Source organism: Cupressus sempervirens, chromosome 3 (genome assembly GCF_028749045.1).
Source record: "Cupressus sempervirens isolate cs-2001-9-10 chromosome 3, ASM2874904v1, whole genome shotgun sequence".
NCBI classification, from domain to species: domain Eukaryota; kingdom Viridiplantae; phylum Streptophyta; class Pinopsida; order Cupressales; family Cupressaceae; genus Cupressus; species Cupressus sempervirens.
In genome coordinates, this window is record NC_143120.1 from 9,220,282 (window position 1) to 9,364,460 (window position 144,179).

The 144,179-nt window shown below is 37.8% G+C and overlaps 2 protein-coding genes across 3 annotated transcripts; both read left to right on the forward strand.

The window, feature by feature from the left end:
- Positions 1-26,137: 26,137 nt before the first annotated feature.
- Positions 26,138-105,336, forward strand: LOC149564461 (protein BCCIP homolog). Of its 2 annotated transcripts, XM_089818011.1 has the most exons (10): positions 26,138-26,546; positions 29,462-29,529; positions 29,608-29,653; positions 29,812-29,945; positions 32,867-33,082; positions 102,677-102,886; positions 103,075-103,194; positions 103,406-103,498; positions 103,608-103,664; positions 104,740-105,336. In XM_089818011.1, exons 2-10 carry the CDS (start codon positions 29,497-29,499, stop codon positions 104,842-104,844), a joined length of 1,014 nt encoding a protein of 337 aa, XP_089674137.1. In that variant the 5' UTR covers positions 26,138-26,546; positions 29,462-29,496; the 3' UTR covers positions 104,845-105,336. The 2 variants fall into 2 exon arrangements, with proteins under 2 accessions (XP_089674137.1, XP_089674138.1); XM_089818012.1 differs by lacking the exon at positions 103,075-103,194.
- LOC149564462 (uncharacterized) lies at positions 42,327-47,053 on the forward strand. Its single transcript, XM_089823321.1, has 7 exons — positions 42,327-42,569; positions 43,998-44,062; positions 45,377-45,675; positions 45,818-46,215; positions 46,313-46,536; positions 46,647-46,834; positions 46,931-47,053. Exons 1-6 carry the CDS (start codon positions 42,327-42,329, stop codon positions 46,825-46,827), a joined length of 1,410 nt encoding a protein of 469 aa, XP_089679447.1. The 3' UTR covers positions 46,828-46,834; positions 46,931-47,053.
- Positions 105,337-144,179: the final 38,843 nt, after the last annotated feature.

Consider the following 144,179-nt stretch of genomic DNA (forward strand, 5'->3'; position numbering starts at 1 on the left):
AAGAGATAAAGATACCTTCTTTGTTCTGAACAATCTGCAATCCTAAGAAGAATTTTATTTCTCCTATCGTGCTCATCTCAAACTCATTCTTCATGTCTTCTAAGAATTTGTTATTGGCTTCATCATTTCCATCAAAAATGATGTCATCAACAAATACAATGATTATTAGCAAATCATTTCCTATTTTCTTCAAGTACAAGTTACTATCGGCCACCCTTAAACATCACACACTAAGGAAAGAATTAAGCTTTGGAAAAAAAGTCAACTTTGACTATTTAGCACTTTTGGTCTAGGAATTAAGCTTAGTGTGTGATGTTTAAGCCGCTCTGTTACTATCTGTTGTTCCTTTAACAAATCCAAGCTTTGCTAAGTATTTTTCCAACCTTGCATACCAGGTTCTTGGTGCTTTCTTTAATCCATACAATGCTTTCTTTAGTCTACAAACCATATCCTTCTCTTCTATTAAAGGAAAACCCTCTGGTTTTTCAATGTAAACTTCCTCTTCAAGTTCTCCATTCAAGAATGTTGACTTAACATCTATCTGATATGCCTTAAAATTCTTATCTGCCACATATGCCAGGAACATTTTGAATACTTCCATTCTTGCTACAGGTCTATATGTTTCTTCATAATCAATTCCTTCTTGTTGAGAGTAACCTTTGCATACAAGTCTTGCTTTGTTCCTTATTACTTCTCCCTGTTCATTCATTTTATTTTTGAATACACATTTTGTGCCAATCACATTTTTGTCCTTAGGTTTAGGAACCAATTCCAATGTGTCATTTTTAATTATTTGCTAGAATTCTTCCTTCATTTCCCTTATCCAATGATCATCTTTGATTGCTTCATTTGTGCTTCTTGGTTCTACTTGTGATACCAAACATAGTTGTTCATTAATTTTGCTCCTTGTCATTACTCCCTTTTCCTTGCTTCCTATTATCTAATCAATAGGATGATTTCTTATCAAGTTCCTATTTGAGGTAGGAATTGTTGCTTCAACTCTTATTTTTGGTACTACACTATGTTCTTCTCTCACATCTTCAACTGGCACACTGTTTTGCAAGTCATTGTTAGTCTTGAGAAATAACTCATTACTTCTATTAGTCATTCTAGAGTAATCATCTCCACCATAGTTATAATCCATTATCATTTTCTTGGTGCCAAACTTTTCATCAATTTTAACATTTACGCACTCTGCTATAGTTTTTGTTCTATAATTGTAACATCTATAGGCTTTACTTTTAAATGAATAACCAAGAAATATACCTTCATCGCTCCTTGGATCAAACTTACCAATATCATCATCTCTTTTGATGTAACATTTTCTTACCCTGAAGTACTTGACTGATGGTGAGTGACCAAACCATAATTCATAGGATGTTTTGTCCATACCTTTCCTAATTTGCACTTTGTTCAGTGTGTATACTATTGTATTGACTGCTTCTCTCCAAAAGGTCTTTGGTACATCATTGTCAAATAACATAGCTCTTGTTGCTTTAGCAATTGATTTGTTTCTTCTTTTAGCAATCCCATTATGCTCAGGTGTATGGGGTAAGGATATTTGTCTTCTGATACCATGTTCTTCACAATAGATATTGAATTCTCTAGAGGTGAATTCTCCTCCTCTATCTGATCTTAAACTTTTGATTTTAACTCTAGATTCATTCTCAACTTTGTTCTTAAATATCTTGAATTTCTCAAATGCCTCTAATTTTTTTAAAATAAAAGCTACCCACATCATTCTAGTGAAATCATCAACAAAAATCATAAAGTACCTTTCTCCATAAAATCCTCTTGTTCTTGCAGGACCAATCAGATCTGTATGAACCAATTCCAGCTTTTGTGTAGTACAAAACTGCTTGCTAGGAAATGAGACTCTCTTCTGCTTAGCCAAGATACATTCCTTACAAATAGTGTCAGTGGGCTTAATTTTCTTGGGTAAATCTCTTACAACAAGTGTATTATTGGCCTTCACAATGTTATTAAAGTTAATGTGACAAAATATTCTATGCCATAACAAACTCTGTCAATCTTTCCTATTAAACCTGTTATTTTAGTGGAGTTAACTAAAATACATTACCTCTTGTTTTTGTGCCAGTACCAAGTAGTTTTCCTTCCTTGTTCTTGTCATTATTGAACTGCAGTTGATAGCCCTTGTCCATAAGTTGTCCAACACTTAACAGGTTATGCTTCAATCCATCAACAAAGTAAACATCATCAGTGTATGTTTTACCATCAAGAGTGATATATCCAATTCCCATAATGTGATAGGCTGCATTGTTCCCTACTCTGATAATTCCTCCATCATAGTTTTTGAATTTGACAAACTTGCTCATATCACCAGTCATGTGATGTGAACAACCACTATCAATGATCCAATCTCTCTTTTCAACTTGTGAGATCAACACACTTTCTTCTCTAATTTCTCTGTCAAGATCATCCTCCTTTATAGCTACGAACCCTAATTCATCTTCACTAATGTTTTGATGAGGTTGCTCTTCTTCTTCTTTATTAGCATATAAGCAATTTGTAGATCTTCTTGACTTGAACCTTCCCTTAAACTTTCTTTCTCTTTTAGGACACTTAGATGCATAATGACCATATTCATTACATGTCCAACATTTGGAAATATTCTTACCATCTTTTTCTCTTTGGATCTTTTCCTCAATGGACTTGCTATTGCCGGCAATATCTCCCTGTGCTTTTGTGTTTCTTGCTAAATGAGGTTTGATGTTTAATGCACTGAATGTTGTCTCAACCTTTGCTAATTTTTCAAATTGTTTTAGATCAAATTCTTCAGCTTCCAATCTCTCAAGCAATGTTTCTTTGGTGAAGTTAGTGGTGCAAGGTAGCATTACTCGAATCATCTATGTTATTGTCTTGAAGGGTGGGGTTAGACTTTTCAAGATCTTCCATATTACTTCATCATCAGATTTATTTCCATCAAGAGATTCAATTCTTGCAACAATCTCAAATATTTTGCCAACATAACTTCTTACAGATTCATCTTCCATCATTTTAGCATCTTGGAATGCACAATATATATTTTGTAATCTAACCCTCTTTGCATCTGTATCATCTTCATAATTAGCCTCTAAAGTTTTCCAAATTTCATGAGATGTTTTAAGTTGTTTTACCTAATGGTACTCACTTTTCGGTAACGTTGGCAATATTGCTTCTCTTGCCCTTATGTTGTACATAAACACTTCTCTCTATTCCTCAGTGCAGGTTTCAAGATTGTCTTCTTCTTCAATGTTCTTAGATGTCTTGGTTACAAGCTAATATCTTGGGCCCATGCATAGGAGATGAGTTTTCATTTTGTCTTTCCAACTGTTGTAGTTTGTGCCATCAAATCTAGGACTTTCCTTCTTGAATAGATTCACCATGGATCTCCCAAAGTTGTTAAACTTCCCTTCAAGGACTTGAGACTTTACCAATTGTTAGAAATAGTAGTCCACCAGTATAACTAAGAGGGGGTGATCTGATTAGAGGATCTGGGACTATTATAGAAGAATGCCAACGAATTACATAAAGTTAATTAAAAACCTTTAATGAATAAAATTAATGTAATTGAAATAAGAGAACAATAAGATTAAGCTGATAAAAGAGAAATTGAGAGAAAGAAGATGCAAACAATTTGATCTCGAAGTTTGTCCGTCTGGACTATGTCTCCGGGTCCTGCTCCAATAGGGGGACCGATCTGATTATCTCCAAAAATCAAGTACAAATGTTTACAAAATCACTCCTTTCAAGTACAACAGCATCATGCTATTCCAAAGTACATAAATGATCACTTCACAAATTTCCTTCGCTCTCAGCACTTGGACGTTCTCTTCATTTTTTGAATGACCATAAGAGCCTCCTAACCCCTCTTTTTATACAAAAAATTAGCCAAAATAAGACTATAACAAAATAATATAATAATAGGACCCTTAACTGATCCATATTCGATTAACCCCCTTTAGCCATTTTTAAATTTGGTTTTATACCAAGTTAAGGGTAACAACTTAACAAAGAACCCTTAATGTAAAAGAGGTTGGCAGGTTTGTTAATAGTTAAAAACAAAATCGGCAAAATATATTTCAAATCTCGCAGATGGCACGTTGGTGGGTAAGTATTTTATCAGGCCATCGGTCGGGGGTTCCAACCCTGTCGGCGGCCTCCTCTTTATGTAGACTTGGTGCCAATATTGTTTAAATAATGCATCATGCAAATTAGTTTCCAAAGTGATGCATGGTGTAGTGGCAACTAATTGCCATTATTAATACTAGCACTTGCTCCAGAAAGAGGTGCAAGGGGTACACCGATAGGTTTTTTTTAGAAAAGACAAATTAAAGAGATGTAAATTTAAAAGAAAGATTTCAAATTGATAGTGTAGATTATATATTCAGGACTTGATTTAAATTGTAATTTTTTTTTAAAAAAATTGAAACTGTAAATAGAAAAGTAATAGGAGTCCTATTTAATCTCAACAATAGTCAATCTATAGAATGGAGTGAAGGATTACTTATTAAGCCAAAACAATATTGAAAGAAATAAACAAAGGAAAATAGAGTCAAATTTGTGTTTCAAGTGGTCTTTATTTGAAAATAGGAGGAGCCAAGGAAAATATAAAGTTAAAAATACTATAGAAAATAATGATTTAAAATTTTAAAAATATATGATGTAAAACTCCAACCTTACAAAAAACACCTACGAAAAACTTAATAGTAATAAATGTGTTGAAAAGGGAAAACCAAAAAAAATAATTTCAAAACCTAAAAATAGTGTAATGAACTTTACAAGATGTTTGAACCATATCCTAACAATAATTGTGAAAAAAATGGCATGTGCATCCAACCCATGTGCATACTCAATGGAAAACGCTTTAATCATAAAATGTTAGAAAGTAGAAATAGTTTTCATTAAAATCTTTAAATTTGACAATAGCTCAATTTGCTAAGCATGACTAAGGCTAGAAATTGCAATTTTTCATATTAACAACATTGAAAGTTGCCTAAATTTTGTATAATAAAAAATCATAGAAAAAATATGCAAAAGCTTTAAAAGAGAAAATCATTCAACTTTGTAATATGACACTACAATTCCTATAAAGTCTAGCTTGTCATTTTCTAGTTCAATTGCTAAGATGAGAAATCACAAAATGAATGCTAAATTAAGAATTAGATGGCCTCTATGAAAACTTTTGTAACCACGCATGTATGTGCACAATTAGAGTGGAAGGTTGAAGGTAAGTAGAAGTGTTGAATGAGAAATATGGGAGAGAAAACTCTGAAAGGGAATATGGGAACAAGTGTAGTGCCACACAAAAGGTGTGATATAACAAGAGAAGATTCGTAGATAAAATATCTATAAAATAAAAATATTGTTGCAAAAATATGAGTTTGAAAGAAGTGTGAATAACTTATGTGAAAATTAAGTGACCTTCGCTATTTGGTAGCTCGCAGGCTTCATGCCTTGTTGGTCTTAACCCTCCACCAAAAAATTTAAAAATAAAAATTAAGTGACATCCCACCAACTCAACAAAAAATAGAAACTAAGAACATGGTAAAAATAGCTAAAAACAAAAATATGTTCCAATTTGTTTTCAATGAACTCAATATATATATATATATATATATATATATATATATAGGTTCCTTACATATCTTTGTCCCTGAAGAACTTAGAAACCAAAGTAAGAGAATCATATTAATTTGAACCACCCAATGTTATTAAAAAAATTAAAAACATCTCCAACACCCTAAATATCCAATCTCTTGAATGTTTCTTGGCTAAATACCTCTTTCATTCATCCAATTGCATTAAAAGCCCTTCTTGGAAATGCATTACCCATAAGCCATAATACCTAACCTTAATCATATATATAACATATATTTGTCCCTAAAAAACTTAGAAACCAAATAAGAGAATCATATTAATTTGAACCATCCAATGTTATTAAAAAAAATTAAAAACATCTCCAACACCCTAAATATACAATCTCTTGAATGTTTCTTGGCTAAATACCTCTTTCATTAATCCAATTGCATTAAAAGACCTTCTTGGAAATACATTACCCATAAGCCATAATATCTAACCTTAATCATCGTAGGGGTGAAAGCATGTACACTTGTTAGTATTTGATGTTGGATCAAATGCCATAAGTTTAACATTCCTAAAGATCATCTCAAGCTTAGCATATCTAAGAGAAACACTAAAAGATGCAAAAGATCATATAGGTAGGTCAACAAATACAAATGATTTCATGCCAATACTAATATTTGTAACTAGTACATTTTTTAATTAATCATAGCAACTTTCAATTTCTTACATTATAAATGCATTGGGCATTGGAATTGGGAGTAAATAGGTGGGTAAATATCTTGCAAAGGCTGCCTCTTTATGAAATGTAGGCCAGTAAATGATGTGGAAGATCTACCTACTAAAAATGGAGGAAAGTTCTCCTTGTTTTGATGTCATTCGACATAAATACCCAAATTCAGAAAGCTTGATAATGGAAGAATCAGATCTGCCTACAACTCCATTTCCGCGCTCTTCAATGGGTTTGAAGAACAAATGGGGAAAGAATTGCAAAGACAAATGGGTGTTAAAGTGTGGGATGTATTTGTAAGTGATTGATTAACATTGGCGGGCTGGTTTTTGAGAATTTGAGATTTGAAAGGAGTGAAAATGGAGTTAAAATGATGGAAGGAGAAACTCATTCACTAAACTTCAAAACTGCTTCCAAATTTTTACAATTTGAATTTTGGGGGCTGCTCAGATTTGCTGTAAAAATGGTAGGGTCAAGACATTCTGTGTGGGTCCTTCCAAGTTTGCTAACGACTTTGAGATTCTGATCATGCCCTAAATTTGGTAATGTCCTGACTAACATCTCACTTAAATTTGTATTAATGGAGTTTGTTGTTTACTTCGGATGGAATTATCAAATTTGGTAATGTCCTGACTAACCTCCAGACAAATCGCCTATATCAAGAATTACTAATTTCTTAGAATTGAAGCCGGGGAAGAGAAGAGGACTGTTGTGAAATGCTTTCCGTTTACTTCTTGCAGATCGATAATGAATGCTCTCCCCATCCTCCGAAGACATCAGATGAAATATGCTTTTCTTTTCTCTTTTAGTTTATGACGACTATTTTCAGGAACCTGTGTCAGAATCTCAGTGGAAAACACGCAATAGAGGAAAAACCGCTACATGCATACAAAAAACATTCAATCTGAAAAGCATTTGGCCAGTGTAAGACAATTTCTGACGTGACTTCCCGCCGTGAGACAAATTTCGATTGGAGGGAAAGCCTATCGGCTAAAGATAGTTAGGGGTTCGATTTCCCCTAAAATATTTTGCCACCCACTACCCAAGCTGTCATGTTGGCATGATGATGTCATGCTGACATCATTCAACTTTATATTTTTACCTAAATTTCAAATTGCAATATCTTTTACATACAGAGTTTTTTTTTGATGAAACGAACACCGTCGAAAAGCTCTCGACGAGCTCTTCGATTTGAAATCCATTGTTGACTAGCTTGGAGATGATTATTTTTCACCTTTTCGCGACCTCTATACCTAGTTTGACTGAACATTTGACCGGCCATATCTTTTGCATATGGACTCTATTTTCGTCCATTCGAATTGCATTGGGTCCAAAATTTTGAGAACTTTAATATGATGCTGATTATTAGAGTTTTGAAGATACTTCAATTTTGGTAAAAATATCCTCCAGATTAGGGGGTGAATCAGTTTTATAGTAATCTAAAAATTAAACCTATTAAACAATTCTTAATTATTCAATCAAAGAAAATAGCAACCATAAAGAAAAGCGCATACACAATTACACCAGATATGTTGACTAGGGAAACCCTTGATCAGAGGGAAAACCCCAGTAGGCATGATGCCCACAAAATAATGTACGAATCTGAATATTCCTTGTTAGAGGATGGACCCTATGAGGAGTCTGTTAAAACACTTAGTACAAAGAGTCCTAGTTAGGAGACTTTGAATCTCTGTTAGGAGATTCCAACCCTATTAGGAGTTGTGGAAGGTAGTTGAACCCACTGTCCAAACAACTTCAAGATCAGACCAACGAACTCACTATCCAATTGATCTTGATACTATTCCTTTCAAATTAGTGGTAGTCTTTTGCTTCTTCCTTTGTCCAATATGTTGGACTACTTCACCTTCTAATCATGCAATCAGATCTAGAACTATATATCCATCAACAGTAACCCTTGAGGTCACTTACATGCATTAGCAGATTGCTCTACTCCTCTACTTTGCAATTCACAAGTTCTCTTTGCTTCTTGATCACAATCTTAATAATTAAAACTCGAAAAACAACTTTCCTTTATACCACATGCAATATTAATTTCTTGTGTAGGCTCCACACTTTATTATAAGTTAATTAAATGAAATACACATCAGTTAATTTTGTTGGCCCATATTTATACACGAACTTTCACACGTGCGACTTTCGTACCTGCACACTTACTAACATCATCAGTAGTCAATGTGTTATCTTTAGTTAACTACACAACTCTTAATTCCAAATACAATGCTCTATATTGGTCATACAACATAAACTATTTTTCCACTGCTCTGTTTTACTATGGTTCTCTGTAAATTATCAATATCTTTCGTATGTTGTCGATTCAAGTTCTACGCACTTGCCCACGTGTCAAATGCATGTTGTAGTATATGTTGGTAACTACCCATAGGCAGATATGCAATGTGATGTCTGTAGTACATAAGTCTCAGTCAACTACTCTGGTCTTATATGATCTTATTCCTATGTTGTCATCAATGACAAACAATGTTATGCAATGCTCCCCCGTAGCATCAGCATTAGCATTCATGCTAACAAAATGTGCAATCTTGGGTTTTGTAATGGCACTCCAAATAGTGTCAAAGTGCTTTCTCCACTAAGAAAGGGAAGACAACAAATGCCAGTGCTAATTGAGGGTATCCACCATCGACAAATGGGGAGAAAGCCATCGATACCCCAAATTTGGCTTGTAGCTGGTGAAGGGAGTGGCAGGGTACCACTTCCAGTTTGTCCACCAAGGTCGAATAGACTGAATACCCACCTTGTGAATTAAGTGATCTGAAATTGCAAAGACCAATAGATCAAAAGTCTGTCGATCTGAATGGGCAAGATGAAACTAGACTTGCATATCTTCCCAAGATTTGAGACTCATGAAGACCTTGGAGAAAAAGTCCTTAGGGGTCTTGATGCCACATTTGAAAAAATGCAAAGCACTAGCACCTTGAGTCTTAGCTAAAGGAATACCTTGGATGGCAAATAGAGGAGACCACCAAATGTTTTGCTGGTTCAAAGAGAGCCCATCATAGTGTAATCACCTAAAAATGGTCATCTAGACTATTAGCCCCCTTCTCAGCATTTTGGCTAAATTAATTTAATCATTTACCTAGACCAAATTGCTAATAATCAATTTATTTGATTATAACCTATAGTTTGACTATGCTATCCTAAGTTCATTATTTGATTAAAAGAACATGCCCCCTTTTAATTAAATAAAAGACCCCATTCTTCTAACCCATTTAAAGTGCACACATAAAGTCTTTTTTCTATTTTACAATTAAAAGAAAAGGCTTGTGAGACTTTTGTCTTATATTACAAGTCAACTTATATTCCATTGGTTGACTTGTGTGTGCACATGGATCACACTTATTTTCGAATTCCACCATTGATCATCCACCATCTTCATCTTGATCTCTATCATCCGTACGACTTTAAAAGGGAGAGAGCTTTCCCCTTCAAAGGATCCATCCATCTTTTGAATATTCTTATGTTGCAGGTTTTCTAACAGGTTTCTTGGAAGCTTTGTGGAGAACTTCTCACTCCTTGTCTACATTCTCTCATTCCATCATATTAGCATAGGATCATATGGCATTCTTAGCATAGTTGCATGTTAGTTTAGCTTTCATTCTTGCAATAATCTCACATAGCTTAATAGTTGGTTTTGTAATACTCTCATTCATGCTTAGAATAGTTGCACTTTGCATATTCATTCTAGTGTAGTCTTTATATTCGCATTTGTATCCTTGAGGGAATTCATTGTAGACACTTGCATTCTTGCTCTTGTCTCAAAGAACCTCCCGTTGCATGGTTTACTAGCAAGAAGCTTATCTCTAAGGCTCGGCTGAGAGCCTTCCAACTTAAAACAATACCTTCTTGCACTCCATGGATAGGGAGCTCTAAGCCGGCATTCGAACATTCCGAACTCATGGAATCATTGGGATAGAATGGTTTAGAGTGTGACACATTTCTAGTGTACGTTTTTGGCGCAGATCTTAGGGCTTGAATAAAGTTTCTAGCTCCATTTGCTTTCATTTCTTATCTCTAATTTTTTACAATAGCATATTGGATCTAATCAAGTGCTTTTGTAAAATTGTCACTTTGGTTTTAAGGCCAACCCAAAAGTAGATTGGTTTGAAGGCCAAAAATCTAGTTGGTTTAAAGATTTGATCGTATCTTTTAAACCACTTGTAGTTTGATTCTGAATTTTTTTTTTCAAGTTTAGTATGTGTCCAAAATGTTGTAGACCGATTTTCAGAGCATTTTGACATGATTTGCGTGAGTTATGATTTTTTCTTTGTTTTTCATAAAAAGTCATTTTTGATCGCAAATCAGCACATTTTTTAGAAAACCTTATATTTTCAGAAATTTTTTTGAATTCTAAAAGGGGTACTTTCTTTGTGTTTTTACTTTTGAGGTCGTATTAGGGATCAAAAACCTGATTTAATAAATCTAGCCTATTTTGACAAAATGGGTCTCTAGAGCACAAATGAAGAGATTTTTTTGAATTTCTTGAATTTTGGGAAAGCTCTCAGAATTTTAGTAGGGGTCTCTTCTTTTCATTTCTATTTTTGGATCCGAAATCATAGCAAAAAAGTCTAATCTTGTTGACTAGGTCAAAATCAAAGAGTAAAAATGAGAGCATTTGTGATTAACTTGCACTTTCTTTGCATGCACTTGGTTGGAAGATAAATTGGATTTTTGAGGCAACTAACCACTTTTATTGCATATTTTTATGTTATTTCACGCTAACTTGTGGGCTAACAAGTTGTGATTGTAGGTTGCCCTCTTTGTGAAGAAAAATTGAAACATTGCATAAAAAGAACGCATGTCAAAGTTTCGAATGCACAAGGGCTACTAAGGATTGTTTGTAGGGCTACCCAATGCATAAAAACCAAATTTTTCTTATTCTTTACTTTTACATGTGTGGCACATACTAGTTGTTTATTTTTAGGCACATTAAAACTTACAATTGGGATCTTTTGGTGATAGGAGAGTATGCTCTTCACCCTTGTGGTGAATCAGAAATCTTGACTTACCATTTGGTTTCAAGAGTAAGAGGCAATTGAATCTTCTTGGCGTGTTTGGGAGAAAATGATTAGAATAGGAGAGTATGCTCTTCACCCTTATGGTGAATCATAAATCTTAACTTCCAAAAGTTGATCCACTCTTTGTGTAGTTTAGAATCCTTTAGAGGGCCTGCTCTCGGACAACCTAAGAGGAACAACCCAAGTGGGGACAAGCAGATTACCCAGCTTTTCCAACCCACTATAAACTCAAGGCTACCAAGGACACAAAACCTTGGTCGATGTAGTGTTTTTCTTCATCGAGTGTGATCGCTTATGGGATTTCAACCATAGGGAGATCACTAGGCAAGAATGCTTAAGGTACTCTTGTGGTTGCGAGATCGGTTACTCATTACAAGGTGAGGTGTCCCATAATTGGGAGCAAGAGGAACACTATGAATGAAAGCCTTATCTAAACACCCTAAGTTAGTAACTACCTTATTTTGCCACTCAACTTCTTGGTGCAAGGATTGATCCTAGTGGACTACCCGGATCACCCCAAGATTTACACTCACCATATATGTGTTCCCTTAGTTGTGCTTATGGCACTTCTATGACAAAGCTAATATCTCTTGTGGGTAACCACTTGGTGTGAGGCAAAAAAGCATCAAGTGTGGGCCAATTTGTTGAGTAATGAACCATGTTCTTTAGGTAGATATTGCTTAATGTGTTCTCGAATGTGGTATACCTATGAAAATCTTTTGAACATACACATGACGATAGTTCTAAGGAATTCTTTTAAGACCTCACATATGCTTGTATCATGCAAGGTTGATTTATCTCTTGCTTGATTGTTTGAAGAATACTACATGTGTCACTATCTTGCTTGGAAAGAAATTGCTTTTGAACATCAAACTTGCTATGCTATCAATTATTGTCAAACTTTGCCAACCAAATCAAAACATTGAGTGCAAATATTTTCTTGTGTTGCTTGCTAAGAGGAGTCCAATCATTTGAATTTTCTTTTATACATCTCTAGTTCTTGAACATGCTTAAAGTGACTCTTTGGTCTTGGTGCTCTTGGTCTTTCTATCTTCATGGTCTATGTCCACTTGCTAGTTATCTTTTTGCTAAAATGGTTGCCTTGATTTCTTGACTACACTCTTAGGTTGGAGAATTGTTCACTTGTCACCCTGCTTGCTCTATCTATTTGGCTATTTGGGTATCTTGCCTAGCTCTTGACTTGATTCATTCATGTCGTAAGTTTCTTGGACATATTGTTTGACAAGTCACTTTCATCTCTCTCTACTATCTTGGCAAGTGAACACTCTACCTCCTATAGTTTCAACATCAAGTTATCTTCTAGGCTCTTTTATGCTTGGCTTTGTATCTACCACTATGGTATCTAAACTTTGTGCTACCAAACTTCAACCGAATCTAGATGATCATGATATCCTCCATGTCACTAAAGAGTTTCAAGATCTATATGTGCAATACAAAGAACTAGAAGAGACAAATGATCTTTCTTATCTTCATCTCTCTAAGCGTATGATAGAAATAAAGTCTAAACTTGAGAAAAAGTTAGAGGAGAAGATTGCATCATTATATGAATCTTCCTTAAGGTATTTACATGCATGTGAGTCACCTTCTTTGATGTCATCCTCTTCTTCTATGTCTACCTGCTCTACTTCAAGACATCAAATGTCTTCATCTTCTAGATCTAAAGACCTCTTTAGAGAACAAGGAAGTGATACCTCCTTTGAGCCTATGCTAAAATTTCATGATGGACCTGTTTTTGACCAAGATAATGATGAAGACACGGATGCATACCATTCACTTGAGAAACAACAAAAGGACTCTAGACATACTTCTAATAGAACTTTTTCTCCCTTGGAAGATTCTTATGATGACACTTTGCAAAAACTTCTTAGCAATAAGATCATCATGTTACCTAAGTCTAGCTCATATGAAAACCCATTCTTGGATATCTATTGTGCTTATCATCAACATAATGAGCATAGTACTTTAGATTGCATTGAGCTAAAACATAAAATCCAAGATCTTATTGATAATGGAATTATTGATACCTCTAATGATTCATGTGATGATGATACTTTTCTTGAGAAAGATCATATTAATGAACCTATGTCTAGTGATGGTTTCCTTGATACCTCCACTTCTTCCAACACTCATGCATCTCCCAAAACTTCAAAGCTTTCCAACATGCCTCCATCAAATAAAGAACCTAATGCTTTCCACATTGACTACGTGTATCCTCAAGGGCTACCTCTAAAAGAAACTCAAGCTAACCTTCACTTGGCAGAAAACCTTTTCCATGCTACCAATCCTAAACATCCTCAACCTTCATGCACTACTATGCCTAATTCAAGCACTACTCCATTCACTCTTCATTCTCCCTTGTCCTTAGAAGTGGTTCCATGTCAAGAGGACTCTCAAAAAGAAAAAGCTATAAATGTCAAGAAAGATCAAGATCAACCACCCTTTCATCTCTTTCAAGATTTTTCCCCTCCATATCCTATATCTTGTCCACCTCCTAAGTATGATGAAGATACCACTTCCATTATCTCCCTTGAGCTTACTGAAAATTATGAGAAAAGTTCTCTTCATATGCTATCCAAAGCTACTTGTCAAGATCAAAGCATCCCCTCATGTTCTACTTCTCCACATCCACTTCAAAATTGTGCTCAAGCTTCAAGTGCTTCTATTAAAAATGTTGTTCCTATCAAAGGTACTCATGAGTCTATTGATGGCTTTGATCATGTTGCTCACTCTAAAGATGTTGATATCCCTTCCCACTATCCCTTTGCATCTTCTAAATCTATCCTTGGTCCTTATCCATCTAAGCTAAAGCATTCAAACCTTCCATCAATATTGGGGCCTTATGTTCCTCCATCTCCTACATTCACTCCTAGCTCATTCCCTAGCTCTCCTATAATACCTCAAGATCAACAAAGACACTCATCCTTGATGACTTTTCACCCATCTATACGTCTAAACCAATCATATCATCCTTATTCATCCACAAATCCCAAGTCCTTTGGAAGTGAGAATAAACATAAGAATCCATTGAAAAAGAAAGATCACTATGTCCCATATAATCGACATGTGAATGCTTAGGACGAGTTATTACTGGCCCACCATGCAAGCTAATGCTGTGCGCTATGCAAAGTCCTATTAGAAATGTCAACTCCATGGTAACTTGATACATGCTCCCGGGCGAGAGTTAATCCCTTCTGTGACATATTGGCCATTTCAACAATGGGCCTTTGACTTAGTAGGAAAGATTCATCCAAGCTCATTTAGCGGTCATAAATTCATCATCATAGCAACGAAGTATTTCACTAAATGGGTTGAAGTTGTACCATCATTTGCTGCTACGGGAAAACATGTTGCCCTATTTATACTAATCACATCATTTGCCGATATGGTATCCCATCCTCTATTGTTATGAATAATGGAGGGCAGTTCAAGAATAAAGACTTAAAATAGCTGTACAAAAAGTTTCGAATTAAGAAACATTGGTCCTCTATTTACTATCCCCAAGGAAATGCCCAAGCTAAGGCCTCTAATAAAACACTACTAAAAATCTTACACCGCACAGTTCACAAGTCTGGGAAAGATTGGCACTTGCAAATAAATCTGACACTTTGGGCCTATCGAACCTATATTCGTACTCCTATAGGAGCTACACCCTTTTCTCTAGTCTATGGCTCTAAGGTTGTTCTCCCGTTAGAAGTCGAGATACCTTCCTTGCGCATCTCCTTACATTGGTTAATAACCGATGAAGACCATAGAGCTATGCGAGTACAAGAATTAGAGACTCTTGATGAACGTCATAAGGCTGCTTTTGATCACATGAGGGCTTATCAGAAACACATGTCTACACAATATAACAAGAAGGTTCACCCCTGTGAGTTCCAGGTTGGTGAACTCATGCTTAGAGAGAATCCGAAGAATCAACAACATCGAGAGCAGAAAGGGAAATTTGAACCTAACTGGTTGGGTCCTTACATTATCACAGCAACATTTGGGTCTGGTGCTTACCAGTTGTCTACTTCAGAGGGTGAAGAACTTGCAGAGCCTATCAACATCCTACATTTGAAGAAGTTCTATACTTAGAGGCTTGCTGCTCAGCTATCTTGTATATATCTATGATGCTGAAAAAATCCTACAAATCAGAAAATGTCCTGAAAAAATGATCATCTTATGAAAACCTAGAAATAGGTGCTTTGATGTATCACCACAAAAATATTTATATATAAAAAAAAAAAGTCCTGAAAAAAATCTGTCAAGTGGTGAAAACCTAGAAACAAGCGCTACTTGAAACCCTCACACCTATGTCTATCAGTCTCAATCATCCACTTCGCTACACATTTCTTGGCTTGGAATTGTTTCTTGTCCTCATCTCAGGGGCATAACTACTTAGCCTATTGAGGTATTCTTGTGCATTAGGGTTTCTTTGACAACTCACAAAATAATGTTTCTCAACACTACCCCCACCCACTTTGACATCAAGTGTTTCTCAACACTTTACAGATAGTTTACCTACGGTCTCCGATGTCGCAATATTTCTCAATCAAGTCTTGAAGAAATGGCCAAGTGACTTACACACACGCACGTTAACACTTAAACGAATGAGCTATGTTGATCTTTATCTACTTTGTGTGCTGTCTATGATGATTTCTTTGCCATGTGTTCCCTCCCTAATAGTCTTTCGAGGATGTCATTGACTAGAAGACTGGGAGCATGGGACATATTTTCTTGATTTCTACTTGTGGGTATACTTTGTTTGTCTATAGTGTTGTAAGCATTTATGATTGTCCTATTCAACATGTGGACTTACAAATGTATCATCCTTGACTGTTTTGCAAGACCGCACTCAGGGTTTATTCTGACGCTTATGCCTTGATACAGGTGTAATCTTGCTAAATTAAACTTAGGGAATCTAATTGTGTAGTTATCTTGACTTACATGTCTTTGATGCTTAGATTGGATTTCCACATACCTATCTAATATCAATCATATTCATATCCTCATAGTTATACTAGTGATGGTTGTATGATCTCATGATGTCCCTAATAAACGCTCAATGATGAAATTATAAGAGTCTAAATGTTATGAGTTTCTTACTATTAAACCACTTTGCATAGTAGCTTGCATTTTAGGTTCATGTCATTTTTCTAGTTACACATTCCTACATGTGGGAAGAGCTCTCTCTCTTCATCTTTTTCATGGACATATCAGCTAGTTGCTTTTTATCTTTCGCTTCTGCATGTCTTTTCACCTTCTTAATCTTTCACTATATTTCTTTGCTATCCTGTCATCACAAGGGGTTAATCTAAAATCATCACATACGATCTATCCAAGTGTCACATTTTCACAAAAACATTTAAGTCTTTACCATCCATATGAGAGATCAAAATCAATACACATGAGCATATACACATACATGAGCTGAAAAAAAAAACTGAAACATCACATGAAAGCTAAAACATACATTTTGAGACAAGTACACAAGAATATCGATAAACCCAGTATCTCATATATATATCAAATGTGTCATGGTACATATACAAATGTGAGATCCAAAATTTGGATATATGTCTCAAAAATACATGAGGTACAAATCAAACTGACATGCCACCCTCTGCGGCTGGTGCTAGCCCTGGTGGAGGAGCCTATCTCCTATCCAGTGCTTGCACTGCACCCTCTGATCTACCCGCTCGCTCCAAATAATCAGGAAGACCCTGTCTTAGCGGTACCACACTCCTATAGGAAGCATAATAGTATGCAGCTCGTGCACCATGATGCGCTGCCTCTCACCTTGCAGTATCTCGCTCTCGACGCAGCTCATCTGCTCGTGCCCGCTCATCCATTAGCTGTTGATCTCGTACTGCAATGGTCACCTGAGCTGTCTGCAGCTCTGCCTCCAAGGCACGGATCCTCACACCCTACTCCTCTCCTCGTACTAGCTGCTCTGCAGGTGCCTCTACCCTCACCGCTCGCCGTCTCCTCAGGGGCACCTCCTCCTCTCCATCATCATCACCATCAGACTCTGATGACTCCTTTGCCTCCTGCATTGCTTGTGCTCGCATCCTCCTTCGCCCCGCTCGGGAACTCTCCCCCTCCATCTACCTACCGCCTCTCCCCCTCCCTCTCCCTCTGCCTCCTCCTCCTCCGCTGCCACCTCCACCTCCCACTCGTGCAGGTGTTGCATATGGATGTGTGAACTAAGGGAACGAGTGTCTCTACATCTCATAAAGCTACCTTAGATTAGCCCCTACATCGACCACATCTGGGCGATAATCCCAGGGAGTCGCCACTAGTGCTGTTGTATCTCAAACTACTGTTTGATAGTCCAGCATCGGTAGCCATCCCAATCCCTCATCTATTCGCATCTGGCCATAGGTAGTGGTCTCCACTAACACCACCTGCTACTCTGCAAACTGCTGCCATACGCGACTGATCACAAACCGCTCCACAATGTTTGCGCTCTGACCTACCAGCGATCTGCTATATCACATGTAGTCTAACTCCCATGAATCTGACCACTGCTGACACTCCCGGTACGGTCGCCATGTGAATGTTGTCAGCTCATCAAACATGCGTCGGTAATAGGTCACATCTCCACTATGCCTTTGTGGGATGAAACCTCTATAGAAAAAAATATAAGGTTGGCTGCGCTCTCGTGGCTGCACTCGTGGTCAGATCACAGCGATGTGCTCCCAAGCCTAGATCTACGCTAACACTACCTCGCATGCCCATGACCCACCCTCATGGTATACTATCTCATGAAGCTCGTGGTACATCTCTGCCAGTATAGCAAGCCCCCATGCCATCCTACGTGGTCAGGAGATCAAATCATATACTAGTTGACCCCATCCTAGTGGAAAGCCCTTCTGGCCTCGATCTGTCACCAGGGCCTGGGCTACCAAAGAGCATAACAAGCTGGGCAAAGGATAATCATATCTGTATTCAGTCATCAATCTCTCCCAACTTAGGTGATGGTCCAGAATGGTCACATCCTGGAAAAGCTCCTGCACTCGCGCTCGCCCCTCTGTCGGGGTCGTATCATAGTACACCTGTGCCATCACCAAACTTAACATCAGTACACCTGGCATCCAACATCGAAATGGCTAAATCAACAAACTACTAACCAAGTAACTAATCGGCTTGTCGTGGCATGGCACTCGCAGAATGCGATATACATCCTCCAAGGTAATTGATGCCTCATCGGTCGGTAAGTGAAAGGTGTTATGCTTGCTATGCCACCTCTCTGCTAGCGCAGACAGCAAACCGTGGTTTGCCCGAATATGGGGCATCCGTACAACCCAACGCAAGCCCATAGCCACTAGTGCAGTCTGCTCCTCATCGCTCAAATGCTCCACAACACACAAACCAACCACCCTGGGAGCTCTAATTTGTAATGCCAGGAATACCTCCTGTCCAAGTAAAACAAGCAATCATTAGTAATAGTCAAATGATGAAAAAATCATTAAGAAAAACAACAAAACTAGTCGTGCGACACTTTTTACATAAAGAGTGTGACACATTTTTTGAAACAGTGTCACGTGACACTTTTTCTTTAAGGAGTGCGACATTTTTATGTCGTGCAACATTTCGCACCGCGTCGTGCGACATTTGGGTATAGCCGGGGCGACACATTTTTCTGAACGGTGCGATACTTTTTTTGGAAAAAAGTGTCGTGCAACAGTTTTTCCGAGCCTGTGCGATACTTTAAAAGTATCACGTGACTTTTTTTCAAAAAACCTAAAAACATGCGAAAAAGCTCACAAAAAGCTCAAAAAAGCGACAAAAAGGTAGTTACTTACCGGCGCCCCATATCACTCTGCCCGGTTGTGCAACCGGTTGCGCTCGAAATGGTGTAGATGAAGAGGAATGTTCCTGAGCCATGAGGCTATGTGGACCACACAAAATCTCTCAAATCACAAAAAGACAAATGAATAGTGAAAATGACACTTGGACCCCTTTTATAGCCTCCAACCTCATTTTGACCTAATTTTCAAACTCCTCAAAATTGCGCAAAAATTGTACCCCTAGCCAATTTCAATGTCTTGGATCCATTTTCGGGATCGAAATTGAAATTCAAGTTCATCTTGATGGTCAAAATCACATTTTAAAATTTTACCTTCTTCTAAGCAGTTAGCTGACGGTTTGAGGTCAAATCTTTGAATCATCGCTGGGGCATCTTCAGTTCTTCATGACTTCATCATTTCTATGCTTCATATCTACTTCTATTCACCATTTCACATCTAAATCCTCTTTCTACTCGATTTGACTTAATTTTATGATTTATCTTTCACGGTCAACTTTGGTCAAACTGGGGCATTTTTATCAATTTCTCATAGTCATTCTTGGGTTCTAATCATTTATCTGTCATATCGGACATTGCTATATCTCGATTTTCTCATGTCTAGCTAAGTTTTCTGCTTCCTCTTACCTCATTTAGATTTCGATCCTGAGGGGGCAGGAATACTAGAACAACTATCTATTTCTTAGGAGCATTTGTTTGACCTTATCAGTTGCTCTTGATCTATTCGCTTTGCTAGGTGTTAGAATTCTTTTTGGATCCTAACATTATCTTCCTAGTGTTCAGTACTACCACTATCAGGCTATGCATTCAGGACTTGCTATCTATTTCTGCATTTCATTCTTCGGAATCAGACATCTATTTCTATTGCTGCCTACTTGGCTTCTGTTCTTTGACATAGTGTGTTCCCAGATCGATCACACATTAGTCAAAGAGGGGCAAATGTAATCACCTAAAAATGGTCATCTAGACTATTAGCCCCCTTCTCAGCATTTTGGCTAAATTAATTTAATCATTTACCTAGACCAAATTGCTAATAATCAATTTATTTGATTATAACCTATAGTTTGACTATGCTATCCTAAGTTCATTATTTGATTAAAAGAACATGTCCCCTTTTAATTAAATAAAAGACCTCATTCTTCTAACCCACTTAAAGTGCACACATAAAGTCCTTTTTCTATTTTACAATTAAAAGAAAAGGCTTGTGAGACTTTTGTCTTATATGACAAGTCAACTTATATTCTATTGGTTGACTTGTGTGTGCACATGGATCACACTTATTTTCGAATTCCGCCATTGATCATCCAGCATCTTCATCTTGATCTCTACCGTCCATATGACTTTAAAAGGGAGAGAGCTTTCCCCCTCAAAGGATCCATCCATCTTTTGAATATTGTTATGTTGCAGGTTTTCTAACAGGGTTCTTGGGAGCTTTGTGGAGAACTTCTCACTCCTTGTCTACATTCTCTCATTCCATCATATTAGCATAGGATCATATGAAATTCTTAGCATAGTTGCATGTTAGTTTAGCTTTCATTCTTGCAATATTCTCACATAGCTTAATAGTTGGTTTTGTAATACTCTCATTCATGCTTAGAATAGTTGCACTTTGCATATTCATTCTAGTGTAGTCTTCATATTCGCATTTGTATCCTTGAGGGATTCATTGTAGACACTTGTATTCTTGCTCTTGTCTCAAAGAACCTCCCGTTGTATGGTTTACTAGCAAGAAGCTTATCTCTAAGGCTCGGCTAAGAGCCTTCCAACTTAAAACAATACCTTCTTACACTCCGTGGATAGGAAGCTCTAAGTCGGCATTCGAACATTCCGAACTCATGGAATCATTGGGATAGAATGGTTTAGAGTGTGACACATTTCCAGTGTACACATAGAACCCATTACCAGACAATTGAAGCCAGGGCTTGACAGCTTCCCAAGCTTTCCATATGCTCTTAATAACAAAAGACCCCTGTATGTACACAGGCTCTCACATGATGAGAAGGGTTTGAAAGCCAATCCCCTTCCATGTAGGCCTGTTAATAGGGAACCCAAAAGAAATGCGATGCTAAACCAGAATCTTCCAAGCTTCATCTCTAGTAATGACACATATAACCCATTTGGCACAAAGAGAAAGGCCTTGCTTTTGTGCGGAGAGAAGGCCAAGGCCTTCAAACTCTTTGGGGAGACAACAAAAATCCCAAGCAACTCTGTGAAAACCATGATGTTTGAAACCAAAAGCCCAAATAAAATCATGGAGCAATCACTCTAATTTCAGATAGGAGGCTTAGGAAGGAGCCCAATAAAAATAATAATAAACATGAGTAGCCGAAAGAACTTTAGAGCAAATCTAATTTTTTTCGCAAAAGAAATGGGTTTAATAAGCCAACAATCAAGCTTCTTTGCAATCTAGACAAGCACAGTGTTCCACAAATTAACTGGCAAAGCTTGAAAGACAAAAGGAATACCCAGAAAGTGGAAAATCTCCTCGTGCATGACCCATTTCCATTCAAACTAGTCAAACCAAGGTGAAGCTAGCAAAAAAGATTGACGATAACAGAGCATTTTCTGCCATTGAATAGCAGAGCTAGAGGCTTGACAAAAGGTGTCCAGGCATTACAAAGCATTGGTGATGTTTTCTTCATCCTCCAAAAGAGTGAGAAAGGAATCATTAGCAAAGTGTCCATTGCCCAACTGGGAAGAGGAATCTAGCAAGGAAATGCCATGAACCAAACCAAAAGAAACATAGTGGGCTAGCAAGTAGCCAAACCCTTCAGCAGCAAGAACATATAATGTCGGAGCCAGAGGGCAACCTTGTCGAATGGAACAAAAGAGCCCAACGGCTTTAGATTGGAAGCTATTGATAGTAATACAAGCATTAACATCTCCAAAAAGCATCTCCATAGACTAAAGAAATTGGGACCGAAACCAAGAGCCTGGAGCATAGCCAAAATGAAGGCCATTCAATCCAGTCATAGGCTTTGGCAAAATCAATTAAAAAAAAATACGAACAACTAATTGGATTTGCGAGCCCATTCCATGCCTTCCCAGACAACAATGATGTTGTCAAGAATATACCTGGACTTGATAAAGCCAGTTTGCTTTGGCCGTACAATTAAAGGAAGGAGATGGAAAATTTTAAGAGAAATTGCCTTAGCAATGATCTTATAAGACACATTAAGTAGGGTAATGGGATGCCAGTTATAAATATCCTTAGGATCGCCAGTTTTAGGTATGAATTTGATGTTTCCTTTGTTGATAATAGCTCCTACACTTTTAGAATGATAGGCTTGAAGATAAACTTTGTATAGTCGGGACCAATAGACTCCCAGAGGTGTTTGTAAAATTCACAAGGAAATCCATCACACCTGGGGGACTTGTCATTAGCCATGGAAAAAATTGCCTCCTTGAAGTCTTCGATGGTGAGAAGATGCTCATAGAAAGCACATTGCTTGACTGCTAGGTAGTTTGGAGTAACAAAAACACACTTTTTGAGGGCTTCCTCCTGAGCAACCGAATTTCCCTACGAAGAAAACACATGTTTGTAATGGTGAACAAAATCTTGTAGGATGCCAAGGAGATTAGAAAGAATAGAAGTGCCTTTTCTTTTTTTTTTTGAATCCCAAAATTGGTATGATGGACTCGAAGAGCTTGGAAGAACTCCTTCGAAGCCTTGTCACCAACCTCCAATCAATGGAGGTGAGCTTTGATTTGGGCTCCTCGAGCAACATAATTATCCACAACCTATTTGTCATAACAAAGTTTGGCAAGCTTAATTTACAAATCAACATCAAAAGGGTTAAGGGTGAGAGCCTCAAAAGCTTTCTTGAGAGTCATGGTAGTGGACTCATAAGATTGCCGTTTGAAAACTGCCAACTGCTGCCCATAGATGTGTAGAAGTCTAGCAGTTTTGGTAATAGCATCATTCCACCACTGAATCCACCCTGTCTAAGAATATGGTTGTGGTTCCAAATTTCAGACATGTAGGATATGAGCAATAGTGGAAGCATGCATCAGCATTGATGTATTGAGGAAAAATTGAGTCCTGACAACCCGCTAGACAGTTGTGTGCCATGAAATGGAAAAATAAATGGGATAGTGGTTTGATAATGTTACATTTGGCAAAGGAATGATAGGTAAATCTTGATCCTCAAAAAAGGAGAAGAAGGATTGTGCAGTAATCATGGCACGATTGAGACATTTTAAAATGCGATTAGAGCTAGCTCAAAATTTGGACCAAGTGTGCCAAACCCCACTATGTTGGTGGTAGTTAGTATTGGGATAAAAAAGGCCCAATTTATTACACATGTAGTACCAGGCTTCCCTTTCCCCAACTATCCAGCAAAAAGGCAAAATGTCATCTTTGTCAGAGGCCGGCTCAACCATATTGAAGTCACTACACATAACCCAAGTAGTTGGAGGCAAGTTGTTAGCTGTCCAACCCCACAATTGAGATCTTTCTATAGCATCATTGGAAGCATAAACATTAACTACTCCAAAAGAATGATTGTTGATAGAAAGAAAAAGCCAAATTATTCTATGCATGGGGTTAGAACCATGCGAAATAATAGTAGAATGAAGACGAGGTGACAAAAGAGTAACTACACCACCCCTACCAGATTCGTGTTGAGAGGAAAACATAATGCCATCTAGCCAAATGATGCAACATGCATAAGAAAGCATGAAACTAGAGATTTTAACTTCTTGCATACAAAGAAAATCTAAATTACCAAGTCTATGGTGGGTATCCCTGACATAGCACTTTTTGGAGAGGTCTGTAAGACCTCGCACGTTCCATGATAAAAAATTCATGAAAATTCATCCCTGTCTTCCTTGTCCTTGAGAGAGGAGTAACTATTCTACAAGAAAGTTGAAACTTGGTTAAAGCCAGAAGGAAAATCCTATGGGTTGATAGCCTGTCGTTTCTCCTCTAGTTTTTTAGCACATCCAAGAGGACTGCGAGAACACTACACATTCTCAGTCATAATGGAGGAAGCAACAAAATGAGTGCAAATCACAACTGAGGTGTTAGCCCTTGCGACCGCCTTGATCCCCTGAGAACTACTAGGGTTTGAAACTTGTGAAACACCAAGGATTGGTTCCAGAAAAATAGTTTGCAATCCTACAATGACTGGGGTTTGTGCCCTTGTTGAAATATGAGGAATGGAAATGATAGTCGCATATGACTATTTAGGAGCCAATAGAGCCTTGCCCTTGCACCCAACAGTGGTCCATTCTTCTTTTTGCTTCCCTTTTGCTAGTTTGACAAGGGCCTCTATAGGTGAGGGTTTAACCCTAGGCACAACCAAAGGGCAATCCTTAATCTTGTGTTCTGCTAACTGGCACCTATAACAAGTGTTGGGCAGGTTCAAATAAAGCACCTTCTGAGAGAAGGTTTGAGAACCAATTTGTATCTCCACAAAATCCTTGAGATCCTTGCAGAGATCAACCTCAATGCATACACGATTCTGAGGACAAGCATTCAATTTTTTTTTTATGTTCCTTTGTAATAACTTTGCTAAGAGTATTGGTAGTGGACTCAATAAAAGGCCAACACGGCAAGGGTAAAATTGGGAACTCAACCCAATGTGATCTTTGAGTTTCCTTGCATACGACTTTCTGTCTGAGCTTTCCTTCTGTATTTACCACCTGTCAAACCACATTTACTATTTTTAGGCTAGTTTACAATGGCCTTGACCAATGGTGACCCAATTGTTGATACTACTAGTGTTCATGCTTCTGCTTCGGAAAGCCATGGCACCTCCATTGAACATACATCCTCACAAATTCGTCCTGAAGGTCTTCATGAGGTAATCTTGATATTATCCTTCCTTTGCAAGAATTTGATGCTGCTTGTGATTGGTAAACCTTAATAGGGTATTTTGTGAGTAGGACTCCTTCTGAAGCCATGTTCTGAGAATGGCTTAACAAGAGCTGGACTCCTCATGGAGTCCGCCTTCTCAAATCATTTTAGATTTATCTATTTTTAAATTCTATAGGAACATGCTTAAATTTTTCCATTTTTGATTATTGAATTATTATATTCTCAACACTGGCAAAAATCTTTGAATGCCTTTTTAAAATTCTAAATATTTATACATTATCTAATTTTTTGGGGTCGATGTTGTACATCAAATTCAAGCCTTATAATTTCTTCTGAACGGTAGCTATTATTTTTGGAAATTCATCGTATTCAATCTCCATAAGTTTTAAGGATGATACTTATACAACTCGAGCCTCATCATCAATTTGTATGCACAGTGTTGTGTTTGGAAAAAAATAAAAATAATTGCTACCCTGTTTTGGATTGCTAGCCACTATGGAGCTAGAGAACATATAATCCAACATTCAAGATTTATACTTGTATAAAAGACATAATGGTAGGTAATTATGAAACCCTAGCATGCTTAAACACAACACACGATCCTTGTAGCACTAAAAAACTCAATCATGATTAGGCTTCCCAAAAATCAACAAGAATTCAAACAACTACAATTACACCGCAAATACCATGAATGAGCAAAGAACATGAAAATAATGCTTTCCTTTTATTCTTGACAAATACAATGAATGAGCTATTAAAGAACATGAACATAACTCTTTCCTTTGTTTTTCCCATTAGGCAGGACTCGAGCTGTTATACAACTCTTGTTTAATTAAACAAAACAATCACTTAGTTCACAATAAATATACAATTCTCATGCAACAAAGTGGTAACTTTTTAATAATTTAAAATAATTGAATTGAATTGAATTATTTTCTAATTTGATTTGTATTTTTTTTTTTAATAATTTAAAGTAATTGAATTGAATTATTTTCCCACAAATATTTGTGACTACTCCCATACGAAAACACTAGCCGTCAACCCATTAAATTATGAAATCTTCTCAAGCCATTTTTAACTCTCCGTCTTAGTGATTCACTTTACCAGTTCATAAAGCTCGAGAACACTAATATCCCAGTGCTTCCCGAGAGAGAGTACCGAGAAGAATTTTTTTAAAAACTTGTACCGATCCAGGAGCTTTGCTTTACCCAAAGAAAACCTAGAACAGCTGCGGACGCTACAGAGTAGAAAACTAATATAGACGACCGCGACGAGTTCGAAAACAACAGTAGTCAGAATGATTTCAGCGAGAAAAGGCTGCGATCCTGTAGGGATAAAAATCAGAATAAATATGAAGAGAACAGGCTACTAGAAAACTGAAAAGCAAATAAAAATTCTGGGTACTAGCTTGTGTTGTATCACAACAGTCGTAGAAAACCACTGCCCAATCAACTTCCCCATCCAGGCAGTAGCTGAAAACAATCATTTCTTACAGTCTTAACATCGATTTCAAATTGTCAACTTCGATTTCTTTTGCGGAGGATAAAGGTTATAATTCTCTCTTTGATTTCCACTATTGATTCAATTTTATTTTTGAGTTCGTTGAAGATTTTTTCTGGTTAGGGCTGTTTGATGAGTTGTACTCGGAGATTTTACTTGCAGAAAAGTTTATGGTAATGTTTCTCTCGTAAAGATTAAAATTTGTGAGGCTTTTTTGGGCTAGTATATAGCTTATGGTTGTACTTTTAAAGATTTAATTTTTGTATAGCTCTTGCAGGACTATTTTTTGCATATGGATTTTATATCGTGAAACGGTCTTCTTAGGTTAGGCAAATTATCTTTTTCAGTGGGTTCGGCGTTGGATTTGTCCCTTTTCTTTTGCAGGATAAGTATTTAGTAGACGTAATATTTGAAAATTTTCTGGGTCGTTAATAATATTGTTTTTTATTGGTCATAGAAACAACCATTACATCCTTGTATCAGAATATTTGAGACCCAAAAAATCTGAGACTACCTAACACGGAAGACTTCTGTACCCAAAAACCTCACAAAATAGTATGCTCCGCATTCCCCACCGTCTCACAACCACTGTCGATCAATTTCACCCTCGCTCTGTTTACTCATATTGCCATTACCAAAAAAATCATATCACTAAAGCATTACTTCTATCCGTGATTCATTGACGTAACCTGCTGCATAAAGTTTCAGACAAAACCATAGCTGCACAGAAAGCTTAATTCCCCTGAATTCCTACACAGTCAAGAGCTATGGAGGAAACCTAAAACAGAGTCTACCCAAAAACATCCTACCATTGATGCAGGAGCATCTTGCATGGGAAAATTATTGGCAAAAAAAAAAAAAAAAAAATTGAAAAAAAAAAAGCTCAAGGGAGAAGCTTGAGGAGTAGAAGCTCAAGGAGAAGCTCGAGGAGTGGAAGCTCAAGGAGAAGTTTGATATCATCTTGTGGGTGTTGTAAGGATCTTCAAGTATAATAAAATTTCTTGTGAAGCATTTTTTTTTTTCTCTTGGTCTCCATATTGTTGCTTTCTTGATTGTGAGTGGGTAAGGGTGGTGTGGCCCTATATCAAGTGGTATCAGAGCAGGAGTTCCTAAGTGTACAAGCAGATCGCCGAAGTGTGAGGCAGTTTGTACCAGGACCTTGGTTGGGTAAAGTTTATCAGAGCTTATGGATTGCAGATCCGTTGTCCTAGACTTGTGATGTGGTTCCTGATTGTTCGTGCAAGGTGACAGGTTGCGATCTGACTTGCAAACAATTTGGTTGTCACAAGGAGCGTGGGAAGGATTTGTTGCAGAGGGTTTACGAAGATCTTGGAAGATGGCTCCAAGAGGATTGGACCCTAAGATGATTGCCAAAATCCATGATATAGTGGAGAGGAATTTTTCTAAGATGATTTCTCGGTTGGATGATAGATTGGCTGATCAAGTTAAGGAGGTTCGTGAGAGAAGATGGCATCACAAGGTTGAGGTGGAAGAGGATAGTTTTGCTGATCAGTTTGTGGAGCCTGATGTAGAACCTGCAGAGCAACTAGAGGTTGTTGCTGAAGATATTCCTAATGTTATTGATGTTGGGATTGAGGTTGGTTTTCATGATCAATTGGTTGAATCTGACATGGAGATTATGGAGCACTTGGAGGTGGATGATCCAGTTGTTGGAGGTGAGTTATGTATTGCAGAGCATCTTGTTGAGAGCAATGAGGTTGCTGGTGTTGAGATTTTGGCATGTGTTGATAGAGATCTACATGTGGCTGTTGATGTGGGGTTTGTTGCTATGGGTGTGAATTCACTAGTTGCTGATGTGAATGGGAGTTTGGTAATGAAGCATTATGTTCGGTTCGTTTCTGAGGGTGAGCATGCTGATTGGATGGTTGAGATGCTAGTGTTTGATAGAGTAATGCAGATGTGGAAGATTTGCATGGTAGTTTTGTTGTCCCTGTTGAGGTGGAAACCTTTGGTGAAGATGAAGATGGTGGTAGATCTTTCTTTTGACGTCAAAGTGTGGGACACACTTTTGTATCTACCGGGGGAGTCTGATGCAGGAGCATCTTGCATGGAAAAATTATTGGCAAAAAAAAAAAAAAAAAAATTGAAAAAAAAAAAGCTCAAGGGAGAAGCTTGAGGAGTAGAAGCTCAAGGAGAAGCTCGAGGAGTGGAAGCTCAAGGAGAAGTTTGATATCATCTTGTGGGTGTTGTAAGGATCTTCAAGTATAATAAAATTTCTTGTGAAGCATTTTTTTTTTTCTCTTGGTCTCCATATTGTTGCTTTCTTGATTGTGAGTGGGTAAGGGTGGTGTGGCCCTATATCAACCATCCTTGCAGTAGACATAGCCCAGCTTATACACATTGCGGTCAAAAGTATGTTGCACGAAAAATAGACTTTAACGAAACCATAATAAAAAACAAGGACACAGACCTGTGGCCTAAGCTCCTTCATGCTTGTATTTTAATGAATCTGCCCTCCTTCCTCTAGAACGTGTCTTCTTTGGGATTTGGCGAGCTTGCCCTGCTGGAATTATTGCCATCTGAACCTCAGCTTCCTTCATCCTTCTGAAGGTTTTCAAACCTTACCATCCTGAATGTACCTTGTCTCTTCTTTGTTCACTGCCAAAGCGAACTGGCCACCACAAGAAAGGGATTAGCCCTTTCAAATGTCTAAATTATGTTTGAATGATATGCCAATGGAAACCAATTCATATAATGTTGACTCATAATTTTAATTTTTGTTTAGGTGGTATATTGTGTGGGCTTAGAATTGGGAGAAAATGGATTCTTAATTGCCATAGGATTGACAGGCCAAGTTTGTATAGAAAATAATGCAAAATAATTGACCTCTGATGTGGGTGCAGAGTTGTGTAAAAGGTGTAATCTGTTTTGATAGTTTCCATTAAACATCTCAGATTACATGTTTCACTTCAACAGTATTGATGACAATTTAATTATTACAGGCTGCCTCATAGTACTTATTCATCTCGTTTGTGGAATGGGGAAGTCAAACAAGAATGGTAATGCCGAGGTGAGTTCCTGCATATGAAGATTGTTAATTTGTTTTTCCTAGCATCTTTAGTGGTATGACTCTCTTCCCATGTTTCAGGTTGCTCTGTCTGTTACAACTGCTGCATCAAAGAAGGGAAAGAAAGGTGTGCTGTATTAATATGTGACAAAGTATATTTATTTGTGTTGCATGTGGTTGTGCTTCTGAGAGATACCTCTTTTTTAGACATAAAAGACAGAATTGGCTGTCAATTATGGTGCCATTGGTTTTACCTTTTTAATACATTTTGTCTGCTTGTTACAGGTAAGAGAGAACCAGATGCTGAACTGGTAGGACAATTGCTGCCGAAGAGATTGAAATCGTCAAGCAAAGCTCCTCTTATGAAGAAATTTGAGACATCTTCATCTGAGGATAGTGATTCTCAGCCCGAAGAAGAGGTAACACATGCAAATTATGTTATTGGTCCTCGTTATCATTTATCAGTGAAAGTTCTATGACTGAATTACTTGTTAGTTGAATATTGTGCACAGTCACTACTATATCATATAACATCAGTCCAGGCATTAATGCATTTTACACAACATCACGGCAACATTAATTTGTTTATTTCTCAAATTATGATGATAGAATGGCATCAGTTTATTGCATGATTTCTTACAGTAACTACCGTTAAAATAAATAAGGGATTTTTGGTTATATCTTATTCATTAGTTGTCGCAAGGTCACAAACATTTAGCAAACACATATTTTCTGATGCCTTCCTGACGCAGAAGTAAGGTGGCTAAGGGGCAGCTGATACCATATTTCACGAAACAAAGAAAACACACTTTCTCAAATTCCAAGGCAATTAATTACATTTAACAAGATATTTCTACAAGGTTGAGTCTCTGAATCATCATGACTGTAGGAACTTGCATACCTATATCAGTTATGGACTTCCATCAAACCCCACTTTGAACTCTTACAAATCTAAGTTTTCTTTCACAATGACACTATGCTTCCATAGGCTACAGATGCCAAAAATGGCTCAATTTTTCACTAGGTTTAAACCGACTTTGAGAACACCTTAGATCGAGTAAACATAAAATGTACAGACCCTTGATACACCTAAAAAACACTGGTTACTCCAATGATATGTTTTCCCCACACAGAGGCCTAGACTTCAGTAGCCCTCCATATTGACACATCTGGTCATAACTTTTGAGGAAGACGTGATATCAACAAGATAACAACCTATTGGGCACCCTTTTGGAAGTCACAATACATTTCAAAAATGATCATAGGGTTTCTTTGGAACACCTAACCCTATAATTGATTGGTAACGTACCGTCTAGGCCCAATTAGCCCTCTTTTCCAAAGTAACTAGTGAATGTTTGATTCCAAACCTCCAAATTACACTCCAATGGCTAGGGAAGGTTGCATATAGTCTGAATCGACAACTTTAATCATCAGGAATGATCATTCCCTCCACATTCTACAAAACGCTCATTTCTGGTTCCTTTAACTCACAAAGTTCGCGTGGGATATTCTGTTAGGGATGCCTATTTCCGATTTTTTTCTGAAATAAATGTTTCTCTGTTAACTTTAAATTATGGTATCTTGCAGTTTGTTTTGGGGTATCCTGCTCATTTGAATCAGTTTGGAGGGTTTGACGGTTTTTCGTTAAATGTTTTGCATTTGTTCACAATGTGTTGTGTCTACATGGAAGGGCAGTTCTCTTATCCCACATCAAGTCGGACATTTTGTGATGATTTTTGGTCAGCGGTTTTGCATATCTGGGAGGGTTAATGACAGGCTCATCTTATTAACAGAGTTAGTGACAGGCTCTTGTCTGTTGTTGTAGACCATTCTGAAAAAGGGGACAACTATCTCTATTATTTTGGCCACTCTTGGTCGTTGACATTCTGCAGATCCAATGAGGGTCTCAACAACAACATAATGTTTTGAAGAATTTATGCCTAGAAAGCATATTATATGTCTTTTGCAAGATAGTTGACAATGACCAAAAAGGGAGGGTATTAGAAAATTGTAATTTTTTTTAATGGTCACCTTAGTTAGTGTTTAGTTTATTAGGTAGTTTCTATTTCCATCTTTACGCGATTGTTTTATAATAGAAACATCATCTTTGTAAATCGATATAAGGAGCTTTTGTCTCCTCTGTTTAGTACAACATCCACATTTATCTCATGCTAAGAGATTCTAACAAATAAGGATGTATTTGAACTTTTCTTTTGAACTGTGTGACAAAAGTTTTGTTTTCCTTAAGAGTATCATATCAGACTAGGATTCAAGGTTCCTTGATAAATTTTGGCATACCATTGGGATGGGATGGATACCCAATTGAGGAGAAGCACATCCTAAATTTTTTTTAAAGGTAGTGGAACAACTTCCTACTCTGATCTTGAGAGGAGGGTAATACAAAAAAACTCAGATCTTTACAACAGTTATATAAATTAAACAGAAATAAATATAAATGCCATTTATATCACAAAATGATTTATGCGGGGAACATCTTTTTGAGAGAACCCACCACCCCCTCCACTCCAAAAGTTGCTCAATATAATTGTTGAAATCAACAAGATTACAATATACTCACAGAGAATGTTTTCCACAGGAGTATCACCAACTAGAGATCCAGAGGCAATTCGACAACTATCAAACTCTCACACACAAATCAACAGTGTAATTCGTAATACAATGCAATCATAAATTAAAGTTTTCTTTAAGGCAAGCCAAGCCAATGTAACCTCTGTTCTCAGATTTGTGACCTAATGATGATCCATCTAGATTTACAATAATAAAATAATTTCGAAGTGTTGTATTCAAGTCCTTGTCAGGGCATGCAACCCCTTGATCTTGTCATGGGGTCATGCCCTCCAGACCATGCTTGGCACCCCCTATGCTTAGTATATTAACCTGTTATAATTGGAAGGTTGAGAGACCATTTTCCTCACAGAACAGATTGACAATTTTATAGTAGATATAACACTGGTTTACTTGCTCAGAGATTCTAATATTAATCAGGGTAGGAGGTAGTTATTTTGGGACAAAATATGAAAAACCAGTTACTCATGCTACTGCTTTATTGCAAAACTAGAAATTCATCTTGGCTCAGATGCCAAGGTTTGAAATTCTGCTGTTGTTCATGCTTCTATTTTTAAGAAGGGAAAATAAGATCAAATTACAGCAATATCATTAATATGCTCATATACTGATATTCATGGACAAAATCTAAACTTTCTCCCACTATGCATAATTTGAAAATTTTGAGTATCTTGTAGTGCATACACTTTTAAGTTCTTTTCACAATTTGTACAATTTTATACATCATTAATTAATCACTGCTTTAAATTTGCAGGATGTTGTTTATGCAGATTTTGAGTTCTTTGACCCCAAACAGGATGATTTCCATGGGGTAAAAAATCTACTGAAGACATACTGTGATGGGATTGAGTGGGATTTAAGTGGTTTTGTTGACATGATTTTGGCTCAGACAACGGTTGGCACTGTCATCAAGACAGATGAAGATAGCCTCTTTGGTGTTATCACGGCTATTAACCTAGCAAGATATAAGGTTAGTTGGTTTTACATGGATCCACGGCCTGTTTATTTTTGGCTTCTCATTGCTACTTGTTTAGAACATAATTATGTCTGTTAAATTTGTTTTTTTCTCTGAGGGTGCGCATAGTAGCTTTTCGTGTCAGATTGTATCATTATCCACTTTGTAAATTTCTGTATGCAATCTCTTCTTTTCTTTATTAACTACTCCATCCTGATGGCTTTTCATGACTAGAAATCAATTTGGTTGATATGTGTTCCTGCTTGTGGTAGAGCTGGGTGGTGAATAAAGCAGGGGGAATACAATATGGCTTAAAGACAATAAGCTGTAGCTCCTAGTCTTTTTTAAATTCTGAATGCATTAATCAAATCAGTCAAGTTCTTGATCTTTCTCTGTTACTGGACCTTCCGTTATATCTAACAAGGTATCTCTATTGGCTCCTTCAGCTTGAATATAAGAGTCATATTTCAACTGTATCTGAATTGTTGCACTGAGAGTAGCATAATCAGGGCTTCATGTCAGAGTACTTAAGTCTAGATTCAGATGCTTATAGCAGAGTCTTCAACCAGATCTAATCCAATTGCTGCAAAGGAGCAAACAATGAGATTAAACCACTTTAATATAATTTCCGCGGAACTTAAAATGCACTTTAATAAATCACCAAAGCTTCTAAGGGCAATGAGACAATGAATTATGTATTTTATAATACCATTAGATAATATCAAACTCCTTTTTTCTGCTCTCAAATTCCTGTAATTCCAGAAGCTGCTAGACTGCCTGTTACTAAAAAATTAACTATAAACTGAAAAGAATGGTAGTTTTTAATAAATTATCTCATCACAACCATCCATATAAAACTGTTAACATCCCTTCATTGCCTACCCTGCATCAATATCAAATCGATAAACGACCTAAAGAAGTCCATCTTCAAAATAAGCAACTGCCTGTGCTTTGAAGAACTTTGCCTTAAAAACTAAGCATCTTTTGCCCTTTTGATTTACTTACCAAAGAATAACTTCATCAAACTATTTTAAGTTTTATTACAAACTTTTATCCTTTTAACACCATTGGTTTCTTAATAATTTTAGACCAGTTTATGAATCTTATCCCTTTTATTGTAGCCAATCTAAAGATGGAGCCTTTATTGCATCCGAATCTACAATCAGTTCATTGTGCTTTTAGTCTAGTAAATTTAAAGATGGAACCTTTATTGCATTAGAATCTATAATGCCTTTGGTTTTGAACTCTCATTATAGTTTCTCAATTCTTGTCTTGAATATTAATTATGGCATTTTTCGCAAATGTTCTGTATTCTATTAACCAGCAACCATCCCTGACTAATCCTTTTGAAACATGAGATTACAGATAAATTTTATGATACTGTTGGATTACTCTGACTGCATGAGTTTGATACTGTAATGTCCCCTCTTGTATAGCTGTAAGCAATTAAATAAATTTACTAGCCTATGTACATCTCTCATAGGCTAAGTATTTAAACAAAGGCACTCGGTTGTATTTTAAATTCTTGGTAAAAAGCTTTACCGCTGAAGTGAGTTTCTTTTAATTTACTTATTTATTCAAGTGGGGTTGAGTGAAGTTTTCAAGATTTATAAGAAAGCGCACCTATACTAGCCTTAGACGTCAAGTTAGGGGTTTGAAGATGAGGTCTCGGCTTTTCCAGCTGTGTGCTTTCTTTTTCTCCTATAAAGTCAGTGATATAGGGAGGAAGAAGGCATTCTGTTTTGGGATTATTTTCTTATGATATTTGTCTCCTCAAACAGCTTAAGCTTACAGGACGAAACCAATGTAACCGACCTTGGATGCAACCCCAAGGTATTCATTTGGAATTCGCAGAAACTTAAACACCTTTAGTGTCAGATACACAATCTGGACAAATCTAAGTAGAAGTGTTGCAGACTAGAAGTTTTCTCTGGGTGATAATCTGAAATATTTATGTCATTGGGACAACTGCAAAAGGCCGAGTAAGGAAACACAGCAGCTACTATTAATAAGAAGGACGACTAAAAATTGGTTCTGAAATCTCAGGTTTTTCCCAGACCAGCAATTATGTAATCAGGTCAGTACTTGCCTGATATCTGTCAATTGTTCATGGATAATAAGAATCTCAAGGAAATAATAAATAGCCTATTCTATCTGCTTATAACACCTATAATTAGTGGGGTTCAATTTGTTGATTACCTGCAAGTTTATGATTAGATTTTTCGGACAAAATTTCTATTTTCTATAGAAAGGATATTTCAGATATATTATGCCTTATTATGTAGAATGACGTGTAATCCTGATGGCATAAATTTTACACCTGTGTAGAAACATTTTCTCATTTTGTCCACCTTAGTATAAGACATAAATCCCATCCCCTCTTCATCGTTGTCATCTTACAAATTTGTTATCCAACTCAATTCCACATTATGAAGCCCTGGTGAGCTTTGGACATGTGCACACCACAGAGATGTCTGTGCAGTGCGCCCTCGTCTGTGAATTTGAAGACTTGCAGAGGACCGTTTGAGCATTACAAACCTGCCACCCCTCAGTTGTAATGCCTGTCAATTTTTCATGGATAATAAGAATCTCAAGGAAATAATAAATAGCCTATTCTATCTGCTTATAACACCTATAATTAGTGGGGTTCAATTTGTTGATTATATGCACAATAAAATACAAAGTTAGGAGTAACCTGCAAGTTTATGATAAGATTTTTTGGACAAAATTTCTATTTTCTATAGAAAGGATATTTCAGATATATTATGCCTTGTTATGTAGAATGACATGTAATCGTAATGGCATAAATTTTACACCCGTGTAGAAACATTTTCTCATTTTGTCCACCTTAGTATAAGACATAAATCCCATCCCCTCTTCATTGTTGTCATCTTACCAATTTGTTATGCAACTCAATTCCACATTATGAAGCCCTGGTGAGCTTTGTATGTGCACACCACAGAAATGTCTGTGCAGTGCGCTCTTGACTGTGAATTTGAAGACTTGCAGAGGACCGTTTGAGCATTACAAACCTGCCACCCCTCAGTTGTAATACCCATGATGATGGCTTTCTGCGTGGGGTTCCATCCGGGTTGTTCAAAAACCTTCCTTTGCATGCATCTCATCTCTGTCTCGCTTTGTGGCTACTCATTTTTGATCTTCTTGAGCATTCTTGCAGTTCATTTCCGGCTTCTTGGCCACTATCTCATCACTTCATACCTCCATTTTGCATCCATGTCTTCATGTAATTGCAGGTTTTTCGCTGTTGGTGAATTTGGCTTCACGTCTCACACATTCAAGCTTGCAACTCTCATTTTGAAAATCCACTCCATATCCTGATGTAGTGGCATCCCAACTTGGGAGATATAATGATATTAGTTAAATTTCAAAATTTAATTATGCGATATTGGAAAATAAGGATTTCACAATGTTACACTTAAATTCAGAAAAGGATAACATGAACAGTCATAAGAAGTTGAGAAGGCACCATATGTGCCCAAATCAATTACAAAATGAGCTAAAGTGAGTAAATGTAAATGGAGATACACAGCAGAGGTGGAAAGAATGTAAGTGTTTTAAACATCTGACTGTTGACATTCATAGATTCGTCTTGGTGCTTCAAGTTATTTCAGATTGTGGATTCTATGAAGTGTACATCTTTGATTTGATTCCTCGGTGTTTTGTTTTTGGTTGAGTTAAAATCAGATTTGATTATTCTCCTTTCTTTGTCATTGGGTTACATTTGATGTTGTTTTTTTGTTCTATGTATTTCCATGATATCGGTTTTACAGTGCACTGTTTATAAATTCAGTACCCGATTTCAAGAATCGGTATACAGAATTTGGGATTGTATATTGAATTGAGTCTACACATGTTGGAAAGAATATGAATCAAATCTGAATAAAGATTGATCCATGGTTATTTCTGCAAAACCCAATTATGTATTGGTTACATACTGAAGTATGAGTATCAGTCTTAAATCTGGTTATGGAATAGAATATATACCCATTCCATGAAATAGAAAGCTACTGTAATAAATTTGGAAATGGTTGCAGACTAATAGTATCAGTTATGTCAGATCTTTATTATCATTTTCTTGTCAAAGTATTGGCTTTACCAAATTGGGATTGTAGTTTATCAGTCAGTCTTATCATGTTTTGGATTAAGTTAAGCAGCAAGAGGGTGCTGGCCCGTGATACAAACAACTCGCACTATACTGCTAAACGCGATTAACAGTCTCAAGTGCCAAATCCAAGATCACCAAGGATCTACAATATTAACTTACCTCCATTAATGACAGAGGTCAGAGAATAACACACCTTGGGACAAGCCCCCAAACAGCTGTGGAACAAAACCAAAAACAAGAACCAAGGACTTGGATGACCCCTTTGTTAGATTGTGGTGACTGATCAGGAAAGTACTGTACATACTTCATTTTTTTTGGAAGTAGCCGACATCGACATGGTAGCCGACATAGACATGGTAGCCGACATATTATGGCCGACATATGGCCGACATGTTATAACCCTAAAGCGGTTTAATACTTGTATAAAAAGGGCTTAGGGTTGGGTATTTTTTGATATGTGGTGATACGAAATTGGTTCTTGCGGCGGTATTGAGCTGTAAGGGATTACGGATTGTAATCAGGTTGTAATCACTGGATTGTAATAAGATCGGACTTGCTGTTTGGTGGACGTAGCCCAGGGATTGGGTGAACCACGTTAAATCTTGGTGCCTTGTGTTCATTTCTGTGTGTTCTATTATTTTCTGTTATTGGTTATATTTGCATGTAGTTTTTATTTCTGTCCGTGGTTTATCCTAACACCCTTCAAAAACCAATGGTTTGGAAGCGCCCTTTAAAACTTCCAGCGTACCTCCAAACATAGGACAACCAGGACCAGGAAGTAGTAGGTCCTTTTAACATCAGCACATGAACAACAAAACAAGGCAGCAAGCTGCCTGCCTTTTCTTCTCTGAATCAGAGATCCAGACCCATCTTGGCCCAATTCTTAGGCCAGCACCTACAAAGATCTTCCAACCCACAGCAGTCTCCTTTCCCACCTCAATAGTGAAAGGGTCCCCCACAGCAGAAGCACGACAATGGAAGATCAAAACAACAAAGTTGGGAAAATGGAACCTCCAACCCCCCCACCTATCAGCAGCAGCAACCAAGGAATTGTCCCCCGCACTAGGAGTCTCCCATAACTCACACTAGATCTCCACCTCAATAGGAGATAGCTTCACCTCCATAGAAGTCATGCAAGAAGGAGCAAAGACACGAATCCATGCCCACCACCACTGTAACAACATTTTTCTCATAATGAGAGGACAAAGGGGAGTCCTCCCACCAATAGTCCAAATATCAAGGTTAGGAAGGTGGAACCACCAACCCTCCAACCTATCAAAAGTAGCAGCCTTGACAATGTCTCCCGCACTAGAAGTCACCTCCACCTCCAACAACTCACAAAATATCTCCACCTCAATAGGAGATAGCTTCACCTCCATAGAAGCCGTGCGAGACAGAGTAGAGACAAAAAACCAAGCCCACCACCTTTGTAACCACATTTTGTTCATAGTGAGAGGACAAAGAATAGCCCTCCCAGCCAAGAACCAACCACCCACTAGTGGTGGAACCCAAGCATGGTTAACCAGCATCAGGACACAAGAGCCTAATGCATGAAACCGGTAGTATCCAAGAGAAGCCAGCCGCATAAGCCTCCACAACCAAAGGTTGCCCCAACAGTAGCAACCTGTCCTGATATCCAGCAAATGGAGGGGGAGAGGAAACCTTCCAACCCGGCCATTACCAGCATAACAACAAGGAGAGTCATGCAGATAGTAAATCTCCACACCAGCACTTGGGAAGACAAAGGATCTAAAACCCTTGATCCAAAAAAAGTCATTCCAAGGTAAGATGAGCCAAAGAGAATGAGAGCCTTGGACCAAGCCTTGGAACCCCAAGCTCCCACCTTTGCCCATGTTACCATCACAACTAGCTACGCATCTGGGCGAACACCTCTCGCCCCAAAAACATAGAAGGCCAGAGCTAGCTTTCTCAAAAACCAGAAAACAACCCTCGGAAGAAAGTTGCCCCCAGCCAGGGGCAACACCCAGAAGGAACCCGTCAACATTGTCACCAGCAGGAAAGGTACCAAATACCCAACCCCAATCCCTGCATATCTTTCTCAGAAAAAGGCCATAGCCAAGAGGAGTTCCACCTCAAAGGAAAAAAACTCACAGCTGGATTGCACCACACACGAGCAATCTGACCCCATGTTTTATGACCAATAGCAAGAGAGCACTGAGACAACATGACCGCCGGATCCAATCGAAAAAAGTCTTCCAAAAGCCCACAAAACCCGATTCCCTCAACCCCAAGCTTAGCATCATCGTCATCTTCATCACTCCCTTCTCCCTCTCCAATCTCAGATGTCCCTGCAGAGCATCCACGTCTATAGGGAACCCTTCGTTTGAAAACTCTAGGCCCGCTCCCTTTCTCGCTCATCGTATCCTCTCACTCATAAGATTAAATTGTTATTACAATAGAGCTAGAAAAATATGTTATTGGCAAGGAGAAAGTAAACTAATCATGAACATAATCAGTGAGTCTATTAATGGTCAGTCTTATCATGTTCTTTGCAGCTCACGGTATCACTTTAGAATGCATGGTATTGGTTTAAACATTTAGGGCCCGTTTGGCAAGCGGAATAGGAATACGTATGCCAAAAATTTTGAATTCCTTGTTTGGATGCACCAAAACGGAATTGGAATACGTATTCCAATTTTGGCCCAAAAATGGGGTTTTCCTATTCCACCCAAATAGGTGTTACTGGAATACGTATTCCTATTCCAATTTTTTATTATTTTAGAAAACATAAATTTTGGGGTCCGCGAATTCCCATCAAATATTGGCTGAACCAAACGGAGAACAGGAATACGTAGCCCCATTTTCTATTCCAAAATACGAATTCCTATTCCGCTCGCCAAATGGGCCCTTAATGTATCAGTTCTTCCCATTAAAGTGGGGACAGTAATAAGAAGGATTGGCTTTGATTTTGGAGTATCGGGTTTTGATATTACTGATTCACATAACATTAATGCATTTGAATGGGTTGCATATGGATTCATAGTGGGGTTTATGAAAATTGGGTATGTTAGAGTGAAGTCCATAAATTATATGCGTGGGCATGAATAAAATTTAATTTCAGTGGCTTATAAATAAGATTCTCATTTGGTTTATCTAATCGATTCATAATAATTGGCTATGGAGTATCAATGCAATTTCTAATTTGTTGCTATGGCATCAGTTTATATTGTTTAAAGTATCAGGTTAAAGGTAATTTTAATTATTTCATGATTGGTGGACTGATCGGTATTGCATATAATGTATTGAGTCTGCGATATGGGTATTGTAAGTTGTTTAGAAGAAATTGATGGTAAGGTTTGTTGTTATTCACATTTCAGATTATGATATTCAGTGTGTGTTGATCTTGGATTTTAAATTTCAGCCAAATTGGGCCTGCTATAGGAATGTGAATTTCAGTTGTTATTTGAGTTTTGATCGAGTATTGGCCTCTTCTCCATCAAAATTATGTCACTAATTTTAATATGAATATACAGATTAATCTTTTTCTCACCTTATTTGGATCATATCCTCACCATGTTTAAGCATACTATCTATCTTCATCATATTTCTCTACATGTTTTTGATATTATCTATATCTCGATTATCTAGCACCGATTGTTTTATTGTGTCCAAACTGTTAGAATGATAGAGTGGGGCAGGGGGATTAGTTATCCCCAGGTCCAGGTGTAACAAGTAAACTTTTAATCACTTTAAATACCTTAGATCTAAACATTCAGTAGCTCAGTCTCTATAGCAGATAATCAGTAAAATAAACTTGCAGTCCACTGTCCTAATAATAACAAACATGCAGAATGTAAAACATTAATAGTAAAACATCTCAAATGACATCCACACAAATATAACACTAGGATTTAACATGAAAACCCAATTTTGGAAAAACCACTAGTGACATGTCACCAATTTTTCACTCTTTTGAAGTAAGCCCTGTGAGGAGCCAACCCTATTAAAGGTTACGAAACACACTGTTAAATGCGATCTTGTTAAATGATTTAATCACCTTGTTAAGAGTGGCCTTGTTAGAGGGCTTAAAAACTCTCCATTAGAATGTCATCTTGATTAAATGATTTATATATGACTGTTAGGTCAACCTTGATAAGGATTTCAATACTGATACAATAGTTAGAAAGTAACAACAAGCTGATACAATGGTTAGAAAGTAACAATGGTTAGAATTTCCTTCCCGTTCTACCTTAAGTACTCTCTGATACAAAAGCCTCCAAGCTCAGAGGAAGAAGGATTCTTGTCCTATGCTTCACGAGGGCTTAATCCTTCTTATTGAAAAGTATTGTAAAAATAAGGCTTTTAAACCCTCTCTGACTTACTTTGGAGAAAAAAAGGAAAGTGTCTGGTAATGAACCCTTTAAGAAAAAGGTTAAAAGTGAGGAAGGTATCAGTGACAGTAAGAGCACTAAAAAGGGTCATAAGCGAGAGATTAAAAAGAAGAATGTCGAGGAAGTGATGGATTCCGAGAATTCTGCCGAGGAGGACAATAAGACGGAAATGGGAGACCTTAGCTCGAACTTGGAAGGCTTCTCTGGAAGTAAGGGCATGTCTATTGGTAAGGACCAAGTGGAGGAGAGCAAAGATAGAAAAACTGAATCAAATGCTGGGTTTGAAGCTTTAAAGGATGAGGAGGGGAAAGATCAAGTTCTTTCTTCTCCTCCTAATACTAAATCCAACGAGGGGAAAATGGATATTGACACAGGAAAAAACAATGAGGGTAATGTCTTTGTTATGAAAGAGCAAAGCCCGAGTAAGGAGAAGGAAGAGGAGTTTAAGGAGAAGCAGGATGCTAACCCTGACATCCAGGGCAATAACTCTACCATTGACGCTGCGATTAAAACTAAAGAAGATACTAGGAATGAGACCCACCATGCGAAACTCTCCTTTCTTCATACTGCCAAACTTAAAGTGGAAGCCTCTCTTCAAACGGATTCGTGCCTATACAATGAAATCATGGTGCTCAAGAAAAAGGTTGGAGTCATTCAGAAAGAGCTGGACCATGAACGTGTTATGAGAGCCCACCTGGAGAAACTTGTCGGCAACATGCCTAATAAACTTAAGGATTACGAGCTGGAACTCCGTTAATTTATTAAGGAAAGTGGACAGAGAATGGAGCAGGTCACTTCCAATTTGTGTGCCGCAGCGGCTAGTCTGGGCAAGAAAAGTAACGAGGAGATCATGTTTCTAGACACTGATGTGGTGAGGAGTCCAGGAGGGCCTAGCAAGAGAACGAGGCAAAGTATGAGAAAAAAGATTGCTGATGCTCCTAAGGTTATTATTTCTACCACAATTGATATTATCCAGGTTACTGCTAAAGCTAGTAAGGAGGTGGAGAAGAACATCAAGGAACTGGTGTAGGTGCTGGTTGTGGTTGTTGGAGTGTTGGTTGCTGATCCAATTGTTGTTGCTGGTTCTGTTTTTTATTTTTCCCAGCTTTCTGTTTAAAACTTTTAGGTTCCAGGTCCTTGTAAAACCTGGTTTTTTGTGTTCTTGCTTTACTCTAGGTTTTAGGTCCTTGTAAAACCTGGTGGTTCTTAATGCTGATCTTTTGCTTTTGTTAAAGGGTTTTGGGTCCCTTCAAAACTTGTTTTTACCTTAATCTAAAACAACAGGTTGATATGAAAATACAACTCACTCTTGCTAATATAGATCACAATTCAATCTAGCAGTTGACTCATTGATTGGTCTCCATTAACATTTCCATTATTGATTCGCTTGACATCCCTTCAAGCAATCACTCTTCTTCTGAACTTTTCACTGTTAAGCGTCCTGCTCAAGTTCGCCAATCAACAGAATCAACAACTGCTCCAACTTTGTTAAGGTCTTCACCAGCTTTGCTAACCTCTACAAGTTTAGTCCTTGTACCTCCTTAAATAGGTAATTCTGATCTTTTGCCGCTTAAACATCACCGTAGATTTTAGGGTTTGGTTAGATTCATCAAATCCTTCCATCATTTCATCTCCTATTTTCTCTTCTAGAAACTTCTCCAAACCTCTCCTTGAATTCTTGCATAGAAACACTCAAACATGTTTTTCCTTGAATTAAATGCTCCAGGTCATCCATCATTATCTTCAACACGCTTTCCATATCCCAAGAAATCAATTGCGTTGGCTAGAAACCAAGATTTCCTCATAGTCTATCAAATGCTGTCCCTCGGCCAACAGTTGTTCTGACACTCGATCATCACTGAATTACTTGGTCACTACTAACTACTTTGTTCGGCACATTTATTGATGCTTAGTCAATCCTGATGCTTGGTCGACACTATATTTTGCTCGGCTTGTACTATCGCTTGGTCAACAGTAGCATCACTCAACATAAACTACAATTTTATTAATCTTTCGCTCTTTGCTCGGTCAAGCCTATGCATTTGTTCATTCTTTGATCACTTCTTTCAGGCTTGAGTACAACGATCTTCTCCACTTAGGTTATGATTAAACAATCACATTATCTTGTCAAAGTCCAATTGATTAAGTGCCTATTGCAGTTCCTTATAACTCAACCTTTCCTCTTGGTCCTTTTGTTATGTCCTCTTTCTGAAATCCTCTTCATCAATCATCTTGATATGACATTCTACTTAGATAGAAACTATCTTATCAATAAGGTTTGATATCAATGACAACATAACAATTGTAGTTTCCAACATAAACATCTGTTTGTGGAGGTAGAAACACCAAAGTGTGGGTTTGACTAAGGTAAACCTCTTAAATGGTCATAACCATAGATGGAAAACTCGCTGAGTTTTTCACCAGTTAACTCGCCAATTTAAAAACTCAGCAGTCTGGTAAAAAGGCAAAAACTCGCGATTTACTGGTGAACGCGACCTGTGACGGATTAAAGCGGCAGTGAGTGTGTTTTTTCTCATTCTTTGTTGTATTTGCATTGTTTAGAGCCTTGAGGAGTGAAGAGAAGAAGGTTTGGAGGCATTCTTGGCTGATAGCAAGTGATTCAAGGCGGATTTGAGTGGATTGTAGAGGATTCTAACCGATTTTTTCCAAGTATGTTTATCTTATCATAGTTTGAAAACTTTTTATAGTTTTATAACAAATGTTCTTTTGTTTTTGTTGTTGTTTGTAAATGTTTTCAAATCATTTAAAATCATTTTGAATCATTTGAAACCCTAGCTTCTAAGGATATGGTTGAAGTTTGTTGTTTGCTAAGGATATGGTTGAAGTTTGAAGTTTGAATCATTTGAAACCCTAGCTTCTAAGTTCTAATTTTGTTTATTCATTTTTCTATATATTTATGTGTAGGGCAGCGGTCAACCATTAAAAAAATGACAAACTCGCAAGAAGAGTGGCCACAAACACCATGCCCATCTGGATATATAGGCACTCGGCCTAAAAATGCAAGAGATAAGGCATGGCAGTATGCCTATGAAGCTCCAAGTCGAAATGATATTGGGAAGGTGATATGCATTCCCTGTGAGAGAATTATTTCTAGAGGCATAAACCGCCTCAAATATCACCTTGCAGGCATAAAGAAACATGACTCAAATCCTTGTCTCAAGGTAATTGATGAAGAAAAAAGATTCATCAATGCCCTACTTGCAGCTGCTGAAGAGAAAAAATTGAATAGGGAGAGGGCAAAATTAGCTATGAGGGCAGCCATAGCTGAATCTGAAGGAGCTCCTTTTGATATGCAAGAAGAAGAAGAAGCACTTGAGAACATACTAGGATCTCTTCGTGGCCCACGGATCCGCAAACAAAATTTCTCTTTTACCGGTTCCACTTCTTCTACATCTCCTACTTCTTCATCATCACCATCTGGATCCCCATCAGGGATAAGTGGTTATTTTGTGCCCAGGAACACCCCTGGAGCACAACCATCATTAGAGGGCACTGCATGGTTTAAGGAGGTGCATGAGCAAACTGATATTGCAACAACTGATTTTTGATTTTTCAACAATATCTCAATGAATGCCGTTGATAGTCCCTATTGGGTCAATATGGTGAATGTAATGACAATATCAGGGAAAGGGTACAAGCCGCCTAATCGCAAGGATATGAGTGGAAGGTTAGTATTTTACTATTTAGTAATTGTAAATAATTGTGATTCACTTTAGTTCATTGTTATATTTTAAATCTTAATTGTTATAACTTATTTCCTAATTTTTTACTAACACTTACACTATTTAATATTACACCTAAATTTTGTAGGTTGCTTGACAAAGCGGTTGGTAGGGCAACATTGTTGATAGAAGACCAAAAGAAAGAGTGGAAGAAGTATGGTTGCACCATTTTATCTGATGGGTGGATAGATGGAAGAAGTAGAATCATTATTAACTTCTTGATTGCTTGCAAAGATGATGTGGTGTTTTGGAAATCTGTCGATGCCTCCAACAAAGTGAAAAATGCAGCCACATTGGCTTTAATGTTGGAGAATCTTGTTATGGAGGTGGGAATAGAGAATGTGGTGCAAATAATCACAGATAATGCAGCAGCATATGTGGCAGCAGGTAGATTTAATTTTTTATAGTTGAATCAATATGAATCATGAATGTAATGCTATGGTATTATTCAATTTAGATTTGATGTAATTTGTAAATACTAAATATGGAAAGTTTGTTACTGATTATTGATTTTTTGCTAATCTTTTAGGTAGAATCCTCCAAGAGAGGCATCCCACACTTTTTTGGTCACCTTGTGCAGCACATGTCCTTGACCTTCTTTTGGAGGACATAGGAAAACTTGATTGGCTGAGTCCAGTTGTGGAAGATGCTAGGCGAGTCACGAAATATATCTATAATCACCCATGGGTTCTCAGTTTGATGAGAAAAGCCACTAGAGGCAAAGATTTGATAAGACCTGCTATGACAAGGTTTGCAACGGTCTTCTTGATGTTGCAAAGTATTCTTGACCACATATTGGCCTTGAAGCAAATGTTTGTATGTGCTGATTGGGTTGCTTCACCTTACTCAAAGAAGCCCGAAGGAGAGGCTGTGGCACAAATTGTCTTTGATGATAGCTTTTTTGCAAAGGCTAAGGAGATTGTGGAGGTAACTTCATTATGTTTTTAGTTTATTCAAGTTTCATTATCAATTCATAACTTACTATGTTATTAACTAATTTGTATTTTTCAAATTTCAAATGTAGATGTCTCTGCCCCTAGTTCTAGTCTTGCGCACATGTGATGAGAAGCAATCCCCAATGGGAGGTCTTTATGAGGCCATGGATAGGGCGAAAGAGGCTGTTAGAAGTTACTATCATGGGGACAGTCTCAGATTTGACTCCATTTGGGAAATAATTGATAGGAGGTGGAACAATATGCTCCACCAACCTATTCATGCAGCAGGCTACTTCCTCAATCCCAAATTCAGGTACTATGATAATCGATTGTCCTTGAAGTTGGGATTTTAATAAGTCTTTATTTTACTTTACTTTTTAAGGTTGTGTAGTAAGACTTGATATCATTTTCTATTTGTTTTAGAGCTGATTATTCCTACTCAGATCCTAATGGAGAGGTCATGGAAGGTCTCTCTAAATGCATTGAGAGAATGATATCAAGTGAAGAGGAGAGAGACCTTATTGTGATCGAACAACAAATCTATGTGGAATCAAGGGGTCCTTTGTTCTCTTCTATGCTAGCAAAGAGAGCAAGATCTACTTAAGCACCAGGTAAAGCATCGAACTTTAAAACTTTTGCTAATTGATAAGTTGTGCTTTTGATTTTTTTTTTTATTGCTTTATAACTTTTTAAATTTTGTTTTGCAGATGCTTGGTGGGCAAGTTGGGGTGTTAATACCCCCAATTTAAGGAAATTTGCTCTCAGAGTCCTATCCCAACCTTGTAGCTCATCCCATTGTGAGTGCAATTGGAGCTTATTTGAGTCCATCCATACAAAGAAAAGAAACAGAATGACTCAAAAACGGCTTAATGACCTTGTTTATGTACACTATAATCTTAAGTTGCGCATAAAAAAGGCACAACTCTTAGAACTACTTGGTCCGCTTGATCTAGATGAGATAGATCCTTATTCTGATTGGACAGCACAGGAGCCAAGTCCATTGTTTACACTAGATGAGATCACTGATTTGGAGAGGCAGGCCATGGAGGGGGAGGCTAACACTAATTTTCAGTTCACTATGGATGACATTGAGGATGAGGACGAGGATGATGATGATTCAGGCGAGGATCAGGCATTACCATTAGGAGGAGATGCATCCTCTTCTAGGATGCCGAGCTAGTCAGTAGGGACGTTGAGCGAGGGGGCACAGCCACAGAGTTCACAGTCACGCAGCGCACACCCTATCCTAGTGTGGGGCACTTCTTCTAGGACTAGACCCCCTCGCTTTCTTGCTAGTGCAAGTGGAAAGAGGAAGATGTGATTGACATTGTATTGATGTATTTAGACTTTTAGTATTTACTTCTAGTTTGACAAATTGAAACTATTTAGTAATTTACTATTTTGCTTCCTACCATGAGCATTCTGCATGAGAATGCAATTTTGTATGCATTATGCATTTATATATATCTAAACTTTGTTTCTTTCTTTTGTATTGTCTTTAATTAACTTATTAGATGCATCTTTTCATTAAATTTTGCAAAATAAATGTATTTTTAATTAAATTTCAGCGGTTTTTTAGGTTCTCGAGTTTTTTTTTAAATCACCGAGTTTTTCCCGATTAAACTTTTGGGGGGCTTGGTGAGTTTTTGCATTTGGCGAGTTTTCCAACTATGGTCATAACCATTTTCCTTTCTTGTTTGTGTCCTGGTTTCAATTGTAGGCTTGAAAGCTCCTATTGGATTGCATTATCAACCTCCGAATTAGGTTTCATTGTCTTCATCTCTCTCTTTCCATTTCATACCCGAATATGTTATTTTCTCTTTATTTCAAGCATTTAGAGTAGTTTTATTTTGTTATTTCCCATTTTGTTTATCAATCCTTAATGTATTTTCATAGTCAGATATTCTGGCATTTGTCTTTTATTTTATTTTGTTAAGTCCATACTTTGCCTAACATGTTGGTGTCAATTAGATGTGTTGTCATCTTTGGGATTGGGCTTATATCTACGACAATGAATTCTTAAAGTTCAGAGTTTGTTTATTGTAGCTAGTTGTTTTGATTCCAATGGTGTTGGCAAAATCATGTGTTGTCTAAATGTTGTTAATGTTAATAATATCATTGGTAGCTAGTGTGGCCAAGGGGTAGGTAGTTGTGGTCATGGCAGTTTACGTCGCACCCCCTCAAATTATCATTATGGCTAATAACCTTGTTGATGTAATTTGTTCTTGATAGTAATGGAATACATGGTGGTTCTCTGATACTGTCTTGCATTTACTATCTCTGTTATACATTCCATACTATAACATGCATTAAACTTTAGTCATCGTAGGCGTTAAACATTTTGCATTGTTGCTGTTACGATTCCGAGAAGCAAGAAAGTGTGGATGGCGAATGAAATGCGATGGGTCAACCAATAGACTACGGTGAGTAGTTGTCAGGAAGACGAGCACCCAAACTTATTTGAAGGTGAGCAGGAGTTGGCAATCGATTTCATTTGAATACTTCAAGCATCCATTGAGACACATACGGAGGGAAGCTGCACGAGAAGGAATACTAGAGGGTGTTGTGTGGAGGGCCCTCAAAGTAAGCCCACAATAGATCGTTTGATGTGCTATCTCCCATAGTTTTTGGCACTCCAAAATTGACGAGAGGAATTCAGTTGAGAGAACTGACGACAAGAAGTTCCCCAAGAATGCTACCGTCGAAGGGAAGAACACTGAAAAGAGGAACAAGAGAGATAAATCCCATTGTAAGGGAAATATGAAGTGAACTCAAGAGGGAACCATGAGTAATGCAAAACATAGTGTTATGATTAGGACATATGTTGTATACAAATACTAAATGATTAAAAGTTTCTTTGTTTAAGTTATGTGTTGTTTCAATTCCTTAAATGAGAAGTATACATGCCAAACTTATTAAATAATGATAAAAGTAGAAAAGAATGAATATATGAGAGTAAGACTGTCTAGAGAGCTTTATAACTACAATAGGTTGAACGTAGGAGGCAGTTCAAGACAGTTGTTGAAGGGTCAATGGAAGGGAACCGAGGTGGTACTGCCGAAGGTGAAGAAGCTCAAGGAGAACCACACAGTAGGAAAGAATACTGTTGGGAATGCGATAGACAATGATAGGTTAGTGATGACGACTTAATAAAGGAGAAGGAACCAATTAGGGAGTTTAACCCTTACACCATAGAGTGAGGCAAGGGAAGCCTAAAGGAATAAGGAAGAAGAGGCCAGGAAAGTCGAGGACATTAGGGCAACAAGGAGTGCCGGAGGGACATCGCATAGTGGTCAACACGACTTGTCAAGGTCTAACCCAACCATCTCGGGAGTACAAACCATTCCAGGCAGCAGAAACAAAAACATTTCACAAAAGCAAAAACTACCAAAGTTTAATGGTGACGGGAAGGAAAATTTTGTAAAGCACTATCAAACTTGCAAAACCATTTGGAGGATGAACACGGTGACAAACAAAGATAAATGGGTTCAATAGTTTCCAGTGACCCTAGGAGGAGTTGCCATTGACTGGTATTCCGATATGGATAAAGCCAAAATAAACACATGGGTTAACCTCAGGAACGAATTTCAAGGCAAGTTTCGATTGCTTGAGGACAATAAAGAAATAATTGCAAAAATATAAAATTCCAAACAAGGAAAGAAGGAAACAATATGTATTACGAGGTAATTGGTAAATACTTGCTTATTAATAACAGAGACCGAAAGGTCAATTTATACAAAAGGAAGAGACGATGTTTCCTTAGGAAACGATCGTAAAGAATAGAAACATTCTATTCCAGAGAAAGCAAAAAACGGAAGCAAACTAAAGCTAAAGATATTTACAAGATAACCATTAACTAATAATAGACGTCTTATCTATTATTGTAATACCCTCCCTTAATGGTTAATCTATCTAACACACCAAGCTGTCCTCTGAATTTGACAAACTTATCAGGACCAAGAGGCTTGGTGAGAATGTCTGCAGTCTGATCTGAGGTAGGAACATACTGCAGATCTATAGTCCCGTCTTCAACCAGCTGTCGTATGTAATGACAATGAACATCCACATGCTTGGTTCGTTCATGGAAGACTGGATTCCGTGCTAACTTGATAACGCCTTCGTTATCAACAAACAGAGTAGTCGGTCCTGCTGGTGACATCTGCCTATCCCCAAGCATCCGACGAAGCCAGACAACTTCACACCCTGCCTTAATAGTCCCTCTATATTCAGCCTCTGTAGAAGAGAGAGAAATTGCCTACTGCTTCTTGCTGGTCCATGTGACTGCACCAGATCCCAAACTGAACACATATCCAGATGTTGACTTTTTATCATCAATAGAGCCTGCCCAATCTGAATTTGTGAACCCACTGAGTTTAGGATTAGAACTTCGAGAATACAGAAGTCCATAATCAGAAGTGCCCTTCACATAACGAAGCACACACTTTGCTGCCATCCAATGATCAGCCTTAGGAGCTGTCATAAAGCGTGAAATATAGCTGACTGCGAAGTTGATATCAAGCCTAGTAGCAGATAGGTAGATGAGGCTGCCTACTAGTTGCCTATACGTAGTATCATCAACGAAAGGAGAATCAGACTTGGCTGATAACTTGAGACCTTTCTCCATAGGTGTAGATGCAGGTTTGCAATCCTGCATTCGGAATTTGTCTAACAAGGCTCTGACATATTTGGATTGAGAGATGAATATACCAGAAGACTGTTGCCAAACTTCAACACCTAAGCAATAATGCATGAGCCCAAGGTCAGTCATATCAAAAGACTGGCATACGTGTTGTTTGATTCCCTGAATCAAAGATGCCGAATTGCCAGTGATGATCAGATCATCCACATAGATAACCAGAAGGATGATGTCACTGTCAGTAGTCTTGATGTACAGATTTGAGTCTGAAGAACTCCTCTTGAAGCCTTGATCACTGAGGTACGTATCAATCTTGATGTACCATGCCTGAGGGGCCTACTTCAAACCATAGAGAGCTTTTACCAATCTGAGAACCTGATGGTCTTTACTAGCAACCTAGAAACCAAGAGGCTGCGTCATGTAGACCTCTTCATGGAGATCACCATTCAGGAAAGCACTCTTTACGTCCATCTGATGGACCTTCCAGCCAAACTGTGCTGCCATGGCTAAGACTAATCTGATGGTGCTCATCTTTGCAGTAGGAGCAAAGGTCTCCTCATAATCAATGCCCTGACGCTGAGAAAAGCCCTTTGCCACTAAACGAGCTTTGTACTTATCCAAAGTACCATCTGATTTGTATTTGATTTTGTAGACCCATTTGCAGCTAATGGGTTTCTTCCCTGGGGGAAGATCAAAAAGGACCCAAGTGTTGTTCTTCAGCAGGCTCTGGTGTTTAGATTGCATGGCCTGTTCCCACTCTGGAATTCCTTTAGCCTCGGAATATGTTTGAGGTTCAAACACACTGTGAATGTTGGCCATAAGAGCAAAGTTAACAGAATCTATAGTTTTGCTCTTTTTCCGAGTAGTTCTCCCATCAATGAGCGCATCATCATGAAGATCAGCAAGTGTCTTAGCCCACCACTTAGGCCGGAGAGGAGAATGACCAATAGTAGTACTAGGAGATGCTTGATCAACAGGATCCTGATCAGAAGAATCTGGATCAAACTCAGGTGAAGCATCTTCAAAACGTGTTGATCCTGCAGGAGAAGTCGGAGGTGGCTGTACAGGTATCACTGGCAGGACTGGAGCTGTAGGAGCTACTGGAGCCCTCCCATCAGGTGGACCTAATGGAAGCCGAACTCCCAAATCATGAACCTGCATAGGCTAGTTTGCTGGATCAGGGACAGGAGAAACAGGCATGAATGGTCCTCGCTGCTCATCAAAGACTACATCGCGGCTGTATATGAGACGAGATGTCTCAACATCAATAAGGCGGTAGGCTTTGTGAAGACTGCTATATCCAGCAAGCATCAGTTTCTGACTCTTGGCATTCAACTTAGTGCGTGAAGCATCAGGGATCCAAACAAAAGCAAGAGAGCCAAAAACCTTCAGGTGACTGATTCTGGGCTTGCGACCTGACCAGGCCTCTTCCGGAGTGTTACCTTTGACCGCCACTGTGGGTGACCGGTTCAACAAACTGCAGTGTTAACTGCTTCTGCCCAAAAATGCTTCGGAACATGTCTGTGTTCGAGCATGGAACGAGCCATCTCGGTGATTGTCCCGTTCCGACGTTCAACTACACTGTTCTGTTGTGGCGTGTGGGGTGGTGAACTGGCGTTGGATGCCATGTGTATCCAAGAAGCTGGAGAAAACATTAGAACAAAATTCCCCCCCATTGTCTGATCTAAGAGTAATAATAGATTTCCCAGACTCTTTTTCAACTAAGGGTTTAAACTTCTGAAATACAATAAATGCATCGGATTTCTTTTTAAGGAAATACACCCACATTTTTCTACTGAAATCATCTACAAACAACAGAAAATACCTGTACCCAAGAACAGAAGGAGTGGCCATAGGGCCGCAGATATCAGCATGAACAAGCTGAAGTACTTGAGAAGCTCGCCAAGAATCGCCACTGGGGAAAGGTGTGCGATGTTGCTTCCCAGCCTGACATGCGTCACAAACTCCAAGGTGTTGGGTTTGAATCTCTGGCAAACCAAGAACAAGCTCATCCCGAGCAAGTTTTGAGAGATAATGCACATTTAAGTGCCCATATCGCTGATGCCAAAGCGTGCTGATGGAAGATCGCCGAGCAGCCATAGCTAACTCCTGAGAATCACCAAAATCAGTAAGTCTGAAAAGACCATGATCCTCAAGACCAACTGCAATAGTAGACTTAGTCGCCCGATCAGTGATGGTGCACTGATGTGAACTGAAGGTGACTGCCAAGTGTGGAGAATGTCGCAGCAACTGACTGACCGAGAGTAGATTTAGTTCCATCCCTGGAACGTAGTACACATCAAGGAATATGAGCTTCCTCCCAAGAGACTGAATTTGAATGTTGCCTTTACCAACAACCATGTACTCTTCTCCACCACCAAAGATAACAGAATCTGAATAAGGCTGGTAGTCAGTAAACCAGTCTCTGCGGTGAGTGAAATGTCGAGAGGCACCTGAATCAATGTACTAGGCAGATGACTGTACATGATCTGCGGGTCTTTTAGCCATGAAGGCATAAAAGGCAGATCTCGCCTGCTCAGTGTGCTCTGCACTGTTCGCTTTGGGTTGTGAACCTGATTGCTTAGACTAGGCAGCTAAGCGTTTCCGACATGCAACCTTCATGTGACCATACTTGTGGCAATAGTTGCATTGAATGTTCTTCTTTTTGGTACCATCGGATGCTGGAGCAGAAGACTTCTGCTGAGATGGTTGCTGAAACTTGCCCTTATCCTTCTGAAAGGATTTCGCAGCAAAGGCTTGCTCAGTGGAGGTGGAACTGGAGCTGCTACTGAACTGTTGTTTCCACCGATCTTGCTGAAGTAGCAGGGTGCAGAGATCAGTGAACTTTAGATCAACACCAGTAGATGTGATGTTGAGAGTCTCGATAAAATGCTCATAGGAATTTGGTAAACTCCGAAGAGTGATTACCACAATATCCTCTTCCTCCATCTTGCGACCGATGGCAAGTAACTGATCACGGATTTCCTGAATCCGATTTAGGTGTGCCTGGAGCGAGGTGCGCTCATCCATGACAATAGAAAACAAAGTGTTTTTCAGAAAGAAGGCTCTACTCTTGTCGGAAGTCTCAAGAAGACCTTTTAGATGTGTCCAGATTTCGGCCGCTGTCTTGCCGGATGGAATCTGAGAAAGCTGGTCATCAGCTACAGATAGTTTGAGAAGCATTACTGCCTCTCGATTATTCAGATCCCATGTATCTTGATCAGGACCCGGAGAAGTCGGACGCTGCGTAACACCTAGAACAAGTTGATCAGTGTTTCGATATTCGAAGATTGCAATGATGCGTTGCTTCCAGGTTCCTTAATTGTGACCATTGAATTTGGAATTATGCTCGAGCATAATATTTGTCAGAGATGCCATGGCACGTTTTTCAATGAAAAATTGTGAAGATCTGTGAAGGCACGTTCTTCGACGCAAAAATACGGAAGACCCAAAAGAATAAGAGAATGATCCAGAAGAGAGCTCGAAAAACCCATCAAGAATCTGCAAACAAAATTTTTTTCGACCCCAAAAATTAGGGTTTCGAAAAAAAAGGCCCTAGCTGAAAAAAACTTGAAAAAACTTCAGATTTCTTGATGAAAAATGGTCGAATCTGCTTCCAGAGCACGATGACAGACTGAGACGGCTAAGAGCATTAAGATTTGATACAAAAACATGTAGATTTTCACCCCAAAAATGCGAGTCTTCAAAAAATGGCCACGATTTCCACGCGATTTGTAGACCCGTAATTTGGGAATTTCTCCAAGCAGAAAAACCTTAGGTGGGTTTTGGAGAAATTAGCTGAAATAATTTTGGAAAAATTTAAACAAATAATTTTAAGAAGAAATTATAAATTTTTTCGAAAAAATTTAAGTATTTAGCTCTGATACCATATTACGAGGTAATTGGTAAATACTTGCTTATTAATAACAGAGACCGAAAGGTCAATTTATACAAAAGGAAGAGACGATGTTTCCTTAGGAAACGATCGTAAAGAATAGAAACATTCTATTCCAGAGAAAGCAAAAAACGAAAGCAAACTAAAGCTAAAGATATTTACAAGATAACCATTAACTAATAATAGACGTCTTATCTATTATTGTAATAATATGAGCATACAATTTGAGGTTTAAAAAGCTGCTTGGGAAGATGGAAACCTAGCCATCCATTCGACAAGTTGAAAAAGAGGTGGTTTGTGGAGGGATTAAAGCTGTCGAGGAAGAAAATGAAAGAAGTATTGCCCACGTATGTGGACGCCGAACCTTGAAAGTGAAGACAAATTTTTGAAGAAGACTAATCATTTGGAGAGAGCAGTTACAACCATGAGTCAATCAAGAAGGTGCAAGCCCTTCAAAAAGATATGGAACAAATGATGTAGGAATTTAAAGTAATGAAGGGGAACCCATGTCAAAGTGATGGGGGGAAATTGTGGTGCGCATAGTATAAGGAAAACGAGCACATGAAGGGTTCGTGTCCCAGAAAATCCTTCTACGACATCTACTAGGTTATGGGCCATTCTAGGAAGGAATGCTAGTACAATAGGAAGACAAAGAGTCAATAAGTGCTCTTAACATAGGAACAACCATCTATCTCTAGGGCAATGAACACCACACAACAAACGATAATGCATCATCCGTCAAGTTCCAAAATAGTTGGTGTGGAGGGAGAGGAAATAATGACGACAACAAGAAGAGCCAGATGCAATATGGTTCAAAGAGACGACCGTTGATCCAGTGCTGGGCGTGCAATCCATGGGGCCACTTTGCCCAAGACTGCCAAAAGGGCGAAACACCACGAAAGTTGTGTCAATGATGCGGCCTTGGAGATCATGAGGACGCTAATTGTTGAAAACCTAGCGTGAACATTGAGGAAGAAAAAGTGCTTGCGGTCACTCGGAACCAAGCTAAACAAGCCACATACCTTGACCTTGGAACAAAGAAGTAGAGGGTAGGAGAGGCTAGAGAGGAGGTTAAGAAAGCAATGAAGGTTCGAAAGGCTACACATGACAAGGTTGGCACTTCTAGACGAATAGAAGCGGAAAATATTATATTACGACAAATGTTACAAACAGAGGTTCCCATCAAAATCCAAGACCTCCTTTGACCATGCTTTGATTAAGTACAACATTATTAAGTACCTTCTCCCTACAACCTAGCACCACCAGACAAGCCAATGCTGTACAACCATTGCATGTTTATGGGGGGTTAGCAATGGACCTTGTGTTATTGGTACTGAATAATGGCCAACACCTTGCTGTTGTAGAAATGGGTATCCTTGGAATTATTCTGATGGACACCATTGTGGATGGTGGGTCTGAGGTGAACGTACATTAAGAGGAAATGTGGAAAAAACTCGAGAAACTTGCCCTATGGCCCCCAATCTTCAACTTATTGGTTGGCGAGTAGGAGGAAATTAAACCTCTCGGAACATTGATGGCCCAATAGGTTACCATAGGAATACAACTGCCTGTGTTGGACTTTGTTGTGATTTTAGTGAAAAAGAAAGGGTATGATGCCATTTTGGGTAGGGGATGGTTACTAACGATGAAGGTCAATCATAATTGGAAGAAAAATACTCTCCATATAAAGCAGTGGATGGAAGTTTGTTATTAACCTCCATATCGAGATGGTAATTAAAGAGATCACATCCTCTTTGGAGTTGGAGTTTGACAAAGAACATGGCCGACTGGATGAAGGAAGGAGTCGCATGGAACATACTACGTCACAAGGTTTGAATTCATGTTTGACAACTATAAAATTCGGATAAAATTTGGCACCCCAAAAAAATCTGAAAAAATTAGACATTATATTTGCCTATATAAATAAATTTTTTAAAATATACACAAATTGAAAAATAAGAAAACATTATATAGAACAATATTGTAATTGAAACATGTTTAAAATCTTACTTTGAATATTATTAATATTTTTTTTTGATTAAATATATAAATAAATTGAAAAATAAAGAAATATTAAATAGAACAATATTGTGATTTAAATATGTCTAAGATCGTACTTTTAATATTATTAGAGTATAATTTTTTTAATTGGTATTAATATATAATTGATAAATGTATTATAACTTTATATTTAATTTAAAAAATTTAAAGTTAATAGAAAACAAATAAAAAAAGGCAGTCGTTCCTAAACCAAAATTTAAAGATGTATAATAAACTTTAAAGAGAATTTAATTTGAAACATATTGGAGGGTCCTGTTAAAGTTTATTGCTTTTGCAAAATGCAGTCACGAGATGGAAGTCAAATAGAGGGAAGTCAAACACATTTGGGCAATTTGGGCCTTTGGCTAAAGTTGAGACTAGGAAATTGAGCACTCTGTGAACACAACACTGGATCATGCCTGAAACAACAGTGTAATTGCACTTGTATTGTGTTTAAATCTGCAATGATTACCAAACTGTGTGAATCGTGTCTTGTCTGAGGCAATATCCATTTTGGTAAGATAGGAATTTTTTCTAAACCTAAAATCATATCCATACGAATTTACTGGCGAACAACGACGATTTTTAAGAATTTTTTAAAGTTCACCAAATTCTGAACTTCATGGCCGAAATCCAGTGAACCCTGTGATTAAGGAACCTAATGATGAAGGTGTTCTAGAGTGGGCGAATGCTTGGAGGACGAGACAAGCTTGATGAATGGACTCTTCCATTGGCATATGGAAGACTACGTGCTCTTTTACAACTACATGTTAGGGGTGGAGGAAACATAACAAGTGTTAGAGAAGGACGTGTTCCCACTAGGGTACAGGTAATACAAGGAAGGTGATGCCCGCATAATCGACAATCTTGTTAGTTCCCAAAACCACAAATTGGAAATCCAAGAGCTTGCCAACCCTCCAACAGGATTCTACAATCAATTCTGGCCAAAGAATGGTAATGATTTTAATTCCCTTGTATTTCAGGGTTTGCGACACCTAGGTGGGTAAACCTTTACCTCAAACGTTGACTGCCTGGTTCAAGGCTTTTTTATAGTGAATATAAGCTTTAGTGAGTTCTTCGGTTGGCAAGGTCCTTGAGCTTGATCAAAATGAGATTGAATGTTGATTGCTCAAAATGGTTGAATATTTATGTAAGGTTGTCAATAATTAAGTTTATGTTTCCAAGAAGGAAGACCAATGCCTTTGCTTATTCGGGCAACATAGTTTAACTACAATGAAGATTTTCATATACAACTTTTATGCACTTGAACTATCAACAATTTAATAATTAAGATGCCGTAGATCAAATATATATGCAATTTTGAATTAGTCAAGATTGAACTTTAACTCCTATAGTGGGAGACAAACTAGACACAAATACAAAAACAATGCGATATTTCACTATATCTATGATGATCACATATAAGATGCTAAATAACCATACCCACTCATTTGATATTCATATCTGATATTCAAGCTATTTACGAAATTTTAAAGAATGATTATAAAAGACGAATCAATTGCAGTTTAAATCTTAATGCCTTTTAAATAAACAAAGAAGAAAAAAGGCATTTATTTATCATTAAAATATAATAAATAAATTTATATTTACAAAGCGCCGTACAATGAATATGTGCATCTTCTTTTCTATTTGCAAATTATTAGATTCTGAATTTATTTGTGGTCTTTCCAATTAAAAGTTGCGTCTTTTGCGTGAACGAAGACACCTCTTGCGAAGTGCGTACCCTTTCTTAATTTTATTTTAATTAAACCAATTAATTTGATGTTATCGGGTCATATTGAATATGATCAACCTTTTTATTAATTAATATCGGCCTTTAACATATACGTCTTCTATTTCATTTAATTTATGTGGACTTGTTCTTGTCTTTACTTGCAACCTTTATTATGTTTGTAATTTCTTCATCGTATTTCTTTCTGACCTGTAGCTATCACGATGCATGGATATATGATTTCTGTCAAAATGAGAAGCCAGGCTGGGCATGTTTTTTAACGGCAGCATATTTCCTTATACCCGCGGCTTCCAACCTCCTGTTCGAATAACTTGTTTTTTCATTTTTTTTCTTCCCGTGCTTGCTTTGACTCTCGACGGCTTCTTTTATTTATACACACGGTGGCTTCTATTTATTAATAATTGCAGGGGGTAACGTTACCGTGAAGTGTGAATACGAGCCGCAAACTATAGGTTAACCTCCTTTGTTGTTTCCAAGTTCAACTGGTAACTTCAGAGAGATAATGCACGATACCACCTTCCACATATTTGATACATGATAAACCATCTTGGAGCCCACACATTTATCATGCCACCTATTCCTGAGAAACTATGGCTAAGAATACAAATCATGAATTGTTGGCGCCCTTTTCCATCTCAATTTTATTAATGTTCGATTTCCTATTCCTGTCATTATGGGCACAATAATTACATCACTACCCTGTTCTGCGGGAACTTTTCCAATCTATATGGCAGTGGTCAGAAACAAATATGTTGGTTTGAGGTATCATAGATTATGTCAGCAACAGAAGAGTCCCGAACAAATTTTGGGATGAGACTATGAAACCACTCCTGGACTGCATCATCCTGTTCAATGGCACTTATAATTTGAGAAGATCATCATATCAACATTATCTGGATCATCCAACAGTAACTATTTCAATCAGTACTCCTTGGCACCAGCTGGATGAAGTAGTTCGTGAGTGTCAAGATGGTTAATCCAGTCCATGATAGGATCACTGGACATCTTATGCAAGTGAATTTTTTGTTCCATCAACATAAATCCAATTGTCACAGTTCATGTGCTATGAATAGGACTAAAGAGCATTGCTGCAAGAAAGAAACTCGACATCAATACTCATGTTTTTGACATTTATGCTAGATTGAATCCATTCTTCATAATCTAAATGTTCTCATGAATTGTATCTCTGCTTGGTCTTGATTGCAGAAGGATTAGGGACAATCTCATGTTCAGCAGTAGCCCTTCGAAGAATTTTGGATTGACTAAAATATCTGCAGCATAGCCAAGCTTTGATGGCTTCAAAATCTTCCTGCAATTAGACCTGGTTCGGAATACAAGTCCCCTTTCTTAATAAAATCATTAGTATATTTATCACAATCTGCCTTCATGGTAATAGTGTAAGCCATGCCCTGCAAGAAAGAGTTTTTTGGATTAATAAGGACAGCAAATAAGATTTTTTTTCTTATATGGGGCTCTCTAACTTTTGCCAGAAATTTAGAGCTCTATCAAGTCCAACCCACAAATTTGACGTAGAAAAACTGATCAAGTATGGGAACCATCCCTACAGATCACCAACCTCGAAGATGAGGAGAAGTCACACAATATACTTGTAGGGGATGATTGGGATCCTGTGCTAAGATTTGTGACATTGAAAATCTTTATGAAATAAAAAGAAGTATTCGCATGGACGCACACAGACCTCAAGGGTGTACCACCGGAGCTGTGCATACACTGCATCCCCTTGATACCTGAAGCCATATCCATATAAAAAAGACCGTACAAGATGAACTAATATTATGTAGTGAAGGTGAATGAGGAAACCCAACAGATGCTTGAGACATGAATCATCTTTAAGGTGCACAAAAGTGATTGGGCATCTCCAATAGTGATATCATTGAAGAAGGATACCAACCAAATCAGAACTGTGTCGACTTCTGATGCTTCAATGCTGTCACCATAAAGAATCCCTTCCCCATCCCATTCACAAATACGATCCTCAAGGAGGTTGCTGGTCACGAGATGTACTCATTCATGGATGGATTTTCTGGTTATAGCTAGATATCTATCGTAAAGGAGGATAAGTTGAAAATAATTTTTGTGGTGGAGGACGTACAACCGAATGCCCTTTGGTCTATGCAATGCACTGACAACGTTTTAAAGAATAATCCTCCACATCTTCGAGAAGATGTTGGTGGGGAAATTTTGAGCTTTCCTCGATGTTTGGTCTATCTTTAGTGGGCAGGAAACATTTGATAGAGCTTTAGGAGTTCATGGAGAGGTACCAACAAAATTTTGGCACTCAACCCAAAAAAGTGTATATTTATGGTTACACAAGGGAAGCTCTTGTGCTGTATTATTTGTAAGATAGGAATAAAGACTGACTTTGACAAGGTCTAGGTAATCGTCGAGATGGAGGCCCCTACTGATGTTACAGGGGTGAAGTCATTTCTGGTGCACATCGGCTATAATAGACGATCCATAAAGAACTATGCCCAAGTATCCTATCCCTTGGACAAGTTGATGCAGAAAGGGGAATCCTATGTGTGGGGGATGAAGGACACCTCATTTGCAGAATTGAAGACAAGACTAGTTGGCCAAGGCAATGATCTTGGCATGTTCCCATTGGGACAATGAGTTCCACATGCATGTCAATGCCTCAAACTTTGCAATCAGTGCAACTTTGGCTTTGCAATCAGTGCAACTTTGGCACATATGGGTGATCACAACTTGGATCACCCCATTGACTTAGCCAACAAATTGTTGTCGAGGGCAGAAACAAACTATAGTATGATAGAGCGGGAGGCCCTTAGAATGATTTATGTCGTACAAAAGTGCGGGCATTACCTGTTGGCAACATTATTAATGTTCTAAGTGGACCCCCAGGCATTGATGTACTTGGTGAATGAACCAATCATATAGGGGAGGATGGGCAGATGGTTGCTGCTACTTCAAGAATTCACCTTCACCATCACTGTGTAGTCGTGAAGAGCCATGTCATCTCAAATCAACTCTCTTGGATCGAGTCAAGAGAGTCACCGTTAGGAGTTAACATTGACTTCCTTGACACACATCTATTCCAAATTGTCGTCTTGCTAGAGTGGTACAAGAGCATTGGAGAATATTTGTCAACCTCACAATTTCCTAGGGAGATGTCACCGGGTGAGCAACGAAAGTTCGTAATTAGGAGCAGAACTTTCCAGTTGATCAAAAAATTGTTCTACAAATGGGACTCGACCAAGTACTAAGGTGTGTCATGGAGGAGGAAGTACAAAGTGTTTTGTGAGAGGCACACAGAGGGCCAGTCAAAGGGCATATGTGACCAGATACAATGACACAAAAAGTACAACTTACAGGGTTACAATGGCTTACCTTGTACAATGACCCCAGTTAATGTGTTGTGAGTTGTGACACTTGTCAACGAGCAGGGAAACACGTGAAGAGAGATTTTATGCCGTTTAACCCTTCGCAGGTCATTGATCTTAGGGAGGGAGAACTGTAATGTCCCCATTTTTTAGCAGGCTGCTGCAGTTGGCTAAGTCAGTTCATCATGACGACCCTTGTGAGCTGGCTGTACGTTTGGAGGGCCTTTGAGGCAGACTTGCTATTTCTAGTAAGTCAATTTTGAGGCGGTTTCTAATTTTAGCTGTGCAGTGGATTCATTGGCTGTTGATCTTCATCAGCGGTGGGTGGCAGTGGGTGAGCATATTCAGGGGGTTATATACTAAGTTATTTATGAGGCTTTAATTTATTAAAAGACTTTATCTTGTTCATGTTATAAATCAAAAGTGTAATTGAGAGGCCTCTTAAGTGAAAAGAATCTCCATGAAGCTATGCCCAAAAGTTATTTTTTTAAAGAATTAGTTGGAAGCTTCTAATTGAATGGTGTGTTGATGAAGCAACTTTAATGACAGGTGTATTCGAGAAGCCAAGTGTTTTACAAAAGAGGCTTAATGGAGCAATTAGATTCATCTGTTGTCTATTGCTTTGTTATTATCTCTTGTGAGGGTTTGAAGTTTATGAATTCTTGAGGACCGATTCCTCTTGAATTGTGCATCAATTTGCTGCTGTTGTATAGCAAATTGAATTGGTATTCTGAAGTTGGATTGTGCACTCAATTCTCTGTTGCTGTATAGTGAATTGAGTATTGGTCTCATTCTGATATTGGTATTCAATTTGAGGGTTTATAGTGATTGGTTAGTATTTCTGGGCTGAATTGGACGTCTTCTTTCCAGCCTTCTAGTCTGTTATCAGTGATCACTGTTTTTAAGAAGATGATTAAGAGCTGCAAGTTTGATGTTGACATCCATGCATTTGGACGCCATTTGTCCCTGCACTTCGGTGTCAACTTTGCTGCTATTCATTCTCTTTTTGGTAGTGTTTTCACTGGTAACTGCCATTGCATTTAGGTTTTATTAATCTTGGCATTTGGGGTGCCATTTATTTCTGCTATTCATTCCAAGCTGGGCAGGTTTACAGTCTGATTTTGGGATCACTTCATCTCTGCTATTGGTGTCCGATATTTGCTGCTATTAAGCTACCTTGTCTCTGTTTTTCTGGGCGGCATTAACAGGTGTTTGACATTACAAGTCTGGGCATTTGGACTTCCCTGTTGGATCTGATTTTTTAGGCCTTTGTTTGGTGTCTGAAGGCTGCAATTCAACACCTGGTTTAGGTGTTTGCTATGACTGGAGGAAGAATGCGTGCATACACTATAGCAGGCATTTACAGGTGTTTGACATTACAAGTCTGGGCATTTGGACTTCCCTGTCGGGTCTGATTTTTCAGGCCTTTGTTTGGTGTCTGAAGGCTGCAATTCAACACCTGGTTTAGATGTTTGCTGTGACTGGAGGAAGAATGCGTGCAATTCATATCTTGGCTGAGAGCTGGGCATGGGTCTCGCTTGCATGATTATGAGGGATCCATTGTTACAAATGAAGCAAGTCTACAATATCGACTGTCATACCAGGTTCTTATTTGTAAATTTATGAGCATTGAAAAATAAATTGCAGCTTTGAATAATGAATTAGTTAAGGGTCTTTGTGTAGTCTTTCTTGTATTACATTTCAATATTTTTTCAGCATTGCACATCTATTGGAAAAAAATAGCATATATGTTTAAAAAACACAAAAAAAACTACATACATATTTGTCAGCATTGCTAGTGTGAGCCAGTTGGATTCATTACACAGAAGTATTCCTCGCTCTTCCAAAAGTTTGATAGTTGTTTAATGGAGATGGCTGAACACAAGCATTGAATAACTGTTTTCATGTTGACTTAAAAGATGATTTAGAGAGATGATACCACATGCAAAATGTGGAAGTTTTGACATGTGAATTAGAGATTCTATCTTCTCTTCCAGTTAAAATTATAGTTGCTTTATATAATTATGTATTGTCAACTTCTTATCTTCAACATTTTTACTGTTCATTAGAAGCTGAGTTACGAATCTTGGTTTGGGTTTATGTTCAGGTTGTTGGTTTGGTTAGCCAAAAAATGGGGTTGGGTTGGTTTGTACAAAAACACATAAAATTATAAACATATTTATAATCTAGAGTAATTTAGAATATCACATAAGTAGCATGCATTTAATATACAAAACCATCATTATTAAATTCAATATATATTAGTCGGAATTTTGAGGTAGGCTTGGGCTAGATGACGCCATCAATGGATCGGCACTAATGCATAATAGTCCAAACCTGTGAGTACAATAGTCCAATAGGGGCAGAAAGTCCTTGACTAACCAGCCCAACAAGGGTAAGGAGCATGGGCACAAATGCTTGTACAGTCACCGAGCATGAATGCTAATAGCATCAATGCCAAGAGTCAAACCTACAAGCAGGTTGGATCAGCGAAAGCACAAGCCTGCAATTGCAATCGCTTAGTGGAAGTTTGAGTTAATCATAAAAAAACGTCATTATTAAATTCAGCACACACATATTGACTTATACACACATAGATATATGCCTACATACATGTACACACACACACACATACATGTACACATAGACATGTATATATGTATTATATGTGTGTGTGTGTGTGTGTGTGTGTGTGTGTGTGTGTGTGTGTGTGTGTATCACTAGGAATTTTGAGGTTGGTTTGGGCTAGATACAACCACTAACTGGGGACCTTCTTGACACGAATACATGAGAGTCCAAACTTGTGAGCACAGTAGTTCAGTAGGGACATAAAGCCCCATGACTACACCAGCCCAATGAGGGCAAGGAGCACAAGCATGGATGCCTATAAGGTCACCTAGCATGAATGCCTATAGTGTAGGTGACAATTTTGCCAAATATAATAAATTATGTTTTGTTAATAGAAGGCAGTAATGGCAATTAAGTTGTTGGATAGTTTTAGGGAACAAATTGTTGACAATCTTAACCAATCGTTGAGTGCTTATATTGTGGATTCAAATTGAGAACGAGAGTCGGTATTGTTTGGACATTACATGGAAATAAAAGCTATGTCTCTTTGCCAATTTATTGTGTTAGGTGCTTTATATGAATTACTATGTTATCTGTATTTCTATTCATATTCTTGTTTGCTTTGAGTTTGTAACATATACCTAAAGGGAGTAAACATTTGGTGGTGTTGCTTGTTCAAACTTGGAGATCTAAAAGAAGGCTATCATGTTGGATGGCAAAACAACAAGTGGGATAGAAGAATAATGGGCCGCACGTTTGAACAATTGATTGTAAATGATAGCGATGTTGAGGACAACAAGGAAGTAACATGGGAGCATCAATTGACAGAGGACTTGTTGCTTGTGTAGAAAGTATTGGTCGACCGATAATTGTAGATGGAATGTCGGTCCTTGAAAGTAGAGCATGGCACATACTTGTGATGCAATCGATTGCCTGTGATCTTCTTGAAAGTATTTCTAGATTATTGGCTTGATATCTGCTTGAAGTGCAAGAATAGTGGGAGTAAAAACAAACAGAGCAATGTTGACAAGAAATACTACAGTGGTACAAGGAAATTAACCCTAAAAAGGAGGAAGAGCATGGCACAAATTGACATTTTACCTCTGCCAAATAAAGATAGAAGATGCACTCAGAGAGAGAGAGAGAGAAGCAACGTCAGTGAGAAGACCTCTTCAAATCAGGGAGCAGAGTGAAAGATGAATGATTACAAGGAATTGTTGAGAAGTCTCATTGCCCACTTTGAAGAAAAAGTCGGAGTGTTAACTGAAGCTAAAGTAGAGAGATGGGAACCAATTGATAGGGAAGGTGGGACACAATGTATGTGTCGTAAGTGAGGGGAGATTACCACAAACCTATCAATACTTAATGGAGTAGGAGAGGATCTTGTTGATTAGGCATATAATCTATCTATACAAGTAGGGATGGAGGAGGAAGACAGAGTTGGACTCCATAATGCACTCCACACATAACAGAGACAATGAAGAGATAAAATCCGAGAGTGAGGTAGATGAATTATTTGAGAACATTTTGTTGGAATCGAAAACTTATTCATATTTGAGGAGTCAAGGATAGGCGGCCAAAACAAAAGACTTTGAGGAGGGAGTATAGGCACGATGGAGGTAACCAAGGTGTGGTTGATACAAAGAGATCTCGTGTGTGGTCAAGAGTGCAAGGGAGACACAAGAATGCTAAGAAAGACATACAACATTTTGGTTTGATACACGTGGTCTCGATCACGCAAGTAAGATGGTGAATGCCACGAAGAAGCAACAACTCCTTAAATTTATAGGGAATGGATTAGAAGACTTGTATGCCATTGTAAGATGTGTGAGAATATGGGGGCCCATGGAAAATATGACCAAGATTATTGAGATGAATTATTTGAGAACATTTTGTTGGAATCGAAAACTTATTCATATTTGAGGAGTCAAGGATAGGTGGCCAAAACAAAAGACTTTGAGGAGGGAGTATAGGCACGATGGAGGTAACCAAGGTGTGGTTGATACAAAGAGATCTCATGTGTGGTCAAGAGTGCAAGGGAGGCACAAGAATGCTAAGAAAGACATACAACATTCTGGTTTGATACACGTGGTCTCGATCACGCAAGTAAGATGGTGAATGCCACGAAGAAGCAACAACTCCTTAAATTTATAGGGAATGGATTAGAAGACTTGTATGCCATTGTAAGATGTGTGAGAATATGGGGGGCCCATGGAAAATATGACCAAGATTATTGGTTAAAGGCATTTCCTCCTATTTTATGGGGAATTGCCGTCGATTGGTTCTTCGACTTACCAAGAGGTTGCAAAATAACTTGGAATGACTAGAAGGGATCATTCAAAGAAGAATTCAAATTGCTATGAAATGACAATGAAATAGCGTTAGCAATCTATAGCACAAAACAAAGAAAAATGAGAACGTACATACTTATAGTTGGGTTAGAGAGTTACTTGGGAAATTGGAAAACTAGCTAGTCCATGGGCTGAAAAAGAGATGGTTTATTGAAGGGTTTATCCCTTCTTTGCAAAAAAATAGCAATACTCACTTCTTTGTGCATTGATGCCTACAATTGGGCAACACATTGAGAGCGAGAACAAAATGTCCCAAGGGAAGGTCAACGACAATGTTAGTATGGATGAAAACATTGACTCAGAATCTAAGACCACACAAGCCCTGACAAGAGGTGTTGCGAGTGATTGAGCTGAGGGCCAAAAAATAAAAAGAAGGTACCAAGGATGGCAAGGAGCTGCGGTCAGAGTCGAAGTACATGCAAAGGTTAATTCTTGAAGAAATCCTTTTGTGACATCATTAGGTACCGATACTTTCTATTAAGGAATGCTCATACAACTTGAAGACCAAAAGCACACAAGTGCTTGTCGCCTAAGGGGAGTAACGACCCCACCGATCATACTACCAAGGCCACTCGCAAACTCTAATACCCAGTTGGGTGGATACCATAGTAATTAAGGAGGGAATGACAATAAGAGCAACACTAATACACCTAGAAGCCAAATCTAGTATGATGTAGATGGATATGAAAGGCCGACCGATGATCCAATGTCAAAGGTGCAGCAAGGACTACTTTTTGCGGGATTGTTAGCGTGGGAAGAATAGTGGAAGTTTGTTGTGGAAATGTGTGGTGTGGGGAAACATGAGAACACTAACTATTTGAAGTAGAAGGGAGTAGATATGTTGGACATAAAAATCCTTGATGAGGAACTATTGGTGATTATTAGACTTCAAACCGAGAAAACAACATACCCTGACCCCCTACCAATAAAGACTGCGGGAGGTGAAGTCCAATATTTAATTGGCGATGGAGGAAAAACAAAGAACCTCACATGATGTTGCTTGTACTCCTATGGTTGGAGTCCAAAAAAAGCAACCATGAGAGATAATCTAGTTTGTAAGAAACATTTGGCCAACAACAGGGCAAGCCAACAAAGGAACAAAAAAACACCACTACCTCAAAGTTGTTGGCAGTAGGCATTACGAGGAAACTTGTGGTTGAGATGGAGATAATGGGACAAAAACTAGCAAATACCATCATTAATAGGGGTTCCAGTGTCAATGTTTTGATGGAGGAGACATGGAAGGCCCTTGGCAAGTCAACACTGTGGCTGCTAGCCTTCCAGTTGGTAGGTGTCAACCAACACTCCATCAAAGCAATTGGGACGTTCATGCAACATAAGGTAATTATCAACACTCAATGCTTCTTAGACTCCTCATCCCATTGGAACGTAAGGCATATGATGCCCTTCTCAGAAGAGGTTGGTTGATTACGTCAAAAGCTAATCATAACTGAAGTAACACTCTATTAAATAGGACAAGAGGAAGTACATCTTAGACTTACAAAATTAGGTAGTTAGCTAGGAGATGTCATAAAGGAAAAGAGTTCAACAGATGAGGGAGGATGAAACTCAATGATAAGGGGTTGTTGGAACTTGTAAATTGATAAAAAGATGAAACAAGTTCCCTCAATAGGTTGTTTCATTGCCAGATGGAGGTCTATGAAGTCTTCCATGGTGTGTGTAATATGTTGGACATTAGGGAAATGGAAGAAAGTGTGGAGGGTGATACCTACTCTCTTGATTACAAGGAGTATAAAGAGGGGGTGGTAAGAGTGGGACATGCCAACACATTAGTTTGAAGGGCCAAAATGATAAAGTACAAGGAACAAAACATAAAGGAGGTCGACTTAGAGGATGAAAGACCTAACAAGAGGAGAAAAAGCTTAAGTGCTAGATAAGGAAAGAGATACTTATAATTTAAATGAAAGAGAAGTATTCGTATCGAAAGCAAGAAAGGAAAAATTGAAGACAAGTGGAAGGACATGGGATCCTAATATAATTTTGTACATGTTTAAGATAAATCTATCCTAGATAAGTGATAGGCTGTACATTTGCTTAAGTGTGAGTGAGAGGAGAAAAAATGAGGTAGTAGGTGTCTCACCTTGAGAGTACAAGTCTATGGATGGGCTGCATGAATGCAAGTTGTAAGTATCGTATGGGAACAAAACTGTAGAGGTGTGCCGCAAAAGGACAAAGGATGGGAGGAAGGAGTTTGTAAGGGGGAGAGGTTGGATTGAAGGTTTGTTGGGTTGTACAAAATCACACATCAAGAGCAACTTTGTATTGTATGGGTGTGTTGTGCAAATATTACACAATCATATCGTATAAGCATGCAAGGAATGTAAAAACCATAAATTGTACAAACATTACGAAGGACCTATATAGGAGATAGATGATACTGTGTGGTAGGCGTTGGAATGTCACTATATGGAGTTGTGTCGTAGAGGGTTGTATTGGTGCAACCTCTTGGGGCCAAATAATTGTCATACAGGGTATTTTGTTTCAAATAACATCATTATTGCTATACAAAGTTCTTGTGCCATATATCGTATGTTTAACTTAGTATCATCCATTTGTATAGTAACAAATTCTTGAAGTCAAGTGTAAATTACCAGCTGTATAGAGTTTTTGGATTAGATGCCATACAACCAGCTCATTATTGATTCGTATGAAAACAACAATTTCTCGAGTTCATATGCTTTGTTTGATAAGTACGAGATTTAACAGTTGCATTTTTGGGCTTTATTATTAGTGTTTCTGGCATCTCCAAAATTTAAGAAAATTATGGGATTGCAATGCCTAAAGAACCACGGGAGACCAATTCTATGGATATAACATGATAGGTGAAGCCTTCCCATTCCATAACTATTAGCACCATAATAGCTGCAGTATTAGTGGGGAGTACCATACTAGTTGTCGGTAAATTCTATATTGTAGCCGACGCGTAGAATAGTATCCGAAAGGGTACGTGATGGTTGAGTCAACCCTTCAAGAAAGTATATGTACATCGTTCGGAAGGGACTTTGGAACATCATTGTAATGAGCATAATCATATTGTAAGCATTGAAGTGCATATTGCGTATATGAATGAAGTATCTATTCTATGTTATATCTTACTGTACTACATGCAATAAGTATCCTTTTACCCTGTACAGTAAACATTTGGCGTCGTTGATAGTCGAACCTGGAATGAAGGAAGTGTTATGAAGATTAATGCTGAATCTACTTAACAAGGATAGGAATAAGATAAAAGATAAGGATGAAATATGCACAACACAGGAAGTTCTAATTTTAGCGCAACGGGCGGAGTGTAGATAGAAGCTTCAGCAAATTACCCACGGACATCGAGGGGGTGAAGGAGCATAGACTGAGGGAGTGCATTCCCCTAGCAGACCAAGGAGTGCTGAGGAATTGCTAGAAGAGACTCGACAACGATTGAATTTGGTGGAAGAGACAAGGGAGGAGTCCTTTAACTTGTATACACCAAGGGTAGAGCATACGAATGGAAGGGAAGCAACTCACACAGCTCGGAGTGCCAAAGGAGCATGAGCGTGGAGTGAACTCTTTGTTCCTGATACACCCTACAAACGGATACGGGTAGAGAATCGAACAACTTCACTTGAGGAAGATCTTTTCTCACTAAGTAACGTAGTTGTTGGAAGTAGGGCGGTTGTCTGAAGCAATGCAGTTGTGCAGAACAACGTGTTGTGAGGTTTTCACACATCGCCCCAAAATCTTGGGGACCCCCTTTTTAATCGCCTTTAGGGCCAGTGGAGAAGGTTAGATGTATTTTTCACCCGGTTTCAACTTGATTTTCCAGAGCTATCAGTTCTATCCTTAGGCCGAATAAGTTCAAAATTGATTTCAACTTGGCAGGATAAGATTGTGAATTTTGTACTTAGACGATTTCTTTTGAAAATTTGGATTTAATTGTAAATTTGAATGATTTTCAAATAAGGAAATTTTTCGTTAGACTTAGGTTCTTGGAAAATCTTATTTTTTTTGGTGAAATAGAATTTAATTTTGTAAGATGAAGTTAAATTGCAAAATCGATTTTTACTCTAGAGGCAATTTTATTTTTTGTCATAAAATTTTAATTATTTAGCAAAATCGATTTAGAGGAAAATTGCAAAAATCGGCTTTAATAGATTAAATTTGCCTTGAAAGCTTTTGGTATTTAATGAAATTGGTAAATTAATATTAAGAAATGGCTTTTGGTTAGCCAAAATTCAACTTCAAGGATGTATTAATTAGCAAACCCTCATTAAATAGAAATTTTTAGCATCCCCAAGGCACCATTCAATTTCGTTTTGCAATTTGTGGTTAATTAGTAAATTAAAAGTGCAGTTTTCATTTTAGAAAATTAAAATTTTGGCAAAGTATTTAAAATGGGCCACTAACTTAGCTTTAATTTTGGTTTTTTTTCCTCTATAGGACCAAGTCGGCCAGCCTGGGAGGAAGGTGAAAGCTGCTATAAAGGGAGTCCCCTCCCATTTCATTTTCATCAATTCATTTGCTCCTCATGTTTGGGCAAATTTGAAGCAAGGGCAGATTTCCAGACTTGGGCGAATTTTGTGGAAGGGCAGATTTTTTTTCATGCTTAGCCGAATTTTGTGGGAGCCGAATTTTGTGGGGGCCGAAATTTGTGGAAGACAAAATTCTGATTTTCTAGAAGGGCTGCAATTTTTATATCAGATTTGGGCAATTTTGTTGGGAGAAGAGATACATATGAAAGTTTGATTTTTGCATAGAAGGCAAGTGTTGGATAAGCTTAGAGGCTTTGTTTTCTAATTTGCAAAGGGATTTGTAATTCTTTGATGTCATATCCCGGGTTCCGAAGAGTTGCTGTAAGATTATTAGTTAAGGTGAAAGTCATCATCTAGAGTTGCAAGGAGTGCTTAAGCTGACATCCATTCTTTCGCTCTTTTCTAAGAATTGCACTACTTGGTTCTTCTTGCCTTTTGGTCCACCACTCTACCATCCCGTAATAGGGCGACGAGCATGGAGGATGATAGTGCAAGTAAGAATCCCAAGCAGGCAAACGCTAAGAAAGACAAAGAGGATATGACGCCCAAAACTTCCTTCTCGAAAATGAAGAAAATAACCGATACTAATATCGCTATAGTGGACATGATACGGATGAGGGACAGACTAAAGGAAGGACAATCCCCCTTGGCAAAGAGGATATACAAGAGCGGAATTGTACATGCAGCAGCTTTTCCTCCTACTTTGCCTTGTCCGGAATTGATTATGGAGTGTGCATCCAGATTTGATCTAGACAGTAAATCCATCATTTTTGGCGAAGGGAAGAGAGTGTTGGCCAACATTGGCGAACAAGCAATTGAAGAGACATTTAATATTCCCCAGAGCAAGGGCATGACAGTTGTAATGGTGGATCAGGCGGCCAAATCATTTCAAGGTAACCAAGAGGCCTACTTCTCACATCTAAAGCGGAATTGGATACACGAAGGAAGGAAAGGAGTTAACAAATCAACAAGGCTTACAGTGGCAGATTTCAAGCCGGAATATGGCGATCTCATTGTTCTTCTCAGCCGGATCATGGGCCTAGCTCAAGCTATGCAATTCGAAAACTGGATGTACTTCTTCATTGATGAAATTGAAAAGGGAAAAGGAAAATTTGATTGGGCTAGGATCATAAGTGAAAATTTAGAGTTGCAACTTAGAACAGTTCAAAACCAAAGGCAATTCTACATGGGATCCTATCTGTTTTACTTAATTGCTAGATTGTATGAGAGTCCGAGACTTAGGGCCTTAGGAGAGATTGGTAATGGGCCGGGGCAATATTTGGTGCATGAATGCTATCCGCAGCTTCATTTGCACAATAACAAGGATTACAAGATGTTTTGCGATGCATACGCCATGAAGACAGTAAGGGTATTACAAGGGGCGCATGCTAAGAGACTTTCATCAGAAGCAGAAGCAAGGATTAAGAAGTTTGGGAGTTGGTTCATCCAATTCCCGCAATTCACATACATTAGAGTGGCAGGAAGTACAGTTTGTCCCAAGAGGCTTCCAAGATACCCGCCCGACAAGGTAGTTTTGATGGAATTGGCTAGGCAGCTTGAGCACTATGATAGAGTAATGAGGAATGAGGGGAAAACAGGCGTTTCCTTCTCAATTATAATTGGCAATGATAGTTGCCCAAATCGGGCCACCTTTGAGGCTGCGGAAAAGGAATTGGAGTGGTATCATCTAGGATGGTACAGAGCAAGGCCAGGATTCGACCCTGTTGGTCTTATCAAGGCATCTCATGGAAGCGAATTTAAGCATGTTCCCACTATAGAGGACTTTTGGGCCAATGCAAAGGATGATTTTCACGTGAGAAAGCTAGCTTTCTCGAGATTATCGGTGAACATGATGAGAGATATCAGATGGAGAGGCCTTGATATTCCCGATCAATTGGAGGATGATCGTAGTGTGTTGAGAGAAGACTATGAGACAGTAGTTGGAACAGAGTTGAATCCAGTGGATTGGGACGATCATCAGGATCCTTCCTTGGAGGCAGTCACAAGGACAGTAGATTTGCATACCGAGTCGTGGTATAATGCCAAGATGAGAAAGCTACAAAGACAAAAGGTTCTCCTTACTTATGAGATGATGAAACCGAAGGAAGGTCTAGTAGAATCAATCGGACAGAAGGGTGAAGGAAGTGGCTGGCAATTGGAGACAGTTAGAAATAGCAAGAAGAGGGCTTTGGAGGTAGAGAAAAGCCAAGAACGTTCGGAACCTCCAGCCAAGAGACAGCGGGCAGCGCCATCAAGGGAGAGTATAACTAAGGCTAGAAGCCAAGAGGTCAATTCGAGTGATAAAGGGGCCGCAGTGGAGGTGAGCTCTGATTCGGAATCAAGTGGCTACAGTGAAAGTACGGAGTACTCCCCTCTCTGGGAGAACCAGCAAGGAAATATGGCAGAAACTAGTAGAGAAGAAGATGGGCCAATTGATATTGAAGAGATAAGTCAGGCGTCTAAGGCCGTTGGTGATGCTTTGTTGGTCGAACCGAATCCAGATTTGGGGAGATGCACTGCACCACTATGGTTAAGGCAAATGCTTATGCCGAGAGGCGAGGTGGTAATGGCTCACGCAGTTGATGATATCCAAGGACTAATAGAAAAGGATGATAGCGAGAACCAAAAACAGATGGCAAAAACGGTGGCAAGGGTAATCAGAAGCGACAGTGATGGTCACCGAAGGGTTCAAATTGCTATACCAACAGTCAATAAGGCAGCGGATGAGATTGCAGCCCAGGAGTACGAAATAGTAGAACATAATTTGGGAAGAAATACAGATGATATGGAATGTGAGGAGGTTCAGGAAGGCATAGCATCAATCAGAGAAAGATTGAGGAAGGCAAACGAAAAGATAGTAAAGTTGGAGGCCGAAAACAAATATTGGAGAGATTGCCAGCCAATCCAACACTGCATCAGGCAACCCTTCCTCAAGACAGCGGGAGCAATTCAGAAGAGGTATCAGCTCAGTTACATGAAGTAAGGGGTTGGATCTATGATACAATCCAAGATGGGCAAAATTTCTTGCCCTCCTTCATCTCAACATTCCAGTTATTGGTGACTGTTAGAAACAAATTCAGATTATTTGAAGAGGAATGGAAGAATTTTCTTCCCATCAAGGATTTGGTTATTCCTAGGCTGCAGGCGTTCATTAGGCTACCGGAGGCATATTTGGAAAGAGCCCGGTTGGTTGATGAGAGAGGATTGAGCATAGTTGAATCTTGGTATGTCGCATTGACTACCAGATTCAGAACACTTGAAGAAATTCATGATGAGATTGCACAACACGGCCCAAGCGTCGACACTTCCATTTCGACCATGATGAGCGACGTTGGGGTGGCGCTTGATTTTGAGGGTATTAGAGAGGAGGATGTCAGTGAGACAGGATTTGGATCGAGATTGGATGAGTTAGGAAAGGCTGCCGTCAAAAGGAAACATCTGAACACCCTTTCCTCACTCAATGCTTTTATTGGGTTTGCAAAGGAATATGAGAAGGATCACGAAAGGATACTACAAGCAGCAAACAGCGTGGCAAAGTCAGCAGAACTCCGAGCGAAGCACACACCTTGTCCTCCTATGGAAGAAGTTAACGAAAGGCTAGCTAAGTTCATTGCCTTAGCTAAAAGAACAAAAGAAAAAGGAAGAATTATATTAGAAGATCATCTTATGTAAGCCCAAGTGGCAACTTTCTCTTTCTTCTAGAATAGGACAAGTGTTTGTTTCTGATTGGCCACCATTTTGGTGCCTTCTCATTGGTTGCCACTTTTGCACTTTTTTCATTGGTCCATTGATGAGGTGGCATCTTCTCATTGGCCGATGGGGTGGCAACCCTAATTAGGGTTTTTGGATCCAATCTGGATCGCCGATCTTGTTTTGATCTCTACCGTCCATTGTATTTTGGACCTCTATATAAGGCCATTGGCTCTCATTTGTAAAGGGGGGGGGTTGGAGAAATTGTTGCGAAAATAATACCAAAGTGCTCTCTTTTTCATTGCATGTTGACTAAGAACATTGGGTGTTATTGCATGTTTTCTACTTCCACATAGTTAAATTTTCTTTTCAAGTTGAAGCAATTTCATTTCAAGTTGTTAGAGTAAGAGTAAAATAAAATGGATAGTTGCATGGTAGCTTTGGTAGATGTTTGATAGGGGTCAACACTAGGCCACTAGCATCCTAGCGGCTGGTTGGGAGGCTTTGTGTGGTGATCTAGTTTACTTTCCTTTGAAGCGTTGCATCTATGGAGGTAGGGCCGCTGGTTAGCCTTCATTAGATTCGATCCCCGTCCATCTGCTAACCTTCCATTCTTAGGAGTAGGAGTAGTTGAGTAGCCAAATTTCATGCTTGGAAGAGGTTAGTTAGAGAAGTAAACCAAAACATCGGCATTCTCACCTTCCATCGCCATTCACCCTACATTGCTATCATCGCGCCATCAACATCATCTAGCATTCACACCGAACCACCATCTCCATTTTCTCACCAAGATCCAAATTTTTCTCAAACAAGAAAACGTAAGGCCGCCTACGTGATTACCAGCAAATCACATTGATAAAACTGAGCGAGTATCCAACGGTGTAAGGAACATTGGAGTTATACTCATGTCCCATGAGAGATAACTTTTCAAGAGAGGAATTGTGTATTTGATATTCTGTATCAAGCATCCAATTACTAATATGTTATGTAGTGACACAAAACTCGCATCAACATTATCTGGCGCTAGAAGGAGGGCTAGAAATTTTCCCTTTTGAGAAACTTTCAAGATAATTATGAAGAAGAATGGTGCTTCCTAGATCAAATCAACCTAGAGCAACTTGGAGAACACTTCAGGATCACCTTGTAGCCAGTTTGGGCTCAATTGCTTGGGAGGAAAGTGAAAACACCAGAGAGTATTTGGACACCATTGAAGTATTGAATCAAGAAGAAAGGAAAGCAAGAGCTATTGAAAGGAGAATTCAAAGGAAGTTGGAACGCCAAAGAGAATTGGAAAGGAAGCTTGAGAGAGAAAGAAAGGCGCAAAGACAAGCTCAAGCTATTATCAAAGAAGACTCGAATTAGAGAATCACTTGAGTCGGGTCTGAACTATATTCAAGCTGGATAGAAAGATCGGATCTTTTTCCCCTGAAAGATTTGAGAGATTGATATCGGATAAGAGACAGAGGATATTGAGAAATACACCACACCAAGAAGAAGACTTACTTGTGTTAGAATCTCCCAAAAGATCAAGGAATCGTCAGGTAGCTGATATCTCAAACTTAGCTAGCTCCTCAAGTGGTCAAACAATCCAAGCTTTGGTTAATTCGCCAGTTCAAGTTCAAGTTCAAGTTCAAGCCAATCAACCAACAATGGCTCAACCACCATGGATTCAAAACAATGCTTCACCCATTTCATTCCAATAGTACCATGATCTACCTAAGAATCCTGAGGTTTTTTGCTCCAAGTTTTTTGTCAATAACCCTAACCGCACAGCAAAAGAGCATATCAAAGTGTTTCAAGAGGCATTATGCAACAGAAGAATTCAAGAAGAAGATGTTGCATGTAGGCTTTTCCCCTATTCATTGAGTGAGGAACCATATTACTGGTTTGTCAATTTGCCAGCATCATCAATAACGGGATGGGTTCAACTCAGGGAAGCCTTTATTGCAAAGTTTGGTATGCCCACCACACCACTGGAGTTACATAGAATGTTTGTGGACATCAGGAGACGTGATAAAGAGTCAATAAGTTCCTTCAATGATCGTTTCCATAAGGCTTACACGAGATTGCAAGCTCCTTACACAATAACAGAGGCGGGTGCATTGGAAGCATACTACAGTGCCTTAGACAGCCAGACGACTATGTTCACAAGGATGGCGAATCCTGCTCCTGCAACGCTAACTGAGGCTTACACTAAAGCAATTAAGATTGGGAGGCAATTAGGCCAACAAGGAATAGAACCTCAAGGTGTAAGGTATCCGAACAATCCAGTTCCACAACTTGCTTACCAAACTCCTACAAATCAATTGGTGGTACACCCGGGACCTTCATTATCTCAAGCACCACCCTCAGTACCAGTTTATCTACAAGGTGCAGGTTCCTCCACGAGGACACAAGAAGAGAAGGATGAGATGAAAGAGTTGATTGACCAAGTCAAGAAGCTATCCACGGAAGTCACCTATTTGAGAAATCAGAACAATCAACTCCAAAGTTCCCATAGAAACAACCAAGGAAGCAATTATCAGAACCAAGGGAATAATTACCAGAATCAAGGTGGAAGTTATCAAGGAGGGTATCAAAGAAACCATCAAGAAGGGGGATACCAAAGAAATTATCAGGATAGAGACTACCAAAGAAACAATCAAGGTGGTGGTTATCAAAGGAACTATCAAAACAACAACTATCAAGGTAACAATCAGTCACAAGACCAAGGATATAGCAATCAGTCTAACCAAAGGAAGACTTGGAACACAGGCCCAAACAATGGAAATGTGGTGTCGCCACTTGATAATCAGGCCTCAGCGGATAGTAGACCGGTAGATAGAATATTTCTAGCTGAGTCTGCTATGTCCAAATATTGCAGATTTCATGAGACTGATTTACATTCGGAGTTAGGATGTGCCAAGTTCAAGAGGGCATCTAACCTGTTTCAAAACATAATAGATGAGTCAAATAGTCAGGAAGATGTGAAGGTCACGGGGTATGAGATTGTTCCATCCCCGGGATATGATCAGTGTTTGACTTTTGAGGAGTTTTCATTCTCGCCAGAATTTGAAGCATATAAAGAGCACCAAGGAAGATTTCCACCCGAATCAGCCAATGGGCCAGTTAGTGAGGTGATAAATCAAAATGAATATAACAATGAGTCGGATTTTTCTTTCCCACCTTTGGAGGATACTGTTCTAGTTCAAGGAACAGGTGGGAATCAAACATTTCAACAACCGGCTAGCAACGCAAGATTTTATCAGAGAAACAACAGGAGTGACGGACCCTTCACATCCTCCATTCCCCCGAATAATTTCAATACACCTCCACACCCCAATGCGAGCAATGTACCAAATGCTTCAAGGGATGCCCCTGAATACAGACAGAGTAACCATAGCAGTGGGAATGGACAACAGAATTTTCTACAGGGTACACAAAAGAACAATCAAGATGTTCAAAGATCACAGAATGTCCAGTCGACACAAGAAACAAATAGAGGAAGAACGGGAAACAACACTGTCAATAACGAAGAATTGAAGAAGTTGGGACAAAGTGTGACAGAGGAGATGAGGAAGATCAAGATCAGTCTCCCTTTGTTCGAATTACTGAAGATAGCAGAGGTTAGGGATACGTTCCTTAACAATTTGAAGGATAACAAACCACAAGGATCTCAAACTCAAAGTACAGTAACACATACTCAAGGGAGGTCTCCTCCTAATTCGGTGCATGTAATCCAAGACGCTCTAGGAGCGAATATGACAAATTCATCTCAAGAAATTTCGTATGGTGAGGGGGAGAACCCTACACAAGAGGTTGCATATGGCGACATTAGCAGTTTCAATGGCCAGTTAGGGCCTCAACCAATTTATGTGGCTCAAGGATCGACGCCTATAGAACAACAAACTCAAAAGAGTCAAAATCCGGTGAACAATAAAGAAAAGGTGAAGAAGGAAGAGATTACTCAAACAATAGATTTCGGAGTGAAGCCAAAGCAAGCACATAAGAAACCTATGGTATATTATCAAGGGAAAGAGGAACCAGCCCCATTCTTGTTGTCAGTAAGGATGTTCGGGAAGTTGCTTCACAATTGTTTGATAGATTCAGGAGCATCAAGCAACGTCATGCCTTTGAACATTTGCAGAAGGTTAGGAATCACGCCTTTGGACTCCAACAGAAGAGTTACTCAATTAGATAAAACGGAAGTGCCAGTGGTAGGAGAATTACACAATATACATATGCAGTTGGCATCTGATCCGAGGATGAAACACATGGTAGACATTTCAGTAGTGGATGTAGCCGATACATACGGATTGATCCTAGGGAGAGATTGGGCTAGAAAATTGAATGGATATATGGCTACTGACTTCTCCCACATGTGGCTCCCATGGAAAGGTTTGGCGAATCAAATTAGAATTGATAGCACCCCAAGGTTGAGATTGACAGTGACCGAAAATGGGGAGTCAAACGAAATATTGTTTGTGGAGACAAATATGAGCACCTACAGACCAAAGAAAGTAGAAGTATTGACAATGAATATCATAAGCAAAGGAAGGGATTCCACTGAGATCCTGATTGAGTCAGATCCAGATGCTTCGTCCGATGAGGGTGAAGGCATGTTTGAAAATTTCAAGAATTTCGTGACTAGGACCGTGCAACAAGGAATGGAGTTGGGTAACCGAACACCAGTAAGAGACTTATTATTACCCAATTGGTGCAGAATTCACAATGCATTCCACTCGGAGTTATCTTGCTCTCTGTGTACAGTAGCCTTAGAACAAGTGGAAAAGAGAATACCAGGGGCTCTAAAACGAGAAGATCAACATGGTAAACAGAAGGTTGAGATTCAACAAGTTGAGAAGGTTGAGATTCAACAAGTTGAGAAGGTTGAGATTCAACAAGTTGATGAAGCAGAAAGCAACATGATGGGTGAAACAAAGAACCAAATTACACCACCCAGTGCGGAAATAAAAGAAGATGATGAAATAGACGAGTCGGAGAGTCTCCAAAAGGAGAAGCATCTAGAAAGAAATGGAGTATGGACTCTAAGATTCGATGGTTCCAGAACCAAACAAGGAGCTGGAGCCGGATTTGAGTTAGTCAGCCCAACAGGGACAACATATTTAGAAGCACATAGATTGCAATTCTCATGCACTAACAATGTGGCAGAATATGAAGCTTTGATTTTAGGATTGTTATGCGCTATCAAGAAAGGTGCCAAAATACTACATGTTCTTGGGGACTCATATTTGATAATTGAGCAGATAAAACAGAAGTTCGCCTGCTATGACAAGAGATTGAAGAGATATAGAAACAGGGTTTGGGATTTGATAGAGGACTTCGATGCCTTCAATATCAAGTTTAGCTATAGAGCGAACAATCAGGTGGCAAATGCCCTCGCACAGACTGCAAGCTCGCTGGCACCAATTAAGTTGGATGGTTTGAAGAAATTCAGAGTTGAGTTGGCATCGGTTCCATCAGTACCAGACAATGTCAAGAATTTCCAAGTGTTTGAAGATGATAGACATATCCTCAAATTCTTGACCAATTCAGATGTTTTCACAGCGCAAATCATAGATGGTGAAGTGGATGAAGAAGCAGAGATTGATGCAGAAGGAATTATGAGCTTAAAAGAGAATACTATTCCAAAGGGGATTATTGAGTTAGAAAGGATATTTGACATGGACCAGTTCCACAAAATGCAGTATCAACCCACAGGGGGCGATGAGTGTGAAAAGGTTAATTTGGGGACAGAAGATTGTCCCAAAATAGTTCACATTGGGAAAGTTTGCACACCTAAGGAGAAGGCAGATATATTGAGTTTGATGAAGGAATTCCCAGATGTAATTGCTTGGGGATATGGAGATTTGAAAACATATGATCCTTCTATCATCACACATACAATTCCACTGAAGGAAGGGAGTAAGCCATTCAGGCAGCGGCAGAGGCCAGTCAATCCTTTGTTAGAACCATTGATATATCAAGAAGTAAAGAAGTTGCTAGATGCGCGGATCATTTTCCCAGTGAGACATTCAACGTGGGTCGCCAATCTTGTCCCAGTAAGGAAGAAGAACGGAGAGATAAGACTATGTGTAGATTTCAGAAATTTGAACAGAGCCTCAGAAAAAGACAATTATCCATTGCCATCACTAGACGAGGTTTTGCAAATTGTAAATGGAGCCCAAATGATGTCATTTATGGATGGATACTCGGGATACAATCAAGTGATAGTCGAAGAAGAAGATAGGTTAAAAATGGCTTTCACCACGAAGTGGGGAACATTTGCATACAGAAGGATGCCTTTTGGCTTGATCAATGCATGCGCAACATTTCAAAGAGCCATGGATTATGCTTTCAAGGACTTAAAAGACAAGTGCATTATAATCTACATGGATGACATAACCGTATTTTCAAAGAACAGAGAAGATCACATTCTGGATTTGAGGAAAATTTTCAGGAAATGTAGTAGGTATGGAATTTCTCTGAACCCGAAGAAATGTATGTTTGGAGTCACCGAGGGTAAATTGCTAGGACATATAATTTCAGAAAGAGGTATCATGATAGATCCAGAGAGGGTGGAAGCAATTTCCAAACTTGGCATGCCAGGAAGTAAGAAGGAGCTCAAATCGTTCTTTGGAAAGATCAACTTTGTGAGAAAGTTCATATCTGCATTTGCTGAGATCGTGAAGCCAATGAATGACATGTTGAAAAAGGATGCAAAAGTGGATTGGACTCCAGTAGCTAAGAAGGCATTTGAAGAGATAAAACATGCTATCATCAATGCACCAGTTCTAGTGAGTCCAGATTATGAGAGGCCGTTCAATATATATTCTTTCGCCTCTGATCATGCATGCGCGGCTATTTTAACACAGAAGAATGAAGAAGATGAAGAGCACTCGATAGCCTTCATGAGTGCACCTTTCAGAGACGCTGAATTGAATTATCCAAATGTGGAGAAGCAAGCTTATGCCTTGGTGAAGGCAATGAAGAAATTCAGGCACTACATCTTGAGAAGTAAAGTACGTGCAATTGTACCTGATATAGCAGTGAAGACACTACTGATGCAGAGTGAGCTTGGAGAAAGAAGAGGCAAGTGGGTCGCCACTATCCAAGAATATGACATAGAAATCCTACCAATGAAATTGGTTAGAGGACAACAATTGGCACAGACCATGGCATCAGAGGGGCCTGGACTTGTGCAACAAGTTTATGAATTGGAGGATGTACATCCCGATGAATGGTACCAGGACATAACCAACTATTTGTTAAATCATCGGTGCCCTTCACATTTGAATCCAGTACAGAAGCGAGCATTGAGATTCAAGAGCAGAAGATATATGTTACAAGGAGCAATATTATACAAGCAAAATCATGAAGGGATATATTTGAGATGTGTCGGAAAGGAAGAAGCCAGAAATATTTTGGAACATTTTCATGATAAATGGGGAACAGGACACGGATCAGACTTGGCCACAGCACATTGGATACTAAGAGCAGGATATTATTGGCCAACTTTGTTCAAGGATACTCACGAGCACGTAAAGATTTGTCATGTTTGCCAAATTTCGGCAAAACGACAAAGGAATCCGGCAATGCCTCTGCGGCCAATCATCGAGGTGAGACCTTTCGCGATGTGGGGACTTGACTTCATCGGTCCTATCAATCCACCTTCCTCAGCACAACACAGGTATATTCTAACCGCAACTGACTACTGTACTCGGTGGTCAGAAGCCCAAGCTTTCAAGAATTGCACTGCTGAGATTGTTATCAAATTTTTAGAGGAAAGAATCACTACCAGGTTTGGGTGTCCTTCTGCTTTTGTTTGTGATAATGGTTCTGCTTTCACTTCTTTGAAATTTCATACATGGGCATTTGATCACGGGATTATTTTAAAATTTTCATCAGGTTACTATCCCCAAGGAAATGGCCTAGCAGAATCCACAAACAAGAACCTTTTGACTGTGATTGGAAAACTTTTAGACAGGAACCCAAAAGATTGGCACACACAACTGAGATACGCTTTGTGGGCAGATAGAACAAGAGTTAAAGAGTCCATAGGGATCACTCCTTTTCATATGGTTTATGGACAAGACCCTGTATTTCCAATTCAATTGAAAATTCCAACTTTAAGGTTCATACAGGAATACTATGATGAGAACGAAGACAGAGTCCAAGTCAGGTTGACTCAACTGATGCAGTTAGATGAGAAAAGAGATGAAGCCCTGGAAAAATTTGCAAAACATCAAGGGGTAGTAAAATGTTGGTTTGACAGAAAAGCACAAAACAAGGCCTTCAGGATTTCTGACTTGGTCTTATATTGGGACAAAGCCCATGAAAAGAAAGGACAACATAATAAATTCGACAAACTTTGGAAAGGTCCTTTCCAGATTGCTGAGATCATCGGAGATAATGCATTTAGACTCAAGACACTCACTGGAGGAGATGTCCCATTGCCCGTCAATGGGCAATTCCTCAAGCATTATTTCCAAGCCTAGGACTCTGTCCGGAGCCCTTTGTACATAGTTAGTTTAGGTTTGCTTTCAGTTGTTAGTTTAGGTTTGCTTTCAGTTCTTTAGAATAGAGTTTATCTTGGACCATTTGGCCCAAGGGTTAAAGTAGTTTCCCTTTCAATTGTTTAGAGTAGTTTTCTTTTAGTTGCTTAGTTTAGGTGTTTTGAGGGAGCTTGAATTTGATTTGCATCAAGTCATTTGACTTGAGATCTTTTTGCTTCCCTCAGTCGGAGAGTAGTTTTGGTTTTGGACCTTTGCAAGTGCAAAGGAGGGTTCCATGTTATCACTCATGGGCGAGGTGTGTAGATTTTATATTATATTGGGACAAAACGGAGTCTGTCTTGTTCATTTCTCGAATGCATTTAACAAGGTTCAGAGATTAAAGGATGTGTTTAGTCGTTGGTCTATGGTAGGACTTGTACTAAATTTGGGTTAGACTCTATAGAGGTTCTTAAGTTATCTTTTGACATGGTTACAACATTCTACTCACACTTAATTGCTCTGAGTTCTTGGTGTTTTAAAGTGAAGTTGGACTTAGTAAAAATCATACACATGCTTCAGCGCCACTGTGGTCTTCCAAACCCTCCGCAAGCTTCATTGCCTGCAAACCAAACAAAAGATTGAAAAGAGAGAAGAAAAAGAGAAAATATCAGGAGAAAAGAGAAAAGGCAATATTAAAGTGAAAATAAAGATAAAATTTGGTTAAAGGGTGTGCAGTCATCTCTGCCGGTGCTATAAAGATAATCACTAAAGACAGAACCGTGATTGTGGTGCCACAGCGATAACTCCGTTGGGGCTATAGACGCCTGACTAGCAGCGGAGCTCTATCCGGGTTGCTTTTGAAGTAAGGATATTTATAATAGCTAAGTTTAATGGATCCGAGAGACTATCAACTTCTTGTCGAGCGGGGAATAAATCATTTGCACACATGTGAGTAACTTATGGTCAGAGTGCTTAGGTTCAACTTGAGAGTCCTTTCCCTTGTTGAGTGCTCGTCCTTAAGTGATTTGCAGATAGGCCATCCTGAGATTTTGTTCTAAGTTACTTGTTTCTCGAAATGTTCAAGAACATTTCACCCGTGGAGTCGCCAGATGTTGTGAGGTTTTCACACATTGCCCCAAAATCTTGGGGACCCCCTTTTTAATCGCCTTTAGGGCCAGTGGAGAAGGTTAGATGTATTTTTCACCCGGTTTCAACTTGATTTTCCAGAGCTATCAGTTCTATCCTTAGGCCGAATAAGTTCAAAATTGATTTCAACTTGGCAGGATAAGATTGTGAATTTTGTACTTAGACGATTTCTTTTGAAAATTTGGATTTAATTGTAAATTTGAATGATTTTCAAATAAGGAAATTTTTCGTTAGACTTAGGTTCTTGGAAAATCTTATTTTTTTTGGTGAAATAGAATTTAATTTTGTAAGATGAAGTTAAATTGCAAAATCGATTTTTACTCTAGAGGCAATTTTATTTTTTGTCATAAAATTTTAATTATTTAGCAAAATTGATTTAGAAGAAAATTGCAAAAATCGGCTTTAATAGATTAAATTTGCCTTGAAAGCTTTTGGTATTTAATGAAATTGGTAAATTAATATTAAGAAATGGCTTTTGGTTAGCCAAAATTCAACTTCAAGGATGTATTAATTAGCAAACCCTCATTAAATAGAAATTTTTAGCATCCCCAAGGCACCATTCAATTTCGTTTTGCAATTTGTGGTTAATTAGTAAATTAAAAGTGCAGTTTTCATTTTAGAAAATTAAAATTTTGGCAAAGTATTTAAAATGGGCCACTAACTTAGCTTTAATTTTGGTTTTTATTCCTCTATAGGACCAAGTCGGCCAGCCTGGGAGGAAGGTGAAAGCTGCTATAAAGGGAGTCCCCTCCCATTTCATTTTCATCAATTCATTTGCTCCTCATGCTTGGGCGAATTTGAAGCAAGGGCAGATTTCCAGACTTGGGCGAATTTTGTGGAAGGGCAGATTTTTTTTCATGCTTAGCCGAATTTTGTGGGGGCCGAAATTTGTGGAAGACAAAATTTTGATTTTCTAGAGGGGCTGCAATTTTTATATCAGATTTGGGCAATTTTGTTGGGAGAAGAGATACATATGAAAGTTTGATTTTTGCATAGAAGGCAAGTGTTGGATAAGCTTAGAGGCTTTGTTTTCTAATTTGCAAAGGGATTTGTAATTCTTTGATGTCATATCCCGGGTTCCGAAGAGTTGCTGTAAGATTATTAGTTAAGGTGAAAGTCATCATCTAGAGTTGCAAGGAGTGCTTAAGCTGACATCCATTCTTTCGCTCTTTTCTAAGAATTGCACTACTTGGTTCTTCTTGCCTTTTGGTCCACCACTCTACCATCCCGTAATAGGGCGACGAGCATGGAGGATGATAGTGCAAGTAAGAATCCCAAGCGGGCAAACGCTAAGAAAGACAAAGAGGATATGACGCCCAAAACTTCCTTCTCGAAAATGAAGAAAATAATCGATACTAATATCGCTACAGTGGACATGATACGGATGAGGGACAGACTAAAGGAAGGACAATCCCCCTTGGCAAAGAGGATATACAAGAGCGGAATTGTACATGCAGCAGCTTTTCCTCCTACTTTGCCTTGCCCGTAATTGATTATGGAGTGTGCATCCAGATTTGATCTAGACAGTAAATCCATCATTTTTGGCGAAGGGAAGAGAGTGTTGGCCAACATTGGCGAACAAGCAATTGAAGAGACATTTAATATTCCCCAGAGCAAGGGCATGACAGTTGTAATGGTGGATCAGGCGGCCAAATCATTTCAAGGTAACCAAGAGGCCTACTTCTCACATCTAAAGCGGAATTGGATACACGAAGGAAGGAAAGGAGTTAACAAATCAACAAGGCTTACAGTGGCAGATTTCAAGCTAGAATATGGCGATCTCATTGTTCTTCTCAGCCGGATCATGGGCCTAGCTCAAGCTATGCAATTCGAAAACTGGATGTACTTCTTCATTGATGAAATTGAAAAGGGAAAAGGAAAATTTGATTGGGCTAGGATCATAAGTGAAAATTTAGAGTTGCAACTTAGAACAGTTCAAAACCAAAGGCAATTCTACATGGGATCCTATCTGTTTTACTTAATTGCTAGATTGTATGAGAGTCCGGGACTTAGGGCCTTAGGAGAGATTGGTAATGGGCCGGGGCAATATTTGGTGCATGAATGCTATCCGCAGCTTCATTTGCACAATAACAAGGATTACAAGATGTTTTGCGATGCATTCGCCATGAAGACAGTAAGGGTATTACAAGGGGCGCATGCTAAGAGACTTTCATCAGAAGCAGAAGCAAGGATTAAGAAGTTTGGGAGTTGGTTCATCCAATTCCCGCAATTCACATACATTAGAGTGGCAGGAAGTACAGTTTGTCCCAAGAGGCTTCCAAGATACCCGCCCGACAAGGTAGTTTTGATGGAATTGGCTAGGCAGCTTGAGCACTATGATAGAGTAATGAGGAATGAGGGGAAAACAGGCGTTTCCTTCTCAATTATAATTGGCAATGATAGTTGCCCAAATCGGGCCACCTTTGAGGCTGCGGAAAAGGAATTGGAGTGGTATCATCTAGGATGGTACAGAGCAAGGCCAGGATTCGACCCTGTTGGTCTTATCAAGGCATCTCATGGAAGCGAATTTAAGCATGTTCCCACTATAGAGGACTTTTGGGCCAATGCAAAGGATGATTTTCACGTGAGAAAGCTAGCTTTCTCGAGATTATCGGTGAACATGATGAGAGATATCAGATGGAGAGGCCTTGATATTCCCGATCAATTGGAGGATGATCGTAGTGTGTTGAGAGAAGACTATGAGACAGTAGTTGGAACAGAGTTGAATCCAGTGGATTGGGACGATCATCAGGATCCTTCCTTGGAGGCAGTCACAAGGACAGTAGATTTGCATACCGAGTCGTGGTATAATGCCAAGATGAGAAAGCTACAAAGACAAAAGGTTCTCCTTACTTATGAGATGATGAAACCGAAGGAAGGTCTAGTAGAATCAATTGGACAGAAGGGTGAAGGAAGTGGCCGGCAATTGGAGACAGTTAGAAATAGCAAGAAGAGGGCTTTGAAGGTAGAGAAAAGCCAAGAACGTTCGGAACCTCCAGCCAAGAGACAGCGGGCAGCGCCGTCAAGGGAGAGTATAACTAAGGCTAGAAGCCAAGAGGTCAATTCGAGTGATAAAGGGGCCGCAGTGGAGGTGAGCTCTGATTCGGAATCAAGTGGCTACAGTGAAAGTACGGAGTACTCCCCTCTCTCGGAGAACCAGCAAGGAAATATGGCAGAAACTAGTAGAGAAGAAGATGGGCCGATTGATATTGAAGAGATAAGTCAGGCGTCTAAGGCCGTTGGTGATGCTTTGTTGGTCGAACCGAATCCGGATTTGGGGAGATGCACTGCACCACTATGGTTAAGGCAAATGCTTATGCCGAGAGGCGAGGTGGTAATGGCTCACGCAGTTGATGATATCCAAGGACTAATAGAAAAGGATGATAGCGAGAACCAAAAACAGATGGCAAAAACGGTGGCAAGGGTAATCAGAAGCGACAGTGATGGTCACCGAAGGGTTCAAATTGCTATACCAACAGTCAATAAGGCAGCGGATGAGATTGCAGCCCAGGAGTACGAAATAGTAGAACATAATTTGGGAAGAAATACAGATGATATGGAATGTGAGGAGGTTCAGGAAGGCATAGCATCAATCAGAGAAAGATTGAGGAAGGCAAACGAAAAGATAGTAAAGTTGGAGGCCGAAAACAAATATTGGAGAGATTGCCAGCCAATCCAACAGCTGCATCAGGCAGCCCTTCCTCAAGACAGCGGGAGCAATTCAGAAGAGGTATCAGCTCAGTTACATGAAGTAAGGGGTTGGATCTATGATACAATCCAAGATGGGCGAAATTTCTTGCCCTCCTTCATCTCAACATTCCAGTTATTGGTGATTGTTAGAAACAAATTCAGATTATTTGAAGAGGAATGGAAGAATTTTCTTCCCATCAAGGATTTGGTTATTCCTAGGCTGCAGGCGTTCATTAGGCTACCGGAGGCATATTTGGAAAGAGCCCGGTTGGTTGATGAGAGAGGATTGAGCATAGTTGAATCTTGGTATGTCGCATTGACTACCAGATTCAGAACACTTGAAAAAATTCATGATGAGATTGCACAACACGGCCCAAGTGTCGACACTTCCATTTCGACCATGATGAGCGACGTTGGGGTGGCGCTTGATTTTGAGGGTATTAGAGAGGAGGATGTCAGTGAGACAGGATTTGGATCGAGATTGGATGAGTTAGGAAAGGCTGCCGTCAAAAGGAAACATCTGAACACCCTTTCCTCACTCAATGCTTTTATTGGGTTTGCAAAGGAATATGAGAAGGATCACGAAAGGATACTACAAGCAGCAAACAGCGTGGCAAAGTCAGCAGAACTCCGAGCGAAGCACACACCTTGTCCTCCTATGGAAGAAGTTAACGAAAGGCTAGCTAAGTTCATTGCCTTAGCTAAAAGAACAAAAGAAAAAGGAAGAGTTATATTAGAAGATCATCTTATGTAAGCCCAAGTGGCAACTTTCTCTTTCTTCTAGAATAGGACAAGTGTTTGTTTCTGATTGGCCACCATTTTGGTGCCTTCTCATTGGTTGCCACTTTTGCACTTTTTTCATTGGTCCATTGATGAGGTGGCATCTTCTCATTGGCCGATGGGGTGGCAACCCTAATTAGGGTTTTTGGATCCAATCTGGATCGTCGATCTTGTTTTGATCTCTACCGTCCATTGTATTTTGGACCTCTATATAAGGCCATTGGCTCTCATTTGTAAAGGGGGGGGTTGGAGAAATTGTTGCGAAAATAATACCAAAGTGCTCTCTTTTTCATTGCATGTTGACTAAGAACATTGGGTGTTATTGCATGTTTTCTACTTCCACATAGTTAAATTTTCTTTTCAAGTTGAAGCAATTTCATTTCAAGTTGTTAGAGTAAGAGTAAAATAAAATGGATAGTTGCATGGTAGCTTTGGTAGATGTTTGATAGGGGTCAACACTAGGCCACTAGCATCCTAGTGGCTGGTTGGGAGGCTTTGTGTGGTGATCTAGTTTACTTTCCTTTGAAGCGTTGCATCTATGGAAGTAGGGCCGCTGGTTAGCCTTCATTAGATTCGATCCCCGTCCATCTGCTAACCTTCCATTCTTAGGAGTAGGAGTAGTTGAGTAGCCAAATTTCATGCTTAGAAGAGGTTAGTTAGAGAAGTAAACCAAAACATCGGCATTCTCACCTTCCATCGCCATTCACCCTACATTGCCATCATCTCGCCATCAACATCATCTAGCATTCACACCGAACCACCATCTCCATTTTCTCACCAAGATCCAAATTTTTCTCAAACAAGAAAACGTAAGGCCGCCTACGTGATTACCAGCAAATCACATTGATAAAACTGAGCGAGTATCCAACGGTGTAAGGAACATTGGAGTTATACTCATGTCCCATGAGAGATAACTTTTCAAGAGAGGAATTGTGTATTTGATATTCTGTATCAAGCATCCAATTACTAATATGTTATGTAGTGACACAAAACTTACATCAACACAACGCGGGTGCTCAGAATAGCACGGGTACTTAGAACAATGCGGGTGCTCAGAACAATGCGGGTACATAACAGGTACCACAAAATTAGAAGAAAGTAGCAATGGCAGGACCAAAGGAGAAATTGTTGAAGTTTAATGGTGACGGGACGACAGATTTGATCAGACACTGCAAGACATGTGAAACAATATGGACAGAAAATGGTGCAACGGATGAGGATGATTGGGTCCGATAGTTTCCAGTGACCCTATGGGATGTAGCAATTGATTGATTTGTAGATGCCAATCCTCAAAAATTAATTACATGGGCAGACGTTAGGAAGGAGTTCATAGCAGAGTTCCGACTGCTAAGGGATGATAACGAAATTGTAGCAGAAATATACAGTAGAAAGTAGGGAATGAATGAAACAATCCGTGTATATGCAAGAAGGCTGAAAGAGTTGGTGGGGAAGATGGAGAGCGCCCTGACTGATGGATTAAAGAAACAATGGTTTGTTGAAGGGCTACAGTCGACACTAAAGAAGAAAATGAAGATTGTACCTCCAACATCATACATAGATGCATATAATCGGGCGATGGATTTGGAGAGTGAGCAAAAAAAAGCAAAAAAAAACACACAAATCGTTGGACTCAGACGATTCATCGCCCCAAAGTAGTAGCAGTGATGAAGAATCAAGTAAGAAAGTTCGAGCATTGCAGAAGGATATGCTATAGATGATGAAGGAATTAAAAAATTTGAAAAAGAATACTAACTCAGTGAAAGGGGAATTGTGGTGTACGGATTGTAAGGAGGGCCACACAAAGGGCTCCTGCCCGAAAAAACAATTTTGTGATATTTGTTAGATTGCGGGACATTCCACAAAGGAATGCCCGATCAATATGAAGACAAAGGGACATCAACAAGTGCTATTGATGTAGGGAGTATTTGCCGGAGCAGGAATGAGCACAAACAATAACGATGCAACCTCAGGAGGATATCGCAACAATAATTGACATGGAAGGGGTGGTAATAATGATAACAATGGAGGCTAGAGTCGGATACAATACGACTCGAGTGGACGGCTAATGATACAATGTTGTGCGTGCAACCTTTGTGGGCACTTCACCAGAGATTGTACCACAAAGGAGACGTCGCAACTGTTATGTAGATGGTGTGGTCCGGGAGACCACAAAGATTTGAAATGCTGAAGCAAGGGGTGAATTTGTTAAGCATCAAAACATGTGACAAGGAAAGACTAGCTATTACGCATGAGCAAGCTAAGAAGGCAAAGTACCATGATGCAGAGGAAGAAAATTAGAGGTTGCAGCAAGCATGAACGGAGTTGGAAAAACAAAAGGAAACGGGAAAGTTGCAAGCATAAGACATTGTCGAAACCTCTAAGAGGAACCTGGTTGAACAAAACATGATAAGGCAAGTAATGCAAACATCAATTCCTATAAAATTAAATGACCTTACAATGCCTCAGTTGCGGACGACGATACTGAACATGACACCACTCCCGAAAGCAATGGAGGAAACGGGAAAGGATGGTAGTGGAACGACTGTAGCAGACCCAATGCTACTGGCACTCATGATGGGAAGACATCCAACGGTAGTAGAGATGGGTATCTTGGGAACTGTACTTACAGACAATTGTGAATAGAGGGTCAGGTGTAAACGTGTTACCGGAGGATATATGGAAAAAGTTGGGACAACCTATGTTGTGGCCACCTACATTTCAGTTACTCATTGTGGATCAACATGGAATCAAGCCGTTGGGAACCTTGATGGCGCAGCTGGTAATCGTTGGAACGCAACCATTTCTGTTAGATTTCGTGGTCATTTCGCTAAAAAGAAAATGATATGATGCTATCCTTGTATGGGGCTGGTTGGTGCAAGCAAAAGTGAAACATGATTGGAAATGAAATACCCTATCCATGGAATGCGGAGGCCGAAGATTTGTAATCGACTTACACGCAGATGATAGGTGAAGAAGCAGCATCATCGGATTCCGAGGGCGAAGGTGAAGGGGAGGACGAAAGGAAGAAGAGAATGAAACCTGATGAAGAGGGAGTATTGAGACTGTAAGGAGGGTCTCACGATGACGAGTTGGACTCGGTGAACGGCCTACTCCATTGGTAGATGGAGGACTATGAGCTCTTTCCGAGCTGTAATATGTTAAGGGTCGACGGAGGTAAGAAAGGAGAGGAAAATGAATGTGTGAAGGAATACATAGAAGCGAAAGAAGGAAAGGTGGGTATGGTTGAAGCTAAAGGAAAGAACATACCGTATGAACCCAACAAAAAGAAAGATTCCACCGTACGGTACATGGTGAACGGACCATGCAGAAAAAAAAGGTTACACATCACCACAGATTTAGTAGAAAGAAACACATTTTACGGTCTACACAGGAAACAAAGAGGAAGGGCTTAATAAAAATTGCAACAGTATGAAGGGAAGGTTCTAGAATCAAGAATACAGTTATTGTCGACAAGGAGTGGCAGCTGATGGAATTCATGGTACCGAGTTTAAGGATCGCGATCAAGAAAAAATTGGGAGATATGGAAAGTTTGAGAGAGAGGTTGTACAATTTAAATAAACTGGATGAACGACGACTGCAGGCACAATAGGCCATGAAAGTTACACAAAATAGGCGAAAGCTATGGCATGACAAGCATTTGAAATTGAATAAATTTCAACTAGGCCAGTTAGTTTTAAAGTATAATGGGTAGAACGAGATTAGACAATGAAAGTTCAAAGTGAAGTGGGTAGGACTGTATAAGATATGCGAAGTTGGCGATAATTGAGCAATCAAATTATGGACGTTGGACGAGAAGGAGGTGCTTGATGCAGTAAATAGGCCGAAGTTGAAAATCTACCATGAGAGAAATAACGCACCTCCGTGGACAAGCAATTGAGAGACGGTATAAATAATAAATATTAATGTATATATGTAAAAATAAAATATTAAATTTTTTTAGAGTAAGTTGAAGAAAAGAGATAAAGATTAATGAGGAAATATGGATTTAGAGTGTATGGTCTTGGATAGGAAACATGAGAACATTTAAGCTCACCACACGATCAACTAAGATTGTGAATAGCTATTGTACGGTTAGCTGAGAATATGGACAGGAGAACTCACCGTACGGTCATGTAGTAGGAAGGAGGAACTTATCGTACGACAATAGGCAATCGTACGACTGTACAACACATGGGAAGCATTGTAAAAAGCATGTAAAAGAGAGACACTGTACGACGTTTATACAAACCATAAAGAAGTCACTCAGTTGTACGACTGTGCGGTACAATATGACAATAAAACAAGGAACCACCAAGGAACAAAAGAAGCAGACCATATGATTGTACGGACAAAGGAAACACAAGCATATAGGCTGTATAGATGCACAAGTTTAAGGAGCACGAAAGGGGATGTAGTGGACCGTATGTCTAGGTAGAGGAGTACAAATCGTATAGAGGGTATAGTGACACATTGTACGGCAAGGGAGATGGTGAAAGAAGGCGATAGGAACACTACACGACCATATGACACAAGAGTAGAAACACAATTATTGTACGATAGTCTGTACGACCTAGGAAGAGCACTGTACTACCAAGCTATAAAGGATAGAGTCATACGACCATTGCAGAAGCACTACGTCATGTGGCGGTACACCGTACGGAGTGAAGTTGCAAAATAATAAGAGGGATCACCATACAACACATATAGGTCATCCACTAATACATAGAATTTTTTTCTTCAAAAAAACAAAAAACAACAAATAAAAAAAATGTTCACAATGAATAACGTATGAGGGCAAAGACATAAATAGGTAGTGAATAAAACATAAGCGGTTGGTAGAAAGAGTATGGGATCGAAAGAAAATCACAAAAATGGTGTGTTCCATAGACTTTTGTGTGGGTTTGAGGGTTGCTAATTTGGTCTTGGTGTCAGGGGCGCTACCCCTCTATTTTGCCCTGCCTTAGAACCCCACCAGGGCATTGCCTCTCGACCCCGCTGGGGGCGTTGCCACCTAGACCCCTAGTCAATTCAGTTATCAGTCTTGGGAAGTGTGATCAATTGATGAGACCTAGAGCTGCTGTAGGCATGGAGTGTTTTTATGCTAGAGGTGGAGAGGGCACTGGAGAAGCCTTTCGAGAGGGGTGCTATGCTTTGAGGCACTCGGAGTAGGTGTTGGACTTGAGGTCGTCTTGGTGGATGCATAGAGAGCACGGAAGGAGCTGACCATCTAGTTGGAGGCAGTAGAGCGACACTTGGGTTAGTGTACGCAGGAGTTGGGAGCAGAGAAGGCGACACGGGTGGCTATCAAGGTTAGTTTGACTAAGGAGACAGTATTTTGTTAGCAGAGGCTATACATGCAACGTGTTTTTGGAGACTAGTTTGGTGCAAGAACAAGAGAAATGTGAATGTGATGTGAAGGAAAAAGATCTAATCCTATTATAGTTGGTCACAGTTAATGTATTCCATTTTGTTAATCTGTCTCGGTAATTTTGTAATTGTCATCTGGAGACGACTTTACTTTTTGGGGGGGATGATGTTGTCGGTAAATTCTATATTGTAGCCGACGGGTAGAATAGTATCTAAAAGGGTGCATGACGGTTGAGTCACCCTTTCGGGAAAGTATATGTACACTGTCCGGAAGGGACTTTGGAACATTATTGTAATGAGCATAATCATATTGTAAGCACTGAAGTGCATATTGCGTATATGAATAAAGTATCTGTTCTATGTTATATGTTACTGTACTACATGCAATAAGTATCCTTTTATCCTTTACAGTAAACACTAGTCAGAAGTACCATGCAAAATGGAGGTACCATACTAGTTGCCAAAAGCATCACATTAGGAGTAAGGGCAAAGTATACAAAGATGGAATTGCATTAGACACTAGAGAACAATAGGAAGGAAGGCTTCTGTAACCATTAGCTGAAATAGAGAAGGTGGTTATAAAAAGTGAAGAAAGTACACAACATGAAGGGGATATTGAAGAAGTACAAGAGACAATGGGTAGATGTGATGGGGATGGTGCAAAAGTGGCAGTCATAGTGGCATGAAGGGTGATACTATTAGTGGTTGAGTGGGAAGCCAAAAGATCTGTAATGCCATCCAAAATTGTATTTATGAGTGTCGCCCAATGTGCCTCTGGTCAACTACTAGTAGCACAACTCCCTTTGATGCATACATTGGGGCCAAACACTGTGTGCATGTCTACATCATGGGGAATCTAGGGCCCTACTCTTGTGAAAGCTTGGTTCCTAGAAATTGAAGGTTTAGTCCCTATGGTTGAAGGTTCGGACCCTACGGGTGAAGGTGTTTTCCTTACGATCAAATGTTTAGTCCCCACAGCTGAAGGCATACTCCCTACAACCAAAGGTTCAGTTCCTATAGTCATAGGTGGGGTCTCTACAATTGAAGGTTTGGTCCTTATGACTGAAGATTTCATCCCATTTATTGTATTGGCGAAGGATGAAGGGGGGTTGTTATAGTTGCACCCAATGATGCTATAGGGGATGAGGTTCAAACAAAGTTGGATAGCTTTTTGGACAGGGTTGAGATGGGCGTAGGTGAAATTTTATCTCTCTTCCCACCTTATCGATGGTTCAACACTTACAAGAAATAGACATCTAGTATGATCCCATAGGCGGGGAGTACCTTAGAATTTAGGGGGTACCAACAATAAGAGATCAAGTGATTGAAATTTAAGAGAGAAGTGCCCATCACGAAAACACTTCCCTACAATAGAAAATGGGGATGGGAATGCTAGCAAATGAGTGACAGAAGATGATGTCTACATTTAGGTCCCCAAGCTCAACATGTAGGATGCCCTAGGATCTATCCAAGGTATTTGACTAGTCTAGAGGAAGTTATGGTAGTATGTGGGGTCACAAACTTGTCCAAGTAGGTAGACATGGGACTTGCCTCAACAGAGGCAAAGAGGCTCCTAAAGTTCATGACATAATGTTGCGAGCGAGAATTTGCAGCCCATTTTACGACTCATGGATGGTTGCTCTTAGAGACATAAGACAGGTTGAGGCTTGATGAAGACCACACACCGATTAGATAGAGTGTCATGATAGGCACCCTCCACAACACAGAACATGTATTTGAAAACACATTCCTACACCTCTAGAGGGTTATCCAGTCTATGAGGAAGGCAGAGGAGTGCCTGAATGTAGTACAAGGTGAGGCTACCATATAGGAGAAGCTCGTGGAGCAATAGAAAATAACTATTACCCTAGAGGAATAGCTAGTACTGGAGCAAATGATGAGGTCAGGGAATGAGTTTCAGCTAGTGGAGGTAGAGGGATGATTGGGAGCCATGGCGGCCAAGCTTGAGAGTACTAACGGAATGTGTCCAATTGATGAGTTGCTCGAGAGAAACAAAATCTAGTAGAATGTGATCTACGACTTCTTTGACAACAACTTCCTAGGCCAATGCCCTCAATTACTCTAGGGATGTCCTCTCACCCTACGTCCCTGTAGTTGTAGTATATCAGCTCATTTTTGTTATGTCGTATGGAAGACTATTATTTTTTGGGAAGCTCTTGTTGGTGGCAGTTTTACCAAACATATAAATAATGTTTTGTTAATAAAGGGCAATGCAATGACAATTAAGTTTTCAGGTAGCTGTTGGGAACCGATGATTGGCACTCCTTAACCAACCATCTATTATTTTATATTATGGGTTGGTACCAGGATTGAGACCTAGTATTGTATAGACATTACATGAAATAAAAGCTGTATCTCTGAGTGGAGGCACAAGCCTGTGATTGCAATGATTTAGCAGAGGTTTGAACCTTTGTGGCCATAACACTACCACTTAACCATCACACTATGGAATGAATCCCCATAATTTCTAAAACATATTCTTAAAAAACACGGATATGCATTGAATTTGTAGAACATATTACTGATTTACATAAATTAAAGTTTGAGATAAATCAAAGTTTGAGTTAATCACATAACATAGAACAAAAGACAAGAGCAACTTCTGAATAATCTGAGTTTAATACATGAATATTCTAGACCACAGAACATCTACAACCTCTGAATACATATTATGTTCAAGTTTTGGTGTCAAAAAAAATGTGAATTGTAAATTTTGTCTACTAGTAAAGCTCAAAATCAGCTATAAGCCATCATTAGTCAGAATGGATCCACTTCATCATCAACCTCAACCATCTAATCTGAAAATGGATCAATGTATCAAGTCAAGTGCTTCATGTGAACCTTGGGCTTGTACCTTCTTTTCATGTAATCAAAGGTTGTACCACACATAGACAAGGTCTTTCAAGTGCCTTTCAGTCAATGTACTGCGTTTTTTCTTGTGAATGGCCTGAAAAACAGTTCATTTTTTCTCACAACCAGGAGCATGATGAGTAATTGTCATTGATGTCAAGTATAATGCAGGTTTGGATATATCTATATATTATATATTTTTAAAGTGAATATATCCTACAAAACTGCAGAGCTAATAGAATACATATCTAGATGAACCACAGCAAATAATGATGACTAAATTGAAGGCATCCATGAATACACCAAGAAAGAGTTTTCAAAATAATATCTCAACACTGTTTGGCAGGTTTAGAAGAATATTGATTTGCAGAAGTCGTACGTTAAGGGTTACCAATAACTGACAGTATATATAAGAGGAGGACACACAGCCGGCTTACACAGAGAACAAATTGAAAAATAATAAAGAGTTCCGATAAAATCACAGAAAGTATAGCTGCAGCATATTACAAAGACAAAGAAGCAAGGCAACGATGAATGAAGTTTTCCAGTTGACACGCAAACTTGATAGCCATAGCAAAGCTGATTCAGAAATTCATCTTTAAAACGAGCAAAGGAGAAGTTAACCATTCAGTAGCAGTAATGGTGCCAGTAAATATGCTGAGAATGTAATTCTATTAAAGACATTTCATACTTAAGCATTCAAAGTTTTTTTGGAATAGTAAATGCGATTGTAAGTCATCAATGAATAGCATGAGACTAATTACATTACTGGCAAGGTTGTTTTTGTGCAAATACGAATCAACTTCAGGAGTAAGTCCCCAAGGTGTGATATTGTTTCTCAAAAATTGACAATCCTAGAAGAATCGAAGAATAACAAATTCAAACACCAATCCACCTTACACGGTGTTGTCAGGAGCTAAGGAAAAGCTATACCATGTTCAAAAATGTCGCACATCACAAACATGATTAAAAATTCAATTTGGAGCCAGCAGCTTTAAATGAAGGATGAGATTTAGAGTATGTCGTCGTATTAGAGTATGGGTGCGATAAAGACGGAAAGAGTTGAGCGTATCTATAAATAAATCATCAGGTATTATATAATGTTAATATTCTTGGCAAGAGCACACACAGACAGGAAACCGTCGAGTTATTAATATAATATTGCAAGAAGATTTACGGCAAACTCCAGTCAGCATTAATATGACAAAAAAAGAAATGATGTGTTGAACGTAAGTGACAAGCCAATTGCATATGGTGAGCCAACTCCAAGAATGTGTGGAAGCTTACATTGAGCAGCTCCTAATAAATAACTATACATGCCACGATGAATCAATGAGTTTGAAGGACTCCATGTCAAACAGTAAAGTCAGAGCCTGAAGAAACTTAACCAGGGGAAGATTCATAAGGTGGTGGAGTTTGAATTAATTCATAGCAGCGATCTAATGTTTTATGAAATGCTGTGATTATAAAGTGGTCTATAGATGAAGAGATAATAAGATCTGGACATATCGCTAGTGCCAGAAGAGTATTAAAAATCCACATCAGTGACATATACGGTGAATGAAGAATTCAAAGGATAAATAAATATGTGTCTGCAGGCACAAATATATAGCTTTTTTATTTACAATAAAATATTTAATCATGCGATTAAGTTAAGAAAAGCTTATGAGAATTAATAAATTATATTTTAATGAAAAGCTTATGAGAATTAATATATAGCTTTTTAATTTTCAATAAAGCAAGGAGGTATAAATAGGGGAAGGAACCATTTAGAAAAAAAGGTCAGCAGTTTGAGAAGAGTGTGCAAGATAAAGGCAATATATATATTCAGATTTATATCTGGTATATATACATTAATCAGAATATTAAGGAAGCAAGACGGATATAATAGAAGACATTTTATTTGCAGGGTGAAAGGCTGAGATAAAAAGAAAAACATATTTTCAGGCTTAAAGAACAAAATTATATCCACCACCAGGTTGAGCAAATAACCACATAAAAGGTGGAAGTTCAGATTTAACATCAGAAGTGGGAGTAGGTGTTTTCAGTGGGTCGGAACCTGCGAACTGTGGGAGTTGTAGCTTCCAGGGGGTAGGTTTTCGCATAACGAGGTGGAGCCTCTTTTGTAGGTCGGAGCCTACATACATATTGTAAAAAGAGATTCAAAGTATTGTAAAAGCATTTAAATTGCTGTGGTTTTCTCCTGCATTGGGTTTCCACGTAAAGTTGTGTTTTTGTGTTCAAGTGCATAATTGTTGATTTTAGTATCTAAAATAATTATTTGGATTAAGATTTAAAAATTGGCAAAAATTGTTAGTATACTGATTCACGCCGCAAGCCCCCCTCGCAGTACTTGTGTGCTCTTCAAAGCACATGGCAAGTTTACGAGGGTTAAGCATGGTAGCAACATAATCTTCGCACCACAAATTCACAACGAACCATTTAAAAAAATAGGGGAAGGAACCATTTAAAAAAAAAAGGTCAGCTGTTTGAGAAGAGTGTGCAAAGGCAATATATATATTCAGATTTATATCTGATATATATACATTAATCAAAATATTTAGGAAGCAAGACGGATATAATAGAAGACATTTTATTTGCAGGGTTAAAGGCTGAGATAAAAAGAAAGACATATTTTCAGGCTTAAAGAACAAAATTATATCCATCACAAGGTTGAGCAAATAACCACATAAAAGGTGGAAGTTCAGATTTAACATCAGAAGTGGGAGTAGGTGCTTCCAGTGGGTCGGAACCTGCAAACTGTGGGAGTTGTAGCTTCCAGCGGGTAGGTGTTTGCATAACGAGGTGGAGCCTCTTTTGTAGGTCGGAGCCTACATACATATTGTAAAAAGAGATTCAAAGTAGTATAAAAGCATTTAAATTGTCGTGGTTTTCTCCTGCATTGGGTTTCCACATAAAATTGTGTTTTTGTGTTCAAGTGCATAATTGTTGATTTTAGTATCTAAAATAATTATTTGGATTAAGATTTAAAAATTGGCAAAAATTGTTAGTATACTGATTCACCCCCCACCCCCCCTCTCAGTACTTGTGTGCTCTTCAAAGCACATTGCAAGTTTATGAAGGTTAAGTGTAGTAGCAACATAATCTTCGCACCACAAATTCACAATGATAAAAATTGCATGGGCATTCTTCGATGAGTGCAATCAACTGAAGAAACAATAGCATGTTGACCTTATAACTTTATATCTCATCAATATAAGTCTCTAAGTTTCTTATTAGTAACTAATCTTGCAATACATGTGTTGGGGCCAACAAGAACCTTTGCATCTTATTTCAAAATAGGTGAGAAATAAAACTTGGGGTTCAAAATGTAGACAATAGCATGAATATGTTGGTGGAGTTGTTAGTTCCATCTCCAATCAATTATGTGCCGCATGGGTTCATGTTGGGTCTTGTTTGACCCATACAAATGTTGGATCACCTCTTTGGCCTTGTCCATGGCTTCATATAGATACCCCATGGGGTTTTGATTCCCATCCAGCAATTGTAGAATTCTAACCAACTAGATATAATTTTTTTAACAAAGTCAGCAAATTGTAATATAAGAGAATGAAAGAATAAATAATAATAAAAAAATTAAATTATCAATCAAAGTTTTAAAACATGCATTGATCATCTCCTCAATGATTTTGGCAAATATATCATCGCAAATGGCCTTCATGACCTTTTGTGCTTCAGGCTTCCTACAGTAATGACTCTACAACGATCTTTCAGTCACATCTGCTTAAAGTTGGGCAATATAGCTAATATGCTGTGGAAGGTGAGGAAAATCAGTAAGAGAGCATGATTCCTGATTGCATGCGATCCTTGCCATTATTGTGGTCTCTTATAAAATTTATGACCCATGTGTGGTTATAGACGTACACTGTGATATTGCTTCCATCTTCAACCACATTTTATTGTATATGTTCATCCGCTGGATACATTCTATGCATTATAACATGATATAAATACCAAATAAAAGGATGTGTTTCTAAAGATAAAACCCTTAGTATGTGCTCAACCTGCACCATTAAGTGGTGCATTGGGTTTATTGATAGGAAATCCGAAATATGAACACATGATAATTTAAAGTACTTTTCTGCAACAAGAATATTGGTTTATTTTCCATAAAGTGAGATACATTGTGACTAAATAACATTTTTCCGTGTGAGACAACTTCTTTTTCAGCTGGAAAGCCCACAAGTGAAATCCTATTGGCTAACTATGATAACATTGTTCTATTAATAAGAACACATGCAGAGCTTTAACGTAAATTTGGGTGAAGCATTTTAAGCTTAAAAATTCAAAGGGAAAGTCTTGGAATCTAGTATCGTAGAAGATCTAAGCTGTGAGGTTGGATGAACCACTGTGTATTATTCTTTTTGAAATGGAAGAGTTTGACGTGTCATGGTTATTTGTTGGGTTTGTAAGATTATGGCAGAGAAGAAACAAGTTTTTGGGGTTGTTGGATGTCTAAAGCAAGCAAAGAAATGCTATATACACACGGGTACCTATTGAATGAATACATAATAAATCACTATTTGACTATGCCTGAGAATTCAATTGTTTATTGCATGTCATTAAATAAGAACTCACATTATGATCAAACGCAAAAATAGTGGCCAACTCAAATGAAGTCAAAAAAATGATAAACTAAAGCAAGCTTTACTTGAGGACACCAAAATTTGAAAAAGAAATATGTTTGACATAATTTTGTTGATTGACTATTAGTCTATTTGCCATGTTGCAAAGTAATATGTTTTCCATGGGAGTAGCTATACCAAGTTAGGTTGTGGGGATATCACTCTCAACCATGCTTTTGATTTGTTGTAGTTATACATTTACTATGCATGTTGATGCTGTAATGCATTTATTACATCTTAGGTTGAGCTTATTGAGGTGACTCATTTACTAATTTTGTTATGCTCCTGTTTTTAGAGTGGAGTATGATGTATCAAATTATTACTTGCGGGAATCTCCCTATTTTTGGAGTGTCTTTGTATTATCTAGGGGGCATGACACTTCTCTGAAACTGTTTGTTTGATAGATGATGTTTCCCTGCATGCTTGTTTCCCACCAAATTGTAACAGTAAATTTTGATCTTCAGTATCTTTGTTATGGAAAATGAGATTTTTTTTCCAGTTTAAGAAGTGAGATTTCTTTATTTTATTTATTTTAATAGATTATAGTCTTTCTGTATGAACTCTTATGTGTTGATCTTGCTAGTTCATCTGGGTTGGGCCATACATGTAATGGCAAGGAATTGTTGGACTATCTTTATGCATTTACTTTATTCAACAGGATCGATGCTGCATTATGGAGCTCTGGAAATTTCTACTTCATAAATCTTGTGAAGAGGCCAACACTGTTAAGCTTAAAGCATTTTGGGAAAATAATCCCCATGATGTGGGTCTTTTGGTCTCTGAACGTGTAGTTAATCTTCCTATCGAGCTTGTACCACCACTTTATGATGCTCTATTTGATGAAGTATCATGGGCTACTGAAGATGAGGTGCGTTTACAGAAAATGTTAACGAGTCATTTTTAAATTTCAAACTACTAAATATTGTTTGTGGCATGCATGCACTAAAGAACACCTCATCTTAGAATTTCTACCCTATACTGAGAGGTAAGAATGATGATGTGGAACACTGCAGTGAAGAGCAATAAATTCTTCTGTTTTTATTTTCATTTTCTCAGCCAACACAAGCATTGAGAGATTCCTTTCAATTCAAGCATTATGTTCTTATCACTAAATTATATCAAACTATGCAAGATATACAAGGGGAATGTGGAGACACAAAAATAAAAATAAAAAAGGTAAGTTGTTGCTTATAGTCTGGAGGTTTCTTATGAGTTGTATTGACTATTGTCTTCTTTGTTATCTATTAGAGCTATCATTTTCTGACTTTAATAATTAACAGTTAGCTTTTTGGTTTGATAAATTGTTAATAGAGCTGATTAAACATATCAGATGTAATGTGTCATAATAGCCCACCTGAGATTCTATCTTCATTTATTGCAAATCTAGAGAAAAAAGAGAAGCTCACAAGATGGGGATGGTAAAGAACAATACAGTGGGCAACTTATATATATTAAACCTGAGGATGAAATTTTCCATCAGGTAAACTGAAAGTTACAAATATTGATTATTGCACATCTCAAGTATTATTCTGAATGCATTCTATGCTGTGGAACTCTGCTTATACTTCTTCTCTTTTGTACTTATGCAGCTGAGTTCTTGGTCTTTCACTTTTCCCGTCCATGCAGAGTATCAAGCTGCGCATGAGGTATTTGATTTTGGTAACACTTAACAGAGCATTTCAAATTCAACGATCTCAGGGAAAAATTACTTTATTTTAAAGCAAGATCATGCCTCTAAATCTCTCACTAAATACTTTGGCACATATGATTATTGATGAGAATGAGTGACTACTATAATGAAAGAATTTCTATGATTTGCATTGTTGGATACCTGAAACTTTTACAACTTTACATTGAGTTATATGTACTGAGGGGTGCACTATAGCAAGGTAACATAATTGGCCCTATTGCTAATGCAAGTACTAATGCAGTGCTATGGCTGCAGGATAAAATGCCTTTTAGCTTAATCGAATGTCCTACTGTAGGTTGCTTCTTGATTGTAAAATAATGTACCTATGGCCATATTTTCTGCTCTTGCTAGAAATACAAACTACAGCAAAAGAACTCCAGCCAGAGAAATTTAGTTCTTGTTATTGCAAATATGGTACACAGATATTTCGTATATCCACATTTAATCGTCAGACCACAAACTTTATTTACTTCCAAGGTTTGATTGCACTACTTCTCAGAAATGTCTTTTGAGGCCATGCTGCTACTGTTAATGTGCACTTATAGCACTTATAAATCAGGCTTCCATGTTTCTGTAGACAATAATATTACTTCAGTAATCCATCTGACTGGAAAATGTGGAACTTGCAGGTATTGTTACTTTCAGTTATCATTCTTTATGTGCATTGATTGTATGCAGCTAAAGGTCTACAGAAATCAGGGATTTTTTCTTCGTGTTTGAATTAATTGATCTTGTCATTTATGCCTGTTAAAATTTTATAGTTTTTATATATCAATTCCAAAGGTGAATAACTTGCTACTCTGGCCTTCAAACCTCTTGACTTAATGTAGTGAACTTTTGCAGAAGTTATATGTGGCATTCTTAATGGCAGGAGGAAATCATCCTTGATAAAATGTTTTTCCCGTAGAATTTGCCATTGTGGTCATATCATCTATTACCTTATTATCCACCTAACATATTTAAAATTTAAAATTTAAAATTTATTTGTATCTGAGTAAATATTTAATCTACTGGACTGTGATGTCTTGCAGTTGGAAAATCTGAAGACCATTCAACTTGTTATGGCTGTGAAGGCAGAGAAGATTCAAACATTTCGAGCTCAGTTGAAAGTCCTTGTGGATGAATCTCAAGTGTAATTTTATGCAAAAATATATATTTAGACGTTTGAGGATTTTTGTGTCAGAAATCCTTTTCCATCTCTATTTCACAACTTTTAGATGAATTTGGTACAATCCCTTGTAATGGATCTTATTTTGGAAAGAAATTGCTATTTATAGAAATTCTCAAAGCTAAGTTCAATATTGGCTTGTATACCAACTTTTAAACAAGCCAATGAGAGTGAGGGTGGAGTATTTATTCTTCCAGGGGACAATTGCTTGCCTTTGGAGGCTGCCTGCACTCAGCTAAAGAATTGTGTGTTACGCAATTTGCCGGCATTATTCAAGAGGCAGAGAACCCAACAGCCCTCTGGCTTTGAATGTGTTGGGGAGATCTGCCACCCAATATTTAAATTTGAGCACGATCTAGTGAATGCTCATATAGTGACAACCTCAAATGTAGACACAACTATGGTATGCAGGGCAATGATATATTTAGACTGCTTGTAGCAGATACAGACTTAATTATAAGCCCCGCCAGATCATTTTTTTTTTTTTTCATACAAAAGGAATTTTTTATCATCTAGGAAAACAACGCATGTAGAACTATAGTTATTGATTTTTTTTTTGGTTTCAAATTTCATTAGAAATTTGTTTTTGTCGTTGAGGAATAAAATGATAAACCTAGAATGGTTAGTGTGTCTTATCCTCTTCTAAACTCTGCTAATATAAATCAAGGATTTATCCAATAAATCATCTCTAATACGTGATGTGAAATGTAATTACAGAGAAGAGGGGTTAAGCTCGTTGGAGGGATGATGTATGAATTGGTTGTGATGTGTCAATGGTCACACTTTGATATTTAAATTCGCATGTAGTTGTCAACTCTTAGTGTATCCTCTTATCTTTTCAAATCCACTAAATATAATTACTGATGGGACTATGATTAAGGTTGTAGTTTTATTCTCTTTTCTACAATTCTGTGATTTCTGTTTGACTGGTAAGTCTTCCACTTCGAAAATTTTCAATTTATCAGAAGGAATGTTTAGACAGTCGGATAGACTAGTTCAGTATGAGTAGGTTAAGAGGAGTTATGGTGCAGGAGCACCTCATCATCAAAGCGCAAGCATGAAGACATATGGTGGCAAGGGCGGAATTGGGAAGTCACCTAAAGTCAATTACAATGTTCTAAAGCCTATTATGGCATTTGATGTAAACAACTGTGATGCAATGGCAAATTGTCCTGGTTGTCCTGAAAGGGCCATAGGACCAAATAAGCTTGTAAAAATGACAAAGTAGTGGGAGCTGATGCAGAGGGATCCAAAACAATCTTCAAATCTGTTTCTCTTCCATAATCTCTTTCTTTAAACCGCAAGTTAGAGGTTCACGATCCATTACTATTTCATTCAATAATTGCAATCGAACTCTGAATTGATCTTTGGCCAAAACAAATGACCTACGGATCAAAGATTACCGCTTCTTCCACATAGATCACCTGAGTTTTGACAATATATATATATATATATATATCGGTTTTTTTGGAACAAAATAAGCACAGAATTTTACACCCCTCGGTACAGAATAACTCTATGGACAGAGTACCCTCTATTTCCTTATAACCCATCTAGATCAAGACTCAATATTAATATAAGCTCAATAACGATTCTTGAAAACCGTTTTACAAATATACTGTATTCAAGGAATCACAACCAAGATTTGGAAACGATCCTTTAGAACAAAAACATATCAAATATCATTTGGTTAAACAGAATGCAATCAAACATATGGACAAGACCGAATTAACAAAAAAAAAAAAATGCACTCTATTAGAACCATCTGAGACTACATATTATTGATGGCTCTTTGGCCTCCAGCCAGAGAGCCCAAATCTTTTCCCTATCCTGTAACCTCTCCCCGTCTCGTAACTCTTTACTATGCTGTCTATTTAAAGACAATTCAACGGTTACAAAATCAGTTACTTACCGATGACCCTTCATATTCCTTTTGGAATTTTGATTACAATTGTCATACAATCTTGCTCTCTATGCCAGTAGGAATTGATTCTTTTCCAGCTCTCTATGCCAGTAGGAATCGATTCTTTTCCAGCTCTCTATTCGATTACAAAGATGTCTATTTAAAGATAAAGCTCTAACGGTTACAAACCATTCAACTACCCATGACCATTCATAGTCCCATTCAGCCTTTTCGTTACAAATGTCCCATAATCTCTATTTTTATCAAATTGATTACAATGCCCATTAATAGATCATGAACATTTAAAAATATTTAATAAAGAATCCATAATATAAACTTCCAAAATGGCAGTGCCTCTGCACCAGGAGCGAGTCAAGATGGGTCTATGAAGTCATAAATGATGTAAAATGATTCTTAAAGGACAACTTACAATGTCTTGGAGGTCTATAGGTTCTTAGGAGTTGACCTAATTAAGGTCTCAAGTTCAAATATTTTTAAAATAACGACTAGTTAAGCCTTTGAATGGGAAAGTTGTTTAGGCATTGTTTAAGAGTTAAAACTCAAACCACCTTGGATTGGTTTAGGAAATTATATAGAGCCTCTGAGAGACATTTCATGAAATATAGTGATTGAGAATACAAGATTGTACCAACTAATAATAGGGGAAGCAATAAAAGGTTCAATTTCTTGCAAATCTTTGTGTATGATTCTTTGATATCTTTGAATCAGTTGATCATTGTGATGAATAAGAATTAAAATCCAAGGGTTACTTGAACCATTTGAATAATTTTGTAACTTTGTTCCTTACAATTTTGACAAACCTAAGAAATTGCATCATTTCTCACAATTTTGAGGGTTTTCATGGATGGAAGAGTTGCTCTATGAATCCCTGTATCAGATTCTCATAGAATGAGCTCTATTTAACATGCATAGTTTGAATCTAACAATATTTGGTGTAGAGATGATTGATAAGTTGGTGATTGTTTACCAACTATGGTAAACTAATTTGATACATGCTACAGTAATAAGAAAGTATGCCACAGAAAGCAATTACTAATGTTTTAGGAAACCACAATTATGTATTCCATTAATGCTCTTCAAGTGCATCAATATTATAAGATAATACACTGCTAATGTTGAAGATGATCTTCTCGTTTACGACAAAGCGGGTGTACACTATGCAAAGGATTACAACTCAATTGTCATGTCAGAACAAATTGACCTTCAGTTACTAATATCTTCCTAACAACATGTTATTCTTGACAATAATATAATTCTATTGACATCATATCCCCCTAAAAGAAAGTCATCTTTGATGGCTTACAACAAAATGGAGACAATGCTTGATCATATATACATTAAAAACAGAGAGAAAATAATAAGGGGGTCGAGGAAGCATTCTTGAAGATGTTGGTTAAGATGTCGTCGAGAGTCTCAAACGTGCCCATAAATCATAACCTTGTTGGGTTCTCACTTTCAAGTCTTGCTCCACTTCCAAATTCTTCTCCATTGTTGCCTCTATCATTGTGTTAGCCTCTACTAACTTTGTGTCATTCACCTTTAACTTTTTCATCACTTGAGCCAATTAGGTCTATAGTAGGTTCTTTTCCTTCTTAGCCACCTTCAACTGAGAAATTAACTCTACTCTCTCTATCCAAGTTCCCCTCCATAGCTACTAATCAAGTAGCTATCTCCTCCCTTTCTCTTTCTTCTCCTATTCGATCTGCCTCACTTCACCTCAAAGTATAATAAGTCTCCTTGTACACTTGCACTTTCTTGCGATTGAGGGTCTCTACTCGACTCTCCACTATCAGCTCCCCAACAGTCTAATCTTGGAACATCTCTAGAATCTCTATTGTTGGTGCCCACAAGCCTCAAAGCAAGTGGTGAAGGCGGTGGGACAACCAATCTCATAAATGCCAAGACATACTCTAACTCTCGAACGACTCCTTCCATAGCTTGAGCCTGAGCAGAGACAACCACCTGGCAACCTCATATTGCTACATATGCGAGGTGCACCTTTACAACCTCATTAGGCGAGTCTCTTGATGGCTCTATGATTGTCCTAACTAGCTCATGTAGACTAATAATTGAAGGTTGGATGGCCTTCACCATGGTCTGAGGAGATTCTATTGTAGCTAGTCTCTCACCAATCTCAATTGCGCGATGTTCTCCGTTCTCTATTACAACTCTATAGTATGTACGATCACTAGTATAGGCTCTTCTCCTCATGTATTGTCTAACTCCACAACCTCTAGAGGAAGTGCATCCCTCGCTGGTGAAAGTGTAGTTGCCCTAGGTGCATTTGATGCTAGGTTGAACTATTGGTTCCCAAGTACTCATACTCTCAAATGATTGTGTTTGGTACTACTCTAGCCACGAGATCCTCTCTCGCTGGCTCGGCTAATAATGCAAAATCCACCATCACCACTACATAAGACCCAACCACCTCTAATCGAACTTGAGGCTCTTTGGTGCCTCATTGCCATGTATCTCTGCTATCTCCATTAACTTATCAAACATGACTCTGTGGTGATCTACCAGTGTCAAACTCTGCCACTCCCTCTCCATAGGGAACCACTACCACTGCCTCATGAATCACCACCTTCAGAGCTAACACATGAGGTCTCTTAGCCATAACGATTGATGGAGACATGTCTATTGGTTGTTACATCCCAAATTTTGACCCAATTTTAAAATTGCTCATAGCCGTTGGATTTAACGGATTTTTCTTTCATGATCATGTGAAGTAGGTAGTTATTTATATCTGTTGTATTAATTGTTAATGAAGATTAGTTATGGTGCTTAGTTTCTGGATTAGATTGTATGAAGATTTTTGTCATCAACATTTCGCATCACACTACGTGATCCATCATCAGGATGAGAGAGCAAGAGATGTAAAACAATGTAAATGAAGATGGTCGTTAACCATTATTTGTTATATGATGTTTAACAGTTGCTTGATTTTGGAATTATGGTTAATAATTTAAATCTTTTAAATCTTTATGTGAAAATTATTATGGAACTGATATTATGGTGGAAGTGTTTCACGGGTGATTGCAGGAGCAGATGAAGTGGGGAAGCATTGCTAAACGAGATCAACAGAATGAGATGCTTAGTCCAGTCAATAGGATTGACTGGTATGATCTTAAACTTTGATAAGAAACTAACAACTTGAACTCATGATACATCTGTAGGACCCGCATGAGCTATTAAATAAATAATTTAAGAAATATAAAATAATTTAATTAAAATATAATACGTACCTCAAAGGATTTTAAATGATCTTTCACCATATTATATATATACATACACATGTACACATAGATATAAAAATGAAGTGACACCATTATATTATTTTCTTATAACAAAATGATGCCACCTCACTAATATATTTACATGTATGTATATAAATATAAATTATAATAATATTCGAATTATAACCTTCCAACTCTTTTTCCATCTTTTATTCTTTTTCTTGTTTGTAACCGATTAAACACTCGGCGTTTTAAATTGACAAAATATTCTTATGTTACGGAAGCCAAGGAGTCACAACATTCCCTTCTTATTGAAGTCGTGAGAAAGAGGCGAAGATCTTTTTCCAAACACCCGACTGCCATACTCAAGATCGACGACTCCTTTTCATTTTCGATTTCTCCATTATCCGCCATTTCCATTGCTCATAGTTCCGGCTTCACACACCATTCGAATCCCTGTCAAACTTAGTTTTCAGGAGAATATAAGAGCTGCCATTCTTGTACAAGTTGTCGTATGTTTCCACCTTGCTAAAGTTGAGGTCGCCTCTATGCACTGAGAAATCATTTTGAAGAACAAATATCTAGTGTCTAGCAAAGCTCAAGCATTTCCAGAAATTATACCGGGTCATGTGGATGATCATTCTCCAAATATTGCTATATTTCCCTTCATAACCATTAATGCATTTCAAATTCCATATCAATAAATTGCAGATTGTATTTATTTCATACTTGAATAATCTTAGGAAATTATTACTATAATTCATAGCAAAGTACCCAAGGCATCGAACCAGAAATTGTTTAACCATTAGAAGTTAGAATATAGTGAATTTATTTCTGCAAGTCTTTAATCACAAAATGTGAAATGCTGGAAGCAACAATTTGCCATGAATTAATAGAACAGAGCCGATTGCTTTGAGAATCCGGACACCTAGGACTCACCGGCTAAATAGCCATGAAAAGGTGAGAATGAAATCTGCAAGAACACGAGAGATGAAATCAGATATGATTAAATAAAATTATATAACCATATTAAATAGCTCATGCTATTTAATAATGCTTCCTGTTGTCAAGTCAAGCAGTGGTGATTGGATTGTTGAATCCATCAAAAAACCTTGGCCAAGGTAGTTTAAATACATGTTTGTCATCTTTTGATCACTTGATATCAGTGGTGCCAGTTATGCAGACATGTCCGTCCATAATTGTGCGGATATTCTAAACATCAGGATGCTCAGTGGGTTGGACTAAGAATATCCCAAGCCCAATCCCGAGGTCGGGAAGGCCTTTTCTAATTCAATAGATTGTGTGGAGATAAGTATGGTCTGAGGTTGGGAAGTTAAACCTAAGTCAATGCTTCTCTTATCGAAAGCCGAGGCTTGCACAACCAACTAAAGACCCACCAGATGATACTTGTATGTTTCTTTTCTTCTTTCCATGTTAAGAATTTACTTACTTGTATGTAGAAAAGTTAATCATTAATCTAGTTATTTCAATTGATCATTGATATAGTTATTTTTAGTTAATCATTTCAGTTGATCATTGATACAGTTATTTTCAGTTAATCGTTAATCTAGTTATTTCAGTTGATCATAGATACAATTATATTCAATTAATCATTAATTTAGTTATTTTAAATGATCTTGGATATAGTTATTTTCAGTTAATCATTAAACTAGTTATTGTTGATATGGTTATCTCAGTTGAACATGGTTATTTTAGTTATTTGATGATAGTTAAAACAATTAATGTCATATGAAAAGGAATTCAATTATCTATTAAATGAATGTTGGAAAAATCTCTTTATAAATTGTCTTTGTTTTTGTTATGGAAAACTGTTTGTTACATTGGTGCTCTAATTTGACAAAAAGCAAGGATAGGCGTTGAACTAACTGTAAAATTTCTACTACAGGATGGAGAGACCGTGCAAATAAGACAAGTGCAAGTGTTGAGGTAACTACCTCCATTGCATCAAACTAAACTTGCAAACTCAACTTTACAGAATGGCTCCCTTTGCTCATGTTGCTCCCGCCTAGGTTTTTCAAACTGTGGATGCTCCCACCCACCATCCTGCTACTGCTATTGTAGATGCTCATCGTCCTCCTGCTACTATTCATGAGAGGTTCTCTTATGCTGCTTCTCCTGGTGGGTCATCTGGGACGTCTCAGACAATCCTCCTTGGGTCTCGGGTTGCTATAGGGAGATTTGCAATATCTTATGCGGATGTGGCTACTTTTGAGGCAGGCCTTTGTGGTCCTATTGCGAGAGGGGGACTTGGTTCGGTTGTGCCTATCTTTGTAAGTAGCTCCATTGTGATTAATCTAGATTCAAAAATTGTTGATGAGATTTCCAAATATGTGGAGGATTACTCTTCTACTATTGCTATTTTTCATTTTAGGAGTTTTTGGCCCTCTCTTCTGGATTTACATGCTTGGATTTCCAAATATTGGAAACCAATCATATCGGATTTAGTTCAGATTTACCCTGTGGCAAGGGGTTTAATTATTGTGATATTTGCAAATGCTACAGATAGGAAATCCATTATGTGCTGTTGTTTCTCTTGGGAGGAGAGGTTCCCCTTGATGACCAAACCTTGCTATCAGGGTTTTGACCTGACTACTGAATCCTTTAATAAGATACCTTTATGGGTAAGACTACCAAATCTTCCCCTTCACTTTTGGCTAGATCCAGTCTTGGAGACTGTGGGGTAGGCCATTGGGGACTTCCAGTTGGTTGATTCAGAGTCTACTAATGTGTATAAGACGACGTATACCCCAATTCTTGTGGAGATTGATGTTTCCATGGGTCTCCTTGAATAGATTACTTTGGCTTTTGCAAATGGTTTTTGGACCTAGATTCTTGATTATGAGGGTATTCCCTTCAGGTGTAGGAAATGTCATAAGACCATCCATCTTGCTACGAGGTGTTCCTTTGATATGGTTAGATCGAAGAAGTCACCTTCTTGGTGGTTGGGGGTCTTAGACCATCACTATACGGTTTAGAAAGTATCCAAGGATGAGGATGGGGTGGATGACTCTTCGTAGGATGATCTTTCTTTGGCTGATGATTCTGTTGCTGTCTTTGATGATACAAATGTTGTCTCTAAGGCGGCTTTGATTCAAAATGTTGATGCTATCCCTTCTTTTGCTGCTGATTCTGTCTAGAACATTGTTGTTGGTGTTGATTCAACTATCTTATCTCATATTGCTGCAGGTATTGAGGCCCATGTTTCTTTTGCGACAGTTTTGGGGGTTAGTAGTGGTGCTACCCCTTTACCCCCTATGGATAATCTTGCAGTCTGCCTTGGTTCTTCAGGTTTATCTTTGGATTGGTAGATGGTTGCTAAAAAGGTGGAGGATGGATGGACATCAGTTAAAGGAAAAAAAGTCAAATCCTCCAAACCTTCATTTGATATGTCTTTACGTTCTCAAAAGACTGGACCAAAATGTAAATCTTGATGGTCTTTGGCTTTTTGGGTTGTTAGCCCTCTTGTTGGAAACTTTGGTGTGTCCCTCTAGTTTGCCGGGTGGTGTTCCACAGTTGTATTAAGATCCTTCATTGTTATATCTTTCTTGTCTCTTTGTACAAGGTTTTGGGTCCTTTTAAAACTTGTTTTTACTTAATCAAAACTACCTCCATTGCATCATTCTATACCAGTTGCGTGTTGTCTCCATCTAGTGTGTCCCTCTAGTTTGCTGGGTGGTGTTCCACAGTTGTATTAAGATCCTTCATTGTTATATCTTTCTTGTCTCTTTGTACAAGGTTTTGGGTCCTTTTAAAACTTGTTTTCACTTAATCAAAACTACCTCCATTGCATCATTCTCTACCAGTTGCGTGTTGTCTCCATCTCCATCATTTGAGTCATTGTCACTCTCCGAGGTCTCCCGATGACTACTTTCCATCTCTCCTTATTGAGACCTTGAACTAACCTCTTGTTTGTGTCATTTTTTGTCCTGACACAACTTTATGTTCCATGGGTGTATCCAAGTGTCGCCAACACATAATTGGGGCCTCTCCATGTGCCAAGGGTCCTAGTATAAGCTTAAGTCTATATGCTAGAATTTGTCTTTGCGTGGTATCCAATAATAATCTAATTGTACAATGCGATATGTAGAATGTCCTATGTTGCAATGCGATGAATTTGTGAATCCATTCTAACAATAAAGTGGCCCAATAATAAATAGTACCATCCATTAATCCATTCATGAGTACAACTGGTGGCAAGGCTATATCTTAGGTGTGACTCGATCTGGTAAGCTTTCTTTTCATTATGTCCATCAAGTAGCACCAATGTCCCACTGAATGAAATATTTCTTCACATCCCTTCTCTTGAAGGCTTTCGCTAGAGAATCTATTTCCACTAGTGTGAGATCCTTGCATATCATTTTGATCTATAATTCCTTTACTTCTCGTTTCATTTTCTTGTCCTTCAACTCAATCTTCTTTCCTTTCCTTGGTCTACCAAATACTCACATAAACTCTGTTGCAGTATTATGGAACCTGTCCTTCCGGATCGACCAGTTGAACAATCCAGCTACTTTCAGCCCTAAAATAGATTATTGTCTCGCCAATGAAGGAGAGCTAGCAGAGAGAACTGTTACTGCCCTACGGGGAGGCCCACCTTTAGAATAGTAGGGAGATCCCTACCCTATATTTTAAGGGAAGGGCCCATAGAATGTGCAAGTCACGTCCAAGGGACAAAATCGTTTTGGTCTTCGAGTGTTTGTTGAAGGCCTCAATCATAGCTCATAGACAACCTTCATAATTTTTGATGTAAAATACGAGCATTTGAATTGCCCAATGTACTTGTGCCCTCCACAAACTATCCTTGATGAGATCCTTATTAGGAATCTCTAGCCAACATTTGCGATACTCTAGTCCATTAAAACCCTTGAAAGGTGTAATTTGTGGTGTGAGATAGTCCTTTGTTGAAGTTGCATGCATCATTTGTATCTTTGGTCTTATATTTGTTTTCTCATGTTAATATGTTCTCTAACTCTACCTCTCGAGGGAAAATCTTGTGTGTTCTTGTCCATGCTACTAGAACTGCCTATGTATGCTTGTGATTTTGTTTTCCAATTTCTATTTCCTGTACAATCCATAACAATTTCTTGCTTTTCTTTTATGTGCAGGATAAAAACAATCAGGGTTTTCTCTCTTGCACTTTTGTTGTGCAGTGTTTGTGCCTTCCACGCCTCACTCTTATTTTCCTTGTTCGTATTCGTATTCTTATTTAATTGATTTGGCATAACTGTTTCTCTTATTCATAAACAACAACACATGATAAAATTTCAAAAATATTTTTATTCGTTTATTTTTGTCTATAATTCATGTCACTTAAGACATTCATAACAATGTGTTCTCTATATTCACTCTCCACTTTGAGGTTCATTTCACATATCTGTTACACTGGGATTCATTTTCCTCCTCATGAGGATGATGTTCCTCCCTTTCACGATAGAAATTCTCAAGGACTTGTTTCCGTTGGTTCTCGCAGTTGGTTTCTTACCTTTGATTCTGGAGTGCTAGAAACATCTATGAGAACAACCATTGGAGGCAACGCATCAGATGGTCTACTACAAGACTTACTCCAAGAATGCTCTAGACAACACCTTCTAGGATCACTTCCCATGTAGATTCTATTCACATGTGCGTCTCGATAGATGCCTATAGTACAAAGATAAATTCTAAAGTTAATTCCTATTTTCCTTCGAACAACTCGGGGTTCTCCTCCTCCTGACTGCTTTCATTGTAATCTTATGCTTTCCCTATTAGATTATCTTTTCCATTCATGCTTTCATATAATGTTTAAGGCAACAACACCAAATTTTTACCACCTATGGTAAATTAGTTTGATACATGCTATAATAATAAGATAGTATAACACGTGAAACAATTACTATCTGATGCAGTACAAGACAAGTGTATCCCCAGAGGAAATGACTTAGCCCCCAACAATTAACCACACAACATAAGAATAACAAACACATAAAGATTTATATCCAAAGCAATGCGAGCCCTCATAATAGAATCATAAGATTTACATTCAACATGCATGACTATAAGGCGTTCTAGGTTATAGCCAAATACATAAGCAATTACAATAATAGTTCTACAAGACCTCACAAAATCCAACCACTAGCTAGCCAAAACCTAGAATCAGGGAGAGAAACTGAAGAAAAATTTAAACTTGTGCTCACAAGCCACCAAGCAAATTTCTTATTTCGTAAGACAACATTTAACTACTAGCTCTACTAAAGTTTTCTCCTCTTAGCTACTCCATCATCTCTATGCTGAAAATGAATGACTTTAGACATCACAAGACCCTCTACTTATACTTAACCAAGTGATAGGTTGGCCTAGAAAATTATAACATTAAATAAAGACTCACACCAACATTATATACACACTCAAGCCACAAGTCGACTTGATAGACACAACTTATAAATACTTAGGAAAAACCCCAAGTTTACAATGCACAACTAATTCATATGACAACATAAAAGTACACACCCTTAGGCATAGGTCGATGTGCCATCCAATGATCCAAATCCAAAAGCGCATAAGCCAACTTCCATAGATCAAAGCTCTCGTAGAAACAATCTCCAAAGTCCGCTAGTAAATAGGAGTACACTACCAACAACCACCAAAAAGGTTCTAACTCCAACATGATCACTCTAATCATTATATGCACATATGACAAGGTCCACTAGTATGTCTCAAACATAACCTTAATTGCACAAATGTAAGTCCACAAATAAGAGCTTGATGCTCCTACATATAGTATTGATGACTACCCCAGGATGCTTCTACATCAAACACCCTAGTTGTAGTCCACAAATAAAAGCTTGATGCTCCTACATATAGTATTGATGACTACCACAGGATGCTTCTACATCAAACACCCTAGTTGTGAAGAAAAGATGTTCTTAACAGTTGGAATAACATCTTTTAGGATTCAACATATAAACCCTAAACTTGTTCTTCACATATATGTCCTCCAAGTTATCAACTCATACACTCTTGTCTTTGTTCCATTTTTGTAACTCTTTTCTTCAACTACCATCTTCACATTTGTCTTTGGTGTGCCATAAGTCTGTTTTCTACGCTAATCTCCAAGCCCTCAAGAATCCTTCAACTCAACTCAGCTACCAAAACTCAGGTTCCTCCTACCAACCTTTGCATTCTACAACAGAATCAGGGAATGCTTTCTGTAGGTTAAAGTTGAAGTCTATCATAATGGATTGATTCTGAACATAATTTGAATAAAAAATAGCCTAAGAGTGTCAATCTGGGATTCATAAACTAGTGAGACATATAACGACTATTTTCTCAAGGGATGAAGATGATAAGCAGATTGATTATGACTGCAATTTATTAAATGCTAAGAAATCAAATTAAGAAGTTTCTAATTAATCACATTGGAGTTCACACTTTAACAAATGAAATTGAGGAAGAATTCACATGTATCCTATCTTCACACTTGAACCAAACAACTACTAAAACATATCTTTACACTACTTAACTACTAATAATAAGAATCACAATAGCTATACCACTCACTTAAACATTAAGGATTACCATTCATGAATTTATCCAACAAATTCTGTAAATCAACCTTTAATAAACATTAAGGATTACCATTCATGAATTTATCCAACAAATTCTGTAAATCAACCTTTAAATGTTTTAATGTAAAGATGATTAAGATAGACTCTATTTGCTACCAGAAGTTCACTTGTAGCAGGAAGTCTATGATAACAGTTACAAGTTTTAGGTAACAATGTGCAACAGGAAGTTCCCCAAGAATGATGGCTAGTGACAAGAAGTATGAGGAAGATAACAAAAAGTGATAGGAAGTGTAGTGTAGTGAATGATAGTTTTAGGTGAGTTGGGCGATCTAGCTTTTATTGGAACATGGGATTAAATGGATAAATGATGATTGGTAAGGTGGAAAGAATGAAATGGTTGCAAACTAACAATCCAATAGACAATTAACTCTTTAAATAATTAGAATGTGATTGAACACATAACATGAATCATACAAATTTTATTTCTTTTTTGCCATGGACATTTGCGCACACATAATTGATTTCCACTCTACAATTTATCTGTAACGAAAATAGATGAACTAATCAACACATAAACTCACAATGCAAACTAAAATGATCTCACCAGGATTTCCAAGAGGGGGCCCTTCCAGTGGTCGACTTGGTGAGCAAAAGATTAACACGAAACTGCTAAAGGTGATCCAAATCGATCCAAATAATAACACAAAAGGATGATTTATAATTTTTTTTATCAATATATTTTTGGTCCATTTCTTATGATCATATAAATGCTTATATAGTTTTCAAAACACCAAAATGAGGTTGAATCAAGTCGTTATGGCCGCATGACATTGATTTGAATTATACAAAGCTATCTTGGTCGCATGCCACATGTTTTTATCCATATAACAAAATGACAATAATAGCATAATGTTTTGGCTAGAAGTCATTCTAGACCTAAGATTATAAAATGAAAAAATAAGATAGCAAAAAAAGAGCTATGATACGTATATACCGCTACCCCCAATCGCTCCAAGGATCCTGGAAGTGCTTAGTTGCCCATGTTTAGTTCCTCTAGCAAAAACCAATCAAATCATTCTTATTTCCTACACTTAGCACCACATTGCAAGAATTACCATTTCCATTACAACTTTATCAAATATACTTAATTCCCTCAATAAATAATGACATAAAAAAGACTTTTAGGAAGGACCACGGAATAATAAAATAGATAATGATCTCGCTTTGCCGCATCTTTGACACCCTTCTTTGGTGAGTAAGTGTGATCTCACCATGTGGCACTTCTGTCTTTGTCTCCATTGTGGGTCCCACTGCCACATGGTGCCTCTGTGTTTCATCGCATCTCTAACAACTTTTCCTTATGACGAAGCACATGCTTGACACCTATCTTGATCGCCTAGCTAGTTGCCTCAAAATCTACGCCATATGGAAGGTTCTGGTTGCTCTTTAATGTGCCATGTCACCACCAAATCATCATCTCAATTAGTTACCAACTCGTTCAAAATTAGCTGATCTAGGTGCCAAATCACGTGGGGCCACACACAAGCTAGACTTCATGTCATAAAACTGGGAGCTTTAGAAAACTACATCTTGCACTTGGGTGTATTAAAATAACTACTAGCTTCCTTACCAAGTGAAAGTGGGATTATGCAAAGATGCATTCCCCGAGTGTTTGTGTTGGAGTTAATGTTCCAACAGTAGGCAATAATAATTGTTGCACATGTGACAAGCCTTGTTGAGTTGTTGGCAACATAAGTTTAGTTTAGGATTGAGTCAAAGAGTTTTAGTTTGAATCAAGTTTTCATTGCATATGTGTTGAGTTAGGTGTCCATACATTTAGTGTCAAGTTTTTGTGTCTGTGTTGTTAATCATGAAGTTTTTTGTTGTTAATCAAATTAGCAATCATTTATGAATGTTGTTGAGTCAATCTATTGTATAAATTGACATCTATTATTTAATAAAATTAAGCTGGAAGTTCTTTCTTCTCTATTTTATTTCTACTGTTCTATTTTTCCAATAGTTTGTTCAAATCTCATAGCTCAAAACATTGGCCAAGCTTGGAATAATAATGTTATGCTCAGAATAATAATGTTATTCTAACATAGGAAAACACATTAACCTTGTGAGTCCCCTTCTGATGAGTTTGGAAGGCCCTGTGCAAGTCGCAACATCTTTATAATACACCAGAATGCCATATCTCTTCGTACTATTGAGTTTTTGGAATAGGTGTTCCGATTTATATACAATTTGTGATCATACACCATGTTAGTGCCCTCCTCGTGATGCATGATGCATTCAATTTGAAACAATAACTCTCGATTACTTGCATAGTTTGGAACAATGGAAGCCAAAACAAATGCTATGTAATATCTTAGCCAACTTTCCACACTACATATGAATAGATAACGCTGTAGATATTTTTTTCCATATTTGTTCTTAGTGCCATTTCAAATGCCTATGTAGTATTGAATTTTTGCTTGGAACTTTGGAAAAAGATATAAAAGGGGGTTATTTCCCTCTTGTAAGGATGACAAGTCTTAAAGAAATTTTGTAATTCTTGAGAGGGAAATTAGTGCTTGGGAAAAAAAAAAAGTCTTGGAGGAGAAATTGTTGTGAGAAATTCTTAGAGAGAATTTTTTCATGAGAGAATTTGTAAGGTGTTATTTTACACCAACAATTGTAAAAGAAGAAAGAGACTGTGAATGCTCAAAGCTTGGATTCTGTAACAAAGTGTTCTTCTTGGCAGAATTAATAAAGTGGTCCCCTAATTGAGAAGTGGACCCGAAGACATAGTCCTACCCGAAAAACTTTGTATCAAATTGTTTGTGTCTCCTTATCCTCTTCATTATTCTCTCATCCATTATTGTTCTCTTTTATATGCATTAAATCCATTATTTAATTAAGTGTTTTAAGAATAAATATTCTTGTAGTTTCAATGGTTAAAACACATAGCCACACAATTACTTCTTGGATCGGGGATTGAATCTGTATTTTGGATCAAGTTATAAAACTTGTAAATCCTAGTTTACAGATCAAGTTGGTATCAAAGCCTATTTTGTAGAAACTTGCAAGTGGTGAATGTTAACTAGGTTGAAGTTAAAACAAGGCGAAGGTGAACTTGCAGAGTTCAATCTAGAGATTGGAAAAAGAAGAACTTTTTCACAAGTCATGGCATCTAAACAAAAGTTCTGTGAGTTTGATGTGGAAGCCTTCCAACGAGATTTTGTAGAGTTGAAATCTTTGTTGGACATTCTTCTCCAAGAAAGGCATGAACGACAATTGAGAAAGGTGGACAAGGATAAGAAGGACGAAGCTAAATCCTTGTCAAAAGATGATAAAGGAAAAGGAGTAGGAGGTGGTAGTGATCCTTCCGAACCTTCATCTCCATCTTCTTCATCTTCTTCATCATCATGTTCTTCTTTGTCTACTTCTTCTAAAAAGAAACAATTTGAGAAGACACCCTTCTTAAAGCTTGATGTAAAGTTTGATTTTCCTATATATAATGGTAAATTAGATGTAGAGAAATTGGATAATTAGCTTAAGTAGATGGAAGTGTATTGTAGGGTTCAAAAGATTTTGGATGATTCTTCCAAGATCCTGCTAGCTACTCTCAAGATGGGAGGTACTGCATTAGTCTGGTGGGAGAGTAAGATCCAGGATAATCTTGCTACACATGGTAAAATCATTTCATCTTGGTATGAATTTACTTCTTTAAAGAAAAAATTTCATCCTTTGGGTTATATGCAACAAGCCATTATGAATTGGAAAAATCTTTGGCAAGGTAAAGGACAATCTGTACAAGAGTATACGCAAGTGTTTAGGAAGAAGGGATTAACTCTTGGAATTCCTCTTTACACAAAAGATACTTTGTTAAAGTATATAAGTGGAATGCATTCTTATTTGAAACATACAATATTAATGTTTAGTCCTAACTTTGATGAAGTACATGTTCAAGCAACTCATATTGAAGCAGGTGGAGGAAACACAAGTTCCAATTCAAAGAAAGAATTTGTTCCTCTTGAAAGCAACAAGAAGGGCAAGACATCAACCACTATGAAGAAAGGGGAAGGTGAAAAGCCTACTTGTTCACATTGTCAAAAGAAAGGGCATTTAGTTTTAGTTTAAGACAGATAATAAAGGAAAGCAAAAGACTACAACTATTGTTCAAGATCTTGGATCAGATTCTAATGATGAAACCAAGATATCAGTTGTAGGTTTAAAAGGTGAAGATTTTGCTAATTATTCAACTAATGTTTCATGTTCTACTTACAAAAGTCATGATGTTCCTGAAGAAAGTAAAAGATTTGAACTTTTTCATATAAGGATGATTTCTATGAACACTAAAATTGACACATTGATAGATAGTAGATCCCAAGTTAATTTAATTGCACAGGAAGTTGTTAAATATTTGGGATTGGAAACTAAGCCACATAAGAGACCTTATCCTTTAGGTTGGGTGTGCAATGATAATAGATTACGAATAACTAAGCAATGTAGGTTAAGATTTGCAATTACATCCAAGTACATAGATGAGGTTGATTTTGATGTGGTTCCACTTGACATCTGTGGGATTATGTTGGGTAGCTCATACTTATATGATAGAAAAGCTATCTTCTACAAGGAGCATAATAAGTATCATTTGTTTAAGGATGGAACTGAATACATTGTAAAGGCTCATCACATCAATAATGAAGGATCAATTGTAAATACAGGGCATTTGAAAATGATTGTAAATGCAAGCAGTAGACTGACTCTCATGTCTTCCACAACAAGTAAGGATTAGATGCAAGTAGAATCAAGTCTTCAACTAGTGATAGTAAAAGAGGGTTTGGATGATTCATTTTCTAATGATGTTCCTATTTAGGGGATCCAGAGAGTTGATACTTTTCATTTTTCATCAGTTTATTCAGTGTTGTTGCTTCTTTTTCTATTAGTTGGTACTATGTGGGTGATGAATGCAACAATGAATCTTGGTGGATGCATGGTTAACTGTGTCAACAATACTATCTCATTTTTAATTATATTTATGATGAGTCAGATATTCAGAATTTCTACAGGTTGTACAAGTGATATCAAACAAGTGAGGCGAACATACCCTCACTTTCATTCTAGACTTACGGAGGTCCAAAAAGCTTCTTAGTAGGGAGGAATGATCCAGATGGATCTAGAAAACCTAAAATTTTCATAGTCTTAGAATTTCTCAAATTCAACATCATTCCATAGATCTCAAAAAATTTACCCAACATAACTTGGACGAGGTCAAAAGGATCTCATATGCAGAAGTTATGCGTAGTCAAAGGTTTGGTGAAATCAAAAAATTAGAGGGCTCAGAAAAAGGTAAAAAAAAAAGTCATCAAAAAAGGTCAATATTGGCATCATTGCGAAGATTTTTTTAAGAGCGTTCCAACAGTGTTTATTTCATCAAAATCTAAGATAAAAATGTGGAAGATATTGCAGAATTACTTTTACCTTAGAAAAAGGAGCTACCTATTTTCAAGCACCCCTATTTTTGTGGGTTTAAAATTTCCAACAAAATGGCCACAAAATTATTAAAAATAGAAAACAAAACATATGTCGTTTACCATCCCTAGTTAAATGCTCACGAATAAACCCGTATAAAATAACAAGATCTCTCAAAATATATCTTCCTTATAATTAAGAATGCAAATGCTTAAAATATTAACACTATTTATAAGGAGAGCCAAATAATATTAAAATTATTTACAAAAACAATCAATTTTAGATCATTCATTTTTTGTGAACTATATTATTTTATTAAGATTTTATTGCAACAGAGGGATTTCTATGTAAAAATGGGAGATTTGTCAAATATTATCGTTTTAACCATAATAGGCAAATAAGCTTGTATAAAAGGGGGTTATTTCTCTCTTGTAAGGACAATGAGTCTTAGAGAAATTTCATAATTCTTGAGAGGGAAATTAGTGCTTGGGAAAAAAAATTAGTCTTGGAGGAGAAATTGTTGTGAGAAATTCTTGGAGAGATTTTTTTGTGAGAGAATTTGCAAGGTGTTATTTTACACCAACAATTGTAAAAGAAGAAAGAGACTATGAAGGCTCAAAGCTTGGATTCTGTAACAAAGTGTTCTTCAGAATTAATAATGTGGTCCCCCGATTGAGAAGTGGACCCAAAGACGTAGTCCTACCCAGACGAACTTCGTATCAAATTATTTGTGTCTCCTTATCCTCTTTCTTATTCTCTCATCCATTATTGTTCTCTTTTATATGCATTAAATACATTATTTAATTAAGTGTTTTAAGCATAAATATTCTTGTAATTTCAATGTTTACAACACATAGCCACACAATTACTGTTAGAGTAAATAATTAATATTTAATTATTTATTCTATTTCTTAAGCTTACTTAGGTCATGCATTTATTTAATATTTAGTATTTAATGCTTGTTGTGGTTAGTTGGTGACAACACGGGAGTTTGTTCCCTTCTTGTTGTCACACTTATCTTCTACCACCTTCTAGCTTGTTCTACAAGCTTCCATGAGCTCTTTATATTCGAGCTTCCTCTTTGTATTATCAAATCATAACATCATTTCTTATTGTAAATACATTTCTTCTTGTGTTTGCATTATGATGGCTCTCATGTCTGTTTAGGGTTTTCCCTTGCTCCATCCTCCTCCCCTTTCTATGGCTTCTCTTTGACAGGTTTCACATGCAGGTGATCTTGGCATCTTCGGAGTTGGCTTTCATCAACTCCAATAATTACTACCTGGATCGGGGATTAAATTTGTATTTTGGATTAAGTTATAAAACTTGTAAATCCTAGTTTACAGATCACCTAGCATCTATGGTTTTATACAAGTAAGAATGAAAAACACACAAGAAAGGAAACCTAAACTAAGCACATACAAAAGAAAGAAAACTAAAATAAGAAAGTAGGGAAAGAAAGCTAAACTAAGCACATAGTAGGAAAGGAAACACTTAACTAACTATGTACAATGCACAAGTTACCTCCTTTTAGTTGTGAATCTAATATGACTCTAGGTCCTAGCCATTGTAGGAGTATGTCATAACCTCTCTAGTAGGACAGGCCAACTTAAATGAATTATGTTGAGTAGCTTAAAAAACCTTAAATGGTCCTTTCCAAAGAGACTCAAACATGGAATGCATACCTTTGGGTTCACATCTCTTGTCCCATACTAAGACCATATCTCCTTCCATGAATCTCTTTGGCCTTGCTCTCATGTTAAACAAATTCTTCACTTGCATCTAATGTTGAGTGATTCAATCTATGGGTTCTTCTCTTTCCTCTTGTAGGTGGGTCATGTACATGATCCTTTTGTCTAGTCTATCATTGAATGGTCCATCCTCAATTACAATCTTCAACTTGCAGGTGGCAAGCTCTAGAGGCAGAGGTAGATTAGATTCAACTCCATAGACCAAATTAAATGGCGAGACTCCAATTTCTTAGGTGTATTTCTATTTGGCCATAATGCATCATGAAATACCTTGTTCCAGGTTCTCTAGTTATCTGAATCTAATTTCTTCATAATGCTAACCAAGTTCTTCTTACTTGACTCAACCTTCTCATTTCCTTAGGGGTAGTAATTTGAAGAATTGTCCAACCAAATACCACTGTCATTATAGAACTCTACAATATATGAAAATGAAAAGTAATAAGTATTGTCCATGATCAACTTGGTTGACACTCCAAACCTGACAAATATATGCTCCTTGAGAAATTCACACACTGCTTCAGAAGTTGTATTCTTCATTATCTTGGCTTCAACACACTTACTGAAAAAATTAGTAGCTATTAGAATGTGAGTATGTCCTTGGCTGGATGGTGGGTTTATTGGGCCTATGAAATCCAATCTCCACTATTGAAATAGGGATTCCATGACTAAGAGATAGAGTAGCTCGTTGTGGCTTTCTAGTTAACATTCTACATTTGTCACAGTTAGCTACCCATCTATAGGCATCTCAAAATATGCTAGGCTAGTAATAAAACTACCTCAAAATATTAAAGGCTATGAAAAAGGAGAGTAAATGTCCTCCACACGTCTTGTCATGGAGGGTTTTTAACAACTTACACTGTTGTTCCTTATCCACACACCTTAGTAAAGTGCCATCTATGGCCTTCTTGTAGAGAACATCATCATGAATCACATACTTTAATGCCTTATTTTTTTGGTTTCTTCTTTATTTTTTAGTTAAATCTTTTGGATACCAACCATACATAAGGAAATATGCAATATTGAGAATTAGGGGTCACAGAGACTTTTAATTAGTGTTCTTGGGATATCCTCTATTTCACTTTGTTGTTGATTCTCCAGCATTGCTCAACATAATTTGTTCCCATGCACAATTTTGGTTGGCTTGATTTCAATATCATATTCTTGTACTTTATCTACCCAAGCTCCTCTAGTATTACATCCACTATCTTGTTGGGTCAAGATGCTCTTTACATCAGAGTTTGATACATGTACAATGGAGTGGGAATGCACTACATATAATCTAAATTTCTGGAGAGCTTTTACCATAGTGTAAACATGTTTTCCCATCTAAGAAAACTTCTATTCATGATCTTTAAGAGACACTCTCATGAAGGAAATAGGTGTATGTACTCCTTCCTTGTTCTCTTGAATTAGGATGGCAGAGAGTGTATGAGATGATGAATGGTAGTAGATTATAAATTCCTTAGTGTAGTTTGGATGGAAAATAATAGGGGCATTTGCAATAACATCCTTTATATCTTCAAAAGCCTTTTTTCCAACATCACTCCATTTAAAGTCTTGATTTCCTTTCATCATATCAACAATACATTTTGTAATTTAAGAAAAGTCAGGGACAAAGTGCCTTAAGAAATTCACCCAACCAAAGAAGGATTTTACTCCAATTTTTCTTGATGGCAGGTTGAGTTGCCAAATAGCTGTAACTCTATCATGATCAATTTTGATGCCTTCTTGAGACATAATATAGCCTAGCAACTTGCCTTCTTGGGGTTCAATGAGATACCATGCTCTTTGCACCTTTGCAACACCTTATCCATGTCCTTGATGTGATATTTCCTCTTCCTACAAAAAACTACAAGGTCATCCATGTAGACAACAATGATATTGTCCTTCAAGTCACAAAGAGATAGGTTCATGGCCTACTGGAAGGTTTCTCTTGCATTGATCAACCCAAACAGTGTCCTATTATATGACAACGTTCCTCATGGAGTGGTAAATGTTGTCTTTTACTGGTCATCTTCATCTACTTCTATTTGGTTAAAACTTGAGAAACCATCTAGCATAGACATCATTTTTAAGAAGACAACCATTTGCAAGAGGTGGTCCACGTTATGAATTGTGTAGTTGTCCTTGAGAGATGCGTAATTAAGGTTCCTATAGTCTACACATATTCTTGTCTCTCAATTTTTCTTCCTAACATGCACTATGTTGGAAATCTAAGTATAATGGTGGATGGGTTATATAATACTAGCCATCAACATCTTGTCAATCTCTCTCTAAAGATTTCATCTTCTATCATAGGATTATAGTTTATTTTTATCTTGTGAAAGGGCAGTACACCAACACTAGACCTTGTAGATGCACAACTTCCATCGAATTCAAGTATCCACATCTGTTCATCGTTAGGTGACTCTGATTCTTCTTGCATATTAGATGCATCCATGAAAAACATGTAATTTTCAAATTGCATCTCCTAGTAGAGGATTTGCACCTTAAGGTCGTTAGATTTCATCATTATAAACTTAGCCTTCTCCTCTAGTTCTTGCTTCAATTTCTTCATTCCAAATGGTATAATAGCATGAGACCAGTCAAGCTTGATATCACCTCCTATATCTCTACAAAAGATGTGGTTTAGGAGCATGCTATAACTGGCTGGTATCTTAGCAACTAGGATAGTTGGCTTTAGTCTTTTTGTAGGGTGAGCTGTTAAGGCTACTTGGATGTCCTTAATTTTTCCAACTAAGGGTATTTACTTGGCATCCATGGAATAACAACATCCAAAAGTCTTAGTCAATGGAACACCTAAAGCCCTAGCAACTATAGTAGACATTACATTATTAGAGGCTCGTGAGTCGATGATATAATTGTTGAGTTTATGGCCATTTGTGAAGAGAGAGACATAGGAGGTGTCAATTTTCTAACCAAACAAGGTAGATAAGACAATAGAATCCTCTTCTTGGAATAACTTAGGTAACATAGGCTCTTCTTAAAAGAGGGGCTTACATAAGTATTGACTTTAATATTTACATCAACATTCACATTGGCATGTACATTAACATTAACCTTATCCCTACTATATCCTATGCAATAATCAACAAGATTTTATAACTCAGAGGGATTAGATTTATGATAATCAAGGGGAAACATCTAAATCCTAGTATCCTTGCAATATTGGACTATATAAAATGAGTCATGGAACTTACCAATTTTCTCCTTTAGAGAAGTTGATGGCACAAGGTCAACAACCTTTGTTGGAGTAGTCACTGATGCATTATTCTATACAAGGGTTGATGGGGAAGCTTAATTCTTGTTCTTCTAATCTCTTATCATCACTCTTATCTAAGTCATACTCTAGATAAAAAGTTTCCAGAGTCACCATTGGGAGCAGAGTCATCTTCACTTTGGGGAACTCCACTAATAGCTCCTTTATTGTGCTCATTTGCATATATCTTGTCATCTTAGGACAAGAGTCATCATCGTGGTCTATTGTCAAGTGGATTACACACATGTTCCCCTTCATAGGAGCAACTTCAATATCTAGCCTCTATTGAGTAGGTGGCAACTATAAGACCTTCCCTTCCTGGTTCTTCCTTGGTATATCTTTATAAGGTTTCCAAAATAAAGGACCGGGGTTTTTGGTTTTCCTCTTTAAAGAAATCACTTTATTTAAATTTTTTTGGAGCAATGCTTGTGAATTTTTGACAGTGTTGGTACCATTGGTAGATGTTCTAGTTTGAATTTTACACTTCCATTTCCTAGCGGCAATCAAATCAGCTTCTAGTTTAATGGGCACGGACTTAGCTTCTTGCAAATTAGCTACATGAACCCTTGTAATGTTGAAGCTTATATTTGGAAATATGGCATTGATAAAAAACGTCTTTTGATTACCTACAATTGTCCTACTGGTTGTAGGTATACAATTGACTAGCTTGTCGAATCTGTCAGTGAATTCTCTCTTTGGAATGCTCAACTCTTTCTTGATTTTTGTGAGTTGAAATAGAAGAGTATATTCATCCTCCACACTCTTGAATTGTGCTTTGAATCTTATCTGCATGTCATCCCAAGATGTTATGCATCCAATTGGAAGGTGTTAGAACCAATCAACCACACCTTCGAATAATATCTCAATGAACATACACACGACAACATCCTCATGTTGTAGGACTACAACACAAAATGCTGCAAAAAATGATGCAATATGTTCTTCTGTAGATTTCTTCCCATTTCCATTGAACTTTGGGAAGTTCTTCCTTGATACTCTTGGTAGATTATTATTTTCTACAAGGTACAAAGGTCCAATAACATTACCCTAATATACTTCCATGGCTTTTGGTAGGAAAATAGGTATAGGGAAAAATGTTACGCTTGAAGGGGTGACAACTTCATGTAATGTCGAGGCATTGAACACTGATAGAGGTTGTGTTATGAAAACTAGAGGAGAAGAGGACTTACTTTTTCTTTACCAATTAGGATGAATAGGTGGGAGCAAGGCTCTTTTGAGATCTTCTAGCATAGGGTCTCTGGAATGACTTCTCCCACTTCTCAAGGAGTCCTCTAGGATAGGAAAGTTGCTTTTCCTTAGCTCTTCATAGACTTAATTAACTTTTCCATGTGCCTTCATGCTCTGCATATACTTTGGATACAGGATGGATCAACTTCTTATCAAATAGGTACTTTAGGCTTTCCTTAACCCTTACTACTGAAGAAACCTTTCCCAGTTCTCAAATTTGACATCTCCTCATTCTAACACAAATCTTACTCTTCTGTAGTCATCCAAGGATTTTCTACTCTTTTAGGTGAGTGTGCTCAACTAGTTCAAAATGTCTTTTTGTTCATCTTGGAAACTAAGGTTTGATTATAAAACTAGAACTAGGCTTTTATGGGGAAGCACCATCCCTCTTCATGGCCTTTAATTGGATGATTTGTGCTTTAAACAACAAAGACTCATTTTACATTTGATCCCTAGTAGAGTAGCCAAAAACTATTGGTGGACAATTTGTCTCTCCTATGATTATGCTTATACCTTGACTCTTGAGTGCCCAATGTGGTAGAGGAACATGATGTTACCAACATAGCGGTTAGTGTATGGGTAATATCACTTCCTTTTGAATTGAAAGGTACATCTCCCTTGAGTAAAAAGCTTTGCAATGACTATTGGCTTTATTAGATTAGGGGTTCTACTTATAAACACAGGGTATGCTCTTTACAGTAGAAGAGGAATGACCAGATCACTTGTAACAGTAAATAACTGAGGCATAGAGAACAATTTGGACAACCTACAACACCCACAAATATGGCTATTATAAGTAATCTTTAAGCTCTTTTACACTACTTATAATCTCTACTCTACCTCTACTAAATGCAAGGAGTACACAATGAGAAAATAACATTCATGAGTTCAAGTGGCTATTTGACCAGTCAAGATCACCTAACAACAATCTCTCAGCTCACTTACACTCAAATCCCAACACACATAATGCAAAACTACACTGTTGGATGCAATCAACAACAAGAAAATAGAATAAGGTTCAATGATATAGTGACACTCAATTCACCCTACCAGGTTATACCAACTCTTAGATTGCCCCTAACTTAACTAGTTTCCCATTAAATCAACCCACTTAGTTCAGTCATTAGAATGAATATACAACTAACTATGAAATACAATGTAGCTAGGAAAAAGAGCTAGAATTGAACATGCAAATAAATTCTTAGATTTTTTATACTATTAACTCCACAACAACACATAGATCAATGAAACTTTAACAACTCCATATCCAAGTATATTTCATTTTTCAACAATACTAATCTAGAATGAATGAAAAATAATCAAGTAAGCTATGTAGTCCTAGCTACAAAGCCAATTCACAAGAAAAATTTTCTGATCTTTTTATTCATCTATCACAATTACATTTATAGGCTCTCATAGAGCTTTGGATAGTTACATTCATGATTAAAATTTAGAGCTAGTAAGGTGACAACCCAAAATTATGATTGATTGATAGTCATCCATTAAAAAATGCATGCGAGGAGAATTGTCAAAAATGACTATGCTACAATAAACACACTCTAAGTGTGTGTGTGTGCATGTGCGTGTGTGTGTGTGTGTGTGTGTGTGTGTGAGAGAGAGAGAGAGAGAGAGAGAGAGAGAGAGAGAGAGAGAGAGAGAGAGAGAGAGAGAGAGAGAGAGAGAGAGAGTTCTCAAAATCTATACTGAAGAAGAATCATAAGAAGAATGTAATACTTCTATTCATGCCAGTTTTTCTTCTTCTGGGTAATCGACATGGCCTTATGCAATCTCAATGCATCAAGTACCATTATGATTTATTTGACACATGGGATGTATACATTGTCTCCTTTGATCACCCAATAGCCATGCTGTTCTATCAATTCCTCTAACATGGTGATCTTCAACTAGAGTTTTTAGATGCCCTCTTCAAAGTTCTATCAATACCACCGAGTTCTGGGATTTTAGAATCTTGAAAATTGGTGGGGCTGGTAGACTCCTCTACTAATTATCAAAATTTTTATTTCATTCCCCAAATGTCTACCAACTACTTATTTGTAGTCATGTATGAATCAATGTGCAAACCCTTAAGGTACACGTAGCCCTTTTTGATCACCTTCTTCACATACACTCTTCAACTCTTGATCAGACTTTACCAAGCTCTCCTTCTTGAATTCCACTAATTCCTTCCAATTAAGAAATGATTCTTTACTAGTTCTAAGGATGCCAAGATTGGTGGCAATTCCACTCTTCATGTTTATCACCTCTTGGAGTAGCGCTAATTCTCCTGTTAACTTTTTTTAACTTCATTTGCATTGAGACTTTGTGAGTAGATACAACCTCTCTCAACATATCTACATCCAAAATCAAATTGTCCAAGTTCTCAATTAGATGAGGAACTTAGGCCTCCATTTCTTCTATCCAAGTGTGGCCTATTTTCCCAAAATGCCTCTCTTGTTGCAACTTCACTTGAAAATTCTTGTTCTCCTCTACTGTGGGATCAAAAGTGCTTGGGGTGGCACTACCTGTCAGAACAATAGCTAGGATCCTGAGTATTGCTCTAATATACTCTCTTAATTCCTTGTTTGAAGCCTTTAGAGTTTCCTTAGTCTACATCAACTCCTCCAATTTGTCCTGAATCTTGACATTGCTACATTCACACACATTCAACATGGTGTTGTGCACTAGAGGTCCCATATCATGGGTCTTCAATTGGAAGTCACCTGGGGAAAGATGTCTGATTCACCCCTCCTTCTACGACTCTAAAATTTCTATGACTATATGCCCTATGTTGACATCAATATCAAGGGATGGTAATGTCCTTGGATTCTTGAATTTTGGGCATGGGGTTGGTTGTTGCATCACTTGGACAATTAAGTCCTTAAGAGGTGCATCATCCTCTATTTTCCTCTTCTTCCTCTCAATAGTATCTTCCAACCAATAGTCAATTTTGAGGACATTGAGTGTTAATTGTAATGTAGATAGATCAAATAGCTTCTTTTTCACTAGAGGATTTTCCTTCTTCATGCTAGCAAATAAGAAAGTAACAATTTTAGTAACTAAATGAGCATGAGGATTACCTTGATCAATGCTTCCTCCTTGTTGTTGGTGCTGAGGAATAACTTGCACTTGTCCATCTCCACCATCTCCATCAGGTCCATCACCTGGTTGGTTACTATCTCCATCAAGATTTATTATTGGAACAATGGAAGAATCCTTTGTTGTTGATCGCTCCTTCTCTTTTTCCTTTTCCTTTTCCTTCTCTACCTATGTATCTCCAACTTTACTAGTGTCTAGTAGAGAACCTCCTCCACAAGTGGGGGGAAATTAAAAATTCTTCTCTAGAGGTTGATCTCCTCCTCCACCAACTAATTGAGAAGGACCCATATAAGTAGATATTGTTTTTGTAGAAGTTTAAGTGGTCATGGATGTAGTTTGAGTTCCTCTAGATATGCCTACAGATGAACTAGAAGCTCTCATTCTCTTTCTTCTAGCTGTTGTCCACTATATTGATTTATTGGACCTCTTTATGATTCCATCCATCAAAATCTCCATATTTTCAATTACTAGGCCCTTTGGTGGGTTATAAAAAATGGATGTGTCTTTGATCTCCCTTTTATAAGTCAAGGACCTCATCTATGTTCCATCATTTTCCACATGACTAACATCGATGTTCACCTTAAACAACTTCACTTGCTCAAGTGTGAGCCTCGACCAAAGATTCTCCCAGGTTTGTGATAGAAGATTGGTTAGAAGCATGAATACTAATGATATTCCTATGGGGGAGTACTATAGATAAGTTACTATGATGATATGGTACATTTATGACTGATTTTTCATTGATGTCAACATAACAAGTTTCTATGGTATTTGACATGATAAAAACAAAAAGATCAAGTTGGTATGGATGGCTAGTTGAGAATTCTAACCATCCAAGGTTATGGGAGATACTTCTAAGTATCTAGTATATGAAGTTAACATCGGAAGAAGAAAGGATAAGTCTTGAAGAAGTTATGTAAGTTTTGGTGATGTCTGTTCTTAGATAGAGTTTATAGAAGCATTTTCAAGTAAACTTTTTTATATCTCTTAGCAGAGTTGATATTCTAAGGATCAAGGTTGAGGACTTGAAGAAGAAATGTTGATGATGATGTGGCTAAGTTCACTCATTATAATATTGCATGTATAGTGTTGGCACTCAAAATTGACCATCCAATTTTGAGCACCATTGAAAAATTGAGCCCTACAAACACTTTTAATGCCTATGTACCCCAATATACCTATAAGGCCCTAGAGGTGTTCAATGTTTCTAACACCTTTCATTCAGCCTGTCAAAGCGTTCCTTGGTAATAATTTGTCATTCTGAGTTTTCTGACAAAGTCTTATTTTGAACCAATCCTAAATCTGCTTTTTACCCCAACTAATATGTAGAATCCAGTCAAGAACCTATTACTTTGAGCAAATTTGCCACGTCTTTTGAAATCCTTTAGCCTTTTCTAAATTTCTTGCTCAGGGTATACCTTTTAAACCTTAAGCAAATGTGAAATAATGTTTTGATTAAATCTATTTTATGTTTAAAGTAATCATGGTTTATGTGGATTTAAATCTAAAAAAGAGAGCTGCATTTCAAACTTACCATGAAAGTCTCGGTGATCATTGATCTCGTTCAGATCAACAGACCATGCATTCCCACATTTTCAAGATGCGAGGCTATTAAAAAATGCAGGGAAGCACAAAGAAGACACATAGCACAGCCTAATCTCGTGGGTCCAAGATAGTTCAAAAGGTTGACTCACTGTTGATCTTGGATAGATTAACGGATGAGGCTTGCCTGCAAGGTGAAGATGAGCATGGTTTAGACAAAGCAGACGAGCATGTAAGTGACATCTATCCCTAGTAAAGACACAAAGAGGTTTTTGTACGAGTGAAGAGGACAGGTTATGAACATCGTCGATCTGTGAGAGATCGACGGATGAGGCATACTCGCATTTTCAAGATGCGAGGCAGATAAATATTGTGGGAATTCCACTTTGAGACACATGGAAATGGTGATATCATGGGCATGCCTTTTGCAGAAAGGTAATTACGGTGTGTCCTCCGTAGAAAATTGTTAGATGACATGGAACGAAGAGAAAGCATTTCATTGATCCGTTCAGAATGAGTGAATGCACAGTCATCACAAGTTTTTGATCACCGTTGATTCAAGCAAGATCAACGGTGCCTGCATTCTCGCATTATCAAAATGTATGATCTTTAAATAATGCAAGCAAGCGGGCACGATGGGACCAAGTGTGGAGAAAACGATGTCGTGGGTGCCAAATTTTTAAATGCCATGGTCAGGTTTGTTAGAGCATGTGCAATAAAAGGTTGAGGACACGTATCGTGATTGACCAAATCATGCTATTTTCATATGCCACGTGTTTTGTGATAAAGGAATAGTGCAATGGTTATTGAGCAGTTTTTCATCAACCGTTGATCTTCTTTAGATCGACGGAGGGCGCTGGCATGCTTTATCAACATGCATGGAGATTAAGAAAAGCAAAAATGCATTGTGAAGACACATGTCCTTGGTGATGTCAAATCTTGCCTTATGAGCTTACACAACTTTTCCAATTGTTGATCTTAGTTAGATCAACGGCCAGCGTATTCTCGCTTTTTGAAGGTGCTCACAAAATGAGAAATGCGAGAATGCGCAATCTTGACACGTGGGGTGGATTTAGGTCATTGATTCAATTTAGATCTACGGCTCTGACATGTTTGCATTTCCTTAAAAGCAAGAAGTGCCAACTAAAAGGGAAATTGCACACATGACTAATTATGATTGGGTTAGTTCAGACTAGCTTGTCTAGCAGATTTCGAAGTCATCATGTTCACAGTTTCGACTTGGAAAATCTTCAAGATCGATGGCGCATATTTTACTATTGAAGGTGGTATCATTTTGCACATTAATGAGACTTAAAAACGTTTGCATGTGAAACTGAAGAATAGAGTGTAACAAGTAAGATTTTCCCAATATCAACTTGTGCGAGTAGAAAATCTTGAGTCACCTCTGAACAGAAACAATTATTGCTGGGATTGATATAGATTTGGCATGAGTGTCAAGTAGTTGGCTCAAGGATAAAAGGCAGAGTTACAAAGATAAAAGGAAAAGGATTCAGGTAAGTTTGTATACCATAGTCTCTACATTTTTTCAATCTGGGTGATTGATTCAAAAGATGTCTCTAAAGATTTCATTAAGTTTGAGGATATGGATAGTGGAAGGATTGCTCGTTAAGAGTAGTTGGTTCTAGGGCACTGATATTTTGAAAAATGATCTATTTATTTTTAAAGGATGGTTCACAAAAGGAAAGTGGTTAGCTTCATATGCCTGTATATGGTTCTTTGATAGAGGAAAACTAGTAATTAGGTGTTGTAGTCAAGTCATCAAGGTGGTAAGAAGAATAAGGAATAGACTTGGTAAGCTAACAAACTTTCTAGCAGTAACATCATCTTTTAAACAAATTTTCAAAGCATCTTAGTTTGATGCCAGGGTAGCAAAAATTTTTGAGACCCTGTGCATAGTTTTGGAAGAAGGTGAGGAAGATTTTATACCCTTGGGTATAGTCTTTTTCATTTTTTGTGCGTATTTCCCCTTGTTGTGTCAGTGGATGGCAAATTTTGGTAGGAAGTTGGTTAAGGAAGCAAGTGTGGCAGGGGATCAAGGGATCCCTATTTTGTTATTTCTAATAGCCACATTATTTTTAGGCTTTTGTACTGCATGCTAAGTAATGATTCTATTATTTTTGAAGCCTGGCATGATCAGTAAAAAGTGGGAAGTAAATATGAGTCTCATTCAATAGTCATCTTGACAAAACCCATGGGCCTAGGTTGGTGCATATTTTTCAAAGTTGATTTTGTCATTTATGGGGCGGTCTTAGCAATTGCATACGCAATAAATCAGTGGTAAAACTGAATCAGCCAAAGATTATAATAGAAAGGAGCCTACAAGAGAATATTTGATTTACGTGGTGTTCTGATTAATCATTCCTCTCCTTTTTTCTATTTAAACTTTTGATATCTTTTGTAAGGGACACTTGTCAGTTCTTTAAGCCTGAAGCTTGTTGCATCTCACAGTATTTAAGTGAGATCCTAGGGCTAGAGAAAGGGTGGTGGTTGGTTGGTTTTCTACTTCTAGTTCTTAGAGCTCTGCTCAGGCTATAAAAGCCACACACCCAACATATCTTGAATGAATAGCATATGGATTTCATAGATAGTTCTGATACAGTAGTGTGATCTTATATCTTGTTTTATGCATTGCTAATGTACTTATTTCAAGGAGATAAATATAATGTGCAGAAGGTTTTGAATTTCAATATAATTCTGTCTCCTTTCTTGTTGAATTTGTAATTTTATATGTTAAAAAATAAAGAGCTTGAACCTATTTGCAATTGCCCGATTGTATGTTTGAGGTTTGCTTGCCTTTGACTCAAGGAGTCATATAATTGCTTGTGGTTTCAGACAAGGTTGTAGATTCATTAAGAAGGATGTGTGAAAATATGGGTTATATTGGATATTGTTGTCTAATTCATAAGGTGAACAGACTGAACATGAATGTCTCAACATATGCCATATGTTGATTGATGTTCAAGGATGCGTAATTCTGAAGTATAAGATTTCCCTAATGGATAAAGCATTGGTCACTTGTAGGATCATCAAGTTTTGCTGCATATTAGACATGCTATCTTTTCTCAATATAAATCAATCATTTTCCCTTCATGTTGAAGTGGACATAAAAGTTTAGACCCTCACTCAGTTTATGAATAATATAGGTTTGCACCTAGCTATTGTAGAATCTGTGTTGCTTCATAAGCCACTAGGAGATATTAGGGGTTTCATCTGCTATCACAATAGATTCAGTGTATGCTTTGATAACTGGTACCATATAAAGAATCTATAGGTCCACCCGCCTAGGTTTTGCAGAGCCTGAAGAAGAAGAAGGGTCATGCCTTATAGTTGGCCTGGTGTTTGAATGGGCATGTTGAAAATGAGAATTAGCTGCCCCTAGATGTGTTTTGTTCTCATCAGGGTAATTGAAAACCGGTAACATTTTCAAACACCAACATACAAAAAGTCATTCAAGTTGCAAGGTAGAAGATTTATGTTATCACTAAGTGTAACATGTTCTTAATGTGGTCCTATACTAATTAATTGAGAAGGTCTAACAGTCAACTTAGGGAATTTTTTTGAGGGCTTGGTATAAAGGAAGAACATTTTCCTTTATCATGTGTGTATATTTGAAGAATTGAAAAGCAACAGTAAGAATAGATTGTGAAGTTGAGCAGAGCAGTGCGAAAGTGAAGGAAAGTTCATTGCCCAAGTTTTTCTAAGTGATCCAAGGTTTGATATTTGGATTCAAGGTTTGTAACCTAGTCTAAAAGGTCTAACAGTGATTGGTCTAGATGACAGGATAGAGGAAAGAAGAATACAATAGTAAATTACATGTTTGAGCAGTGAGCTCTTCTTGTAGTTGAAATTGCATGTTTGGGTAGTGGGCTTATCTTGCATACATTGTACTACAACTCCTAATAGGGTTGGCACAACTCGTAAAAAAGTTGGAATCTCCTAACATGGATTCAAAGTCTCTTAATAGGGACTCTATGTACTAAATGTTGTAATAGACTCCTAATAGGGCATTAGAAATGCTTTAGAATAACTGAGAGGGGGGGTGAATAAGTTATTCAAGGTCCAAATATCTTAATAAATTTTTTTCATCAAGTAAAGTGTACCCATTAAACTGTTAATTCATCCAATCTTAAAACTTTCCTACTTAGCAAGTTACTGTAAATCAATATGCAAGCATAACACATGAATAATCAACATATAACATAGTGATTTAAGTGGAAACCTAATTTGGGAAAAACCACCAGTAACATGCTACTCAATTCTCACTCTTCTGAAGTGATGCCCTATGAAAGGCCTTCCCTATTAAACACTACAACACACTGTTAAATGTAACCTGGTGAAAGGATTTATCCACCCTGTTAGAAGTGGGCCTGGTTAGAGGACTCTAGAACATTCACTTAGAATGTCACCCTGTTAAAGGATTTATAAATGGCTATTAAACCAACTTATGTCCATAGGACTTTAACTTAGCTAACACAATTGTTAGAGAGTAATAACAAGGGCTTTTGACCTAATACAACTCATAACTGAACTTGTAGATTTCATATCACTCTTCAGCTCATAACACTTTGCCTGGCTTTTAGTCTCTACAACTCTAACAACTTGTCTAACTTTTCAAGCTTTGCCTCCTTGAGTCTCCATACTCAATGTACCAATGCAATCTTCTCTTTCTAACCACTTATCAAAGTAGAGTCTTTGTGCTCTATTCTTTCTTCACCTTGATGTCTTCTCCTTGACACCCTTCAACCACTTCACAATATTGGCACACCAGTAGCTCTTGCTTCTTGTCTTGTGACTCCTTAAATAGGAATCTGGAGTTACTTTTCTCACTCAATCCTTCCTTCTTTTAATTTTAGTTCGAATGGATTAGGTAGAATTTATTGAATCTAATCCATATCTTATTCTTTCTAGATACATCATGAAGAATCCTCTTGAATTTGCTCAAAAATGGTTTACATAAAATTTTGTGCCTCCAGCTCATCATCCTTATCCTCCATCTGGTTCACAAAATTCAAGGTAACTTGTCAGTTCAGATTTGGTGAATCTTAGACTATTCAAATAATGTAGTAGGTTGGTACTATTGAAATTATGGTGCTACTATGTTACTCAACACCAACTATGTTTTACTGATGCTTGACACCTAATGTGGATTCACTTGACATTCAACAAGTTTTTCTGATGCTCAACACCGATTACTTTTCTTAGCACCTAAACATACTCGGCTCCTTCTGTATCATTTGACACACACTAGATTTTGCATTTTCTCAGCACTAACTAAAAATCTGCTTGGCTCAAACTAGCTTGCTCGACACTCACTAATGAACTTAGTTAAGCTATGCAGATAGTCTTGTTACAACTTATTCTTTCAGTTTTTCTAAGTGTGGCCATCCTCTATAGCTTCACATATATTATCAATACATCATTTTACCATTGTCTTAACTAATCCTTATACTTCATTACAAAATCATAACTCAACCTTTCCCTTAGGTACTTTTGTTACATCTTGTTGACTAAATCCTCTTCATTAATCAACTAAGTGATAGTACTTGGATCTTATAAGCAATTGTCATTCCAAAAAATAGTAGGTTTGACATCAATGATAAGAAAATGATTGAAATTTTTTCCTATTAACAATCTTCCTTCTTTGCAACAATCTCCCTCTTTGATAGTGTTTTTTTTCAATCATATTTCTAGCAATCTCCCTCTTTGGCATTTATGACAAATCAAACTTGATCAACCATCATACCAAACTATTTAACTAAGTTATCAAAATGCTAACTAGGTTAGAATAGTAAGTTAAATGCCAAAAAGCAAAATGTGTTACCATCAATTTTTTGCTTCTCCCTCTCTGATCTGTATCCTGATTACTTTACTTCTGCTTCTCCCTCTTAGTTACTATTTCCTTTTTGTTTTCACTATTCACTTTGTTCTTGTGCTAATTTTGACTTTCTCTTTCATCCTTTCTCCCTCTATCCATTTGATCCTATAGATTCGATCAGTTTATGCTCTTTTCTCTTTCTCCTCAAATGATGTGCTCTTTTCTCTTTCTCCTCAAATGTTGTTGATCAGTTTCTGCTCGCAATCTCCCTCTTTGAAACCAATGCCAAAGACATATTATTTTAGCATCTTATTATTCAAGTGTAATATTTTGCAGGTATTCCAATTTCTCCCTCTGTCACCTTGCTTGTGACTGATTTGGAACTTCAGTTCTTTGATTACTTTAGGCAAAAATCCTAAAGTAAGTATCCTCTGCATCAATTTGTAATATGCCAACAATTAACTCATTTGATGCAGGGCAGTCTTACTTTTTCTTAAGTAGCCTTGGCTAGGGGTATCACTCCTAACTTACCTCTAAGATATTCAAATGCATCTTTAGGTAATTCTTTGGTAAAGATGTCAAAAATCTGTTCTTTTGAACTGACATATTCCATTCTCACTTGCTTGTCTTCCACCAATTCTCTTATGTAGTGATACTTAATTGCAATATGCTTTGTTTTGGCATGCATCACAAGATTCTTTGATATGTTGATGGCACTTGTGTTATCACAATAAAGTATCACAGGTTTAGTTACCTCTTCCTTCATACCTTGCAATAGATGTTTGATCCATATAATATTGGTGCAATTAATAGTAGCTGCAATATACTCAACTTCTGCTATAGACCATGAGGTACAACTTTGCTTTTTTCTAGTCCAAGTGACCAATCTCTTACCTAAGAAAAGTGCTCCTCTACTGGTGCTCTTTCTGTCATCAATATTACCTCCCAAATCTACATTAGTGTAGGCTTTCAAGTCAAACTTTTTCACTCCTTTTGTAATACAAGCCAAAGTCATCTGTTCCTTTTAAGTACCTTAGTATTCTTTTCACTGCCATAAGATGATTTTGTCTTGGATTAGCAAAAAATATTGCCACTATTCCAACCTCTAATGCAATGTCTGGTCTACTATGTACAACATACTGCAACTTTTCAATAATTGATCTATACAATGTCCGATTCGCTTCAGCAGACTCATCATTCTTGGATAGTTTTTGTCCTGTTACTATTGATATACTGACTAATTTTGAGTCTTCTAAACCAAATGTCTTGAGTATCTCCTTGATATATTTTGATTGGGTCACAAATATGCCATGCTTCAATTTATGTACTTGCAATCCAAAAAAGAATTTGATTCCTCCAAACATTGACATATCAAACTCATGTTTATTTGGTCAAAAAAATCTTTGCAAAGAACATCTTTTCCTCCAAATATTATATCATCAACAAAGATTTCAGATATCAAAATATCTTTACCTTTTTCTCCCTTGATATACAAGTTGATATTTTCATCTATTCTCTCAAATCCTATCTTCACAAGATATTTGTGCAGTCTCTCATACCATGCTCTAGGTGCTTGCTTCAAACCATAGAGTGCTTCATGTAGTTTGCAAACCATATCCTTGTTGTTGTCATCAGAAAATACCTTTGGTTGTTCTATGTAGACTTCCTCTTCCAGTATACCTTTAAGAAAAGTAGACTTTACATACATTTGGTAGACTTTGAATCCTTTGTAGGCAACATATGCAAGTAGTGTTGTTACTCCTTTCATTCTTGCAATAGGGGAAAAAGTTTCCCCATAATCCAGTCCTTCTTCTTGTGCATAACCTTTGTAGACTAGTCTAGCCTTATTTCTTGTGATTTCACCATTCTCATCAAGCTTGTTTCTGAACAACCATTTGGTACCAATCACATTCTTATCAGCTGGTCTTGGAACTAACGTCCAGGTTTTGTTTTTCTTTATCTAATCTATTTCTTCTTCCATAGCTTTGTACCAATCATCATCTTATAGTGCATCTTTCACTATTTTAGGTTCCATCCTGCTTATCAAACATGGTTTGTTCCTTGTCATTGGTCTAGCATCCTTATCACCAATTATTTGTTCTACAAGGTGATGTCTTCTCACATATCTTGATAGTCTTGGTTCTATCCTTTCCATCTTTGATCTTTCAGTGTTAGAGTCACTTTGCACATCACTTTCAAGTATTTTATCATCTCTTGCATGTGTACTAACTTTAGAGTTAGAATGTGCATTATTTTCATTCTACAACTCAACTTCTAAATGTAGCTCGACATTCACTGGTTGTGACTCGACTGATACTAAAATTTGTTGCTGATTCCTAACTTGATTGGTTGTTTCTTTTTCAGTAGGCATTCCTTCATAGAAGTATACAAAAGATCTGTACTCTTCTAGTTTCTTAGATTCATTAACTTGGACTTCTGCATGTTCATCAAAATTTACATTTGCACTCTCCACAATCTTATTAGTGTTAGTATTCAAACACTCATACACTTTGCTTCTAGTGGAGTATCCAAGGAATATGCCTTCATCACTTTTTGCATCAAACTTTCCATTTCTAGTATCTTTAAGAATATAGCATTTACAATCAAATACTTTGAAATGTTTTACATTAGGTGAGGGACCATACCATAACTCAAAAGGTGTTGCATTTGTACCTTTCTTGACTTGGACTTGATTTAGGGTGTACACAACAGTACTTACAACTTCTCTCCAATATTTTAGTGCAACATTCTTCTCCATCATTAATGTTCTGGCATAGTCTATCACTGATCTATTCCTTCTTTCTTTAATGCCATTCTGAGGTGGAGTTCTTGGTGTTGACATTTGTCTTTTAATTCCCTTGTCATTGCAAAATGTCTCAAATTCTTTTGATGTAAACTCTCCTCCTTTGTCTGATCTCAAGCACTTTAGATTCTTTCCTATTTCTTTCTCAACTCTGGCCAAATACCACTTGAACATTTGGAATGCATCAAATTTTTGTTTAAGAACATGGTAGTCATCATCCTGGAGTAGTCATCCACAAACAACATTATGTATCTATCTCCTTGGTAGCTTTGCACTTCTATTGGACCACATAAATTTGTATGGACTAACTCTAATACTTCTTTGGAAGTGTAGGTTTTTCTTTTGAAACTTAACTTGGTCATCTTTCCTAGTTGACGTTGTTTTCACATTGTGTTTTCAAGCTTTTTCAGCTTAGGCAAACCTCTAACTTTTTTCTTTTTTCTGATGTTAATCATATTATCAAAGTTAACATGACACAGTCTTTTATGCCATAGCCACACATCGTCAAGTTTTACAATGGGACATGTTGCATCTTTCATATCTAGGTAAAATAGATTACTCCTAGTTTGTTCACCTTTTCCTATCAGATTTCCATTAGTATCATAGATTTTGGCAGTTTTGTTTCCAAATTCTACTTTGCAACCTACATTGCTTAACTGTGATACACTCAACAAATTGTAGTTCAATCCTTTAGCATAGTATGCGTTATCACATGAGATTTTCTCTGTAAGTTTAATAGAACCTTTTCTTTTGATTTTTCATGGAGCATCATTTCTAAATATAACACTATTTCCATCATACTAAGTAAAGGTAATAAACTTACTTTTATCTCCTATCATATGATGTGAGCATCCACTGTCTATGATCCATTTGTCATTTTTGTTCACACAAGTTACCAGTGCTATTGCCTCATCTTTATCTGATTCATCCTTTATGGCTACATAGACTACCTCATCATCATTCTCATAAGAATCTTCTTCTTTAGCAATGTAGCACTTTTTGCCTTTGTCCTTGTAATCTCTACTACCATCTTCTCTTTTGTTTTTGTACTTGTTTCCTTCTGAGTGCATCTAGCAGCAATATGTCCTACTTCATTGCAATTAAAACATATGATAGGAAACTTACTTTTAAATTTACCTTTACCTCTATGAAATCTTTTGGTCAGCAGTGCTTCCAATTGTTCCACATCTTCCTCATCTATGCTATTGTCACGCATACTTTCCCCTTTTCTTCTTCCTTGATTCCACCTCCTTAGTGTCTTTCAATGTTAGCTTGGCCTTGAAAGTAGATTCAAGATACTTAGGTCTATAATTATTAAAATTGGACAACTCAAATGCAACAAATATTCCTACCATCCCTTCAAAAGTTAGTGCATTTCCTAGTACACATCTTAATTCCTGGATGGCTAAAACTCTAATAGCATAGATAGGGAGCATGGTTCTTAAGTATTTGCTATTGACAATTTCATCTTCCAAATGACCACCCAAACTTCTTGCACTTACCACTTCTTTCATTCTAGAGGCATATTGAGCAACATTCTCACCTTCCTCCATTTTCATGTCATCAAACTTTCTTTTGAGGCT

Coding starts and splice junctions, on each gene's coding strand:
- LOC149564461 (XM_089818011.1), top strand. CDS start 29,497: ATGGGGAAGTCAAACAAGAATGGTAATGCCGAG. Junction 29,530..29,607: donor ACAAGAATGGTAATGCCGAG/GTGAGTTCCTGC, acceptor CCCATGTTTCAG/GTTGCTCTGTCTGTTACAAC. Junction 29,654..29,811: donor ATCAAAGAAGGGAAAGAAAG/GTGTGCTGTATT, acceptor TGCTTGTTACAG/GTAAGAGAGAACCAGATGCT.
- LOC149564462 (XM_089823321.1), top strand. CDS start 42,327: ATGGAGCAGGTCACTTCCAATTTGTGTGCCGCAGCGGCTAGTCTGGGC. Junction 45,676..45,817: donor AGCAGCATATGTGGCAGCAG/GTAGATTTAATT, acceptor CTAATCTTTTAG/GTAGAATCCTCCAAGAGAGG. Junction 46,537..46,646: donor TTCCTCAATCCCAAATTCAG/GTACTATGATAA, acceptor TATTTGTTTTAG/AGCTGATTATTCCTACTCAG.